At 42.2% G+C, this 144,179-nt stretch overlaps 1 protein-coding gene across 2 annotated transcripts; it reads left to right on the top strand.

Moving 5' to 3' along the window:
- The first annotated feature begins 23,414 nt into the window (after positions 1-23,414).
- ADAMTS3 (ADAM metallopeptidase with thrombospondin type 1 motif 3) lies at positions 23,415-131,267 on the top strand. Of its 2 annotated transcripts, XM_088521956.1 has the most exons (24): positions 23,415-23,521; positions 24,033-24,060; positions 29,621-30,027; positions 55,445-55,601; positions 95,518-95,717; positions 106,198-106,281; positions 107,885-108,041; positions 109,726-109,831; positions 110,843-110,986; positions 111,592-111,724; positions 112,207-112,320; positions 113,448-113,593; positions 114,367-114,542; positions 115,408-115,541; positions 116,102-116,225; positions 117,860-117,916; positions 118,122-118,205; positions 119,563-119,643; positions 121,208-121,371; positions 122,052-122,217; positions 122,960-123,092; positions 123,367-123,574; positions 124,323-124,440; positions 129,977-131,267. In XM_088521956.1, exons 1-24 carry the CDS (start codon positions 23,453-23,455, stop codon positions 130,552-130,554), a joined length of 3,768 nt encoding a protein of 1,255 aa, XP_088378082.1. In that variant the 5' UTR covers positions 23,415-23,452; the 3' UTR covers positions 130,555-131,267. The 2 variants fall into 2 exon arrangements, with proteins under 2 accessions (XP_088378082.1, XP_088378083.1); XM_088521957.1 differs by lacking the exons at positions 117,860-117,916; positions 118,122-118,205.
- The last annotated feature ends 12,912 nt before the right edge of the window (positions 131,268-144,179 follow it).

The raw sequence follows: 144,179 nt of genomic DNA, 5'->3' as shown, positions 1-144,179 counted from the left end.
CAATGAAGCCATTCCCCTTCAGTCACTGATTTTCCTTTAGAGACTACCAACAAATTAGTTCAAATTATGGTAGCAGTTTTCATGACATAAACACAGGTCTGCTGGATGCCAAACTGAAACCACTGAAGGTCCATTTGCTGTTTAATGTCTGTAAAGGCTATTTTTTTCCTCTCTGACTGCTTTTAATTCTCTGCTGAACCACTTCAAGTCCTGGGTCTGAGATGAGGTTAGCATTTACATGGATTTGGCAAAAGTAACTCCTCAAGGTCTTCTCAAAAGGTGCAGATTGACATTGCTCAGTTCCTCCATCTCAAGGCCTAATGAAAAGTGTCTAGAGTTAAATTACCAACTGTGGTCTTTTGATTTTGGATCTCCTAGTTAGAAAGAAATTAAATGCTTATTTCCAAGGGAATAAGTTTTATAGTCCTTTTATGCTCCACAGCTGAGAAAACTTTCTTTTATAAATTTACTTGATTTTTTTTTGAAGACACGCCATGTAGTGATGGAGATTTAAGCCACCATGATTGGCAGAGTTAGAAGGTGGTGATAATACGGCATCTCTGTGGCTTCCCTTTTGCTTGCATAGCTTGTGTGATTCTCTATGGTTAAAGGGGATTCTTGATACTAGCATTAAATGCAAGTTATAATTAGCCATAAACTTTCAAATAGCTTTCTGATGTCTCTGACTTACTGTCTCAGACCCTGTGTGAGCATTACGTTTGGTCAGAAGGATGTTCTGGCGGGGCGTTATGTCAGGCAGTGTAGTGCTGCCGTGCATGCAATGCTTCAGCCAGCAGCCAGCGTGCGTTGTGTGCGAAACTGTGAGGCACTTAGCTCTAGCAGACCAAGCTGCTTACTTCCCTCTGCTCTGTGCATGGATTGTTGGTGGACATAGGTCAACAGTTGTCCCGGTGAGTTTGTATGCATCCCTTCAAAAGTTGATGTAAGCCAGTGCTGAGTCTCCCTGAAGGATGAATGCCTTGAGTCAACATAAAGGTCAGTATGAACCAGGAGTCTTCATCTTAAGAAACCAGCCCCAACAAAAATTCTGTCACAACTGCCATAAGGAGTAGCTGCATTTCATAAACAGTGGTCTCAAGTCAAGATTTTCCTAAGTCACATTCTTGGCTCCAACTATGTCATGGTGAATTTCATTTCACAGATTGAACTGCTCCCAACATTGTGATTATAGCTCAAGTATTTGACAGGTCCCATTATAAAATGCAGAGCATGTTGTGTTACGTACATGTAGAGAGCAACAGGCTAGTATTGCTCTCCAGTTATGTAAACTGATTTCTTGGAAAGGTGGTTATACATTTTCTGAGAACTTTGGGCATTAGATTATTAACATTTCAGACATACAGACTTTTATTTGCATTTTTGGTTCAGTTTATTCTCACTAGGTTGTAACCCTAAATTAGAATTGAATTCAAAAGTTCTAACCCAAACTGAAGCTGAAAAAATATCCATCTCATTCTTAAAAATGAACTGATCAATTTGGAAGTCCAGTTTAATTAGGAATTCACTAGGATTTAGTGAATCTAGTGAAACTAGAGTTTAAAATTGGTAAGACTTACTTAGTGTTTTTTTTTAACCATATAATATTATAAATGGAGAAAACAGTTATCAACATTTAGAACTAATAGATTTATGAAGCCATGAATACATGCAGATACTACATTACAAGTAGCCTGCTAATCTTGAGAAAAAGCAAACATCTTTAACTTGCCTTTAAAGGAGAGACATAAGGCTATTGCCAGAGAAGCACTGGAGAGTTAACTCTGCACTTTCTGTTGGGGTGAAGTTGCTAGATCCTGTTCAATGTGACAATGTGTATTATTGCAGCCCGGTGCGCTATTATGTGGGGGCATAACAATAGTCTCTGTTGTATGTCCTGATTATGAAGGTTTTTGCCTAAGAGCAATAGTATCTGTCCTAGATTTTCTTTCTCTTTTTTTTGCTTCATTTCAACTTTTTCAGTAGTGGTGCCTTAGAAAATGCTTTGTCATGCTGCAGAAGGAAGGGCAAAGAAAAGATCAAGAAATGCATGGTGGCAGTGATCTTCTAGAACATCTACTGTTGTACATGAGTCTTTTTCTGTAGCATAGTACTTAATAGATGCCTGAGGAAAAAAAATGACAAATATTAGATGCAATCTGGTTTATCTACATCCCAGCAACTATCTCTAGCATTTAATCCAAAACTTCATTCAGGCTCCTGTTCCATATGTGGTTGTTCAGTCAAGACTGAAGCTTTGTAGTTTTCCTTTATGAACTGGTGTGTGCGATTTGCGTCATTGCGTCTCTAAAATATGTATGATAAGTATTTAGCTTAGTCTGTATCATAGAAATGGTAAGTATTTCTCCTGAGATCATCAAAAGTGATTTCTGATTTTAAATGCCTGCTCTGAAATATTGCCTGTGGTGAGAGCCTGGTTTTAAGCTTTCTTTCTAGTGTCCCAAATTGTAATTATGAATATTCATTTTTCCTTGTTACTTCCGAAAAGAGGCCTCTGCCTTCAGCTGCTGCATGTGTCCCGTTAGTTTAGTGAACATGTTATTATGCCATTCTTTGAGCCCTAGATTAGGATTTTCAAGCCACTGTACGGGAGAGTGGAGTTGAATTCCCGTTATCATGTAAGGCTCCAAAAAATGCCAGCTATGCAGTTCAGGCCTGTGCTGTTACAGCGCGAATTCCAGCAAAGTCCAAAACCTTTGCTGGTATTTGTTCCATGTGGACTCTTTCTGTTCTCAGAGCTTCACCCTACAGATCTTGGGCTCTGCACCTGCGCATTCAGAAAGCTTTGAAGTTTCCATCAGAAATGATAATTTTAAAAAGTCAAAGTCAAGGCCATCTCCTAGTAAGGAGTGCGGTAAGACAGCTGCCTTCTCTCTGCCAGCATTTCCAGGTTTGAGCACAGCCTCTCTTACAAAGCTACCCTCACTGCTGTCTAATAAAATGAAATAAGAGTGAAAAGTTCAAATATTAGACTTTCCTGTGGAGCTGGTTTCATGGTAGCCTGACAGCCAACATCAACAGTAGGATAGTAGGGAGTTCATGTTTCTGTCTAGCCTGCGGTGGCCTGCTGAGATGGCATATGCCTGTGAGTGAATAAAACCCCTAATGGGAAAACCTAGCTTGTACCTCATCTAGAGCACTAGGTTCAATTACTGAAGGTGATTTTTCTTTTCAATTTCTCAAAGCAGGTATCATTTATATATGCATGTGTGTGGGAAGAATGGGAAGCACATCATGGCTCAAAAAAAGTGTGTTTTGATTTGTTTAAATAGCTAAAGAAACCTCAGTCTTGGATCCTAGCTTCTGTTCTCAGGCAAATAGAGGTTGTTGCCCTGAAATCCATAGAGCTGGTTAGAAGAATTGCAAATAGCTGTTCACTCAGGTCATGTATGGGAGAGAGAATCTTTGTTGTGGAGGTGGTAGTTGTTTAGTTATGTGTGTGTTGAGGTGTTAAAAAATCAAGTTATCTTTCTACAACACAGAATTCTCCCTTGGAGAGGCAAGTGCACTGGCAGTGAAAAAACACAAAGTGGCTTGGCTTTGCTTATCCGAAGGAGGAGCAACTCAAATCAGGACTCCAAAACGGAGTGAATAGATAAGTCTTGGCAGTTGCATTCAATCAGAAAATCAAATCTGAATTGTTTCATAGCTGTTGTCTGTCTCATGAAAAAGACTTAACCTCATTGCATATGCTGTCGGAATACAAAAAGACTCCCAAAACATGTACATAGCGCAAGGAAATAATTGTGCCCATCTTTTGCCCACCGAATCTAACACACAGATTTTGCTCAGGAGGCAGCAGAGGGGATCCTTTCTGTGTTCTTTCTTTTTGCCAGGTGGTGAATGCCACAGCAGTGCTAAGGAATGCGCGTGGGTTGGCAAAGCCCTGTGGAATCACTTGTGCAGTGTGCGAGGCAGATTGGTAGAGTTGTTCCTAGTCATCACCATTCTCTCTTAGCAGGGATGAGTTAACCTAAGTGGACAGTGACTTCTGTTATATATTATTCAGCTACATAGACGAAACACAGCTGTTCAGGAGAAAAGCAGACAGATACCTCATGAGGCAGCAGACACTTCTCTTTTTCAACTCATTCCTAAGCTTTTCAAATGACTGTGGGAGATCATTCCAGCTTTACACTGGCTTTAGTCTGGAACTTAATAGTTTTGCCACATGTACTAGCTGCTTAGGAGGGAAGAGTCAGATGCTCTTTTTAACAGCACCTGAGGACTACAATTATTGAAAGCACTGAAATCGTATTCTGCAGTCATTATGATCAGGAAAACCCAGAATAATCCAATAAATGTTGAATATTATTTGTGCATTCCACTGTCTTATTGCAGTCTGCTGTATCTTCATTTTATAAATATTACAGACCTTCAGTGAAATTCTGTCCTTTCCCAAAGCAAATAAAAGGGAAAATCCAAGTGTTATATTATTTTTTAGGACAATGAGTAATTCATCTATTTTTTTTCAGAATTTCGAAAAAAAAAAAAGGCAGATTTCTGATTTGTTCTAGTTCTTGCAAAAAAAAAGAAAGATTAATGAGTTTGATTCAAAAGCCCAAGATCAAATACAAGGTATATGGTGAATAGCAAATGTAGTCAGTAAATACTAATTTATCTTTAGGCTTAGCAATGTCCTTACACCGGAATCTAAACTTCTTGTCTTCTCAAACCCAGTGAAAGGGCTTATAAAATCTGCATCTACTTCTATTTTAAGCAGCCAGACCATGTTTAGTTCAGAGATTTGTTTTTCTGAAAGTAAAGTAGGTTAGTTCATAGCTCAAAGAAGAGGTTATAATGAATGAAAAAGGGAGATCTATGCGTGGGTATGAAACAGGAGTGCAGGAGGATTTCAGTACAGCACTTACCTTGAGGCGTGCTCCAGGTCAGTGAGATTTAGCTGTATGTTTGAGGATAAGCCCATGAATCACAACCTCAGGAAAGTTCAGCTCACCAGTTATGCCATCTGTGGGTTTATAATTAGATGAGTAGTTCTGCAGGAACCACAAGCCTCATTTTCTAAAATATACATTTCACACTCATGACTGATTTTGGTGGCTAAGATGAGTTTTCATAGTTTTCAGGAGGTCTCCATAGTCAATATGGTCATTTCTCCATATTACAATTTGCTGTTGTGAGGACAGAAAACTTGGAAAAACTAGCCTGTAATGACACATCTTAAAATAATGTAATGGGAGAACAGATTAAATATCTACCTGATACTTTACTAGCTTACTCTTAGACAAAAAAGTAGGTTGTCGAAACCTTTAAGTGAGAGAGGAAGTTGAAGGGCATTTTCCACTGACTTTAGGTGAAAGGGAACAAATTACCGCTGAGTTCTTCAAACTTCAAACCCGTGAGTTTGCTCCTGCTTTTATTAACCACTTGACTCTTTTGGAGGTCTAGAGACCTAGAAAGAAAGCCTGAACCCTCTGAGTTTTAACAGAGTCATCCAAGTTCTAGGGAGGAGTACGGAGGAGAGAGGTGTTGAAGAAGCACTGGTGCTTCATGTGCTAGCCCAGCACCGCAGGGCCTGTCACCTCCTGAAAGCCCTGGGCTGAGACTCCCACCTCACGCCGAGCCCTCCGGGAAGGCCTCTCACTTCCACTTCTTCCTATCATAAACATGCTGGTTGTATCCCCACATTGTGCTTCTCCTTCTTCCCCATCTATTGCCTTAAAACTTGTGGGACCTTGCTGCCTTTTGGAAGACAGGGACACCAGATGGCATTTCCTCCTTGCCATGCAGGTTTTCCTGTACTACCCACCGCAGTGCTATCTTTGCACAGGAGTTACGTGGGAGTTTAGGGAGTCTGACTTGCTTGAAGTTTTCTGTGACTGGTGTCATTCTGCCCTAATAGCTCAGATGAAAAAAAATGTAGAAAACCAGTTTGTATGTCTGTGTTTTGTCCAAGCTAATGCCCATATACAAGCCCATGTGATAGTTAAGTGGAGTGAGTAAGAGGTCTAAGGAAAGGAATGAAGAAGGAATATTGGCAATAGCATATGGCAAGAGATTAATAGGAAGGCAATAGCAGCCACTCTTAATGTGAGACAGAGACCTCTAGACCTCTCCAATTCAAAGTAATGAACAGAAGTAGGCTTCCCCTTTACAAGATGTTGAAGGCAAAAATCACTAACTTGGACAAATACTAAAGCTCTGGGATTTTCGTACATATGCTTTGATGTTTTCCAGTCACTAGGAGATATTGGAAAAATATTTTCCTAGATATTAATATTGTACTTGTTGTAAAATATATTCCTAGACCAAGTATTCATTTAAGAGGACTATAGCAAGTCTCTATTTTTATTAAAAAGCCAAACAAACAAAAAACTTTTTTTCTATTAAGGGCAGATGCTCGGCAAAATGTGAATCTGCAAGAACAGCAGAGGCCCAAGCTCTGCTATATTAGTTTGAAAAAAATACCTCTTGGATTGTATTCTAACTGGCAGGAAAGCTACTTGCTTGAAACACATTCTTTTAAATAAAAGGTGAAATGGTTATTTGTCTTATCAGTAAGACCAAGAAGGCCAAGACTTCTTTACAAGGAGCTGCATCAATCTGTAGCAAACTTTCCGGGCATGTTAGCTTGGGCTCTTTTTCATTAAAGGTCTAAGGAGAAGTGCTTTTTCCTACTGTACATCTTTACATCTTTCCACCCTGTCCCTCCTCTGCTTTTCCTTTCCTTTCCTTTAACTCCAATGCCATCCCTTATTAAACCTTTTTTTTTCCTTTTTTTTTCCCCTTTTTTTTTTCCCCACCCTGTGCTGATGAAACTCTTTTTATCCATTAAAATGTGATTATTCCTTGGTGAGGTCAGATGCCCTCCTGGTACGAGTGCTTTCTAAGGAGCTCCATCCATTTCTGCTAACTGAGTTTCTGTCCTTCTGGTATATCTTTATATTAAAAACAGGAATGCTTCGGTATATGTATAGTGGAATTAATCTAAGTAACTACATTGATCTTTGGAAAAGTAATCTGGGAAAGAGCGGTATGGCAGCAATGAACTGCTGACGCATCCGGGGAGGTCAGTCCCAGGTATCGTGGGCCAGCTGGATGGATGGAAAGGGCAGATGGATAACATCAGTGGGAGCTTATATGCAGAAATGAGAGGATGCTGGGTTGGGACAAGAGGAGGACTGTGAATGATATTACAGCATAAATAAAAGCGAGAATAAAACATTGCTGCGCTGTCAGCACTTAAAAGCAATCAAGAGAGTAAGTCTAAGTCCAGGCAAGCCAGCAGCCTCCTGTTGCCTGCTGTGGTCTTTGGACTGGGCCCACCAAGTGGACTCAACTTAGTTTCCAAAGATCAGGTATAAAGGCAGCTCTTATTCTTCATCTATTTTAGAGGCTATTTTTGGGCAAAAAGACAAATATTTTATTAGACAAAGGTAATTGTCAGCCCAGAATGTTTCAGGATATTTTCAATGGTGCTTTCTTTTTTACTGTAGCTGGTTGCAAGGATGGTGTTTCTGTACAGTGTCGCAGGTTTTTTTATGCTCACCACTTACCTTGACGCCAAACCATAACTTCATTTCTTTGGGGTTTTGACTGGCAGCCGAGTAATTTGCTGCAGCTGAACAGCAGAACTGTGTGAAATGCAGGTGGAGACTGAACACGTCAAAGTTAAGTAGTACAGTCAAATCCTGAGTGCAAGGGAAGGAACCACAGGGCTCCCTTATGAGGCAATAAAATATAGCTGCTTACTGGAAGATTTGAGCAGAGAGAGGAAAATTAGTACTCTAGGAACTGGGGGAGTGTGAGACTTTTCCAGGAAGATTTAAGGCAGAATTAAATTTTGCATGGAGCCTCCCATACTTGAGGTATCCCAAAAGTGTTTTTATTCAGTAACATGTTAAATATAGAACAGTGCCTCGGTAGGCAAAACAGAGCAACCCCTAAATCAGTTCACACGTACGACATTGGACAGTAAATGAAGGGCCTCAGCAGTAGCAGGGCTGTGATTCTTGACCTCTAGCAACTCCTGCTGGGGTGTTTTTAAGAAGTTACTGTTTATTGCTTTACACTTTGCCCCTTATCAGAGGGGCTTCTGGCAAAGGAGGCCGAGGAAGGTAACTTTTAAATCATCCCCACATGTCTTGCAGAGCTTGTGAGTCGGAGCTCCTGATGGCAGGAGCCATGCGGTCACATAACAAGGGGTGCATTAAGCAAAGGCAGCAGCTCCTTTTGGAGGTAAAGAGCTGCGGCGCTGTCCAAGTCGGGTTGTTCTCGTGCTGCCGTCCTGTTGTTCTGCCAGCTGGCATCTCCAGTAAACGGCTTGTGCTGCTGCACCCTTGGTTAAACAGCTACAGAATGCAAAGATGCAGCATTTTGGTACAGCAGAGGTGGATGTGTAAGGGCATTTATCTGCCTCAGCCACTTCATCTGGATAGGAGTTAGTTGACTGCAAGACCTTTCAGTGTCTGGGCTCAATTTTGTAAAATATGCAGATTAAACAACGCATCAAATTGCCCTGAGACCGTGTTGCACAGAAGTATTTTGATTTTTTGGGAGTAAGAGACTGGCACCTAGTTAAAATAGGAATGCTGATATTGCATACTGTCCATAAAAGTCGGGGCATATTAATTAAAAAATGTACTAAAAGGCAAACTTGCTTTCTGCAAAGCAGAATGGGTCCAAATAGGCATTCTGTGTTCAGGTGAGCAGCTTCTTTTGCACCCTGCATGGGTATATGCAGGCTGGAACCTAATGATGGGCTTTTCACTCAGTTCTCAAGACTAGTCTTCGGACTAGAAGATATCTAGGACAACTATGGAAATGTTGGCTTGTTTTAAGTTCACAACTGAACAAAGAGCATCTTTTGCATGGGCATATGCTAAATTTGCATGTCTGCCTTTTCTGAATACACTAGCAAAAGTTGTATTTGTAGATCAGGTAGACATATGCTGATTCAGTTTGACAGGCAAACATTGGCTGAGGAGTCGACGTGTAATTGCAAGTTTGTCTCCATGCAAGAAAGAAGTTCTTTGAGCATTTGTCTCATCAAGTCTGTGTAGAATCTGTTTTATGTAAAATGAAATGTTGTCCTCCACCGTTGGTTTTTCGTAGCCGGAACTACACAAAATATGCATAATTAAATCACATATGCTTCTTTTAGATTTCATTATGGTCTCCATTTAGTAAATTGAACTTTTTTACAAACATGGTCTGAAACTTGGAGACATTTTAAGTGATCTGGGCTGATGAGTAGTTTTGCTGCTTAAAGCATATGAAATGCGTAGCTTTGCACAGCTGTAAGGAAACTGAGAAAATCCTGCAGTTTTCAGAGTACTTGCTTTGAGGTGTCAGATTTAGAAGAACGTGAGATTCGCATAAAACTTGGAGCAGGCCAACCCATGTGGATCACCACCAAAAACCATGTTTGCATAGCTTGTGTGCACTGCAGCCATTTCTAGAGCATAAGGGCTTGATTAGCAGTCTATTAACTTGAACTGTAATAATATGAGATTCCTTATATGTCTAGAAGGGAACGCTTAAGCTGTGGTCGCAGGATTGACTGCAATGTGCTGTAAAGATTCCTGAGCTGGTTTTAGGCTGGCTAATGGTGACGCTGCCAGCCGTCTATGCACCACAGTCTCAACTTGAGTTCATGCTAACTTTTCTAAGCTTTGTGTTGCCACAGCCGGATTTTTAGCTAAAACTGAGTTAATACGAAGCTACCTTGGATGTGTTTACACTGTGCTGCATTCTTTTCTGTTCACTGAAAAGAGGAGGCATCTCACTGACTTGAGTGAGCAAGTGTGAGTTCAGGAAGCTCTAGAACAAGGGCCAGCTGCAAATCCAAATGGAACCAAGGTTATTGCCTTCCAAAACACTAAGCATTTTTCTTCTAAAAATCTTTTCTTTTGTTCTAAGTCTGTCCTTTGAAAGTGTGCATCATCATACTTTAATTTCAGTTAATTAAATTCACATAGAAGCACTATAAATCATCATGTTATTTTAGGCACAGAGATCTACTTGTCCTGAGAAAAGTGTGAAAGGATGTTAACAGCAGTGACATCCATACATTACAAATACTTCTACTAATATTGATTCTATGTGCACTCCATTTCCATTATCTCTGCAAGCTGCAGAGTTGAGCTCTCACATCACATGCTTAATATCTTGAGGTTTCTTGTTTGCTTTAAAAAAGAGACAGTTTAGAGTTAAGAAATAGTTAAAAAAAAAAAAAAGGGCTGTACAGAAGCTCACATGTAGGACAGAAATTATACAGGCAGGCACACTGACAGCCATCTCAGGCTGAAAAACAGAGGTGTGAGAAACTTTATTTATTTATATGTATATATATATTTTTTTTTTTCTGTGTGTATGAGGCTTTATGAAAACTGCGGTGAGGAAAAGAATTCTTCTTTGTAGATTTGTAGTTCTTTCCCAGAATTTAGTCTTTCAAATTCTCATGAACTTTTGCCAAGCCACTGCTGGACATCCTGTAGTTCTTTTGTGAGAGGAGCCCAAATGGTTTCAAATTGAAGTTAGAAAGACAGAAAAAAAGGCCAGAAGACTGAGATGAGATTTGGAAAACTGGCTTAATGATGAGAAACTATCAGGAAAAGATAAGAGAAGACCAAATTGCAGTATATTTCTGTGCAGAGCGAATATTAGTCAGAACAAATCTCTATAATCTTACAGACAGTGACATAGCAAGATGATTGGAAGCTAAAACCAGACAGTTTGAGCAGAAGATAGAAATACAATTTTGGAGACAATTAACTGTGGACCAGCATATCAGGTATTGGATTGTCCCTCTTGGTGGGGGAATGTTATAGTTCAAACACTTTGATGAATTACTAATGGAATTAAACTACCTATGCTACGTATAAGGTAAAACAGAATGATTGTATTTTTTTCCTTCTACTGTTGTATTCTATCAAAGCAGAAGAAGAATATGTGAATTTGGAAAATAGGTTAAAAAATTTGATGCTGAAAACTGATCTACAAATATTTCCTTATGTTGAGTTACATATGGTCCTACACAAGAGTTTTTCTTTAAAGTGATATGGTTTGAGTGTGATAAAAGCAGCTAAGCATGAATGGAAAAGCAGTACATATTGATTTTAAATATCATATTATTTTGGGAGATGGAGTTCTTTGCTTTTAAGAGTCCAAGTTTTCAAATTCCAATTCTTTAGATACTTAAAGAAGGATATTGCAATTATTGCTTAGGATCTTACAAGAGAAGATCTAAGTGAAGTAAATTGATTTTTCTTAGATGGTGTCTGAACCAGTTGAGATGAATCATACAGCTGAGTTTTGGAGCATTTCCTATAACTCATAGTGAAGTGAAACCCTACTCTATTGAATGGAGCTGATGGGAAGCTGAAGAAAGACCCTGGGAAAGCTAGGATTTCAAAACAGTGTGGAAAACAATAAGGTAAGGAATCATCCAAGTATGTAGTTAACTGTTTTCTTACTTATTTCATTATTGCTTTAAAAAAAATTGTTAAGAGCAGCAAAATATCTAAGCCCCTTCTGAGTTCATGCTTATGCTCTGATTCTTCAGTTTTACTGGAGCAATAAATGATAGTGAGTTTGTCTATGTTAGTTTTTTTTACATCTGGACATTTGTGTTTTCTAAGTCATGTGTTTTTGTGTGTGTATTTTGACCCGTATGGTAATGTAAATCAATCGAGTGTCTATAAAAGTGAAGGTCATGGAAATCTAGGCCATGAATATAGTCAACTGGAAAGGGAGGGAAAAAAAAGGACCTGAAATGGATCTCATCTCATTTGAAAAGGATGTCTCAGGATATATGTACTTAGTGATTATAGCCACACAGCTTCAGCTGTTGTTTTATGGTATTATTCAGCCTGGATGGTGAAGCTGGGCTAGAAACCCCCAACCAGACATTCATTTCCCCTGTCAGTTGTGCTAGAAAAAACTGCTGAAAGGCTGCACGTCAAAGAATTGATCTGAATGGAGAAAAAAAGGATAGGTGGAGGAGTTAGAAGTGGGGACTGCTCTCTTCCTCCAAATTACATTGAGCTTGACTCTGTATGTGGTGTGAATATTGCCTACTGTCTAAACCACCCTGTGAATTTTATTTATTTATATCTTTATTTTATTTTATTTGTTTATGGAGGCTAAGGAAACTATTTTTCATTGCAATTCAGTGGTGAGCTTTTTTTACTGATATTAAACTCTTCCCACTCCTTAGTAGTATCATATGCATATGTGCACATGGCCTGCCCATGACCTATCAGTATCAATGGGGTTAACTAAGGGACAGAAAAGAGACAGTATTCACTGAAAAGAGTCTGTATTGATACATATTGTCCTATATATTTTCATGTGTATATATGTATGCCTGTGTGCAACTGCCCTACTAACTAGAGATGAGTTTCCATGTATTATTCTCTCATTTATAGCAAACATCATTGTAATTTAAATCTACTCAGAACAGTCTTAAAACAGTACAGTGATTACTTGTTTTACTGAACAACCACCATAGGAAAAGGTTAGCATTTTCAAGGGTGGATAATGACATTCTGCCACTCCAGGTTGTCCAGGGCAGGGTGAGGGCAAGCCTGAGGGCAAGCAGAGCTTGTGCAGTGGCAGAGCTCTGACGAACACTCAGGTTATGACTAACTCCTTGGCACACATTTGACCTGAAGCTTGCAACAGCCTTGTTTGAGTTCACTGGGATTCTCATACATGTGTGCATATTACAGCCCCATCTGTTGCAGGTCTCCATCTTCCTCCTCCCTCTCTGGTACATGGGATTGGAAGTTGCTGCTACCTCTGCTTTTGCTAACAGTTGTCTAGCAAGTGAGCAGAAATATTGGCTCCAGCAATATCTGACTACTGCACACCCACTGGAGAGCTGGCGTGGTTCTAGATGGGCTTGTAAGGTGTTTGAGTGAAGTGCCAAGACTTCTTGAGAATCACTGCTCTCCTGTTTCTCACTGTTCAGCCTTTCTTCAGCCTTGCAGCTGGGGAAAACATTCTGAAAAGTTACCAGTTTGCACTTGCTCTGTCTTGAAAATGGTCTTTGACTGATGGCAACTCTGAGAGGCAGGAAACTGCTCAGGATGGATCTTTGGGCCCATGCGCTGAACTATTCTTGTGTTGCCATATTCTTAAGTGACAATATCATATTGGCATCACCTTGTTAGTGAACAGGATTTTGTGCACCTCTTCTGCAACGCCTCTCGTATCAGACAGGGGCTGTAGGAAATTAATTTTTCGAAGGAGCTTGACTTTTTCTTAGGAACCCAGAGCAGCTGTCGTTTTCATTTAACCTTGTTATTTGTTGAATTTGTGAAACTCATTGAGTGAATAAATAGATTCATTGGATAGAGATTTGAAAACAGAAGGTCAGTGATAAGAGTAGAGGTTTAGCTGCTAAAATGCTACTTCCTCCACTTCATCGTATTGTTTCCTTTGTTTAGATACAAGGAAGAACAGTGAAAGTACAGAGTGCTTTTGCTTTAAGTACAGAGTGCTTTTGCTTTAAGTCTGTTCAGTCCTTGCTGACAGTGCTCTTTATCAGTAACTGGTCCTTGTTGGATTTACTCTTTCCTCTACATCATGCAAATGCCTCAGAAACAGATGGTTGTGGTAGATTCCCGTCTGAAGTTACTTTTTTTTTGTCTTGAAACCCCTTCTTTTCCCTTTCCCAGAAACTGTGAGTAACTGTGATGAGTAGATTTCTCTGCAACCTCACTTTACAGGTCATGAGGTTAGCTCGCTTTTGTCTTCTTACTTCAAGTGTTTCAGAAGAAATCCTCTGTGTTCTCCTGAATTGTAAAGGCTGGTAAGAATGAGAAGCCTAAGTCATCCATTAATCTACAGGCAAAGTGCTATTCAAGCAGCTGCAGTGAAAGCTCTCGTGTGCTGCCCTGGAAATAACCCCAGCCTTGACGTGGGTAAGACGACCCTAGGTGAGGTCAGAAGCTCAGTTCTCATTTTCATTTAAGCTTGTGATTTTTAAACAGTGCTAGTGCTGTCCCATGTGGTCCCGTTGATCTCTTAAAGCAGATAGATCCTCAGGGAGAGGCAACAGAGAACTGAAGTTCAGAGAGATTAAGCTTTATCTGCTAAATGTTGCTACTCCCTCATCTCAATTTACTGTTATTTTGGCTTAAATATTTAATGAACATGACCCCATGTGAGAGCAGCAAGTGGTATCAGGATTTTAGCTTAAGCTGCTTTGCAGAGACAAAGCACCTGGTTTAATTCCTCCTGGAAATGGAAGTGATTTGGAAGTGTCCCAGCAAATTCGAGTTACAGTGGTAGTACAGGTTTAGATTTGTATACTTTCCCATGGAGTGCTATGAATTTGAAGGATGTGACTGCACAATGTAAGAAATTGCATCTTGTGTCTGTGCTTTCGGGAAGGCAAAACAGAGTTGTGTTCCATTCGGCAAGGCACCAAGTTGGGTACTTAAATGAGCCCTAGGTCAAACCTCATTGAACTTTTTGGAAACCCTGCCAGTGATAGCTCTCTTACGAGCCCTTCGTGTGCCTTGCGCAGAATGTGCGCTGAAGATTCCTTCAGAGTGAATTCAGGGATTTCATATCTAAATATGTATTTAGGTAAAATATAACAGTGCAGGAGTTAGACTGTGACTTCTCTGTCTGGTCCAAATAAGGACCAATGCAGTACATGGGCTGATGGGAAAGTAACCATGATGCTAAAATCCACAGCCAAGTAGCAGTGTCTCCTCCTATTCCAAGCCCACTATACTAGCAGAAAACAAAACAAACTTAGCTGTGTAGCCAGTCCTTCTGGCTTAAGGCCTGATATTGAAACAAATAAACTGCTAAGGTTTCTGGAGACAGTGGATGTAGACACTTATTTCATCCCCAAATAATGATGACTACAGAAGAACAACTTTCAAAAAGAGTTGTCGCTACTCTCAATCTTAAAACAAAGCTCTCCAAGATCTAGTTTTCCTGAACTTCTGAAGTCTTATCAGACTGTCTGGAGTAACCACATCTAGGAAATTCTATCAATGGAATAGCCTGTGTGTGAGGCTTTCTAAATACAAAGGTTCTACTTGCACTTCAGTCACATATGTTCCTTATTAAAAATAGAGGTTTAGTAACTTCTTATGTTAATTATAAGAGTTTAAAAGGAAGTGATTACATATGTGTATATATGCAGTACATATATATATATTCTAAAACAGTACTAGCATTTCAGTTTTCTGATTGCATCTACCTATAAGATCATTGAAGTTTCTGCTATGTCACCAGAATTTTCCTAAGTACTTACTCTTATCTGCTGTTTCTAATTTATACTTAGGTAAGTCTCCTCTGAGTGGTCAGATTTGCTAACAGTCTGGAAACTTTCTTCTCTCCGGTTTTGATCCAGGCTTTGTTTTTTACTTGAATTCTACTGAATGGGTCAATATACATGAGATTTAATGAGAGCACTTTGTACTTTGGTTCTGGTATGTTTATTTGTGCCAGACAACTTTCCTGCTTTCATCTAGAACTGAGGTTGTCCAGAAATAACAGTGCTCAGCCCAGTCCTGCCATTGTATCCATAGTGACAGCTGCTTTATTTTGCACACTCTTCATCATAGCATCCTAGTTCAGCTTTTTCCTCTTGAGTTAAGTTTGCATGATGGCATCAATATGTGCTTTAGCTGTGATATTTGACTGAGTGAAATTTTAATTCCACATTATCTCAGCTATTTCTAAGGAGAATTCCTCTCTGAATGCGCCCGTCAGATCACAACAGTTTGCCAGTGACCTTGGCAAGACAAATGCCATGTGCATCGGCAGCAGCGCAGCCCCGGCATGTTGCACACAAGGAAGAAGTGTGTGGTTCTTTAATGGAGACTATTCTTAAGTATTTAAAGCACCTGATGATAAAGCCGACTTTGTCCTAAGTATAGATTTAAGGACTTTCACCCTGGTCCGGGTGTCGCTACACACCACCACGCGCAGTGAGTGGAGGGCAGAGGTCTGAATCGAATAGCCCTGGAGACGTGCGAGGCCTTCGGAGCTCCAGCAGTGCCCTGCAGAGCTGGCACACGGCTCGGCCTCCGCTCTAGGTGAGTTGTTTGTGTGCTGGGCCGCCACGGAGGTTAGGAAGGTGATTTTGCCTCAAATTAGAGCTGTCTGTCCTAACTGTGGGAGACCTAACAGGGGAGAGCTAAAGCCGATTTGGAGCTTAAATTATTCTGGTTTTTCTTGGGAGAGAACAGCTGAAAGGGCACCACTGTTAAATTGTCTGAATTCCAAATAAAGCCTCATTTTCTCCTCTCTGGTTTTAGGCTTTTCATCTCAAAGATATAACCTGAATGAGGGTCTGTGCGCTTGAGGCTGAGTATCTCCTTAATACTTTGCTAAGTTTCAGCTATAATGCAAAATGCATTAAATGCAAAGCTAGTGGTATAAATTGTCTCCTTTTTTTGAATGAACACTGGCACAGCGTAACGCAAGTCTGCTGTGTGCGGGATGACGTGTGGCCAGCAGCTTCACATGGTCCTAGTTAAAACGCCCTTTGAGTCACTGGAGCAGGGCTGTCTCTTGGTTCCCACTGCGGCTGTTACTACAACGCGTAGGAAAGGGACTGCTGGCAAGCGTCCCCAAGTTGTTATTTGTGGATTTGCGACACAGAGTGACCTTTTGTAATAAAGTCAGGGAAATGGAAAGAACCAAAACCACTGACATGACTGACTCGAAGTATTTTGTGAGGTAATGGGCTCAGATAACATCTTAACCTTCTGGAACAGGCAGCTTCGAATTGGAGCCGGATCAAGTCCTCTCACTGCCTCTCTCTAGCAACAGTCTTTTCAGCAGCACAATCTGGATTTTGGCATTTAATTTTTCATCCTTGTGGTGTAGCTCCTGTCCTTTCTGGTTTTAGGAAGAGAGCCTGGAATAGCTGGTTTTCCTGATGTTCCTGAAAGGTAAGGAAAGGCTTTGGTGCGCAACTTCCCTCGCTCGTCATGGAAACCATTTCTTGCAAATCCATGGCAGAAGAGGTATCAGTCGAGAGAAAAAATATTCACTCTCTCTTGCTGCATCTATGCCCTGACCACCAAAGTTCTGCAGGAGTGTGACTGGTGTAAAAACTGTTCCTCGTGATTCAGATGGCTGCATGGAGGGCATGGCCTTTACTGGAAGGATTTACTGTGTCTTTGGTGTCAATCAACAGCCTGTTGAGGCTGCTGCACGTGTAGTTAATGCAGTCTATGCTTCAGGGTAGCTTGGTTGAAGGCAGAGATTACACCAATATGCACAGAAAATTAGTAGAGAGTTTCAGAAAATGCAAAGCAGTAGTCAGTTGGCTAGCAAAGGAGTCTGTGACCGTCCTCTCCATCAGGCACAAGACTTTTGTGGGTTCGTAATGGCTAGGGAAGCTTGATGTGTTTGTGAGCGTCTTGCCCAAAAGAAGATTTTAGATTTTGTGGTATATCTCTGTTCTGGGACAGGGTGGCCATTACTCTTTAAAAAAAAATATATATATATATATATATATATACACATATAGTGTTTCCCAGTGCATTTTTTCCCTTTAGTAAATGGGAGCAAACTACTATATGGATAGCATCACTTTGTACAGAATCCTTACAGGGGACTTGAAACCCTCCAGTACCTTCGTCTCCTCTGCCTCCCCTCTCCTGTTTTTGTTAAATGTGACCGATTTCATTTGCTTAACAACTCTAGTGTGTTCACAGACATCTTGCTGGGCAGCACTTGGTTGCAGGAGGAATAACCCCAAACGTTAGTGCCTGATGGTCATCCTGGGACCTTAGCAATACCGCGGTGTTTGTCATACTTCCGTCACTTATGACCTTTGCTGCTTATGAAGCCCTGGGAATTAAATGTTACTGAAACCGCGTCCCTGAAGTCTGTTTCACCGTCCACAGAGATACGTTTAATTTAACAATCCCAGAAATTATCACATGCTGTCACAGTTTTCCTTACAAGAAACGCTGCAAAAAGAACAGCCACTCTGTGGTCATAATCGTTATAGCATCTCTCGCACGTCGCATATTTGGGCGGTGATTCCCGTTTCAGAGAGCGTGCTGGGCAGCCTTCCTCTGCATCACTTACGTTGTCAGGCTTTGTGCTTCCACTTGGAAACTGCTTTCCTGCTCCATCCGTGGAATAGGAAAGGGGAAGGGAGAGAAAAGAACCTTGGGCAGGTACAATCCTTATTTAAGGTCTCCGCATGCTGACTTCCAGAAGCCAGGAGTTGCTATTTCTCTTGTGTCTGTCTGAGCAGTCACTTGGCTCTTTGCAAGTACTGCAACAAGTACCCCATGTGCTGTTTATACATGGGTAGTCATATATCATCCATCCATCTCATTGTCTTCACTAGGAGACTTCACAACTCCCCACTGCCCAGAAGAGCTTATGCATGAAAGTATAAAATGGGGGGTTTTACAACTAGAAATACACTAGCAAGAACCACTGATTCTCTGTCACTGCCTCAGGCGATTAAATGTTTCATCTTATTTGATCTTATTTTTAGAATGATTTATGGATATTTGTATACTGCTTTCTTTGGAGAATTTGTGGGTTTTTTTGCACTCTATTTGGCAGAGTTTGTTTCAACATCAGCTACCTCAAAATAGGAACATTTTTATGGAATGCAGCTATTATATGAAGTTGTCACGTACACTACCTCCTGTATTTCTACAACTTCTTATTTTTCATAAGATATTTTACAACCGTAATTTTCATGTCTCACATTTTTCTCTTGAGTTTCCTATGTCCTGTGGTTAAATCCTGTCCATAAATCTTACACTGCTTTGTTAAAAGTAATGGGTATGCTGTTTTTCTTCATTTAACAATTTGCTAGATTAATATTATCTTTAAAGCAATTTAATATAGTTGTGTGGTTTAGTATTCTCAATTTTAATGCCCTGTGAAGGAGAAACTATAGACATTTTCATATGTAATGTACTTCCATTTCATGTGCTGTCTGTTAATTCTTGTCAAGACCTTCAGCAAAATCCTTTTTTTATAGTGCTGCGGTAAACAGATGAAAAATATCAAGAAAATCTTCTTGTGCAGTTTTGGAAATCAAATCACAGAAGTGACTGGACAGCAAATCAGGCTGTGACTTAACTGCTAAATGTGGTATCCTAGCAGAAAAAGCTTTTACAACTTCGGACTGGATGAACAGAGTTGTATCAAACAGGCAGAGAGAAGGTATTTTTTCTGATTTTAGGGCAATATTGCATTCCTGCATGACGGCAGCGATGAGACCTGGGGCTGCTCACGGCACCTCGGTTACCTGAAAGCTACTGGCCAGTAGCCCCGAGAGCAGAAAAGCTGAAAAGCTGCCGCGGCCGAGGCGCTGCTGCCGGAGGAGAGGTGCGAGGAGCTGTGCCAGCGTGCAGCAAGGGGTGCCCTTCGTTTGGGAGCATCGCGCTGGCGCTGCTCGCAGGGGCTTTGCGCGGGCGCTTTCATGGTGCGCGTTCACAGCGCGGGGGACAGCGGCGCTCCCCTCCCTCAACAGCCCCTCGAGCAGCGCTGACGTGCAAATAGCACCCAGTTTTAAAAATGAGGAGCTGAGAAGCTGGCTTGTATTGCCTCGGGTTTCAAGACCATGCTGCAGGCCTCCTGCATCTCTAGACTTGAAAAAATAATCTTGTTGTTTCTTCATTAAGCAAACAATCAGCAGGCTGAAAAGCTGACCGGCTGGTGGTTGAGTGTGGGGAGTAAATATGTATCCTTACTATGTCTGAGTTTTATAACCGTATGGTGCAATGTGCTTCTGAGGGGACTATGTCTTTTTCCTTCAGCGGGAGAAATGCAGAGCCCAGTGAATGCCAGGGAATAGGCCTAAGCTGTCACCTCCACCCACAGCACTGCAGCCCTGGCCTGGGCTGAGGAGCAGCTCCCCAGGTACTTTGGTTTCACGCTGGCGAGTCTCCAATTTCCTTGCCTCGCCACGGGTCATGCCCTTTGGTTATACTTAAATCAGCACATGCCTCATACAAAAGGAGAACCTGAGGCCCCAGGGCATCAATCATTAAAGGAAATATTGACTCCGAAGACGAATTTCAGCAGGGCTGGTATCCGGAAGTAAAAACAAACTGAGGTTATAATGAAGAAAATGGAAAAGCCTGAGAACTGAGGGATGTGATCTTGGGTTGGGGTGGGTGACAAAAAAGGTAAATCAATTTGTAACTAATTCATTTGTTTTGGGAGGCTTTCTTGTACCTTTTTCTGAACCAGCCTCCATGAACTTCTCTACAAGAAGCAAGTTCTTGGTGGCCCACAGTTATAGCAATTCCTATGAAAATAAGAAAACATCCGCATGATGATTAGAAAGTATTTTTAGTTTTCTAGAACCGGCATTCAAAGCAATTGTCTTTGCCATCTTAAATATGCAACTTCTTTTACCCCCAGTTTTTAGTGACGTGGCTGTTTCTGAAAGAACAGACTTAATGCTTTTCAAATCTGCCACTACTGAGGAAGGACATCAGATCCCCAGTGTGAACAGGCAAAGAACCCTGTAGATCCGAACACAGGTAAAATATATTGTGGAAAGGACTTTATTTCTATATAAAAGTACCAGAAAAAAATGATTATTAACTAACATGTGCATATGTTACACACAAAAATTAAAAGATCAGTGAAGACTGTAATTTGTCTAGACCATGGCTTTATTCCAGTTTTATTCTTTAATTTATATGCTTTTAATCTAGTCAAGTTCACTTGGGGCTTGTCTGAAAAATTTTAATATTTGGAAGCTAGTATGGGAGTTAAAAACTCTTCTTCAGTTAAGTTCTCTCGGTTTCACAGAGGGAATACTGTTCTTTCAAGTTTTTCTGTTTGAATTCTTGTTCCAATTAAAATGTGCTTTGAAATTGTCTTGTGTTCCAGGCACCCTTGCCATGAGAAAATCCGAGATTCAGGGCAAATGTGTTCCAGAGCCTTTTGAAGCAGGTAATGCAACATTTAAGTCACAGCATGAAGTACTGAGTCCCAGAAATACTGTCCTTGCCACTCATGGACCTCTGCACTCTCCACACAAATACTGTCCTTGCCATTCATGAACCTCTGCACTCTCCACACGTCAGGATCTGGCCCATACAAAACCTCCCAGACATCAGTGCCTCTTTGCTCCAGGGCCTAAAGACAGATTCATGAAATATTTGTAGCTGTCAGTCTAGTGCATCAGTAGGAACTGCATCTATGCAGAAAACCCATCTGATGTGGTGTTAGGATCATTTTGGAATTGCAAATACTTGACAGCTTTTTATTTTATATATGTATGTGTATATATATATGTGCATATTATATATGTGTATATATAATATACTATATATGCATATTATATATATAGTATGCAAAATATGCATATGCATACTATATATGATATACATGTGTATGTATGTACTCATATGTATATATAAAATAAATAAAGACACACACACATATATACTGACTTGAGAAACACATAAACCTGACTTCGGGCTCTAATCTGCCTAAATAAGATTGAGAAGTTGTATGAAAATCTATGATTTCTTTGATACTAGAATGTCCAAATGTGGCTGGCAGAGATGAAAAATGTCTTTACCTGCACTTTCAAATCCTATCTTGATTTCTGCTTGTTAGAAGCTTCGTACCCAGCTTTTCTTCCTATTAGAGTAAGCTGACAAGAGATGTCTGATTATATAAGACATTATTTTTACTCTCTTATAATTCTGTTAAACCATGATTGTTTGCTCTGACAGACTAGAGAACAGATTATCTGCTCTGGCCTCTAGATCTGGTTTGTTTATTTTTATGTTTCTCTGGCATTAAAATAATAATAATAATTTGAAAAAATGAAGCAACCAGGGCTATCTCACCCAACACTTCATTGAACAAATGTTTTTAAGATTAGGAAGTGCCAGGAGGTTGGTTCCTGGTGCACGTTGCCCGAGGGCTTTTTGCACTTGCCGCTGTCTGTTCGGCTCTGAGCGGCCGCGGCCGCCCCAGTGCCAAGGATGGAGGCAGGAGGCCGTGCTCTGCAGAAGGGGACGTGGTGCAGGTGGACTGGGTTTAGTCACTAATGAGAACTGCTGTTTCTGCAGGTGTTGAGTGAGTCACTTAAACGAGCTCCTCCTGCGTCCTGTTTCTGGTACTGTGACCTTGCACATTTGGGAAAGTGTGAAATCCGAAGGAACACAGAGTTTATGAGTGCTGGGAAAAATGGGAGGGAGAAAGAAATCAAATCATGAATTTTGCACCTACAGCTCAGCTCTGTCAAACGCCCTTAACTGCAGGAAGGGTACCCGTTGTGCATGCTGGTTGAGGCCTAACTCCCATTGGGGTACGTAATGCTTTAGTAAAGTTGGAGCAAAGCTTTAGTTTTAGCATTTCTGAATTAATAATTCTGACTCCAACTTAAAGGTGATAATTTTAGCTGGACACTTTACACATCTATGTTGATAACCTTCACATAGCAACAATGCTCTTGCTTGTGCTAGATGTAGGCCAGTAGAAAGCGATTTTAGTTGGTCGTGACTTTATTGTATGAGTAGTAAATAGGACTTTGAATGCAGACAATAGAGCAGAACAGTGTCATTTTAAATTTGGATCCAGATGTTCCTGGGTTAACCATCTTTAATGCCACACAGCAAGTGAGATAGAAAGCAGAAGGTTTCTTCATAGAGCAACTCTTGAAAGGCTTAAAAAGAGGGGCTTTTTCATGCTTTTTAATTCAGATGTCTATTCAGTAAAACGGGGCTTTTTACCTAACTGTGCCAGTAAGGAGTGAGTTGCATCGTTTTTCCCCTCGGGAACAAATGAACAAAAACTGAAACAAAGCCTGGGCAGCTCCAGTGCCGCCGTTTGCTCCCTGGTCGGTGCAGAAGTGGTGCCAAGACGTGGAGCAGGGAGCGTGCGGCCGGGCTGGGCGATGGACAGGGGAGCATGATCTCGCCCCGCACGGTGAGCTTTTGAGGACTGTCGAACCATCTTCCCCTGAAGTGATCTGTGCTCCGAGGGGTGTATTTGTAAAGCTGCTGGGTGATTTTTTTTTTTCCCCCTCGGGGGATGCACCTGGTTGCGGCTATTACCGCCTTACCGTTGGGTACCTCGAGTGCGTAGCAGCTACCAGGCAAACACCGGCGAGCAGGGCCGTGCCCGGAGCCTTCCCCGGCGCCCTGGGAGCGCGGGCCGCGGGGAGGGGGTCTCGTGCGGGGCCGGCCGGGCGGCCCGTGACGTGTCGGCGCCGAGGGCGGAGCGGCGCGCGGGCCCCGTGCGCCTTTATTAGGCGCGCGGCCGCGGCGGGCGCAGCGAGCAGCAGGAGGCGGCGCGGACACCCGCCCGCCCGGAGCCCCGCGGCGCCCCGGCGGCAGCGCGCGCGGCGCTAGCGGGGCCGCAGCCCCGGGCCGCCGGTTCGCGTCCCGCCCGCGAGCAGCAGCAGCAGGAGGGAGAGGAGAGCGGGCCGGTGCGGCGGGGGCGCTGGGCGGCGGTCTCTGCGGCGCCCCGGCTCGTGATGGTGCTCCTGTCCCTGTGGCTAGTGGCAGCCGCGCTCGGGGGGCTCCGCGCCGCAGCCGCCCGCCAGGTGAGTCCCGGCTGCCGCTCGGGCTCCGGCGCTGCGGGGGGCTCCGCCGCGCTGCCCGCGCCCGCAGCCCGCCCAGGGTCCCCGCGGCTGGAGGGGGCCGCGCGTCACCCGCGCGCTGGCCCCGCTGCGCAAGCCGGGGTCCCGTATGCACGGAGCGGCACCCATGTGCCCCCAGAGGCGCCCCTCGAAGTAATTTTGAGGCCTCTTTTTGGACGCTGAACTTTTTATTAGCTTTATTTTTTTGGCACAGAGTCGCAGCTGAGAAACGTTCTTTCAGAGCCCACGTTTCTTAGCTGCTCTATTCATGTTAAACTTATTACGGACTCCGTTAGCATTTCGGAGGGAGCTGCTGTTTTTTCGGTTAAGGAAAAATGCCCTCCCTGGAAGCTAAAGGCAGAAACATGGAAAATAATGGGATTCATACCGAGCAACTTCTCTGCCTGCTAGAAACCTTGTGCAGTCAGGCTAATCCCACTAATGACCTCATGTGTGCTTCTTTTCTCCTCTGCAGGCTGCTGAAGAGCAGAAGACCCAAGCAGGTAAGCCTTGTTGCCTGTTCTTCCTATTACTTCCAAGGAAGCAAAAAAAAAAGAAAAAAAAAATCAACCTGCTTGTGGGTTTTTTTTTTTTTTTTTTGAGGAAAAAAAAAAATCTCTGTGCTGGCAAGCGTTATCCTAGGTCCTGCTACCAGCCAGCAGCATTTGTAGCTTCTGCAGAGTGATGTGGCATGGCTTTAATTTGCTTGTGATTTTTGAAAACAAAAGCAATAAAAGTTCAGAACTGCAGAGTGCTGAAACCACCCCAGGGGAAGATGTGGGAATTCAGCTGTGGGTCCCATACTTTCTTTTGCATCAGGGAGGAAATGCCTGCTCCATTTGGCCAGGGCAAGCCACTGTCATCAGGCGCTTTTGCTTCTGCATCGCAAGCGTTCAACCTTTTCTCTTAGCTGGAGCAAGTCTAATGTTGCGGCCCCTGCGCACTTCTGTTGGTGGCACTGCGTGCTGCCTGCCTGCCTCAAGAGACTGTGACTGGTGCTGTGCAAACTGGCCTAAATACGAAAGAAGATGGGATAGTGCAGACTTGGTGCCCGTGATGGTCCTGAAATGAGAGCTCCGTGTCAGTGCCCGCGGCGTGCTTCATCTTGAATGTTAAATGTCTTTAACTGTTTTCAAAAGACGGGAAACCTCCTGTAATTGGCAACATGTGCATGCAAATTGAGCTCCGTAGGTCCGAGTTCTTTTAGAACACCAGGGAGCTTAGGGCTCCATGGCATGGAAGGGGCTCCCGGAGGATGCAGAAGCAGGCGTTATATCCCCCACGCTCTCTCCAAGAGCGTTAGCAGGAGCTTCAGCTTGCCCTTACCTGTTTCTTAGTTTAGCCCGTTATGAAAGAAGCGGTTCAGCAGTTTGGCCGAACTGGTAAGACTTGGAACTTGTGCCTGCAAGGAGCTGCAGCAGTGAAAAAGGATCCGAGGCAATTGTATTTCCAGTTGCCACTAGACCTCCAGTCCTGAGGTTTTGATTCAGGCTTAATTTGAGGTTTTGTTCAGAGAAGAATTTCAAGTATTTTTCTAAATTTTGGAAGTCTCATTTTCTCCATTTCAGTTCTGGCACCACATACTTAAGCACTTGGGTTGATTTTTCATTGTAAGTGATGAGCAATAGGACTAGAGACAGTTAGGTCTGTTTAAGCTGGCAAAACAGCTTTTCTTTTTCCAGCAGTTTGCTGCTCCAGTGTTTTATTTCTGGTTGCTTCCATGAGATATGGCTTGCATTTGTATTTTAGAATCCAGAAGCTATACTGAAATGCATCTCGTACATTATACTGTACATAAGACAAAATTCCTTCACATGGAAAATGCATCCTTTTTCCTTCAGGTTCTTCCTTGGGTTGACCAAGACTAAGTTGGCTGTGAGCAGTGCTGTCTTTCAGGGATTGATGGGGTGCTTTCGTGAGGGGGGAGACTGCATTTTCCAAAACCATCCAACCAAAAAAACACTTTATAACCCTTGGGAGTTTTTCCATGAACTGTGGTTTTGAAACTGTTAGTATTTAACATAATGTTTTGTCCTGTAAATTATGATTTAAAGGTATAGTGTATTCGGTCTAGAGCTTTAATGACTGCAGTAAAACTTGCGGTGGGATTGCTTCCAAATGGGCTGGCCTACTTTAAAGTCCCTATTAAGTGTCAGTTTGCATTGGTCTCGTAGATTTTGATTTGGCCCAGGGCTAGCTGCTGTCAGCAGCTAATTTTTTTTGTACCCTGAATAGTCACTTAGGATAAATAAAAGTATATAGATTTTTTTTTTTTTTTAATATCAGTGTGGAACGTATTGTATAGCTAGGGAGTTGCCCAAGCTTAATGACCTACATTATTGTCTAATCTATTGCCAATACCTGCAAACTGTGGAGAGGAAGTGTTTCCGTGGTGCCTGGTGACAGTGTGAACTCGGAGGTGCTGGCGCTCAGGGCGCTGCTGCTCTGCGCTCTGCTCCCGGCCCCCCGTGCACTGGGGCCCAGCGCTGCCCACCCGGTGCCACCATCACTCCTCGCTGCGGGGAAACACTCTCCTGAGGAGCTGGGGCCGCCCCTCTGCTCACCCTGTTGCGACCAGCTGTGGGCCAAGTTAGTGTAACTGAGGCTGGGAACCTGGCGCAACCCATATATTGCCCGCTGACCTTGCCAGTTCTTCCATCCGGACTCTGTGTATTCAGGTGCATCCTCCAAGAGAGCTGGGGGAGCCCTGGTATCTGACCAAAGCTCTCTGGTCATCTCATCCCTGCCAGCGTGGGACAGTTGGGGACGCAGCTTGTAGCTCAGCATGTAGCTCAGCGTTCGCTGGGGATGTACCCAGCGGTTCCCACCGCATGTCCTGATGACCCTGCATCAGCCTTGGCTCTTTTGCCTGGTCGGGGCAGCTCTGCTGCTGGAGCAACATCTGAACTGCTTGTGAGCTTCGTGAGATGCAGGTTTGTCCTCTCCGAACGCCGCCCGCCCCGCTCCGCTGTGGGGCCACCAGCACAGGCAGGAGGGGCAGGCGGGAGCTGTGACGACCTCGTGGTAAAAAATGCATGGCTAGACTGGGCTGGTAGAGCTTTAGTATTTTTCCATATGGACATTCTTGCTTTTGAAGTATTTTCTTGCAGTTTGAAGAGGCAGGTGGTTACTGCACGTGGCAGGTTAATCTGCATCTTATTGTCATGAAATTATTTTTTTTTGTGGGCAAATTATGCCACCAGTGCTTTCACTCTGGAGATAAATTGCAAAGGTCACTGTGATGGGTGACAGATGAGACCAAAAACTTAATTTGGTCATGAAAGTTGGTCCTGTGTCTGTAATGCAGAAGGCTGGTAAAAGGATGGTACTGTTAACAAAATGTATTTATATGCCATATTAGCAAGGAAAAGATGAGAAAAGTGAATGATAACTACTGTTTAAATACTTCTTTAAAAGAAGGTGAAAAGTAGCATCTTCAAACTTGCGTAGCTAACTTTAGGCACAGAAGTAATTTGTCTGAGTTCTCAGAAGTTTCTGCTTTTCACTGATTTTAATTTAGACTATGTGCTTGAAATCCACTTTTTTAGGTGGATGGCTGTGAGTTTGGAAGACTACTGTGCACACCCACATGAAAAAAATTTGGTCAATGTATTTCACAAAATCCTCTGCCAACAAAAGTTCTGCTCTTCCAAATGTAGTTGCCCTAAAAAAATAGGGCTTCTGAACCTCAATTGTCAGTAGTGCCAATGCAACTGCTGGGAGCCACTAGCGTTAATTTGTATCTTCATATGTGTTTGGGGAAAAAAATATAGCTAGGCTCTTTTTCAGAGGCATTCTCTAATTATGTATTGGCACATTATGAAAGAATGTGATGTTCTTTCCTAAGTGTTTCCTTTCAACTTGCACGTTGTGCAAGTGCAACAGCACTTCAAGGCCAGATGAAAAAATGAGGAGAATTTTCAGTTAAGTGGGATTTTGTATTATTATTTCTCTGTCTTCTTATAAGCTGCGAATTAACCGAACAGGATGACTCTGAAACTTCAGCCTAGGAAAGAGAACACCTACAGCTGGAATAGCATTTCCTAAGATGATGGAGTCTGTGGAAAAAGAGTAACAAAAGTCAGCGGAGGAGTTTACATGTCTTGAGTATTTAGTCATGCCACATTTACTTTTAATTACCTTTGAACAAAAGGCATTTCTTCTTCTAGCTCAACATTTAGAGATGCTGGAAAGTGCTTTTGCTGACTCAGAAACTTGAAAATTGTTTTTTCCACCCTTTGTTCCTACTTTCTTTTGGCCAGCCACTTGTGCTTGTTATTAGCAAAAACGTATTTCTTTCTGCTCCCGCTAGTAGATACATGGGAATGGTACCACAAGGTGTGCAAAGTCAGTGCTCAGCTGTGCAGCGAACACAGGGTTTGGTCACCAGGCTGTGGTGTCTGGCCTCTTCCAATGCGCTTTTAGGAAACCCCGAAGAGTCCAGGTGAGGCGGAAGCAGGAATGTCAGTCTGGGAAGGCAGCATCCTTGCTGGAGCTCGGGGAACGTGAGGATCTGGGGGACTGCTGTGACCCGGTTAGGAGCCGCAGCCCAGCAGTCGTCTCCCTTGTTGTTGGCCTTGACTAATTAGTACAGAGGAGCCCAGGGTTCTGATGTGGTGCCATAGCTAAGGAGCTAAGTCAGCAGTTCTTAATTCCCCAAATTCCCAGTGATTTAAATGAAAGCTATATGCAATTAGTGATAGCAGTATTAGAACCTCCTCTTAGTGGTGTAATAGCAAGATGTTTGCGTTGGCTGCTCCTGGAGAACCCACTTTGACTGGTAGCTGTAGGACATGGAGTGAGTTTTCAGAGCATGTGTCTTATTAGGACCTTTTCACTCGCTTAGGATGTAGCATTTGCCTCTTGTGTGCAGGTGTTGATGTGGCAGGTTTTAAATGTGCACGTGTCTCCTCCCAGCACCAGGCACCACTGCTCTGCTGTCAAATCCCCTTGTACTGAGCAGTACCTGAGTTGGAGCTGGGAGCACCGCGCCAGCGGCGCGCTGGATTACGCCCTTCTCTCGGGAATTAAGGGTGGCTGGCTAATGTTCACGGTTAAATTCCTATTAGATGTTTTATCCCTACTGTATGAAAAGAAAATCATCTTGCTTTTCTCATCAATGTCTAAGAATAGCAGGAGAGTGGAGAGGGAAAAATTTACTCTCTCAGGCTGAGTCCTATTTCCAGGCTGCAAGTAAGGGACTGCTGTACAGAACGGGAAGACTTTTAAAGCAAGTTTTGTATTCACTTAGGGAAATTCAGACCCCAATTAGAAGTTTACCAGTCAGCTAATGTTGCTGCTAATGAGACAGAAATCCCAGTGGGATCGGTGAGGATCACTAGTAAATGATAAGCCAGTGTGGCTTTCATTACTGTTATCTACGTTGTGTTCTGGCTTTGCTTACCTGGCTGGCGCCACTGCTAAGTTAATTAGCCTTGGAATAACTTTTCTGAGCAATTGATTGCCCGCAGCACAGCCTAACTGGGTAGCTGGAGATGCCAGAGGACTGCTCGGAGGTATTCCAGCAATCCCTTCTCCGTGCTGTTTTTACAGCGCCTGTGCACTGGTAGCCAAGGGAGGAGGAGCAGTGTGGGTGCAGGAAGCAGGGAGAGCAGTGACGTGCACCTCCCATTTGCCTGCACTAGATGGGCTTGTTGCATCCACACTGGCTGGCAAGGAGGTAACTGGGCACATAGCGGTGTGACATGGCTGGCGTGGAAAGTGACACTGTTTAATGTGCACGGGTTTTCTGCTACAGCTCTTGAGATGAAGATTTAGGGGAATTCTTAAAGGGAACCTTAGTAGGGGATGAACCATGGGAGGCAGGGTAGCTAGCAAGCATCGCGTTTGAAATAAGGCCTGAAAACTTACTAATAGTGGTGTACTGTATAAATTAACTGCAATTTAGGTGTTCTCTGAAAAGATTGTAATCTGTAACAAAGTTATGGCATGTTATATCTTTGCATATACGCTTATATGTCCTTGTGTCTGTTGTTCGTTCTTTAGGTTTGTTCCATCCTGTCATTCTAATATTAGCTTGGTTTTGAATATTTTTCTTGGCAGAATTACCAAAAAGCAGACCAAGACCATACGGGTTAGTGATTCCAATCAGCACCAATGCAGACGGAAGCTATATCTCCAATATCCTCTCTGCAAGTCACCAAAGAAGATCAACAAGGGAGATATCCCAAAGCCCCAAACAACTGTATTTTAACATCACGGCATTTGGAAGGGAGTTTCATCTCAGGCTGAAACCCAACACCCGTTTGGTGGCTCCTGAGGCAGTAGTGGAGTGGTATGAAGACTCTGTGGAAACTGGAAATGGAAACGATGCTGGGAACACAAGTCAGACTAGAAGTACTGCGGAGAGGTTATGGAAAAGAGAGCCCCTGTGGACCAACTGTGCTTACGTTGGAGACATAACTGACATCCCTGGTGCTTCTGTTGCTATTAGCAATTGTGATGGTCTGGTAAGACTTATTCAATGGCATGTTTGTCTGATATTTTACCAGTTTGCAAGCAGATTTTGTTGCCTTTGGTACCCAGTAGTTACGATATCATTTCAAGAAGTTTATTTTTTGAAATCTCTTAGAAACACCGCTGGTGTGTGCTTGATTTGTGTGGCCCTCATGCTTCACTCTGACATATTTCCTCTGTTTTGGTGAGCAAAGTCCTTAATCCAGCGAATACAAAAGAGAGAGAAATCATACCTGCTTTTTGGCTGCCTTTAATTTTATGAGGCCATACAAATGGAACAGTTAATAATGAAGCTATTTTAATGCTCTTGTTGAATGAGCGTAGAATCTGGCATCCACAGTATCACACTCTGTTTGCATGTGCAGCAAATTCCCAGGCTGCCCTATAGCCGTGATTAATAACAAGTTTAACTTTTAAAGGGCTTGTTTATTAAATAAGTTTGTGCTTTTTTTGTTGTTGTTTTTATTTTTCTACCTGCAATTCCATTTTGTCTGAAGGTATCGTAAAAGACTCGAGTAGTTTGCATCTAAAACTGGTTGGTTCTCAAAACAGTGCTTGCCCGAGCGCTGTGTTAGTCAGAAACGCGTGATATTTTCCTTGTGGCTTGAGCAGATGCAGCGACCGGCCTGGTGCACAAATCCCATATTGAAAGGGTGGCCATACATCGCGTACACATACCATTCGCTAATTCAATCATGCGGTAACGCGAGCTAACAATACCTACCTTGTGCTCCCTAAGTAGCAGGAGCGGTGGTGGAACATGACTGCAACATCCCGCAAGATTAACGTAGTGGGTTTCCTACTGCTGTGTAGGAGAGAAATCGTATGAACAAGTCCACAGCAAGTAGCCCTTCTTTGAAATATGTGTCTCTTTCGCGGTCACGTGCCAGAGCTGGTAATAATTTGATTCTGTTTTGCACTAAGTCCCAGCTGGCAAAGCCCTGCGCCCCTGGAATGAGCTCCTCTTGCACATGATTTAATTCAGGTAAAGCACTCACCAAGTGATTGTAACCTGTGTATGTTTCCAACACGTGATTTGAAGCTTAGGGCTATGTGCAACCAAAATGCTTGAACTTTCCTTTAATTAAATACAGGAAGTGCTGGTGCTGTTGACATCTGAGGTTATCGACTGCTGTTTTAAGCAGTGCCTGCTGACAGTGCGGCACAGTTACAAAGGCCAAGCGGACGCCTGCGCACGTGCTGTGAATGAGACCTTGGCATTGGGAGCTGTGTTTGAGCAGTAATCCTGAATGAAGCTCTTGTGTTAAGTGAGACACCACTTTAAGACAATGAATTGGATTAAGGAGGATTAAAGAAAGGCAGCCAGCAAGCCCGGCAGAGGTTGCCATGTGGCTGGCAAGCTGCTTGTGTGGGGTTTTCAGTTAAGTGAAGTGAAGTGGTGGTTCTCTTTTTCCAACTGTCACGTGTGCGAGCAGATGAGAGCGGGTTCCAAAAGGGTCCTAAACGGAGGAGAGGAGTTTCTGGGCCGTGTGTGGTGTGTCGCTGCCCCTCTGCTGCATTGTGTGCTTCGAGGACATGGGTTGGGAGAAAAGGTGCTTCTGTTCGGGGAGGAGAGCGGGCGTGAGAGCACAGCGCCGGTGCCATTTGGTGGATTGCAATCAAAGGTGTTGGCGTCACTCTGCTCCATGCCATGCCCTTGCTCCTGCAGTTCACCCGTGAGGCACAGAAAGCTGCCCAAGACCTCCCTCTGTGGGGTCTTTTAGAAGGAATAAGCCAGTTTGGGTTGTATTTCCTGGGAGCGTTTCTGACCGGCTCCACTCTTGGTGCCCCCTCGTTTCCTCGTGTACCTCCCTCACCAGGAGCAGAGGCGGCTGCGGCCACAGCCGTTTCGCCCGGCTGCCTGGGGACGTCCCGGCCGGCAGGGAGCTGCTGCGGTGCCTCCACGCTTCCCTGTGTCCCAGAGCGGCATCGCCTCGCATGTTCAGAGCACCTTGGCTTGTTTTCTTCACCCACCTGGGTGTTATAGCAGGCCTTTGAGGCTCTAAGCAACTGGTGTGAAATAAATAATCCTGAAGATTGCTGGGATTTTGGACTTTTTTCCTCCCACCAGCTCCAGGGCTGGCAGAAGTAATTCGAAGTGAGCTTTTCAGGCTTGGGTGTTGCTGTACGATGCCTCTTTCCGCCAAGCTAGAATATTTGATCCTCGGTGTGTCCTAAAGATGTGAAGAGGGAGTTAAATCTGGCTTAACAGAAACTGGAACAACAGTGAGAAATTCTAGGACCATGTGTCTATGGGGAAGATTTATTTTCAACTTCAAAGGAATTTAGAAGCTTTCTGGTGTGGTCGGCTAACCCCTTTCCGTTGGGAGAAAGGACAGGAATCGCAGTGGTAACGGCACACTCATCATCTAGCTTGGAGGAAGGTTTGGTATCCAAAGTTACAGAAGAATACCTGTATTTTTCTTTTGTGCATAAGGAGACTCTTTTTTTAGTAATGACTTGTAAGAGACCTGCTGAAAGTTGAGCAAAATGGTATATTTTATAACTTGCAATTCCTGTATGTTACTGTGTTCCGCATTATTAGTTTTTGGTCCCACCTATCGCTATCACAGAGCTAAATTCTGATTATTTGATTGTAAATATAAAGGATGGCTGGGATTTATACCAGTTACCCAAGGCTTTGTCAGTGGTCTGTTCCTGAATCTAAATTTACATTTAAAAACAAGCTATTTGAATGCTTTTTTTTTTTATCAAAAAGGTTTGTTTGACTGCTGGTGCAGTAAGTCATCCACGTACCTTCAGTTTTGCAAATTCCTTTCTTCACGTCTGTTTAATATCCCTTCAAAATAACTTTCTTAGAAAAATTGTGTGTGTGTCCATGAACTTATCTTAGCTAAAGAGCGCTTAATTAGTCATGGAGAAGCTTAAAAAGATTATAGTGCTAGTGAGTAGCTGACGAATGCTATGACATGTAGGTGACAGTGTATAGTAATAGTGAAAAAACCTGTGAAGTAGTGTTTCCCAGTTTGCTTATGCAGAAGTCAGGATGGTGGATTTGAAACACTGTCTAATGTTAATTTTTGCCTTATGTTGAAAGGGTAGGGCTTTGGTTTTGGAAAGGTTGTTCCTTAGGTTGCTATTCTGTGTGTTACCTGTTATTTTGGTCACAACAGTAGTATTTGTGGACATAACATTTATAGAATCTGTCAAGTATTTCCAGAATTGCAGGAAAACTTATAGCTCAGTTCTATTCATCAATTCTGTCTCATCTTTATGCAGGGGGATTATGTAGGATGGAGTACAGGGCAGTATTTGGCCTTACAATAACCATCTCTGATGCTTGCTGTAGTTAAAAACGTCTGGTTTTTGTCTCTTCCTTCTTTCTTATTGCTAAAAAGCACTCTGCAGAGGCAGCCTTTTAAAGTTAAGACGGTGCTTTCTGAATTAGCGTTCTTCCTTTGTAAGAAAAACAAACCGTTACTGATTTGTGATGTGCTTTGCTACTACTTATGTTTCAGACTAACAGTTTTCTTTATAGACTTGTACCTCCTTGTATGAATTATGATTTGGTTTGTGTTCATGTTTATGTTATGCCAAAAATGAGTCAAGGTTGTCTTTGGTTTCTTGCAGAACATTAACTTTATTGGTATGAAATAAAAGGGCCAGAGTGAGCCTGATAACCTTCTGATCGTTGACTTTGGATGCCAAGGGAAATGTGACTTGCCTTGGTCATTAGAAAACTGTAACCTTCCAGGTTTACATCAACTCATTTATAACAGCAATGGTTTGTGAATGAAATAGCAGTGTGCCTGACACTGAACCTTCAGCTGTTGAACTGGGGATACTTGTGAAGATACTCTTGCCAATAGCAAAACTGCTCAGGTTCCATATTTGTAAAAGGTGATCCGTATGAGGAAAAGCTGAGGGAGCTGGGCTTGTTCAGCCTGGAGAAGAGAAGGCTGAAAGGGGACCTGAGCAGTGTCTATAAGTACCTCAAGGGAGGCAGTGAGGAGGATGGTGCTGGCCTCTTTTCACTGGTGGCCACTGACAGAACTAGAGGTAATGGCCACAAACTGAAGCACCAAAAGTTCCACAGGAACTTAAGGAAATATTTTTTAACAGGGAGAGTGACAGAGCACTGGAACAGGCTGCCCAGAGAGGTTGTGGAGTCTCCTTTTCTGGAGATCTTCCAAACCCACTTGGATGCCACCCTGTGCCACGTGCTGTAGGTGACCCTGCGTGTGCAGGGGGGTTGGACTAGATGATCTCTAGAGGTCCCTTCCAACCTTAAGCATTCTATGATTCTTCATTTGTTATTGTCATCCTTTTTTTCTAAGGTTAGTGAGATGTGAGGACATCGCTGTAGGTTGTGGAAACCATGCCAATCAGTTCTTCAAAACAAGCAAATGTTCACCTTCGGATATTTTGGGAGTTTCATCATCTTCTCTAAGCTTGGATCTGATTATCTCCCATCAGAATCTACTTGCGGAAACCTCTTGAAAGTAGCAGCTCCCCAAGCATTTGTCTTGAACTTTTGCCAACTCTGTGCTAATGAAAGGAGCCTGGTGGTAGTTTCTTCCCATTGTAGTGGTTTGGGCATTCATTTCATTAATGTATTTTGAAGTTTTCAAATGGAAAAATGGATAGAAATGTGCACATTACTTTTACTAGAGAGAGTTATACAAAGACGTAGTCATTGGTTGAGGCAAACCCTTCTTGCATGTGTTTAAGTGTGTATCCAGGTCTAAGCATTTTCCAGTGATTTTGATTTGTTTCTAAAGCTTTTGATTCCCCCTTGTTCCAGCAAATCTCAGATGAGGGCAGCTTTCTTGTTCCTCTGTTTGTACTGAAGCCTTGATTCTTGCTTTCTCCTGAACTGACCATGTTGTGTTGCTCTGTGAATAGCTTTCTAGGAGCTGGCAAAGGAGAGCATTTTGAAGATAAGTACTTATAATCTCTGGTTATAGTGTGTGGGAGTTTTCTGTGCTCGTGAAGATGAGGTTAAATCTGGAAAAAAGCCCTGAGTAAGGGATTCAGCAGTGGTGCGTGGAAGTCATCCGAGCATCCCGCCCTCCGAGGGGCCATGGAGGAGAGCAGTGCGGCGAGCGAGTACGCGCTGGGGCGCAGTGCGGCAGGGCCTGGCGTGGGCCCTCCCGCGAGGGACGAGCCCAGGACCGCGGCTCCCAAGGGGACGCTCCCTCCTGCCTACGGCCGAGGAAGCCGTGGGAAGCCTCGCGCTTCCGCCGCCCGGGCTGTGGCGGAGCGGACATGTGGTGGTCCCGAACCATGCCGAGAGTGCAGCGCACAGGAAACCCAAATAAACAGGGAGGTAAAACCGCATCCAGGCTGCTGTGGTCAGCCGCACCGGTATCTCGGGCTGGTGAAAATCTCTGTGTTGGTGCAACCTGCCCTGCTGCGCCCTTCCCACAGTAGCTGCCTCCGTGCCGTAGGCTCCCTTTGCTGCCCTGCCTGCTCTTGCTCCTTGGCTTTTGCTGTGTTTGGCAGCCGTGTGGGCTCATTAGTGAGGCTTGATACGTTCCAGCTGCCTCTGGGATGGACAGTCCTGGGTAGCAGCCCCAGCGAGCCCGCCGCGTTTGATGGAGCACTCCTGGGTCAGTCGCCATGCATCACTGTCAGGCCGGGCTTGGGGTTCATCCCTGTCGCCTCTCCGGTGAGTGGCACCTCCTAGGCACGGAGGCAGGCTTTGCAAACATAGTACTGCAAAGCAAAGAGGATTTCTCCAAGTTCAGACACTCGAGACCAAACCTGGGAAAACACAGTGCCGTTATGTCCTTGAATGAGGAGTTTTACATTAACCAGCAAGCAAAGGAGTCTGGAGAAGGAAGAGCATGTTGGTGAAGGTGAACTGTCAGTATAAAATAATGATCCCTCCATCCTGCAATATAATTAGGGTTTATGCAGATTTTTTAGCCACCCAGATTTGGGCCAGTGATAGATTTGCCTTTACATTGTAGAGGACTAGGGATTCTAGCTTCTTCTGTCTCCTCTTCTTCTCCTGCTTTATATCTGTCACCTTCTAGGATTAGAACAAATCCTTCCTTTCCCATGTGCCATAAAATCTCTTTTTATCCTTTCCTGGGTAGATGTCAAAGAATTTGTGCCTGTGTTGTCCTGGGAAGACAGCTACTGCAGATAGACACACGGATGTAGCCTCGTGGATCAGTTGGAGATTTATTTGCCAGAAATGGCATCAAGGGTTTGGAGAGCAGTGAGAAAGACTTGCGCCTTCCAGGCTGTGCTCTTTACCAAGCCTCTGTTCCTCTGAACTGGCACCTGGGGGCGATTAGCAAGGTAAAATTAAGCCCAAGTTAAATGAAGGCTTTCTTTTTAGAGATGCAGAGACAATCTCTTTGCTTCAGCATGTACTTTTTTAGAAGCCTTTTCTTCAAACCAGCTTCCTGGGTACCTATTAGAGGCTGGTGAATGGGGAAGCGTCCGTGCTTTGTACTTTTGTTACTGTAAGTAGTAAAGAGGGTTGTGCTCAGAGTTTCCTTTAGTTTTGTGCTTCATGTTTTCAAGGCTGATTGACCAGCCTCGTCTTCCTCCAAAATGATAATTTTCCTGTGGGTTGCCGTTCTCTCTCCCTGCCGTTCCAAGGACTGCATGGTCATAGGAAAAACTGAATAGATGCACAATAGTGTGGCTACAGACTTAATAAAGATCAATTTAGGCCAAAATATAAGGAGCTGCGTAAATGTCTTTCATAGCATGGAAATATGTGATCACTTTGGGTACTAGGTTTTCTAAATGGAAAAAGATGTCATGCATTTATTAAAATGGGGCACAAAAGCAAAGGGCCTGTCTCAGAGCAGCACTCGCTGAAGAAATCCCCCAGCAAAACTGTGTTCCCCTGGCATGGAGAGGCCGGGAGGCAGCTGCATCCTTCTGTGTCCCCAAGCAGATGTTGTTGAGAAGGTTCCTTGGTAAGGACCAAGTGGGAGCATGTGCAGGTCAGACAAAGTAAAGATAGCTGGAGAAAGAAATATACTGTGTGTCCCAGCCACACGGACCTTCTCCATTCAACTGCTGGAGCAGTGAAGAAAGGGGAGAAAAAAACGCAGTCTTTTGCTAAGTAGCAACAACAGTTTTCTGGGTTTTGTGTGTTTGAAGTTGGTCTTGATTGATGGAGAAATGATAGTTTTGTTGTTCATTCATCTGAAAAGAAACGTATTATGAATTTTTCCACAATAATAACCAGGTAAAATATGTCTGAGCAGATCACTTAATGCTGAATGTTTATAGCTTCTGTGTATTCCATTTAGAAACACAAACATATTCGAGATAACACATATTCAAACCATGATTAAACATACCAGACGATATTTATGTGTGCCTTTCTTAAATCCAGAGAAGTGCCCTGACCTGGTTTTGTTAGATTCATTGTGTCTGTTATGAAGATCGTGGGGTTGGTTTACATTTTTCACATTTTAGCACATGCAGTACATCCTCATGAATGTGTTTCCTCGCTCTCTGGTAGGAGAGACTCTTACATCATTTTCTTTATTGGAGACAAGCATATTTAAAGTACAAAGCCACTCAGCAATCTCCTATCCCCTCTGGTCTTCTTGCATGGATGCCGTGTTCCTTGTTTGGTGCTTTTGTTGTCCTGTCCTTCCTTCTCTTCTCAGTTCTCCTGCCCTGTTGCTGTGAGGCCGCGGTGTGTGCATGGTACAAGGGCTTCAGCCCCAGCTTCCATGCTGGCCATGCCCTCTGCGTGTGCACCTTTGTGCAGCGCAAAGCCTTTGGCTGCTCAAGGGTAGTGCAGGAGTTCCACTTGAAAACAGCATTTGTTACTTTTTAGTTGACTTTTAAACATTTTTACATGGTATATTTTAAGGAAAGAAAATCTGTGTGAAGTGTGCTTTAATTTTGCGTGTTTCCGTCTGGAGGTGGTGCGTGTGTCATAAAGTGTATTGACTGTTTTCTTACCACCTTTCTTGCCTTATTCCTGAAGGTTCCTGTTTCAGGTAGGATTGTTTCCATTCTTACACTACACAGGGAGTTACTTTTATCAGCAGTGCAATAGATGACTACTAGCGGTAAGGAAGTAAGTAGGGGATTAGAAATTGTGTGAAACAGGTGTCCAGAAAAAACATCAGGAAACTGTCAGAACACATAAGGCTGCCTCTATCACTCTAAGTCACTTCTCGTGATTTATACTTACAGTTGTGATATGTGATGTATGCCCTTTAAGATTTTTGAAAGTCCCTGTAAATTATAATGAATATCTGTAAAAATGTATTGAGTGAAGGGCTGAGTCCTCCTCTGTCCTGGCCAAGTTTAATAAAAGTTGAAAGCTCTCACCTTGTGCTGGCAGCTCCAAGGGGCAAACTTGATCTCCGCAAGCTTGACTGCCTTTAGCCAATGCTTAGAGGCCCCGCACAGCAAATGTCTTTCTCACATGTTAAGGGATCACTCAATCACAACTGTTAGGAAAATTTTGGTCCAAGTAATCCCTTTATAGTTGGAGATGGAAATGAGGTTTTGTTGGTTGACAGCAGAGAGAGCCTGTTCTGTGAGACAGGCCTCTTCCCCAATCTGCACACAACCAGACTTCTCCTTATCTGATGATAATCTGCGATAAACTGCTGACAAGAGCTGTAAGCCTTTCTTTTACGTGAACAGAGAGTTTTTATGAATAAATGATTCCTGCTGAAAACCAGTCTCCTGGCCTGCTTGGGGTCCCTGGCCCAGATTGCTCTTCTGAGTGCTAAAGGGAAAAACTCCTTCCCTTGAGCGTTGTGGAGGAGTCTTAGCCTCTGCCAGCTCCGGAGGGAGGAGTGCGAAGCAGCCGTGCGAGCTCCTGTCACTGTGGGGCTTTTGCAGAGCTTGAGAGCTTCCTAGTCAACCACTTGCCTCCCTCCCCTCTTCTTTGTTCCTTCTGTGGAGATGGCTGCCCAAATCTGGGCTCTGTGGCTCACATTAAATGGCCTGATGATTCTTGGGAACATGAGAAGCAAGCATAAGTGGGTTGTAAGAGGTTTTGATTGAAAAACTATTTCTTAAAGTATTTTAGTATCTTGCTAGCACCATACTATTTATTTCAGTAGGTGACTGGAGGAAGCCAGTTTCCAGCGATCTTGTGTGGTCTTGCTACTTGAACCGTGTTCCTTCTAGGAAGGTGAAGGTGGTTTAGCTTTTTCCAGGATGTGCCCATGGGAAGCCTTTCCAGGGTACTGTTTGGAAACTGGAAGCAAAGTTTTCGCATTTTTTCTTATCAAGGCGTCTCCTCTCCTTTCAGGAGAGAGCAGCAGTAAGGTTTTAAATAATTGAGAGGCAAGCTGAAAGTAAAATCGATCCCTGCTACTCGGCAGTCCTGCATAATTCCTCATCCTTCGATTAAGGAGAGATAAGTAGACTGGCACCCAAACTGTTTACTGCTTTACCTTTTAAGCAACATTTCACTAGTATTGATTCTTTTTGTTTTCCACTATCCTTTCTCAATGTCTTTTTCTGCAGTAACAGCAGTACTAAAAATGATGTGCTGCCTAAAGGGGAAGTTTGAAGGAAGTGAAAATTACCCATTTTTATGAAGGAGAAAAGAAAGCATTCTGGAAACTTGAAAAACAGCCCTAACTGGAATTCACAGAAAGACATAATTGTTTAGCTGGCTTTGAAATAATGCTTCATCTGAGTGTAGAGAGCTGAAATTCAAGAAGGACAATCTGTGGAAGGAGCTGGCAAACCCGTTTGTCTGCAGGAGCGGTGGGTCAGAAGCTCAAGGCTGCTTTACTTGCTGCGGCTGCCTCAGGTGATGCTCCTCTCTCCTTGGCACCTGCACATGCAGAAGGACGCGAAAAAATGCATGAGATCCAATGGGCCAAGGGTAGCTGGTACACTAGGGAGCCGGCAGGTACAAGGTAAAGGAGATAGAGAGCTGCTTGCCTCCATGGCAGCCTCGTGGGGTTTTCCAGGTGGCAACGGAAAACTGAGTCAATCGGAATATTCCTTGTCTCCCTGAGGCTGCATCTTGGTGTGTGTCAGTGTCCAATCTGGGTGCTCGGAAGCAGGAGAGGAGGTGCGGTCCATGGAGGCTGCCCTCTGAGCAAGGTCAAGTGATGAAATCTGTGTTGAATATAAACTCTTTAGAGGAAGAGGACTTAATTTGGGGGCATCCTGGGGGCTCTTGGGAAAGTCTAGCAGGAATAATCTAAAACTCTTGGTTTAGGTACGTAAGAACTTCCTCTGGTTTTTCTAAAATCTGTATCTGCTGCAGAATTGTTGATGAATAGCCACAAGCCTATTCATCAGAAAAATTATACTGCCTAGAAGTCCAGATAATGCCATTACTTGGATCTTTTTCTTCTTAGGTTTCAGAGAATGCTTCATTTGAAGGTGAAATACAAGACTTCGCAGGCAGTGTGTTATGACTTAGAAAGAAATAAGAGCAGACCAGTTGAATTTTCAGCTCTCCTTGTTATGTTAATCCCAAGAATGGAGGTGTCTTGTTCAGGTCAGCCTCTCTTGGGAGGGGTGTAGGAACAGGAACCTGTAGAAAGTCTGCGTAAAAAAGCTCTGACTCTTTGTAAAACTGAAGTGTCCAAGCTCTGATTGCCAGAACTTTTGAACTCTTGTTTATAGTTTACTTCTGAGTTTGAAAAACTGCTCCAAAGGCAGAGTATGGTTTCATTTGTAATTCATACCTCTAAAGTGAGATTTACGAGGCTGACTTGCTCTATAAAGGTGACAGTAACGCTCCCATTTGTCCTTTCTCCTGTACATAAGGAAGAGGAGGAGCAGCTGCTGAGAGAGCAGACTGAAGCTGAGAAGTGGAGGTTTCCACTGTGCCCATCTTTACGAGTCCTCTGCTCCAGGTACTGCTGTTCTAGTTGCATGTTGTGTATCACTTGTGAAGATCTAGTCAAGACACACGGAAGAGGAATACTTAGTGCTGCTTCTGGATTTGGCATACAGAAGATAAGCCCGTATTTGGAGGAGTGGAGAGAGGGGCATCAGTGAGTGTGTCTGAGCTCAGTTAAAAGGTTTTGTCCTTGGCGCAGATAGTTAAAAAAGGGGCTGAAACAAATCAGTGGCGATATCTGTTGCTTGGCTGATACTGTTTTTATTGAATCGCATCTTTTTGATTTTACTCTTTGTTACCAAAGTAGCATATTACTACCTATTTTTTTTAATTCCTGAAATCACAGCTAACAGGTTATAAAATAGTCCAAACTTATTAAAATTAGTAGGTTCAACCCTTTTTTATAGTTTCTGCAATAAAAACCGGATTGTGTGACTTCTGTGGGCCCTTGATAACACACACAGTGCGCATGAATCGGGCACTCATTCACATTCTGCCTTCACATATCGCATGTGGTAAAGTATGTGTCTCAGTAACAGAAAGTAAATAGGTACTGAAATAGTCAATGTTCTCAAAACTCAATCCTTGTAACCTCTCTCAAGGTTCTTATTGACTGTAGTGTTTGCACTCAATTTGAAACTGCATTTTGTAGAGTAGAGATACAGAAGCCATATTCAGTAATGCCTTTTTTGATGTTCCTTGTTTATTCAGTGCTATACTTGCTCATATCTGGAATTTGACCTCAGAGCCACGTGGTCTGAGGTTTGCAATGCGAGCAAGAAACAAGACTGGACAGAAAATATTGTGCAGGGTTGTTTGAAAAGGAAGGAAAAAGTGGAAAGCAGACGACAAGGGAGTTCTGAGTTGGTCTAGGGGAGAAGCTAAACATGCGCGTCGCCTTTTTGGAGAGTCATGCTGCAATCCTACTGGTGCCTTTGCAGTGCGACCTCTGAAAGGGGTTACTGAAATGCAAGTTTGTCACTTTGACCTCTTGGCCTCATGTTTCATCAGGAGATTCTTGAAATGATGGATAGAGCCAAAGCATTATTGGTCCTTTCAATGGGGCGAAATATTTACTTTCACTTAGGTCTTAAACCTGTATTTCATTTTCCTAGATTATTTCTGCAGTATTCTCAATAACTCTGAAATATTAAAAAAAAGGGGGCAACAACAATGAAGTAGTAAATTAACTTTCTAACCTCATACAAATTGCAGTGTCATTTTGTTTTCTTCTTTCCTATCTGACTAAATCACCAGAATGTAAAACTGTGCTTTTCCTCTGAGAAATTTTTATCTTGGTCTCATCACAAAAAGATGAAGCGCGATTAGAAAACAATGAGTTTGTTCTAAATATTATTAGTTTTGGCTTGCAGTACTTTGAAATGTTGCTTTTGATGAACAGAACTTGCCATTCAGTGTAAAATACGCGAGATCTCTGGTTCTTTTGTTTCTTAAGAAAATCTGCATTTCAGGAGAGGACCGTTTTTGTCACCCTTAGATTTCATTGTGTTTTAGTGGCTTGGGAAGTCGGATGCACAGGAGGATATCCCAACAAACCGCTTACTGGTAGCATCAAGTCCTGCGTAGACCTCGGGCCTCGCTGAGCTTGGTCCTTCTGACGCCTCTGAAAGGCTGAGGGCCTTTGCCCAGGGGGCTTCTGTGTTGCTTGGTGCATAGAATAAGAAACGCTGTAGCTGGATGCTTGGGGAAATGAATAAAGCTGAACCAAGCTGTGCAGTTTTCTCACCTTGGTTATCTTGAGTCTTGCCTAGGTTTTGTAGGGATTCTGATGTACTTTTTGTGAAGGTGACCTATAGAAGAAGCTTCACGGGTGGACAGTTATGGCCTTCTGTGGAAGCGGCAGCTCAAGCTAAGGTCTCCATGCGAGTGTCCCTGCCTCCAAACTTGGTGCAGATGGTGCCGAACATAGTTAATTGATACTTTTTAAATATTATAGCAAAGAAGAATCAGAAGGACTCTGACAGACCCCTGGAACTATGCTTTTGCTAGAGTTTCCAGAGCGGGTCAAGTAGGAGGTATACATCTCTGTGACTTGCAGCCGGGTATACATTAGGATTTGAGATATCCAGTGCACTGGAAAGTCACTGTTCGGTGTTGGAGTTTTTCAGATCTGCTTTGTGTAGTGTTGAATGCCCGATGATATGACATGTGTGGCATTAACCGGGAATTCCTCAAGGAGGAGTGAAAAACTGAGTTCATAGGTCTGTAAGCACCCGGCCAGGTGAGTGGCAGAGGACCCGGCGCCTTGGTGCTCGAGTGGGCACATGGGTGTCGGTACCTGTGAGAGAACGGGCAGGTCGAGGAGCTGCCGGATGAGAGGGAAGGGGGCGACTCGCTGGTCCCTGAGCCCTTTCTCTGGGGTGGGAGGGAGATGGGGAAAACGCAGAGCGGCCTCTGCTGCTGCTGACCTCAGGAGTCCCTGTTTCCAAATGAGGAGATGTTAATATGCTTGTATTCTTTTTATTTGCTTTGTAATTTTGGAGTATTCAGTACTTGATTTGAAGTTCTTTTTATTTTTCCTCCTTTGACAGCTGTCACATGCCCTTGTTTTTTGTTTCCTTTCCTACTTTTTAAACGAAGTTGTGATTCTCTCATGATCCTATGGCTGCAGGAGTTGTGGAAACACCAAGTTTATTGCAGGAATTGGCAATCCTGTGCATATAAAATCTAACTGTGGCATAGGGTCTAACCCATTACCTTACCCACCTCAGGCTCCTTTCACAGAGGTGCAATTGCCGAGTGCACGGCCAGTGGTCTTTCACGATAAAATAATTAGCAGCATAGAACTTCTGTCGTTGCCACAAAGATAAAATTTGTCCTCAGTAAATATTTCCCCAGAGAGGTGCTGGGCTTAGCGAGATCTTTGCCTTCACTGAGCGTGCTCTGTGCATACTTTTCAGTTTTTAATAACTGATATTTCAAAACCGCGATTGCTTCTGTAAGGACAAAGCATTTCGTGTGCCAGTTCTGTGCTGTTAAAATGAATCTCTGTAGGTTTTCCAAGAACAAAAGAGACACACACGTTTTTCCACATAAAATCAAAGCTTGTTTTTTCTTCTCATTTTCATATAACTCTGAGGGGTTCTATTGAGTTTTCTTTTTTTTTTTTCCATAGACTTTCTGAGAGGGAGGGAAAAAAGGAACTCAAACTTTGGATTAGAACCAAGCATGAGAAATTTCAGCATAAAGGAATTTTCTTATGTATGTTCAAACAGGAGGTTAAAAAGTTTAATTTTAGTCCTGTGTGCCACCCCCGTAATATATTGCTATTTTCTTTTCTCCACTGTGCCAGTGCAGCAGGAGAGTAGTTAATTCTGTGGCTCTTGGTAGTGCCCTTTGCCTCTTCAGACGATGCATCAGTTATTGCCCTCAAAAGCCTCTGTGTGCAGAAGCAAACAAAAATTGTAAGAAAGGATTTTGCTTGGGATACAGAAATGAATATGAAGTGGTCTTTTATTTTAAGTGTCTGCCAAATGCTGTCCATTTCAAATGCCGTTAGAGATTCCTGTCAGAATACCAGTCTGTTTTTATATCCAGCCCAGTGTCCTCCTGGCTATTGCAAGTCCTGCAGTTCCTGAGGAGACTGTCACTGGCAGCACCTTGATTGCACAGGGCGGATCAAGCATCTCACTTTTAAACACAGACTCGCAAGACACTGCCTATTAAGTATCTGAATTCATCTAGCTTAATTGTCCATCCTCTCTTTTTATTTTCTCATCTTTTTCTATGTTAGCAGTTACTCACTGGCAATCTCTTCTCCACTTGGGTATTTGCAGATCATAATCAATCCCTTAATTCCTGCTCTGTAGAACAGGCAGCTGTACGTGACTTTTGGCTAGGCTTCATTTTTCACTTTTATTGTTCACGTTGCCCCGACTATGCTGGATATGCTCAAAATCAAGTGTGTGTTTGTATTTCAAGTGAGCTTGTTAAGCACAGGGAGAAGCCGTCTTAAGGAAATGAGCGTATTGTTTCTGCTCAGCCTGATGTTCAGCCCTGTATTCAGTGTGTGTACTTTAACCTCCATATCCTTAGGTTGGAAGATGATATTAAACATTCCTGTGTTCTCTTTCAGAGTTTTCACCATGGTGTTCAGTTGAACAAGTAATATTTTTCTTGGTAGCTGCAGAAAATGTTTGCCTAAAAAAAAAAAAAAAAAATTAGGTAGTCAGAAACCTGTGCCAAGCGAGTAACTCCGGTTGCTGTGAAATCTGAGTACTGTGTACTACTTGAATATTTGATTTGAAATAGTTTTTAACTTTTAAAAATAAATCTGTATCATTATAAGAATATTTTAAATGAGAAAAATCGTACAGCTCTCTATGCTGTCTGTGTTTAGTATCCTCCAAGAACTGAGACCAGAACGATTCTGAAACAGTTGTTTTAAGTCTGAAATGGAAATGCCATGAGTTCTGCAGCAGATAAACCACTTGCTGCAGCATTGATTTTTATATCCCATTGATCTTCCAAGGAGGAAAAGTTAACTGTTGCATCCCTGCTTGCTGAACTCTGCTTGCTGCACCAGAAATAGCTCTAAGAGTATTGGGGCTTTAGAGCTAAAGAAGCCTGCATACACTGGTGTTTCGCCCCAAAACCTGTGTGCCTGCCCAGAGCCCGGGGAGCCTCCAAGGGCTCCCTGAGGGAGCTGGTGTGCAAACCTCCCCGCTGCGCAGCACCCAGCGCCCGGAGCAGCGACAGCTGTTTCTCGGGATGTACGCTGGAATACCATACTGCTTTTTTCCAGCATTCCTCTAACGTGTAGTATTTTTTATATGCCAAGTATGTCGAGACCATAAATGCTTTAACATGCAGATGATGTGCAGGGAGGGAAATATGTCCTTTTCGAAGGGCTTTCTCATTCCCTGACAGTTGTGCGAGCTGGACCTCAGCAGAGAGCTGCCTCCCCATAGGTGCCAGGGAACGTGGCTGGAGGTGCTGCTCACCTCTCCTCTGCGCCCTTGTGTGGGGTTAAAGCCCTCTTACTCGCACAGCAGATTACTACCACATGTTGTACACTCTATAGTGATACAGTAATATAGGCTAGTGAGGCTAAAGCACCCAAAAATGTCATACATGGAATAAAAATGTGTAATGTTTAGCTGCTTTCACTTTACTTGGATTAATAATTATGCACGGGGATCAGTGCAAGGTAGCTAAGCGGTGACTGCAGAAAGTAATTGCAAAAGGAGAAAAAAGCAGGGCGGTGTTGCAGGTAACTCCGTGGTACGTTGAAAGGGCAGCTTTTCCAGCAGGGGAAGGGCTTCCCTGCTACGTTTCTGCAGTAGCTGGGATACTGCATGGATTACTGTGCATGGAGGAGTTGGGATACTTAATGTGTCCGCTTCCCACGGTGCGGATCTGCTTGCATAGGTCACCTGTCACCACGGGAAGGAGAGGCGTCAGGAATGGGCTGCTGGTGCCACAACCACCGCTGCAACCTGCTGGTGGCCTCCCCCCTGCCAGGAGCGTGTTGCCCTTTCCCTGCAGTCAGCAACATCTGATGGAGAAGGACAGAAGGACTCCCAGGAAAAGGAGCTCGCTGGCTTGCAGACCTGCTGTTTTCCCGGCCACTAATGGATGCTCAAGACACCAACTATTTACCTGGGGTGTCAGCCTCTGCTCTTAACTCTACATTAGCATGAGATAACTCAGTGTTGTGCCTTTTGCTCTGTGTTTTTACCTAAATGAAGAGATTTATCTGTGGCTCAGGAGGAAGTTCTGGAATGTGACGCTTCAGTCATCATCTGAGGAGAGGTATCGTGGTGCACACTGTTCAACTTTGAGAGTTCCTAGAATATTTTAACTCTTCTTGTATTGCTGAACTTCTTTTAAAGCAGAAACCTGGAGAATCAACCAAGTTGATTCTTGACAAAATATGGATCCCATGTAGCTTGCGAAATAATATCCACACACTGAATTTAAGATATAACTCTAGAGCTGCACATGGAGAAGACTTATAATCAAATTCCCCCCACTGTGACTGTGTTCTGGTGGAGACAGCGAAGGAAAATGTGCTGCAGGCAAAGCATCCTTTTTCACTTTTATTTTTCTTCCCATAAATCAACCAGTGTTCAGTGTGGCTCCAAAAAGTTTTCATCTTTGGATTAAAAAAGCGAGCAGCAGGTAGCAGTGACGCAGGTTTTGCACAGTCATTGAACTGAACACACCTTAAACTAACAGAGAGGGTGAAAGGTAGCAGTGTTTTTGCGCTGAATCTGTGTTTTTAGACGAGGCAGCACCTTTTTTTTATAAAAGCATGTTTATATCGACTCCTTAAGAAGTTTAGACTGGAGGGCTGTCTCCAGGAGCTGGCCCCCTCCCCTTTTGCCGAGTCCCACGTGTTTGTCTTGGCAGGGTCGGTGTCTGCTTGGCCGCTGCTGGGCTAAGGAGCGGAGGGAACACAGGGCTCTTGATGCTTTTCAATGGGGCTTCTATTTAGTTAGTGGCAGGACAGAGCTGTCGGCCACCTGCGATTGTCCGGCAGGAAGAAAGGGAGAGGTCAAACGACTGGAAACGTTCTCCAGCGTCATGGATGTGATGGTCGGAACGGAGCATTTCCTGGGAGGCGGCAGCTCTGTCTCGCTTGGGCGCTTCCGCATGCGCTGGCTCCTTTGGCTGCAGCTCGGCCTCCATCGAAATGAGTGGCCATGCTAGCTAAACCAGGTAGAGTGTCGCAGCCTGACTTACCGCGTGTTGAGAGTGTGCAAAGAGATTTTGTGAAGATCTCTTCACAAGCAAGCAATTGGCCCAAAGTGAGAGCAGACTGCAGGTATTCCGGCTGGGATGCGTGGGAGCGCTCTCCATGCTTGGGCGTTCTGCTTCTCAGGCATGTGTGCGGAGGGACTCTGCCCTTCACTGTGCAGCAAACCAAGCTGTTGGGAGCTCCCCTTAGGTGCTTGCTCAGAGTTGGTGGAAGATGTCACTAGACTTGGCATATGGGAATCCGACTTGGAATAGAAATGCTGAATAACAACATTTCTCGCTCAAATAAGTCCCTCACATTCAATACTTTGATAAATAATACAGAGGTTTGGAGAAATCTCTTGTGGTACAGGAGTAATGGATCAGTATTTTTGCAAGTTTGAACACTATGTCAAGGTTAGTCTCTATTCTACCTCTGAGTTATTGCTTCCAATCAATTGCTTTGATTTCAAAAGAATGGCTCAAAGGCACTTGTTTGCTTACGCCGTTTCCCTTGCCGAAATTTCCTGGGCTGGAGCGGATGGCTGTCGCTCCAGGCGAGGCAGAGGGGCCCATGGCTAATGCATCGCCTGAGGGGTGGCAGCTTCGTAGCAGAGTTGTTTTTTCTTTTTCTGAGGTCCCATCCCAAAATGGCGTGGTCGTCTCTACATCGCGTGCAAGCTCCGCTCCTTTATAGTTGCCACGTAAACATGGAGAATGGCAAATTACGTCGCTTTTATAGGCTTGTATTTTGGGTCCCTGCCTTCCTGACCTTCTGTAGCTCTAGTCCCTTTATTCCTAGGTTAATCCTGCATTACACCAGGGCAACTGGTCTCAACAGCTGTGGACATTGACAACGTTACAGTACATTTCTCAGCTAAGCTTGCCTGTGTGTTCCTCTATTTCCTCACTATTGGACTGAAATCTTTGGATTTAGGTTAGATCCTGCTAAAATAAGCAGATTCATAACCCTCAGCAAAGCCTCTCACCTCTGAAATGGGGGGTGGCTGTCTCGTGCAGTCAGGCTTTTCCCTTTCCCAACGTACTCTCAGTTGTCCTTGCATGGAAGGTGACTGTCCTGGCCCTCTTTCTGCCACACTTGCCAGTCTGCTGCTTGTGTTATTGACACCCTAGAGCGTTTAGAAAGGAATGCAGAGCCAGGCATCTTAAATTTTATCTTAAGTTTCGTCTTAAATTTCAGTTTTGTAAGCTGTTAGATTGTACTATTTCAGTTCTTCTCAGTAAAAACACAGAATGTGGTATTTCCACGTTACTCTTGGTATTACAGAAAGCTGTCAGCATCTTAAGCAGGGTGAAAAAGATGCCTGTGACATAAGTGAAGATTCACGTGTTGGGGAACGCAGTGAAGCTCTATTGATCACGTGTCCCGCGAGGTGCAGTGTAATCCATTATGCATCGGGTGAGTGACACTTTTCAAAATTGTTAGGTTTTATACCATGGGTGCAGAAAGAGCAGGTCTGTAGTGCGTGTTCAGGTGGAGCAGCTGCTGTCTTGATAAAAGCCCGTGTAATGGTTGGCTGTGCTGAAGCCGCATCAAGGAGGTTTCGCTGGAGGGTGCCGTGAAGGTCGGCGTCTCGCTGGCTGCTGAAGACGTGTTTGAGGCAGCGGCCCCGCTGCAAAGCAGGTGTCTGAAGGCCACTCTGCAGAGCAGCTCTGCCCTGCTCAGCGTTGGGCCGCTTGGCCTTGACTTGTGAAGGGCTTTTGTTAAATGAGTGATTCTAATCAACTGACACAAAAGTACTTACATGTTGCTCCCAGCTTCTGGTTGGGAGGGGGGAAATGCAAACTAAGAAAAAAAAAATCTCTGAGATTTTAAGTCCGCCTAATCTGGAGAGAAAGGAAGTGGTTAGAAAAGCTTTAGCGAAGCACAGTGAGCAGGATGGGCTGCGAGCAACGGCTTCTCCTTGGGTGGGATGTTTTACATGTGATTTTTCTTTCTTCTGGGAGTGAAAAGTCAAGAAATTTGGGGGAGAAAAAGAAAAAGCATCTGGCAACAAAGCTGCTGTTAGTCTTTCTGCCTTTACACCGTGCTCCCATGTATGCCATGTTGGTCTGGGAGTAACCATCTCCCAGCGTGTAAATATTTTAAAATTGCATTTCTGGCTTGCTTAGGGCAGCCTTTCGTGCTCAATTCTCTTGCCATTCAAAGCTAGCTTAGGAGAAACAGCTGCTAATTAACACCTCTGCTCCCCAGAGTAGCATGGGAGCGTTTTAAAAATGATTTCTGCATAGAAATATAGCACTAAAGGCAATTTAAGAATATAATTGATACATTGCTTTCTCTGTGGTGGAATTATTATGACTTAAAAACATGTATGTGGCTCTTTGGTTTTCAAAATACCAACTGACATGTAATCTTGTGAAAGTGCGTGTGTTTCTTGATTACAATGATAGCAAAGGCACAGAAGCATTTGGATGAAAGCTATTTTCTCTGAAAATTATTACAATACCATGCATTTATTGGAGGGAATCGCTTATTGCCTTTAAAATAAAGCCAGTGGAAAATAGTTATAGGTGTTAGAATGTAAATGTGATTCTGCTCTCTTCCCATGGACCCACCAGGGCCACTGCTGTAGGCGATGAGGAGAAGTCCTGAACCGGTGCTGGACTTCCCTCAAGTCACACTCCCAGTGCTCCCCTGCCTTTGTTCCTGCTCCTGACACATCTGAAAGCTTCTATTTGCAATTCCTTTAGCTAAAACCAGTCTGCTTTGATGTAGTTAGAAGATCCAACAGATGCTGCTAATACAGCATGCATCCTTTGATCTAATCTAGAAACGGGCTCCTTTAATTATTTTCATTATATTTTTTTAGTAGTTGCCATTAAAGATTCAGCTTTCTCTTCAAGCATTTGTACACAGCTGTAAATATGTGCAACACTTGATTTCAGTTGCCTGCCGTGTGCTTGGATTATGCTGGTATCTGTCGATGGATCGAGCGTCCTCCTGTGCTGGCTGCTGTAGAGCAGATAGTAATGACAGCCCCTGCTTTGAAGAGCTCGGAGATGTGAGACAGGAGGAAGCAGACGCACATGGGGCAGTAGATGGGAGCAGGAAGGCAGTATTGATGACTGCATCACATAGAGGTCTTGGTGCTTGAGAAACTTAGCTTCTGTCAAGTTCTTTATATATGTATATATATATATGTATATATATAGGCAACTAGAAAAAAGGGTGTTTTGTGAACGGATTAACACAAGAGAACAGTGTTGCCTGCCCTTTCTGTAGGGAACCCCTCCAGAGCAGGAGAGGGCAGGGAAAGAGGAACATTTCCTTGACAGCAGCAGTGGGCAATGGTGGAGTCACCAAGAGGCCAGAGCATGAACTGACCTCCTGTTACTCAGTGCGAGTGGAAGGTGGGATGGGATGCTTTGTCATGGGTTTCTTGGGTTAAATAATGTCCAGTGGACATTAACACCCAGAGCACTTCCCGCTCCCAGGTGGCCCTTAGTGGCGAGTATGGGCAGTGTGGCCTCGGGTTCGGCAGCGGCTGCTGCCTTGCCCATCTGGCCGGGCCTTTCTGACGAGTGTGGAAGGGCTTTGCAAAACACACCTGAGCAACCTGTCCTCGTTGCAAAGCACTAGAAATGGGGCATTTAACTTCCTAAAATACTTCTGAAAATCCCACCCGTAATGTTTGCTCAAATATTCAAGTTAAATGTATCCATTCTTGATGGTCTCTCCACAGTTCTCTGTTGTATTCCCGTGAATGACTGGCTCTTTCCTCGCCTGCAGCTAATACCCAATGCGTGTTTACACAGAATCATGTTCCCCCTTAAATGCTGTTGATCTTGGCTCAATAACTGATTCCTTAGTTTAAGCTGCCCTTTTAGGTTGTTTTCTCAAGGCTTTATATCATTTGTAATTCCCTTATTTTTATTGTCCTTTTTTTTTTTTTCACTTGAAAAAAGAAGTGCATTTTTCCAGGTTTTACATTTATTGATGTAGTTTCTGACAACAGGACATCTGTTGATGTCGCCTAGAATCCTTGTGGGTGTCCTGCATGTGCCAGCCTGAGTTCCGTTTGCTCTCAGGTGCCCTTTATTCCATGTCATGACAGGACCTGTTCCGCCCCCTGTTCAGAGAGGCTTCCCTGCACCTGTGCCCTTAGCTCTGGCCTGGAGCGAGTGAGGAGCGTTGCCAAGATGAAGTGCATTGAGGGTAATGAGTCCATTGAAGAGACAATTGCAGATACTGGGCAGCAAGGTGTGTGCACAAAGGGTGCTGAGCAGAACTTGAGCAGCTTTCCCCTATAAAACACGTCCGTGTGGGGTCCCCACTGCCGTTTCCAAACTGGGCAAACTGGGCGAAGGGAGCCTGCAGGAAAGCTGAGAGCTTCATCCACTTCCCCAGGGCCTTGGTCGAGGCCGAAGCGGCGCAAGAACGGAGCAGCCGGGTTTGTTTCCAGGCCTCTCTGCTCGCTGCGCCGCTAAGGATTCCTGAGCCTTTTTGTGCTTTTACTGTGTTCTTGCTTTCATGTTTTAAGGCATGTGAGGACAGTTCTGCATAACTGCATCTTTCAGTTGATGGAAATATTGAATGTTGTTAATTTTTAAGAAAAAAGTAGTAAAATTAATGGCATTCCAAGATTTCAGACTATGCTTTCCTGTATTGCTCCATAAATGTGGTTTTTGGGGAAAAAAAAAAAAGAATTTTCCACTACATACTTCTTTCTTGAAAATCCACTGCAGTCTTTTTTCCAAGTGAGTCTTTAAAAATACGTGCTCTAAACACCTGCTTGCTTTTCTCGCTGACTGATGAGGGAAAAATAATGCTGGCTGGGCAGTGGAGTTTACCATGATGGTTCTGTTGCAAGTTTGATAACTGCTTTTGGGTGGTCTGTATAAACCCAAGCCCCTCGTTCTCCATTCATTTGGAAAACTTCCTATTCTTTTCATGGCTGAAATCCAGGAAAAAAGTTTCAGAAAGAAAGCCGTGTTCTGCATTCGCACTTGGGGATAGGCTGGTAACAGGGAGCAAAACTGTTTCTGTTGATTGCATATTTTATTGCCACTAAAAAAAAAGCAAATTTGGATACTTAATTGTCTGTTGTCTTGTAGAATGTGTTTCATAACATAATGCCACTATCCTAATTTTGAATTTTATATATCGAGTGTCAGGCAGAACATATTAATATTTGTACTGTTTGCTGTAAAAAACAAAGCAAGGCTGAGTATCTCTAAAGTGGGTGCAAATAAATTATCCAAGAGCATGCAGAAATGTATTTCATTTTCACAATATGATTGATTTTAAAAGAAAAATCCTTTCTGCAGATGAAGCAAAGAGTAAAATGAGCCTGAAAGATGTGGACAGGATGAGGAAGAAAGCGAGAGAGAATCCATGCTGAGTAAAAATCCCATGTTTTGCTGCTAGAGTAACTGATGCTCTTTTTTGCCCCACATACATTTCTTACTACTGGAGCCCTTTTGGTCTGACTTTTCACCACAAAGCCAGTTTTGGCCACAAAGCCGCTGGTCTCCGCTGTGGCTCTTCCTTTTTTCCCTTGGGAATGTGGGGAACACTGTTGCTCCAAGCAGCACATCCCTGTGTTGGGTGAAGGGTCCGTGCGGCCTTCAGTCGGTGTGAGTTATTTGAGGACTGTATATTTTTAATCAATGTGTCTGCTGCGCCAGCGGGAGGTTGTTAGTTGCTCTCAGAGTCAGATCATTGGTCTCACGTTGGATATACTGGATAGAGAGCTCTCCAGGAGCCCCATGTTGGTGGTGACCAGTTGGAAATCCAGCTGAAGGGCTAGATTTGCAAATTTTGACGAGAAATTATTTGCAACATGGTTATTAGAAATTCTGGTCTAGCTCCTCAAAATAAATGCACTGAAATCAGAGGAGATAATCACTTCCATAAAGCCAAACAAAAGCTCCCTGTGTCTGTATAATTAATCGACCATAAAAGCTGTATAAAAGATAGGTTGATATGATGTGTAATCACTGCCTGAAGTGGGATCTAGCTACAGAAAAGGTGCTGTTCAGATCAGACTCCTTACAGAGTCTCCTCCTGTTGCCATTTGCTTTATTTGTTCAATAGCAGTTTGTCATCAGCCATGAAATTGGGAACACGCTGAAAACTTGGCACTGGAAAACAAGGGAGACAGTAACAGAAGATGCTTGGTTAGCAGCGAGTTGTTAATTCTGCCTTGCAGATGGGCAGAGCACCCGCAGCGCGAGGGCGGCCTGGGTGCGCGGCAGCCACGGTGCCCGCACGGCGCGCCCGGGTGGCTGAGGGTCCCCCGCACAGCTGCGCTGCACGTCGCCTGGAACCTGCGGCATTTATCTCCAGGCTTGTACTTCTTAAATTTGCAGGTTTTCTCATGGGGACCACAGGATGAGTTGAGCATGATTAGGTGAAATGAGATGCTCACTCTGAATCTTGTCATTTTTACTAGTAATTAGACTTTTAAAATTGGTTTTAAAATTTCAAAAAAAAAATTAAACTGTTTATGTCTGCTATTAATAAGGAAGGGTTGTCAGATTTGTCAAGCTAGGAGGAATCTTCCGAGGTAAGATAATGAGTTACGGTTTAAAGGGGGTGGAATGTGTTAGGGCTGTTCATGTGTTTTATGGGGGACTGTAAAAGCTGAAATTATATTTGATGCTTGCAAATAGTTCCTATATGCCTTTAACAGAAAGGCACACCCATTTTCAAAAACACAGTTGTGGTCTCCTTTCTTCTTTGTAGTTTTAGCACGGGAAAGAAAAAGCCCGTGTTAGGGCTGGGAAATGCCACCAAGCTTGCTTGTGAGCAGTGGGCTGCTTGAACAGAGCTACTTTCAACTCACAGGCAAGCAGCCTCACAGAAAATGGGTTATTTACCCCAAATCTGTATGCCAAAATAAGGTCTTACACCAGTAACATAGCAACTGTAGGTTCAGAACTCACTTTTGCTTAGAAAAATGGCAAACAAGCCAGCCATTAACATGCAGAGGGACTTGTTAATTCCCAGTCTAATGATGAGCGGTAGCCACATGAAAAACTGATTTGTGCTGCTAACTTGAGTTATTCCAGTCAAAAATGCCAGTTATTTCTGATGCTCATGTAAAGAAAACAAAGGGAAAATGTAGTATTTATATTTGTATAGTTTAGCTAATATTTGAAGAAATATGTTAGCTGAAGAGATGACTAAATGTATGAAAACAATTGGAACAGGGAAAGCTTGTGATGAAATACTGTTTGGGATTTTTTTGATTGGATGTTTTGATTAGAATACTATTTCTTAAACTCTGTCATAGATTTTCATAATTTTGTCTCCTGGGCATAAATCATCTGTTGAATACAAGACTAGTAGCATCCATTTGTTCCCAGGGAAGATCTGTTTAGGGAGGTCGTACATGAGTTGTAGTAGGCATCAGGACAGATATGCCCCTGCTGTAGCCTTTTTTCAGGAGGAAGATACCAGGAGAAAGGGTTTTAAAGAACTGTCAACAGCTGCATAGTTACGGGAGTGAACAGTGCATCTCTGTTTAAATGTGAAACCACACAGCTTCTGCTGGTTTTAATGAAATAAAAGGAAAGGCCTGAGCATGTAGGTGGTTCCGAATGGAACATGGTACCTGTTAGAGATCTGCAGAACCCTGCATTAAGCAGAGCTCAGCATGCCACCCTTAGAGCGTACAAATGGCAAACTCCTCTGTGACTTGGCTCTTGGTTGTGCTTTTTCATGATCTTAATGCCTTTGAACTTAATTTGAGCCCAGATAAAAATCCTCAGAAGGCAGAAGGATAGCCTACCTGGCCAGAGGTCTGCATAAAAGAAATTCAGTGCTCAATTTAACTTATAGTACAGTAATATGCTGTTTATACTTCACCGCTGTGATGTTTATTTGTTGTTAAAGCATGAGGACAGGTATGTAGACTCCTGATGTATTTGTATGCTTTCTCTCTTTTCCTCACCAGGCTGGAATGATAAGAACTGATGAAGATGAATACTTCATTGAGCCTTTGGAAAGAGGAAAGCAAATGGATGAGGAAAAGGGAAGAATTCACATGGTGTATAGGCGAGCAGCTGTAGCGCAGCCTTCCACTGATGCGCTGCCCGATGTCCACACTGAAGGTAAGGTACCTGGGCATGCTGGGTTACAAGTCTGTTCCAGATGTGTCTGCCCTGTACTAGCTTTTGAAAGAGGCAATTTTGACTGAGCTGTTTGAAAAATAAAATGTGTAAATGTTTTGCTGAAATAAGTCGAGTCATAAGCACAGTTTCTCTGCTGAGAGCAGCATTTGTGCATGTGTCCATGTGTCTGGTAGAACAGAACTTAGCCATGTGGGGTTTTATTTTTGGTTTTTTTTTATTATTATTGTTCATTGCACAGGAAACTTTAGTGTTTTGACTTTATTGGTTGTGTGGTGAATTAAAGAGCAGCTCCATCTCTTTCACTGTTTGGTATTTTCTTTTTGACATCTCTCAGCTTCTCGAAATCCTGTTTGTGCTTTCTTGCATTTTCTTGTTTTCACATGTGCTTGCGCTTTTAAGGGTTTGAAGAGGATTGGATAGACTAGAACATGAACAACTTGGATTTAGATACAAGTATTAGAGAGGAGGAAGTACTCCCTGACTGCCAGTCCTCATGGACTTGGCTTGTTTGGTGTGGTTTGGGAGTTGTTTTCTCTGAAAAGGTATGTAGGAAGTGAGAGCTATTTCAGATAGCTTGAGCTTTGATTAGTTTTTCAGATTTGTCTGCTTCAGTGAGTTAAGTATTTCGTTGCTCTGGCTTCCTTCACGTGCTCACAGATGGTTCTCAAGGGACAGCCCTGAGCTGTATCTTGCACAACTCCGGAAGAAATACAGCTTTTAGTTTAAAGTGTATATGAGGGGAGAGGGGTATTTGTGCCTACTAGTTGAGTACCAGACCTTACAGGAAGCATCTGAACTCTGTATAATGTTTCCAGGAGTGCTGGGCAAACTCTTCACTGCCATCAAGGAATTGCCACTAGAGTAAACAATGTCATGTAGGGTATTTTTTGTCTTTCATTTATTTGAATCCTGCCACAACTTTGGTTTTGCTAATAAATTCCCTTTCTGTGAGCTGATGTAGAACATCTGGGGAATGTGGCCTGCATATCCCTATCTGTGCCTCTGGGTTAGAACAAACCTGCAAGTCTATTAAAGTCTGTCTTTACAGCAGATGTCTAACATCCTTTCAATGAAGACTATACCTGTAAAAACTCCCTTGGTTATCATGTGGCTCATTTTCAGCCTAAAAATGGTCAGAGAGCTTCTGAAGAACGTGAGCATGAGACCTTTAACTCCCTTGGTCATTCAGTGAGATGAAGTTACCTGGCTGATTCTCCTTCCTGGTTTCTTTCTGCGGGAAGTGGTTCTTCTGTTGTTAGCCACCTTTCATAGTTATTGACTGCACCTGGTTACTGACTATGCCCCATTGGGCAAAGCCAGTTCCTACTGCAGTTGCAAAGCGGCCATTAGCGCTGCCTGCGCTGCTGCCCTTCTACCTGGGCTGAGAGGAGGGACAGAACGACAGGAAGCCGTAATTCCTTAATCCGTACGGCTCCAAGGGACATGTTATGATTCCGTCAATATCATGCCCAAAGAGCCTGAAGCATTGCACATTTTCACAGGAACTCTCTCTAATTTACTTTTGACAATTCATAGCTTTTAAACCAATTTAAGTTCAGATATTATGACACTGAAAACAGCAATGGTCGAGCAGCTTATCAAATATGTTTGCGTTGAAATCCTTCCTGGTCTTCTGTGCCTCAGTCCTGCATGTCCAGTGCTCTGACCAGAGGCAGAAATGCAGAGTCCAGTCTGCTAGTGCTTGAGAACGTCAGATGTCAGCCACGTCTGCAGCTAATGCAGACGAGTCTGAGGTTTTAGTAATGAAGTGAGATGGCTTAACAAATTAGACATTCAGATAATATTTCTTTTAGTCATTGTTGTCAATGAGCTGGGAAGCATGGTGTGTAATTCCTCCACCATAACGAAACAGGATGCACTGCACTGTGTTCTCTGTGCAGGAAGGCACAGTTTGGTCGGGTACTACTATCTGAAACACTTGCAACTCCAGCTATGCAAAGGAAGCTTTCAGTCTGATGGGATGTCTGGTATTCCTGGAGTATTTTATAATGTGTGGGAAATTGTTGGACGTTGTTTCAAACTGCTCATCAGGTAGAATAGGAATTCTAAGTTGAGGAAATTGTGAACTTAAGATCAAGATGTTAGCAGTGATCACAACATAGGGCAGCTTTTATTAGTTCATGTGCTGTTTACTTGTGGAAACAGATGTGCACTTGTGATACAGCTACTTCTCTCTTCCATTTTCCTTTATTGGAAAGTTTTTTGGAGTAGATTAAAGTTGAAATGAGCTTTCTAATAAAGATGTACACCGTATATCTCAAAAGGTTTCTGCAGAAGTCATTCAAGATACTGTGAGTGGGAACCTTCCCACTTTCACACCAATAAAACCTTATATCTGCAGCAGCATCCTGTGCTGGTTCGTATTTGTGGTATCCATGACTCTTTGTAGCCTCTTCAGGGAATGATGGTGCCTGGTGTGCACCACAGTGCTTTCTTCATCATTTGCTTTGTGTAGAGAGTCGTTTCCTGAAGAGCATGAAACACCCAGGACATTTGATGGGAACTCCTGCCTCCTTTATTTGATGAATGCTGTGGGATTACAAAGCTGTTAGCATTTCTGGGTAGGGCTTGGCTTCCCCTTACCACCGCCTCTCTGTGCTGCAGGAGGAGCACAGGGAACTCGCTGTCTTCCCGTGCTGAGGGACTCCCTGCGTCCTGCCCGCTCAGCACGAGGGAAGGCCTTGCAAAATAGGCGGTTCTGCAGAAGGTGGGAAGAGGGGCGAACACCAAAGCAAGGAACTCCTTGAGCGAAGTGATCAGATAGCATGGGCTTCTCGTGTATGACTTTTCACAACTCCTGAGTGTGTCCTCTGCCAGCCCTGCGTGTACCTAGAGCTGTGGGGGAAGCGTGGCCGGCTGCTCCAGGGATATTCATGCTTCTTGGAGGAGTGGGAGCTGCCTCCTCTGGTGGGAGCTCTGTGGCGGTTAATGGAAATGCTCTCCGTGGTTTTCCCGTGTGAATCTGAAGAGTCCCCATGGCAAATCCATTATAAGCAGATTTTTATTTATTAGGCAAATTGTCAGTGATTGGTCCAGCTCTGAGTTGCCATAATTGACAGTGTAATTAAAGAGGTCAAGGCACTTGAGGGGGAGTGAGTCAGAGCTGCACACTGAGCGTTTTGACATGCCCTTTACTCACCTAAAGTTAATGATATTAGGCAGATGGCATCTCTTATCCTTATGCCTGCAGTAGCTGGGACAGCATATTTACTCTTACTACAGTAATGTTTAGAAGGTACTTGCAAGACAGTATGGGGGAAGTGTTTTCGTTAGGTTGTTTTTTATGTAATTAACACCATTTTTAAGGTAATGCATTTTAGGCATACCCCCTTTTTTTTTTTTTTTTCCTGCTTTGGTGGATGAGATTCATTGCCAATTTTTGGTCTGTCTCTTACCTTCTTTCCTTGTTCTCCAGCTTATAACAAGAGGACAAGACAGGGATTGTCACTGTGGAGAGGATACAGTTTAGGCTGGAGCAGCAGTTCAGCGCAGGAATCTGTTGGACTTTTATTCTGAATCATCTGCTGGAGAATCTGCTTGTTCTCCAGGGCAAGTGTAGGAAGCTTAGAGATTTGCAGCTGCTAAGGTGCTAAAAGTGAACACTTGTGTTCAGCTGTTCCCTTTGTATGCAGTGGGGCTGGGCCCTGGGCAAGGCCTCCACGTCTCCGTGCACTCCCTGGTGTCAGGCTTGAGCCTCACCTACCATATGGCGGGCGAGCTCCCTTTGTTGTTCCATGCTTATAAAATGCCCCATCTGCCTCTGCCTTTGCTCGGCGAGACGAGAGAAATGTGGATAATTTGCCCATATTTTGGCATATTAGTGGCAGCAGTGATTCTTTGGGTCGTACCAATAATCTACATGCAAATTCAAAGGTTTTTGTTGTGCTGTGTTTCTCAACATCTGATCTTTGCTCTAGGAATGTGAGGCAATGCCGTGTCTTTCAGCACCAGTATGTTCCGACTAGTTCATGAGATTGGTTAAAAAAAAACCCACAAACCTGGTTCTTGCTGTCTGTGTTGCACTGGGCCTGTTTGCTGCGCGGAAGTGCTGGGCTTGACCGGCTCTTTTCGGGCAGCTGAAGCTCTTCCTTTTCTGTGGGCCGGTAGCAAATGCCTTCTCTGGAATCCCACAGCCCCTCAGAGCCTGTTAAAGAGAGCAGGCATCAATAAATACGGCATCGATAAATGTCACTTGGATTTCTCTGCTCGTAATGTAAGGGTTGTGATTACTGTTTCTTGCAAAGATCGCGATCAGATAGGAGTTGCATAGAGAAGTGTGTGAAAGCTGGTCTGCTCCTAATGCTTAGTGCAATCATGGCCTGGAACTGGGATTGTTATTCAGTGCATGAAAATAGACACATTGTCCTGATCTTTGTCTTAATTTGAGAAAAATATTTAAAATGCTTATTTCTGCTCCAAGGGAGGTGAAATCAGCCATCGTGAACCCGAGTGCAGAGTATGAATTAACAAGTATGTGCTTACAGTGAGCGCCAGGTAGTTCAGACAGATTGCCAAAACCCCATGGGACCCTCTCACTAGGCTAAGCAGGACTAGAGAGAAACATGCCAATATTTCAATTTCTCAGAAATTTCTAGCTAAAGGGGAGAGCTTGTTTTAGGTGTTGGAGGAGAGAGACATTCCAGAAAGGCATTTACCAATGGAGGGGATTAACAGCCCAGCTATCTTTAGCTTTAGAAAAGGTGATAGATGAACAGACGGAGGAGGTTTTAGTTCCACAGCCTCCGGCAGTATGAAGAAGGGGGTACTCTTGTTTTGAGCTGTAATGGGCTGCCATGTTTAACCCAACAGAGTTATTGCTAGGTTGAAACGAGAATAGCGCTGTGCTCTTACCTCTTAGCATTGTAGATGTCTGGTGTTATATCACGGAAGTGATTTATGCAAGTGATGTATATTTGAAACAGCGGAGAAGATGCGTGAATGGCTGTTCCGTGTGGCCTGGCATCTCCTGCTAATGCCCCCATGCTGTGGGGCAGCAGCTCGCAGCACAGGACCGCAGCTGGGTGGCTGGAGACAGTCTTTGTGTCACCATGCGACTCCCTGCTTCTCACAGCCACCAAGCTAGGAAAAGAAAAAAAAGGAAAAAAAAAAAAAAGAAGAAGAAGAAAATAAGGTATAAGGCTGTCATGTTAAAAGATTATTTAAATACATCTTAAAGATTTTAATACAAAAATAGCTTTTCAGTTAGGAATGCAAAAAAAGTGCTTTCTGGACAACCCTAAGTTGGGAGGCTTTGGAAGAGTGGTAACAACATCATTCTACCTGGATTGGGGGAAAAAATGCATCTTCCTCGTTAACAAAAGGAGAAACGTGGCCGAGATGCACAGTCATTAACCATGTTCCTTGCAGGCGTTCATGGAGCGGTAGAAACGGGCAGAGTATTGCGGAGCTTAGGATCAGGCGTGCGCCCAGGAGGCCTTCTTTGCAAGTTGGTCTCAATGAGGCTCTGGAATAAATAAAATACCAAGTGGTATATCAAATCTACATTTTCTCAGAAAAGTAAAAGCCTGATCCAAGTTCAAGTCCCTTGGAGTTGGTGAGAAGACTCAGACTGACGTCAGTAAGCTGATGAGGCAGGTTTTGGATCATATTCCGCTCTAGCTGGTCACAAAGGGTTTGATTTATCTTTCCTTAAGTCCATTCATTTATATTTTTTTCCATGCACTTTCTTTACATACAATATAATGATAAAACCCAACCTTTAGCTTGAATGTCACACAGCATGTTTACACACTCAAAGTTTTTCTGTCTTTTCTTCTTGTCATCATAGTCCTTTTTAAAAAAATGACAACCTATTCAGCCAGAGGGCTCTTCAGATTAAAGTGTTTTTGTAATTACTTCCTAGCAGTGGGAAACAGGGAATGGCAGCCTTTATCTCCCAGCTTCCTTTCAGAATTCTCATTTTCCCTCAAGACCCAAAGTGCTTGTGTGGCTGGTGCAGTTGCCATGGCACTGGGTCTGAGAGTCTTTGTCCCAGGTGGGAAACATGTAGGAGGAAAAAAATAATTTGGGAATTGCTCCTGGTTGCCGGGGAATGGAAGCCTGGAATAGGAGGTACAAGAATGGGAAGAGTATTGCCTGCCTCGGCACCCCTCAGCCCTGTCCTGGGCATGCGTGTCTCCTGAGGCAGTTGGCGTGCCCGTCTTGGTTCTTTCTCAGCAGAATTTCTCATGACCTGGGTTCTTGTGGAGGCCAGTTTAGATACTGCACGAGTTTATGCAGCTGTAAGAGTCAGGAAGATGGAGCTGGATTCTGTGTTGACTTAGGACAGCACATTTTGCAATGTGCTCCACTGCAGCATATGCACTTTGATATTAATTGTATTGGTGACAATATCCCATATATGTTCTTGACTGAAGACATTGTGTCTCTTTATGCAGAATTGCTAGATTCTGCCTTTGCTTATAAATAAATATTTTTTATACAGAAGTTCTTTGAACATTAATTTGTTGGATGTCCTTTTTTTTCTTTCTTTTCAAATATCAGCTTACTTACAGGAAAGGAAGGTAGCCAACAATATACTTTTTCAAATAGAAACAACACAACGTGGTACAGAGGAAAATGAGTATTGGTGATGGATATATTCACAGGACATGGGTAAAAAAGAGAAAGGATCTAAGGAGGAGGAGAAGTGGGAGGAAATATAATGCCAAAAGCATTAAGCACCTCTAGAAATGGAAGCAGATGAGTAATATCTCTAACTGCAATGGAATTATATCCCTCTGCAAGGGTGTGAGTGGGTGTGTGTGCAGTGTGGACAGAAGCGTGCTTTCAGCTCGGTTAGGTGTGACCTGAGCTAGATTTATCTCACTTCCTTGGGTACCAGTGTCCATGCAACTGTGGAGTCAAGTGCTTGCTGCAAAGTATACCCAAGAAGCTGGGTACTTTCCACCCAGAATGATTCAAGTAAACATGGCCCAAGGTATGTGTCCTCCATGTGCCTCTGCGTGGAGGTGCAGACCTCCTGTGATTAAACTGCAGACCTGTTTTATTTACCCTCAGAGTTCACAGCTGTTCTCAAGTGGAATGTGACGTTCAGCTTGTATTTAGAAAGTATTTAGGAAGTGTCTTTCTAACATTTCCTAATCTTCCCTCCCCACTTTTTGTTTTTCTTTTAATGAAATCTGTCCTCGTATATACATGGGTGGACTGTATCACTTGGGTATGGACTTCGGTGAGTGCGATGTTTGCTGTGTTCCAAAGAAGCAGGCTCTGTGCGTTTCCCCTGATGTGCTGGGGAGTACATTTTAGCACTTGGTTGCCAGTGGTTAGGGATAAATGCCAGTGTCTTCAGGCCAGCAGTTTTTTTAGACGCAGCTTCAAAAACAGTAGAAACAGCCCACGTCTTCCTTATACGAACACTGAAAGTTTGTGACATGAATGGAGAGCAGCTGAGGTCGCTGTGTAGAGTGTGGGTTAGATGGTGTCTTCTGAGATGTTTCCTAGTTCCTTTTCTGCACTTGTCTAGTTGGCCCTAACAGCTCAACACCTCCTGGAATCAAAGCACAGTAGCTTAGAGCGGTCAGGACTTGAATATCTCCAAGGATAGAAATCCTGTGCCAATTCTGGGCTCATGTTCCAGAGTTTACCTACCTTTACTGTGATTTTTTTTTTCCCCACTATCTAATTGGAATTTCCCTTGCTCTAACTTGTGTCCATTACCTCTCATCCGATACCAAATTTTCACGCAGAAATTATCACTGTGTCCAGGACTTAGGCCACAAGGCATGTGGTTATTTCCTGACACATTCACCATCCAGTCTCAGCTTTTCAAAATCGATTTAATAATTACTATACATTAAAAACTGAGTTCATCTGTGGGAAGCACTTGCAAGATCAAAACATGTTAGACACAAGAGCTGAGAAGTGTTTGTAAGCAGTAGCAGGAAAATGGGATCTGCCTATAATCACACAAGACGCTGGTGGCAAAGTGAGGAATAGAACCATGTTTGCTAAAATGATTATCCCTCATTTCAAACAGATTTATCAGAGGTATTGAAATTATATCCCAGGTTCCTTCAAGAAAGCATGTTAGTGAAATGGGCTACCTTGAAGCTGCTGCACATGCTCGTCGACAGAGAGGAATGAGGCTGAGGATCAGACGTATGCAGAGCTTGGAAAAAGTGCCCTACCTTGGCCACCAGATAAATAGATAAATAAATAAATAAATAAATGCAACTTCTCTGCTTTTTGCTGTGTTAACTTTATCTTATTTGCCCTGAAATGCATATGAGTAAAGGAAAACCCAGACTTTGTAGGTCAAGAAAAGCTTTTAAATGGAAGAAAGAAGCATCTGCAGCAGCGGATCAAAAGGTACTGGAGAGGGGCTTGCAGGGTAAGTCTGTGTGTCAGGGAGGTTCTGCTTGCCTCCCTGCCATGGGAGTAGGGACATCCATCTGTTTAAGTTGTCTTCAGTTCTTGGCAATAACAAGGGAAAATTATTCTTAAATAAGACCAAGGATAAAGGCATGATTCCCACCACAGACGCCCAAAGCCAGAGTAGTAAAATGCAGAGAAAACCGTAAGAGGGGAAAATTGAAGGAAAAAAAAAAAAAAAAAAAAGAGTTCAGGACATGCAACTGCAGCCATTAGAAAGTTTGTACAGCTTTTCACCAAAAAACCTCATGCCCTCGAATTGTATAGGAAGAAGTAAAAATGTGAGGAACAGTGATGATGAGGGAGAGCAGAGATAATAAAATATTTTATAAGCAGCCTCTGCCTTTCATAGGGAGAGTATTTGTTTTAGAAGTTATATCCAAAGCAATGGCAAGGTCAGGACCCTCCACTGACAGCACCCTCCCGGTGTGTTTCTTTTGTGTTTCCCGTATAGTGACAGTCTGTCCCATGGGACTGACTTTTGTCTGCAGTAGCTTCGCTGCATATGTTGCTCTTTTCCTCTGATAGCGAACACTAGCCATGGTTTCATGCCTCTCCTCAGCACAACTAAAGGTGTTCGAGTGTTATGTGTTGTTTCTGAGTAGCTAGCTTAGATTTTTGAAGAGAAAGCACTAGAGATGATGCCTTTCAGGACAGTTTTACTCCCAGTGTGAGATTCATAATGCCAGCTAACAACATAGATAAAAAGTCAGTAACTCTTGCCAGGTTTGTCTCTCTGCTGCCAGTTTCCTTCCTAGTGTTTGAGGGTGAGAGGCGAGTGAGAGCCTGGGTACCTTTCATTCAGATTCTGTCTTCATGATGGTCCTTTGAACTGAATTTTGAAAGAGAGAAGTGTCCACCACTTAACCTTCTCTGAGAGCCTGGCAGAGCTGCTTTCCCATTGCAACTCCTAGTACTTTATTACTGCTCTCAAAAATACATAGAATTTTATTTTAGGTATTCAGTGTAAAGCCCCAAAATGATTAGTTGCAAATTACTGTTTTCTGGAAATGAGTATATATTAGAGAGGCTCAGAAATGTAGTCTGAGCTTGCCGTGTTGTATGAGACACAAGAGGGGATGCGAAATGCCTCAAGATGTGATCGCTCTGTCCCACGCTGGCAGTTTGGGTTACCTGACTTTCCTTGCATAGATGCATGCAAGGAAGAGCAAATGCCTGTTTTGTAATAGAGAGGAAGCCTTGAAGGGAAGGATAATATAATATTCACAGGTGAACCGTAATTCTGAAAAGTGCTCGACTGCATTGCGGAACTGAGACCCTGAGTCCTCATTAGAAGTAGCTCTTTTCCATTGCCTTGTGTAAGATAGATGCATATGAGATAGTTAAAAATGCTTTGAAGTTGGCTGGGTAACGTGTCAGTGAGAGTAAAGGAACAAGGGTCAGGTTATCCAGTGGTGCCTCAAGGAATGATTCATTCTGTGACCTCAGGGCACCCATCTGACCTTTCTGAGCCCAACTTAACCGCTAGCTGTAAAACTGGATCAAAAGCAGGACCTTGCTCAACCCCCAAGTATATGTAGCAGGACAACCCTTGTCTGAGAAAACACTAATTGGAAGCAGAAAAGCTGTCTTCTCAAGCTGCATTTATGTGCATTAGAGGTCAGGAACATGAGGAAATGAATCTTCCTGCAGCTTGTGGGGGCTGATTCTTGTTCGTGGGTTTTACATGGGCATCATACAAATTTAATATTGAAATGGGAGCTCATGAAAGCACTGAGACATGCTGTTTCACTAAAAGATCCCTTTTTTTGTTGGTGTTTTTAGCTCTTTAACCTAAATATATATCTTATAGGAAAAATATTGAAAACAAAGTTTGTTTGACAACATGAAATTAATTTTCTCTTGCATATCATAAACCAGGTATGACTGTAAAATATCCAGAAATTTTCAAAAATATGGACTGAAGTTTGCCTAAATTTGCTTAGGTTTGCATGCTTAACTGGTGTTTCTAAACTTGGTGTTTCTAAAACCTTTCTAAAAATATGCTGAATAACAAAGCTATGAAAACCAGGTACCTTGCAGTTAAAAAAAAGTAGGGAGAAAGAACACACCCCAAATTCATCAGTTGCATGGGAAAAATCCAGCAGACAGAGCACTAGAGTGAAAATTGAAAAGAAAACTCGTGTTGGCTGTACGTTGAGCCATTTGGCTACTTGCAGAGGCTGTCTGGTAAGTGGTGCGTGTTTTGCCTCTGCAAGCTACATATGCGGTTCTTCTGTAGTATCTCTTGCTGTGCTCTGTTTCCTCAAGATGTCCCTGGACGCTCCAGTCAGTTCTTTTAATATTCTTTATAGATGACAAGTAACAGTGAATTTAGCTTGTTTGTCTTAGGTGGCATGAGGCACTATTGGGCAACTGAACCTGGTAGGAGCCTATGGAAATGACTAATGTGAGAACACCATCTTTGCAGCTAGTTTTGCTCCCAGCAGGCTGAGTTTCTTCACATCCATTTCTTGGTTACAGAAGTGCATAAATCCTTCCAAAATGCAATAGTAAAACACCACAGCATAACAGCATGACCCAGCTGTTGTTTGCTATGAAAACAGTGATTTTTTTGCCAGAACGTCTTGCCTAGTAATTCTTTTGAGTATTCTAATAACATGAGCTAAGATCGTCAAGATAGTTAGGATTCTGGAGGTTATTAAAAGACACCCAAGCCTGAGGTCTGCAATATGAGTTGGAAGAGAGAGAACTGCTATCTAAGAGAAAACAGCTTCTCCAGCAGTAGCGGCAGAGAGAGGCTGACCTGTGGGAAATCTGTGTTAGACTATGTCAATGATTGTGTGGTTTTGGGGGAAAAAAAAAACAATAGTGAGCAAAGAAGGGGTTTGGTGGCTTGTGCCTTTAGGAATAGCTGAGGAAAGCTCTTCGTTTCTGCTTTCCATATGACTGGTAGGACCTTCTGAGAACAGTAGTCTGAAGACATCTCTGAGAGAGATGCATGTAACATCTCTTGATGTGTCTCCTCCTGGTTCGATTTATCCTTTGGAGTCTTAATAAGCAGGCTGCTTCATCTGCAAAATCAGTGTGATGTACATGGCGGAGAGCAAATTTAATCCCAGAAGAGGAGAAAGTAGCTAAATGACTCATAAAGGTAGAGTTAACACTGATTTTCCAACTTTGCCATCTTCTCTGTCTTTCTGTAATTTAGGGAAAAGCAATTGTGTGTGACTCGCCATGTAGTCCAGTTCAGAGTCGTTTTCAAATACTTGCTTGTGTTGGGCTGATGATGTGATGCATAGGTAAAAACTTCTCCTTTTGCTGCTAATGGCAAGAGATTGTGCACTGGGTGTTGCCCCCAGTCTTGCCACAGAAAGGGCAAGATTCCTTCTCCCATGTTTCTGCATGGGCTCCATACCTGTGGCGTGCGGCGTATCTGCAGCCGCCAGCAGATTCACATGCAATTGCATAGAGGGGGGAGGCAGTGGTGGGATGGGGATACAAACTCTCCTCAGTGCTTAGGTAAGTGGGCCAGAGCAAGGGAGAAGGAGAAGCTATAGGGACTGACGTGCTCCCCTGTTGCACCTTTTTTTTTCTTAGGGATATGCTGGAATAGACACTTTGCAAAAAAAAACCTTGCTCAGATTCTCTCTAAATCTAGCCTAGCTGTTTTATGCACCCTTATGTGCTCTTTTTTTCCATGCCTTTTTTTGTTTTGTTTTGTTTTTCAAACAAGTTTAAGGAAAACATGCTGGGTATTAAGGCTTAATTATCTAGCAAAAAGGTAGTGCTGGGAATCTGGCTACTGCCAAACATGAATGGATTCTGGCCCTTTAGGGAAGTTATTATTTGCTGCAGGAACAGAGCAGAAACTTTTTTCAAAATAAAGCTTTGGTTGTGCTGGCTGCATTTATCCCAATAGACAGCAGGAGAAATTTTGCTCATGTCTGCGTCAAGGCTGCCAGCAGACTGTAAATCTGGGAATGGCGGAGCTAAAAGGGGTTGCTACTTGCTACAGTCCTGAGTTAATGAAATTCTCATATAGGATCAATCACAGTGGTCCAAATTAGCGTGGCCTCTATATTGAAAAGTGTATTTGAGTCCGGTTGCTTTTTGCCGTAATGGTATGAGAAAACATTTGAAAATACTCTTGTTTCTGGAGAAAAGTGTCGTGCTTTTCCCTCCTCAACAATAAATCTGTTAACAAAATGAAGGCAACAGGTAGTAACCCTGTTAATTATTTCTGCAAGTCGAACAGTGGTGTGACAGTCAGGAACTGTCACAGGCTTGTGGCTGTTTTCTACCCTGAAGCAACTCATTAATCCTGTGAGCCTGAAGTTTGGGGGCTGGTTTTTCTCCTTTCATGTGAAGGTTAATGTAGTAATGGCTTACCAGTTCAGTTCATACTCTGTCTCCTTCTATTCAGTCTTTTCCAGAATTTATTTGCCGCAAATTCAGATGTGCTGCAAAGTATTTTAGCTATACTTGTCAAGCAGGTTCATACAAGCAGGTACCTAAAATCTCTGTTTCTTGGGATGCTGATTTCTGCAGTTCACCATTCCTGTTTTCAACAATTGACCAAGTGGGAATGAGCTAATAACTCAGGAAAGGCAATTAGGGCTCACTTGGGGCCAGATGTGTAGGAGGCACTGTCCAGCTACCATGAAAAATTGGCCAGATTGCTGCTTACCGTGTGCGTACGGACAACGGTTCTGGCTAATAGCTCGTTTGGCAAGTGCTGGGAGCAGCCCAGCCCTCCTCAAAACAGGATGCTGTGTGCGCCGCAACAAGCAGCACCGTGCTGAGCGCTGCCGTCTCCGGGCCCCTCCCCAGCAGCTTCGCTGCAGTAGGAATAAGGTTTTGAAGTGCGGAGATGGGAAAAGACCCTGGGGAAGGGCAGAAGCAGCTGAAGGGGGTTCCTTGAGAGCTATGAAAGCAGCATGAGCAGAACTGCTGAGATTGACTGCAGACGTCCCTGCCAAATACTGCAGTCCTTGCAGGCCTTTGAAAGCTTAAAAAAAAGCACGTATACATTGCCAAGAACAACTGACCCTGAGGAGGCTGCGGTTTTGAGGTGGTTTGTTCCTTAAGAAAAGCGAAAAAAAAAAGCAAGAAAGCCTTCCTGGCAGGAGCAAAGCCTCCCCTTCTGTCTCTTTTTTACTGTTTTAGAACATGGACTGGAGTCTGGTCCGTCAGTATTCTCTCATTTAGGTAACTGGTAGTGACATGACTGGGCCCATTTACTTCTGGTATTTGCCCCGCTGCCCAGAACTGTTGTGCGCTCACTGCTGGGTGTTACTTATTGACATGTGAGTGGCACATTCGCTGTCATGTTTTAATATGAGAGGCTTTACCTTGCAGAGGTTGTCGGGGAAAAAGAAATAGTTCCAGAGAAACCAGTTCTCAGAGACAGCTGGAATAAGTGGCATGGCTGCCACTTCATTAAGATATTATTGAAGTTCAAGTTGTTAAAGATGATTTTGTCCTGTGGGGAAAGGTTTGGGATTGTTGAAGAAGTTGTGAGAGTAACAATTCCATATTTGATTTTTTTTCTTCAGGAAATTTTGTGTTCTTTCCAATATTTCTCTTTCCATTAGTGAAAATAGTGGAAAATACAACATAAATTCTTCTTTCAAGTCACATCAAGTTTACCTTTTTTACAATGAGAAATATGTCTAATGCTGGATGCATTTTGTGTTCTTCAATTTATTTTTTTCCTTAGTTCTTGGACTCACTGTTTGAGTCCAGCTAGAAATGAGCATCTCTTGCTTCTTCCACTTTTGAATGCAGATTTTTATTTGCTTTTTTTGAGTGTCTGTGATTAGAGGATAAAGGCTCTAGGGTTTTCTGAGGGCAGAAGGGAAGTCCTTCAACTCTTTTTTCTTTTTTTTTTTTTTTCTTTTTTTTTTCTGCAAGATCAGTTCTTGTTGAAGCGCAGTAATGCTTGAGGCAAACTGGAGCTCCGATTTCCCAAATGGAAACGCGCAGCTCCTGGGACGTGCTGTGCAGGAGCTGCCGCGCGGCCGCACGTGTGGGCTGCTGTCGGTGAAGGCCGCCCAGGCCGCAGCGGGCGCTGCTGCTGCCTCCCACAGCAGTACCTGAGCGAACAGTATTTGGGCACACCTGCCGTGAGTGATTGTTTCCTGTGCTGAAAAATCTTCTATTCCTTATGTGGAACAGTTTTTGGGTTACGTGAAACCACGTCCTGATCTTCAAGGATTAGGGTCAACAGCAATATTTCCCAGGTTTTTTCGCAACCTTGAGTAGACTTCTCAGTGCTAACTTACAAAAGCTCATGTTGTTGAACATTTCCGGATGGTTCAAGTCCAAGATACTTGGTCCTTTACACCCCTGTAGCTTTGGGAGTCAAATGTCCTTGACTTGATTTTCTCCAGATTCTAAGTAAGTCTCTGTTGCTCAATTGATGCACACAGCCCTTTTCATGTGGAGCAGCAGTGCTGTTGCTCAGCTGATCCAAATTTCTAATGTCAGATTCAGTATGCTTGTAAATTTTCCTTATGCTGTTTCGTTCTCGCGCGGTACTTTCTCTTGATTGCTTACTCTTTTAAGCTTCCTTAGTTTATTTGCCAAAGTTTATTTTGATATATTTCTGGAAAATCCAGCTGATTTGTCTAGACTGAGACTAATTCAAAGTTTTTCTGTTGCTTTAATTTGATCTGTGGCAAAAGCTGTTTTGAAAATCTCTGAAAAGCATGAATAATAACTGGAAAAAAAAGGTGCCCTTTAGTTTGCGAATAAAATATAACTAATATCGTCACAGATTGTCATTAATAGCAGTACAAATTTTGCTGCTTTTCAGAGAAAGCTCCATATTTCTTTCATAGAGTTGAGATATTGAAGAAAAGCCACATCACAAAATAACTTGCACATTACCTGAATGCTTTTCTTTAATGCTCTTGTTCACCAATGCTCTATGAGTATCCAGAAACTGTGACTCATTTTGTTAACTACTGTGAATAGTTTGCCACTAAAAGTCTTTCAAGGTGCATTTCCCCATGTCTGACTTCCACTCAGGTTCTTGCACACTCAAATGAGTGTTTGCTTATTGCTATTGGCAAGCAATTGCAGTTGTGCCTGCACTTCACTACTTTAATAGTATTTCTCAATTCGCTTTCACTGGGTTTTATGTTGACTTATTGGAAGTCCTCTTTCTTAATCAGTTTTCAGAGATGTCCCTGCCAAGACTAAGTAACAAAATATTCTCATTACTTCCAGCACTTGAGAGATTCCAAGCTTCTGATGCTCAGAACATAAACTACTAGAAGAAAAAAAGAAGTTTTCTCTTAGTTGACAGTTGCTCCTTAATAGGCGGCACAAGGTGAGATAAATGAAAAGAACCTAGTATTTGAGTTCATAATGTCCTGCAACGATGCAGTGTTCGCTTTCACGCTAAGTTCCCTGGACAAAGGCTGATGAAATTGTGACCTCCTCCCCCATGCTTCATATGCTTTTTTGGTTAAACGTGCTTTTTATTTTTGCTGGCGAGACAGACTCATCATTCATATTTATTTTTTGCATCTGAAGTTTGTCAGGCTGCTTGGAAAAATATGACAATGAAAGACATCTGGGCATCCCATCCACTTTCTATTTGGAAAGATCTGCATCATTATTAGGAACCTCTTACTAGTAGGGAGCAGATGGATGCGTTTTCTGCCCTTCTCCAGGCTAATTTATAATAGCTGCTGGTGAAGGAAATTTGATAGGCACTAAAATGAAAATATCTGTTTCTTGATCAGGCTTTTTCATGTCACAGATTTAAAATGCCTTAATGTGTGTTCTTCTGTGAAGAATAAACCTATGGCATTTAGAGGGGGGAGGAAGTGATGGGGAAAGGCCAACAGCATCTCCTTTAGTCATCAGTTATTTGTCATGTTTATCTGTACAACTGTCACTTAGTTTTCAGCTTTCTAGTCATACTTAAAAAGCTAAGCACTTGTATTCTTGAATCTTTGCCATGTAGGTTGATTCACAGCTGCTTGACAGATGTTACATTTTTTATAAACGCAGAGTCCTCTCTCCGAAGTTGCCCTTTCTGCATTGTTAAAGTCTAAAGAAATACTCTTTAATAATAATAAATCCTATTTTTTTTCTTTTCTTATTTAATATGGGATAGCTGCTGAATTGTAATGGTTAGGAAATAATAGGAAAAAAATATTTGATGAAGCTTGCCTTTAACTGCAGTATAGAATATATATACAGAATCACATAGTCACAAGAACTAAAGGTTTTGAGTTACATCAAAGAGCACTAACTTGTCTTTGACTTTGGCAAGGAAATAAAATTTATAGGAATAGAGCATCAAGTCATCCTGTCTCTAGTACATCCTCCAAGCTCCCAGCAGTCAGCAGATTTGCTTTTTTTTTTTTTCCAAGCTACTGTATTTGCTAGTCACCATCTCTCAGACCTTAATTTGTGCAGTCCTTCCTGCGCTTTTCCTGTAATACTGGCTTCTACGGTTTACATGTGACTGCTTTAATAATCAGAAAATGTTATTATCTTATTGTGTATTACCTTGTCCAGATAATTGATGAGTATTTTGAATAGCTCAGCTCCTAGCAGAGATTCCTGTGGTCCTTGTAAGAAGAGGGGCTGTAGCACCAAAGGGAGGATGCCTTAGAGAGCACCTGGCTCCCATTTCATTCACTGTACCTGGTGGAGGAAAAGTGTAGCCCTCTGGAGAGGGTGCTCAAACTGCTGTCATCGACAGGGTGAGCAGAACTGGGTTCAGAGAGTTTCATCCCTTCAGATGCTGATGGAAGATAAATCTGAAGCAGGTTTCCTGGAAACCTGCACATTTCAATAGGACAACCTTTTTAAGCCAATTAAGCTAAGTATTTGAGATTACATCTTAAAAGATATTTCTATTATGATAAAATCTTCCTTTGAATTTTTACAGCTGTGAGAACTTAAACTCAGTAGAAAGTAACATGGTTTACCTGTGAGCCCTTAGCAGCTGGCCTATTTTCATTCATAACCTTCAGACTCCTCATCTTCAGCAATATTTAGTGTGTTTTAAATTAAACACATTCTTCTCACAGAGGAGCAGAATCCACGCTGGGAACTCAGTAATGAAATCAGTGATACTTTCAAGCTTTCTGCTTCCTGGAGCATCCCTTTGTTAATAGACAGTTGGCCTACATATCATGTCTCTAAGAAGGTGCATCTTCTTTCTAGAGAGTTTCAGTGAGTATCTGATAGTTTGGTCATAGGACTCGGGGCAGTATTTTTTGTTTGTGAACGCGCGTATTGTATGTGGCAGCTTGCACTCATGTGAACTGGTTTGAATCTAGCCAGCCTAGCAATTGCTGCTGAGGGCAGCAGAGTGCTGGAACAGGTTTACAATAAATATGCTAGAATATATTGTTCTGACTTGGAGTATACTGACAAGTAAAAGCCATTTTTACAAACTAGGACAGGGTGCCTTGTCATCGCGAGCACGTACAAAGTCCACCTGGCAGCCAGTCAGCAGTGGTTCCTCAGGTGCCGATGCTCTGGTCGGGGCTGTTGAACACATCCTTCAACCAACTGGGTGATGTCCAGAACGCATCCTCAGTACATTCGCGGAGGATTCCAGTTTGGCAGGAACTGTTAATCCACCAGAGGGAGGGCTGCTCTTTGGAGGAGGTTGTAGGCTTGAGAATTGGGCTTCTGTACCCAAGTGCAGAAGAGGGGACTGTGTTCTCCTTTGTTCCTGCTAACCATGTCTTCCTGAAGGCTTTCTCCAGAGAAATGGAAAAACATTGTGTCATCTTTCTCTGACTGAAAGTAGGCAAGGGTAACCCAGACTGTTCTTGCTGCCTGGATGAAGTTTCAAATCTCTGCCAATTGATTTTAGCTTTTGCCTTATTCTGCTATTATTTCCTTCCTTTGCTAACTGTTCTAAGAGAAATAACCTATTGATTTACACAATTGTATAAGAACTCACTGCTTGAAGGTTAACCCCAAATTTCTTGAATGCACAGATAATGGTTATTTGGGATTTTTTTTCTCCTATAAGTAAGATCAATAAGCAATTACTTTCCAAATTAGGTTTGTATTGAGAGTTCATAGATCAGCATTTCAAATATAAATCTATATCCAGACAAAAACAGAGATGACTTCTACTGAACTTTGTGTTCGCTGTGGTATGATCCAGCACCTTTTATGATGCTAGTGTTGTCAGAAAACTTTCTTTACCAGTAAGACTGCAGTGTGCTACAAGTTTCATTCTAATTTACACAAAACTTACTAGTCACTGCTCTTAGCTTAAAATAAACAGCACACACTATGAAGGAAATCTATGATTTTTACAGATCCTTTAAATTCTTGTGTATTTTAGTTTCTTGCTCAAGTGCCCTGTCAGTTAGCATGCAATTTTATTTTTCCTCATTCTGTCTGCTTTTTACTGCTTTTCCATTATCACAGTTTGAGCAACTGGCTGTACTGACTCTGGAAACAGTGTGAAAAAGCTGAACCATTTGGAAGGACTTTGACAAGACATTTATGTGACACCGAAGTCTGTTTTTTCTAAATATTTAAATATGAGGACTGTAGATTACTTGATAAAAATGTATCTCAATCTGGTTTACCATAAGAAATGCTGGGAACCGCTATTGCATGTTGGCAGCACATCACCAGTGGAGCATTCCTAGTTCTCTTCCTTTATCCCCATACCTTATGGGCATCATACAGTTTTGTAAACACTATTGAAGTTATGGTATGCTATGCCTTCCTTTCTGTTTTCTGTGTAAGTGAACAGTTTCCTGACTCATTTTAAAATGCTTCCGATAGGAAAGATAATACCCCAGTGCTAGTATCAGAGAGATTGAGGCAACAGCTGGCCTTCTGACCAAAGGAAAAGCTGATTTCCAGTGAGGAAAGCCAGTTTCTTTGCTGGACAGTGAGTTCCCTCAAGGAGATGAAGACTTCAGTCATTTTCCTCTGAGCAAGTCTTCCCTGTTCCCTACTCAATCTTTTTCCTTTCCTTGCGAAAGGAAACTCTGTTTTCCGTTTTTCCATGCAAGAGTAATGTTGGACAACAGGAACCTTAGTTAAAGCCTTTTGGTTACTTGGGACATAAGGAGCTCCTTCCAGCATCCTCTCTTGAAGTTAATTTGGAACGACAACAATATTTAGTCCTTGGGGGGGATTTTTCAAGCCACTGCAAATTATTACCCCAACTGTAAAACTGGGTAAGCTGATATAAATGGTTAGGAAGTGATGGCTGCAGTCAGACACAGAGCTCAAGCCCAACCCAAACTTTCCTGAGTACAAAGCTGATACTCTGTCCTCCAGTTTGCACCGACTTGTTCAGCTCATGATGATATGACATTTCCACTGGCATAGTTGAGAGATGCCTTCAATATTGTTTATTTTTCAGTCCAGAAAGTGGGGATCTTTTTGCTTATTTTAATTGATTATTTTTGCTGTCCTATTTATTTAAACCAAGACCTCAGTTTTGCAGACTAGCATGTTTTGTTGGTGCACCTCCTTTCTCTTTTTATGCAGAAAATGACTTTATACATATTTTTGCCATTATCTTGGACAATATCATGGTACATATACTCTTTGAGAATAGCTTGGATTTGGAAATGTTTGTTGGTCTTGGAATGCTAACTTACAGTTGACTTGTGGAAAAAAGCAGGAACCAGAATTCAACAGCATTTGGTGATCATTTATAGTTGGAGCTTTTCCTTTGTATTTATGCCAGTGGAATTTTTAAAAATGGCTGAAATTCTGTGCCGGCTTACTATCTCTGAGTTGAAATGCAGCACTTGGATGCATTTTTTTAAGTAAGTATTATTTGCTTTTGTTCTACTTGCACAGTCCAGCTTCTGTTGTTTCATCATCTTAAGGAGCATATATTCTAGCTGTTGGTGGTTCTTCTTGCATTACTCATGCTATCATCTTCCTCTGGGGATCTGGCCCCCAGTGTGACCGCACTGTCAAATCTGAACCTAGACTCAGGATGGGCTTGTCTTTGTGCTTGCATTTGAATGCAGGCTGCATGTCTGGATGGCAGCGCTGAAATTATGTGAAGCCTTCAAAACTGTACAGCTATGGTATGGACCTTCCTGCCTGCCTTATGTCTTCAAAGTGGGTATTTTTCAAGATCAAATCTTACCACTTTTAAAAATAAATAGAGGCCATAATAGAAAAAAAAAACGGTTTCCTAGAATTTCAGTTCACTTTTAGATCTAGCAATACTCATCATTCTAAATATAGGCCACCTTTATTTTTATGTGATTTGAGACACCAGGGCTCCCATCTATGTTGACATGCAACAGACTGGAAGTAGACAAGTGTTGCCATTCATCAGTAGTATTTAGAATTTAATTAAGCTTAAAAATTGGGTTGCCTTCCCATAAAAGAATAAGCCTGTGTTCAAATTAAAAGGCTTTTTTTTTTCTTCCTCTCTTCTTTGTCTGTAAACCCTTCTGAAAATGTTGGATTGAAAGCACTATCATACATTCTGGGAGAGACAAAGCTCTGCTTTGCCTTCCTCTCTTTCATCTCAGTGAGGAGCCTGCTAGACAGCATGGCAGCCAGCATGGCAATGTCCATATAGATCCTTTTTAGAAGGGATAAAGGGCAATAGTAAGATTCTCACCTTTGCAGTGCTTCTCACCTCTGTTTTCTCTGTCTGACCAGGTCGTGTGGTCGGCTCAGTGCTAGGGAATCTGTCACGGGGAGGAAGTTTTCCCTCTGCACTGAGTTGTATTTCTCCCTCTGAGTATCATGTTGCAGCTGTGCAGACAATGTGGTGCTCTTAGGATGCCTTACATGGTACACAAAGTTTGTAGCTCCTATTTGTACAGCATTTCTCTGCTCCTTTAACACAAAGAGTACTTAACTGAGCATTTACTACTTTGTCATTTTGGTTAAAAGCAGTTAGAAGTTACTGATTGACATTAACCTGAGAAGTGCTTTTCTAAGTCTTAAACTGTATGTACTACTATAACATGGTATATACTACCATAAGAAAAGGCAGACTAATAAGTCAGCAGTACAGTTTTTTGGCTAAAATTCTGTCTGATCTGGGAAGCTACTTTCCAAAAACCAGAGATAATCCTCAGGATTTTTAACTTGATATTATTTGGACCATCCATATTCAGTATTGGATTGTTTCCAGGCTGATAAAATGAAAGCTCTTATATACTCGAGCCCATATTGGGCCACCCCTCTGTGTTGTGCCCAACAGGGGTGTTTCCCGACAGCATTTATTCTGCCTTTTGTGGAGGTCTGTCCCTATAATATTTATAGTTAGAGCCATTGTATATTCCATGGAAAATTCCTCCTAAATCTTCTCTCATTTCAGGTTTTTCTTTTTTATTATTATTATTTTTCAGCGCCTCTGTTAGCTTTCCCCCAGACTGGAGACTCATTAAAGCATACGGTACAGGAAATGGAGAAAGGCGCAAGAATGGGACGCTCCTAGCCAAATAGGGAAAGTTGGCAACTCTCCCCTAGTAGGGAAATTCCTCAGCTTCAAGCAGCAGCTTCATAGAGAGCATGTGCTATTTAGGAGGCATGCAGGGTAAGAAATGCTTTTTGAAATGTTATTCCACAAATAAATGGCATTTCAGATATTCAATATCAATTTGAACATAATAGCAAGTGATTTACATTGTTATCTGAGCAATCTTAAAATCAAATCGCAAGTGCCAAGAAGAAAATCAATTCTGGGCATAAATAAGTTAACAGTGTGTAGTATTCTCATACATAATGTGTTTTCAACAGACTTCTGTGCCCTTGTCAGACAGCGCACACATTAGCAATGAACCTCTCTGAAAACAAAACACTCTGCTGAGAAACTGCTTTTTCAAGTAAGTGTAGAAGGCACCATCCTTCAGACCAGAAGGAGATGGAGGTCAGAATAGGAGAATTTATGACTGTGTGCTGTTTTGGACAGGAGTGGGATTGGGGGAAGGAGGAGGGAACGATCAAAATATCCTGTGTGGAAACACTGTGAGTTATATTCATAACACATGCAAGGTACACTCGGGGCTGGCTCACTAATCGGAATTTGGTGAGTTGGAAAGAAAAAGAAAATTGCTTCTTTGTATAAGAGTCTGCATGAAAAGTATCAAAAGATAGTGAATCCATAATGAAGCAGCTCATCTTGCAGTGCTTGAGGCCACAGCGTTGTGGGCCTTGCATAAGATATTTCTCCTCCCTGAAAGAAGGCAGAAAAGCTTATGTGGGATTCATTTATTCAACTCTCCTGTTTGTAACCCAGTTTTCTGGCATGATGGCCAAAATGGAAATGTGTAAGCTGCATATGTGCCATTTTTTCTTTGAAAAATGTTGTTACATCGGTGTGTGCATGATGTCGTTTTTTTTTATGAGTATATCACAATCTGATTAATATATATGCAATTGTAACTGGAGCTGTGCGTAGGAAGGAAAATAATGAAATGTGAGATTTGGGAGCTGGCTATTATTTGAGGACAGCTCCCTCCCCCTTTTAGCCCTTTGAACTCCCGAGATTCTCTGCTACAAAAAAGAATGTATGGCTGGGAGGACAGGCTGTAACTGAACGTGCTTTCATTTGACAAAATGGACAGTAATGTTTATGTATGTGCATTTGTACATGTGATATTTAATGTAAGAAAAAGTCTAAATATGCCAGGCTATCTGAAACGTATTTATAGTCACCCCATCTCATGCATTTTTTTTCCAAACTCAAGCTTGGAGTTGTCTGTGAAAGCTGATGCCATGTAAATTATTTCAGCCAGTCCTTGTGTTCAAGTTAGATCAAAAATGGAATATTGCAGTTTGAGATAGGGTCAAAAAGCAAATGAAATCATCCTCGAAACCTCAGTTTTGCATATCTGAGTATAAAATATTATAATTTAACATATCTATATAGAGAGAGTGTATATATGGATTAGATGGTAGGTGCTGCTCCTTAAGAAGGATAACTTTGTGTATATATGGTTTCATTCTCATGTGCAGTAACAAGGTGCAGTATTTACTAGAGAATAGGAGCTTCTAGGTTTAGAAGTTGAGTATCTTGGATAACCCTTGCATGTCAGCTTGATTCAAACTGAGCAACAGTCTTTGTGTTCAGATTTGGATTAGATCCACCATTGTAAATGGTTGCCCAAACCAGAGTTTGCTGGCAACTTTGAAATAGAAATTGCCACACTCCCGATTAGACATCTGAGGAAGTGTTTTTCATCTGGAAACTTTGCCAAAAATGTTCTCAGTTGCCATCTGTTGGTGTAGATGCTTGGAGCAAACAGCTTTGCATCCTTCAGCAGCCTGTCATGCATGCAGACTTTTATCTAAATCCTGGCTCCCGATGCTGGCTGACAGTTGGTTGCTAGCAATGGAGGAACCCTGTCTTGGACCTGCGTCTGTATCTCTGCAGGTGCATGGGCTCAAGGAGAGGCCAGGTCTCCAAAAAAACAGCTGTTGAGCTTTGTAATGTCAGAAGTTTGGAATCCACTTAGTGACAACTGAGCAATTAAGGACAATTATGCTTTCAGCTACATTAACGAGTAACTGGGTAGTAAGAAGCTGGAAGGAAATGACCCGTTGTTGAACACACAAGTAATCTGTGACTCATGGCATCATTGGAAGGGTGTTTGAAGTTCTCTTTGTTTTGGTAATAGGGGCTGCATAAATATTTTCCCACATTTTTTTTCCAGTTTTACACTCAGTTATTCCTTTTATGTGACTGAATACTGTGAATTCCTTTCTTGTGTCTCCTTTAAATGTTTATCTCTGCATAAGCCATCTAAGGGTTGAGTCTGCCCGATGTGCTGTCCTGCTTGGCTTTAGGCTGCACTAATGGCCTTGTGAGGAAAGCACATGAAGTGAGTGCTGGTCCCAGAAACCTCCTCTGGAGAAAAAATACTCTCTGGGATGAGGTCTGATTGGTAAAGCAGGGGCACCTGTCTCTTTGGGAGGCCAAGTTCAGGAGGTGCACATCTGTGACATGGAGTTTCCCAGCAAAGTTACTATACATCAAGCATCGAGCATCTGTATTATTAAGCATGGAGCTTAATAATACAGAGGTGCATGTTTTCTCAGATCCAGGCATTATGCATATAATGGCAGAAAGGCAAATATCATGCCAGTGTAACCGGATCAGTATCTGGACATAGTCAGCTGGGCTGATATCGCATGTATTCTGAACAAAAAAAAAATCTGGTGTAGCCACATCAGAAATGGGATGCAGACCCTGAAGAACAGATTTCCCTTTGTTTCTATAAAGATGTTCCAACAGTTGAGAGGGCTAACAGGCCCAGCACTATAAGTACGTCTTCAGTGGACAGATGAGAATATTTGAGAGCTAAGAAGAAAATATTTCAGTTTTGGTAAATTCATAAATCTTTCATTTCTTCATGTGCAAGCCTTGTGGCTTCAGTATATTTTGACAGGGAGCTGCATCTCTTTCCTATCTTCACTTCAAAATTGTCTTTTTTTACTTCAGTAGGGATTTATTGCATCAGACCAAAGGTGTGCTCTGGCCAACATCTGTATCATCCAAATTTCATGTCTTAACCTGCATAGTTAGCTAGGTATCAGAGGAAGGCTTTTAAGGCAGCAGAGAGTACAGCACTCCTGGCATTAAGTAGTCATTCTTGAAAGTTTGAGGGGTTTTAGTGTCCTGCTTGACGTTTGGAGAGTCACAAGAGTGCAGGCTGCATTGGTAATTACTCTTACAGCAGTCCAATCTGGCGAGAAATGTGTAAATGTCTACCTGTTTCCTTTTACCAAAAAAAAAAAAAAGTACCTTTCTGGGTTTTTCATTCTGTTACCATGAGAAATGCTCTTGTACTTGAGCGTTTTTAGAACAGCAGGTTACTGTGCCCCACCTTTTCACAACTGAACATTTTTTCCTTGGGTTTTTACGGTGCGTTTTCACTGTTGGTAATTACATTAATGGAAAAGCTTAGCTGCATCATCTTGAACTTTTCACAGCTCTCCTCTCCAGCTGGATAGCGGCTTTGGCTCAGCTGGTGTTATCCATGCATAGCCATGAGGCTGTTCAGCTCAGATATTTCAGTGAGGGAACTATTTCTTCTGCTTCTCCATAGGCAGGAGAATAGAAAACTATCCTGGAAAAGGGCAAAGACTTTTTCCTGAGCTGCTGAGAGAGATTTCCTCTTGCATGGATCAGACTGACAGGCCCTCACTGTAGTGATTTTTTGACGTTTGTGGAGCTAGTCCACAGGACACATTTCAAGATTTTTATTTTTAGGTGCACCATTAGATTTCATGGTGGTGGCATTTCAAAGTGCTTCCAGGTAACTACCAAGGTCCCTGCCTTTCGTGATCAAGAGCTGAGGAGACTCCTTTGTCCAGCTGTTTGCTACTTCTCTGCTTTTCCTTCGTCCAAATACTTCCATATCAAATGGAGCTGCATCCTGCCTTGATGCCTCCCTATCCTGTCTGCACAGTATAGGAGGCTTTGCAGACTTTGAGAGGCCTAAGGCAGATAAAGAGGTGATTAGAGTGTAATTGTTGTTGACAGTAGGCAGAGAGCTTCTCAGCAAAGATAATGATTGTGGTTAGGAGTATAGATGAGCACAGGCCATGCCCTGTTCTTGTTACACATTTACTGTTGCAATAACAGGTTCCACATGTTTAGAAAGAAATTCCTTTTACCGCCTTCAAGACCAAGCAACTGTATATAAACACTTTGCTTGCCTCATCCAAGTGAAATGAATAACCAAAGTAGTTGTTAGGTGTCCAGCAAAACAGAAAATGGAAGATCTACATTAATGAGAGAAAGTGACACATAAGGAAAAATCAGGAAGAATCTATTCCAGGAAGACTTTTTTCTTTTAAGTTTTAATGACAAAGAAGCTCCTATTTGCCTCATTTCTCAGTACTCACGTATTCTAGCATATGTTCAGTTCCAGCAGACCAGGTATCGAGGTATGCATTTTCAGCAGTGGCCCAGAACTTCTAAACATGCCTTTTCTATCCTTTTAGACGTTGATGCATCTGATGATATTGGCAAATATAATTTTCTTTTGTTATTATTTTTCACCTTCTATTCCCGTGGTGTTTAAAGGGCTTGACTCAGGACTGTTTTTAACATCATGTGTAAATATGTGTTTCTTATATTGGAAGAGTTTGGATTGCGTATATAGTACATGAAACCATGGTTTTTATGTGCAGTTATGACATACATTATCATTGCTGATACACTAATATCTAATTCAATAGCTTAGTTTGTGTAAAGTACCATAGGAATGCCTCTGCTTCTAATAGTTTATCTAATATGCAACCTGTAAACATATGCTGTGATTATACCATATTTTTGCATGTAACCACTTGAATAAGATGTCAGTCTTGTCTTGAAAAATGTGGAGCCAAATGCCTGAGTCTTTTTAATATATACAAATAAGTTAAGGCCCTTACCTGATGGAAAATTCTTGTTGTGTGAGAGTGCAAAAACTTCAGTTCATTTGTGACCGGAGGCTTATATCCAACTCACAATACCAATCTGGAAATAAAATACATATTTATGACTAATCAACATAATAGCAGAATCCCAATTAATGGTAAAAAGTCTCAGGCTGGCGAAAGATGATTTCTTATCTATGACCTTTTTTTGCCCACCTCTACTTCTGGCTGTTGCTGTAGGGTCATCAAGACGAGTTATTTATGTAAGCTCCCAGCTCTAATAATATTAGCATCCTGCCCGTTGTAGTCCTGTACGCACTGGCTGTCCATCCCTAGCTATACTTTGGCACTTAAGTGTAGCTAGGAATTGTAGGTATGTATTCACTGCATAAGTTCTATGATGAAAGAAACCAAAATGAACCTACTGCTTCTTTTCCTAGGGAATCCCTGCCATGGGATTTGTTGATGACTAAATCTGTTCTTTAGTCAGAGCCTACTTTGTCAGAGCAAAAGTAGTTTGTTGTTGAGTTACTGAACTAGTTTGCTGCTCTTCTTGGAAGGTGTCTGTAAGGATCTTGTTTTCACTTTAGGAATATGGAAGAGCCTTTATCAGCAGCCTCTTTTGTAGTTGTGGAGACAAATCTTTCTGGACTTGTCCATCAGGTCAGGCCCTACAGACACTTTCATTATGGGCATCCACCTTCTGTGTGGATCCAAAATAGTTAAAAATTACTATTATTCCATTTAACTTGGAACAGCCTGATCAAAGTACAGCAGTTAATCCAAGTACTGTTAGAATAATTCTATCACATATAGTCCAAATTCCAGTTACCCGATTATTTTTTAAATGCAGCTGTACACAATATATACACAAGCATTGTAACTATGTTTCCTTTTCCATGCAATCATGCTCTGTCTTGCTGAGAGCAGGAGCTTGTGGTGGGTTGTCAGTGGCTGCAGGTCCTCGCTGTGAGGCTTCTGCTCTGTGAAGTGTCTTCCTTGTAGCTCCTTGGTCCAGTTGGTTTTATGTATATAGATTGTGAAAAGGTAGTAACTATATATGTAACACTTCTTTGTTACATATATAGTTATAGTGTGATAAATTTTGTTAGCTTTTCACCATATATGGTATAATTCTTTAGAGTAATTACCATACAACTGCACAACAGGAAGCTAAAACTCAAACCAGTTCTATATTCATCATCTGAGCATTGAATAACTTTGTTGCTACAGCTAGACAAACTAGGCAGTAGTGATCTGAATGTGAGCAATGTGCTGTTACAACTAAAACCAGACTAAAATAAGGTCAAGAGAAGACAAGTCTGGGCAGAGTCTGACAAGTCCTGAGGTCTGTGTTAAGCTGATGCAAGGCTGTGATCTATCATTAGCAGTGGCAAGGCAAGCAACTAACGTGTTTTCTGGGCCATGGGACTGCATGGAAAGTAAATGATCTATTTTTACTCTCTGTTGCTTCTCTTTGTTGCCATATTGCATGTGGAGAGTGAAAAAAAAGAAGAGTCTAGTTGGATTCTGTGAGTTACCTGCCATCCTTCTGACTGTCATTCCTTTAACCTGAGCTAGTCTGAGATGCCTAGTGTTGTAAATGCACCTGTAGCATCTTTTGCTCATCCGTGTGAAATACTTTATAGGGATCTTTGTGGTGTTTCTTAGAGCAGATTCAGAGTGGTGACAGCTGTTTTTACTTAAAGCTGTGAAATGTATTGAAAGAGTTTCCAGTGTGTGTAAATACCAAACCAGTTTATATCATGTCAGGGCTATGGAAGGAAGGCCTTTTGAGAAATGAGCTCATAGGCATTCTTTGGTGCAGATCTGGCACATGCTGTGGGTTTCATTCTTTTCTAAAAACAGCTCCTGCCTTTAAAGTTGGCATGCCTCATGCATATGCCTCCTGCTTGCTTTACATTAACCAGACTCCTGCTGGCTCTGGAGTTAAAGGCTATAGATATATTCAGTAACTTTTTTTTTTTAATGTAGCTATTTACAATAGTGCCATGCGTGTTAACACCCTTCACCCACATACCTTTTCTAGCTGCTTATCTTAGTGTGATTGTATGTGTTACAATCTTGTAGTGACATTTGCATTTCCAGCATTTCTCATATGCTTTCTAAGAACTGGATCATTGCAAGACCATAGATAAATCTAAATTGCTTTCAGCATGAGTCATCTGAATGCAGAACTGTGGCAGTGGGAAGTAGCTGTTAAGTTAGTGCGTGAAATGCAAGTTTGCTCTAGCAAACGTGCGCTCTCCAGTAGTGAGAACTCTGGAACTGGCTGAAGTTTTTCTTTTCATGTTGCCAGTTTCTGGTTGTAGGATGGGAAAAAAGAACAGTTAAAAGTTGGCCTAAGTTCAGTCATATTTAATTATAGTTTCTTTAATCCCGTTTAAGTCCTGGCTTTGCTTTGTGTTTGCCTGCTGCCAGGTAAGGATAACCTAATTTCGAAAAACCCTCATGCCAGGTATGGAGGTGATGACAGGAAGATTATAGGGTAAAATTTTAGCATTTGCACTGGAAAAATGTATCCCGAGTCAGCCCTAAATATATTCAAGTATACACAGAATTATGCCTCTGATGGTTCTATGTGGCCTCCTAAGTGTGCAGCTGGCATCAATCCCTCATGGAAATGAGCACTAAGAAGCAGTTTTGCTGGTGATGTATGAAAGGGAAGAGTCCTTCGTGTTGTGTCGGAGCACTGCTGGCTTTGCAGAGGCAGCAAGGAGTACAGTGCTGGGAAATCTTCCATCTTTCCCAGAAGTCTGCAGCTGGAATTACTAAGGTACCAGAGAAGCAAATATTCTATGGAAGCAGTTAGCACTTCGGAATATTTTCTTTTCTCTTGGAAGTAAAAATCTAGTAACAAAGCAAGATTATCTTTGTGGCCCACTGAGTTCCTGCTTTTTATGATTAATCCTGCAATCCAGACATTTAGATCTTCCTTTAATCCCTGTTTCTCTGTGGCCCCTAGCAGCCACTGTCATTTTAGATGTCTCACTGTACAGAACTAGAAGCACAGCTAGAAACAGAACTAATGCTCCAAGCAGTAATTCATTAAGTCACCCGAGTAAGGTGGGAGATATCCAGAATGACTTTGAAGTTACAGAAGTTCTTTTTCCTGAATTTCTACAGTGTACTTAAGCTACTGTGGAAGTGCAGTTGTGCCTGGGCCTATCAACTACTTTCTCAGAATATGTCATCAGACCAGTGTCCACATTACCTTGCAAATGCAGGTACTCCTGATACAGGCTAAGAGTTCTTCTTTTATTTTGACTTTTTCCTCCGAAACTTCCTCCATACTCTTTGCTCGTTTCGTTACCACAGCTCTAATACCAAGTCACTGATCCAGTGACCTTCTTTGGTCATGTTTGTTGCTTCCGTCTTAGCCCATGTATCAGTCTAGCACCCTCTAAATAATCAGTAAATACCTGGAAGAAATTTCACAGTCCACTAGTGTAAAGAACACGGACACTGAGAGAGATAGGAGAATATTTCTCCAAACAGCTTCACTGTATCTCTGATTTCATGTTCTTCATTCTTAAGGAAGATGTTCAAAAAGTCTTCAAAAGATGAGCCTGGAAAAAAAAATATAATTTTACTAGATAAAAAGTCATGAGATATTGGTTCCATAGCACATTTTAATCTTGCTTTGCACATGCTCATTCTCCTAAAAGCTCTAAATTACCCAGTGCTCCATTTTCCTTAGGAAATTCTGTAGTACCTTTCCCCTTCCATTGCCTCCTCTGGTCCACAGATATCAACTGCATTTTCCGTCATATCACCTAGATGATAGGTATGTAACTAAGCTCTAAGCATTTGTTTTTCGTTTGGATTTCTCTTGGGGGTATGTTGCTTCTTTTTAGAAGTACTTGGAAATTTGTATTTTCCAGTTCTGCTGGTTGGACTTAGAAAAATGTGACATGTGCCAAGAAACTCTGCCCTGCCACAAAGCCTTAGACTCTCATAGCCACAACAGTGCTTCCCTCAGTGCGTGGAAAGCATCACGCCATGTCTGCCTCTGATGTCCCTTGATGTGTGTTCATTTCTTAAATTCTGCTTCCCTGTGAAGTTGTTTTTTCGGAGTCTCCTGGGCAATGTTATTCATACTGAATTTTTCCTTCTAATGTTTTACCTCCTAAATATTTTCAGGTAATACTTAAAGCACTGCATTATTGAGTCCATAAAGGGAAATCTGTGTTTGTGTTTTCAAATGACTTCCATGTTAAGGTTGTGTGACAAGATGCTTTTTTTGGTCTCTCCCCTCTGCCCCTTTGACTGCTTGCAGGTAAAGGTTACTTTCTGTAAACACATTTACAGTATCCTTTGTCTCAGGTTTGGCTTGCAAATAAGTTCACATTCATTTTAAAATAGATTTTTTTTTTAAAGCTCAAAATAAAATATATTCTCTGTTTAATATTTTAGCTACCTAAAACCACATTAAGTGTTCAGGTGACACAAGATGGTATATATGTGTTCTTTCCTGTTACAAAGAACAGTAGCAGCCCCGGAAAGAATTCCTGTAATACTCCTGGTCTGGGCTGCATGATGAGCCTTGAATGCACTAGGGAGATACGTTGTCTGCTACAGTTCACTGAGACGAGAACTCGCAGGAAAAAAAATGGGGACAAATGCAGCATAAATACAGTCCAGACAGTGTTGCTTGTGTCGTATGCTTCAGCAAGAGTCATACTTCTGAAATGAATGTGATTTCAGTTAAAAAATAGCCCCAAAACCTAGAAGAACCACACAGGTAAAGATCTAGGGCTACTATACTTACCTTGGGGCTGCAGCCTAGCTTTTACATGTGGAGTGTGTGGCTTTTAAACTGTTTGTCTCAATCTAGTTATGCCAGGAAAAGAAACTGGCCAGTACAGAACTACAATGCTGGATATTTTTACGTCCAAAGTGCTTACTTTCAGGTGCTGCAGATAGAAGTCTTCTTTCTGCTCGGTCCCAAAATACAAACAAGCAAAAGTTTTGGCAACATTTAAGCAGAAAAGTAACCAGAAACTTGCAAGCACATTCCATCTAAGAGAATAACACTATTAAGGAACTGGCTCTCAGATTCAAACTAGCAGTTTGTGGGTTTTATGTGAGAAGGAGGGATTTAGGCATTGATACTTAAGTAAGAGACAAGTACTTCACATGTGACAACATTGTGGTTCTGTTAGAAAGGACTTCTGATGCTTCACATGCAGTAGGCAATTTCATGCAAATCTTCAGGAAAAGGTAAGAGGAGAATGCTTAACTTGATAGAAAATTTTTAACAGGCTTAACAAAACCAAACACTGGAGTTTCAGCACATCCCAGAATCTAATGAGAAAATCCTGTCATAATATTTTCCACATGGCAACCTGGGTGGTTTCTTCTGCAAGCACTGATCCCGCCTAATTAGACAGTGCTGCAAAAGTTTTGTATATACACAGTTCTCTTCTCAGGGTAATAAGTTAGAAGTAATAACTGTTTAGAATCAGTTTGACCCAAATGACCGTTCTTATCTTCATTGGCTTTCCAAAAGCCAAAGTTCAAAATTAAGCCTTAATAGACCCCCCAAAAAATGACTTTTGCAGATGTATTTGAGTGCTTATACTCACCTTTACTATAGCTAAAGAGTTTCTTTTCTCATACTCACTTTTGTTTGACAGAAGAGATGCTACCAGGTATTCCTGGATCCTAGCTGAAGTGCGTGACAATCAGCTGCAAAAGCATCTGGCCATCAGATGAGCCATCAACTCCTGATAGTTTATTGCTCAGTAACTGAAGGGTTGGATCTTCAGTGGGAGTCAGCTTTTATGTTGTTCTTCAAAACTAGTCAGTGAAAAACAGACAAAGCAGCCAACAAAGAGTGCTGTGAAGCTGCTAGAAATCCACTGTAATGCTTCAGACTCTTTCAAATCTGGATGAGGTTCATGTGTGCATTGAAATGTGAACCAAGGGGTTTTGTGTGTGTGTGTGTGTGTGTGTGTTTGCTTGCGCTTGCTTTTTAAGCAGGCCACTGAGGACTTTCAAAACTGATTTACATTCAGCACAGATAAAATCTAGAATAGCTGAATGCCTTGCAGTTTTTTATCATGCTTAAGACTAGGGAATTACGTTTTCATATCAGCCTTTTTAATTTCTTGTTGGCATTTGTGTTTATCAATGATATTTACACACCTGGATAGATAGCATGAGAAAGTAATGTGTTGGGTGTTTGCTAACAGTGCTAGGTATAGAGGTGACAAGACTTGGCTCAGAAATGTGCAACAAGAGAACAAGAGGTAGCAGTTTTTAAGTTGGAGTAAGGGAAGCTAGGCTAGATATTAGGAAGAAATTCTTCCCCAAGAGGGTGGCAGAGCACTGGAGAGGGGTCTAGAGAGGTGCTGGGATCTCCATTCTCACATATTTTCAAACTAGGACAGGTTCTGGGTGGCCCCTTGTACCTTTACTGAAAGCCAGGCCAACTTCGGGGGACTGAATTTGAGTGGCCTTCACAGAATACTTCCAAGTTGATGTTTTCTCTAATCTGTGTTTTCTTTAATGGTCTTAGAGCAAGGTGAAGGTGAAAGGTTATTTTCAGCCTGTTTCTTGTATTAGCAAGCCTTGTTTCGACCTTTATTCAGTCTTTTTTGACCCGGCATTTTGATCTGACATTAATCAGATGCTGAAGGCTTTTCCTTAGTCAGCTGGAGGCTGTAGGTGACTGACTTCCTGGATATGTTGTCAGCAGATGTCGCACGGACTGGATTCCTAACTGTCAGGAATCACAGGATTCAGTGAGACCACCTACTAAATACTTAAACTGGGCGTCTTGACATGCCAAGTTATTTCCATGCAGTTTATTACAGGTATAATTTCTGTGGAGGCTTCAATATTATAAAGGAAAATGTTCTAAACAAATAAAATACAGTTTCTTGAGTTACCTTCACTGTATCCATTATGGCATTATTTTACTTTTTCCATCTTGCACTTTGCCAAATGGGCAAGGCTGCCTTTGAGTGTTTTTAAGCATTATCTTCAGGATGTAATAGAGCCACTTGTGTTTTCTCCACACCTTTCTTCCTGTGTTTGACTGAGCAGCTTTCAGTTCCTTCTTCTGTAATATTCAGTGTGTTCAGTAATTTCTATTGTTGCTGCTCAATATACTGATGCTTGCAGGTTCAGCAAAGAATAATGTATTTGACTACGACCAGTAGCAACCTGAAAGATTTTAGCACTAACACTGGGAAAAAAAAGGGCAAAAAGCAACTTAATGGGAATACTTTGCTATACCCAGCGACACAGATTTGGGAAGCGGAAGAAATTAAAGAATTTCAAGAAACTATAACTAGGAGGGAAAGCAATCATGGAAATTCGTATTCATCTAATGGTAACAAGTAGGGAAAAAAAAACAGGTACTTAGTGTAACTTTAGAAGTGACATTATGAGTTGGCTTGGCTTCTTTTCTTTGAACTGGCATAATGGAAATTTTTAGTAACTGCAGAACACAGCTGTGCTTGGGGACATTTATATATTAGCCCATTCTTTAGGAAGTGATCTACATTGATCTCAATCTGTTCTGAAGTGCTTTCTCACTATTTTCATTACAAGTTATCGAAGTTGTGGAGCCTCCCTATGCACTGCTGCCAGCTGTATTTTCAGGAAAAGGTTAAATTAGCCACTTGAATGCTTGCTTCCCCCAAATTTGTCAGCGGGTCATAATGTGCTGCCAAAAAGAAACTCTGGCTTACGGCTGCCTGGGTGATGTCGTCCTGCTCCTAGAAAGTCTGACTGTGCGGCCCGCGTACCTGGTGCACTGCAGTCAGCTGGGCAAGTGGCGGCTGCCGCGTGGGAGATGCAGCTGGCGATCAGCTCAAGCATCCGCGCTGACACGCGCTGCGCAATTTCCGACAGGGGCATGGCAGAAAATACATGTGAGTTCTTATTTTCTGTATAATTTCTTCCAGCAATTTCTTCCTGTCTGTTCATTTTTCTTGGGAGGAAGAACAATACAGTTCCTTGTAAAGGCATTAATGTTACTACCGAACACTAAACCTAAGTCTGAGTGACTTGGATCACTGCAGCATTGCACAATAAATCTGTTAGTTACCAATTCTACAGATGCAAGGGTGTGAAGATGAAAAGGGGCTGAACGAGACTTCTCTCCAGATAATGGTCACCTGGGTGAAGAGCATTAGTCAGCCCTTTGCCACTGCTTTGAGCCATTTTCCTTTTTGTGCTCTAGTGAATTCAAACCTCTCATCTACCAGGGCTGACATCTGTCAAGATGAGGGAAGTGCCTCCAGAAGATACACGGGAAAATGCATCAATCTCTAGGCCCACGAGCGTAGGAGCAGCTGTTAGATCAATTCAGTAGGTTTAGATGTATGCAGAGCTCTTGTCTGTGTGTCTCATGCCCTGGAGACACATCACCTCGCTCTTCTGTGTGTGGTGGGAGTCTGGGTGAATTAATGCCTTAACAACAGGCGGATCTGCAGTTACACGCATTAACCTCTGCCTGATATTTACAGCTATAATTCTCAGAGACTGAACACTCTTAATTCCTATTTTTCTTCAGCATGGGAAAACTGTCAGGGATTAAGCAGGGCCCCTCATTATAGGCACCTCATTCTGAAGATAACCCCATTCTTGCCACTTAAGAGCATCCTCCTGTCTTCTCTCACTTGGCGTCAGCGAGATGAGATCTCCAAGGGTACAATGACAGATCGAAACAAATGAGGTGTCAGTGTGTCACACGGTTTAGTTTCGCTGAGTGAAACGTGTATGAAGAAAGGATGCAACATTCAGCTCTAACCTGTTTTCCTCTAAGTAAGAAGCATATGTAAGGAATATATATGCACACAAGTGTATGTACATATATGCGTATAAGGAGTGTTGCTGATTGCTAGACAGTGCAAGTACCACATAGTTTGCAATGCAGAGTAAGTTTGCAGGAATCTTTCATGCAGGAAATGTTTGGGGTTCTCCTTAGGAGTACAGAGTTTAGACAGATGGCAGCAGGCGTGGAGTTAGATTCAGGGAGATTACTGTAGAATCAGGTCTTTATTTAGTAGGGAAAGAGTTATAATTTCTTTCTGTCTGTCTCTTTCTGTCTTTCTGTCTTTTTTATTGTACTTTAAGAAAAACAGAATATTTACCTGATGTGACCTAGAGTATCTTCTTTTATACGAGAAAACATTCAGGAATGACAAGTTAGGCCTACTTTTCGATGTAGATGTTTGTGTCAAGTGGCTAGCATTTCCAAAAAATGGTTTTAGAAGAGAGGCAGATGTTACTGGTGTGCAGAGGGGTTAGGGTTTTCACAATATACATCTCTGGATTCACAGAGAAACTCTGGAGATTTATTTGTGCTTGAGAGAAACCCACTGCCTGGTTCCCGCAGGGAGATTCCAAGTCTCTAGAGGTGGCACAAGGCCAGGTTAGCAGCCATGGTTTTTGAGAGAAAAAAGAAAAAAGCATGTGGAGGTGCAGATTTTCTCCTATTCCATTTCCACTACTTCGTTTACTATCTGCACAGCCTTCCTCCTGCTGTTTCCTGGCAGGGGAACCCCAGCTGCACTGAAGGAAGATGTGTGCTCCTCATTTTTACTACATAATACATGGCAGACAGATTCTCTGATAAGCACTCTTGAAAAAAATACTCACCTGCACATGTGCTTGCAAAGCTTAATGTTCTGTCTTCCTGCCCAGATGTTTGAATAACCGTTTCACTTGGTGAAAGAGCATGAACTAATCTTTTTCCAACAGGTAAGATTATGATGTAAGCAATGCAGGTGGCAAACAGAATAAAAAAGGAAGAGATAACGAACCAGCTGATTCCAGAATGAGAATAGGAAGGATTAGTCCGTCTAGCACAAAGCTACAAACAAACATATTGCTGTCCATGTCACCCTCCCATGTTAGTGCAGTCAAAGCTGCCTAGTAAGCTTTCTAGATTTCACTGCACAGGGCCTTTCTCTTCATTTGATTAATCTAAATAACTCATTTGAGTAAAGAACTGCTGTGATTTCTCTGTGCTGCAAGAGGTGGTGTTTTCTTCAGCATATGCCTAGGTGTGACTTAACCTGGTCTCTGCTCAGGAGAAGAGCGTGTAAGGTAAAATTGATTTCTCCTTTACTTGGTGACAGAAGAACAGCTTCAGGATGCAGCAAAGTGGTGCCCAAAGGCACTCTGGTGGCACTTAGGTAGCAAATTTACAGGGCTTCCTTTTTATAAACTCTCCATCTCATTGCTCAAACAGCTCCCAGGTTTAGATACATGTAGATCCTTCAATGTGGATGTGCAGCAGCGCATGAGCAGGTTTTCCAAAGCCCCAGGTTAGTCTGCAAAGAAGTGGGCATTCTTTGAATGCTGCTTTTCTTTACAGAAAATGCACTAAATGCAAAGCCTGTATCGATACAGAGGAGAAATCACAGCACATGGGTTTCCTAACCACTGACCTCGAGCAGTGCTACAGGCTTAGCTGTGCTTTGTGTCCAGAGACCCAGCAGTGCCTGTTCTTTCAGGCACTACCTATAGGGTAACTTCTGTTTACTGGCAATGCAGATGTCTGTCTGTCTGTCCCTGTAATTCAGCAGGTTTGTGCAGATATATCTGAGAACAGAATTTGGCATGAAGAAAAAAAAATGTAGATTGTGGCATTTGTAAACAGAGTTATTCTTAGTATTGTTAGCAGGCACGTCCTGGGTTTATTGCTGATTGTTTGATTAAGTCACTGCAGCGCTGGCTTATGGAAAACAAACAAGCAAAAAAAAGGAAAAAAAAAAAAAAAAGAAAAAAGGTAGATGGACCGATGAACCACTTTTATTACATTGGTTTTTTGGAAAGGGCCTACCAACTTGCAGAGAGGGCATTTACAGAGAGGAATCCATGGCCTCGCTTCTTGGAGCAGATGTGGGGAAAGACACTGCAAAAAGGGAGGCTTGCTAAGTAATTATTGGCTAATAAGTAGGGCAAATCAGCCTTAAAAGTCAGCACTTGTTTTCTCATATTAGTGTTTCTCTGCTAAGGAGCAGTGCACTTAAATAGTGCCTGTCCTGTTGAGCCAGGACCAGAAGACAAAAGTTACAAACCACTGTAACTTGGACAGGGTTGGTAGTACTTAATAGCCTGTATAATCCTGGTGCATTATGCATTATGGACAGACTATGCTCCATGCTGAGGTGAGTGGAATGGTTGTGGTTTGTTGTTGTTTTTTTTTTTTTTTTTTTTTTTTTTTTTTTTTACCACTGAGCCTAGGTTTGGGGTTTCTGCAAAACTAAGGAGGCAAGCTGTGTTTCTGAGGGTGGGAGGCTCCACTGGAAACGCTTTCCATTGTGTGTGTTGTGGGGTTTTTTGTTTGTTTGTTTTATCTGTCCAAAACTTGTCCAGAAATAGTCACTGATTTTCTTCGAGGAATGAAAATATTTTTTCTTGCTTTTCTGGGACTGTGTAATTGAAAAAAATCTGGGTTGCATGCGTAGAAAATATTGGCACATTCACTTTACCCTCTCTGCAGAAAGTGGCTACATATTACAGAAGAGGCAGGGAGAGAAGCAGTCCTTTCTGAGTCCTGCTGCCTGCTCACATACACACAAAAAAGGATTCTCCTCTTCCTTTGAACCACAAAACCACCTATTTAAGAAGGGAAGTGTCAGCCAAACCAAAGGTGCTGCTTGGAGCAGATAGTTGGTCCTTTCTGAAGTGATGTCGAGCCATGCCATTCACGCAGGAGGCGTAGTGATATGATGACATTGCTGGTATATTGCCGTTGGACACTACGCTCAGCAGCTTTGCCAGCTGCAGCAATTTTTAGAACTGGAGCTTGCCTATGAATTTCTCACTTGTGCGCTATCACAGCGTTCGCATTCTTGAGTGTGAGAGGACTTGCGGTTGGACTGTGAAGCTCTTTGCAGGCCTGGTCTCTCACCCACAGTGATGGTTAAGCTTCTGAAAACAGCCTGGGAAAACCTTGCCATTTGATGTGGAGTCTGGGGAGAGTTATTTATGTGTTGCTGCACCACTGAGATACCTAGCAGGGAGAGACGTCCCAACTAATTGAGCCAGTAGTTAAATCTGCTCAAGATGAATTACAGTGTGGTTGTCCAGCACATCTTGCAGTATTGGCCTTTGTCCTGCTGTCCTTCCACGAGCAAAACTTCTATCCAGTTTATTGGGAGTCTTGCCTAAAATTGTGTGATGGGTGAGTTCATATCCTTGCAAGCTTGGCTTTCACGAAGGAGGGAAAATCCTTGAGTATTTAAAAGTTAGATCATCTTTTTCATGGATGGAAGAGTGGGGAGAAGGGAGATATTTCCTGGCTCCATGACAAAGCCAGACTCAGGAGTAGTCTGATTCCTAGTGAGGACTGCAATATCTGGCTAATGGTTTCTACTGTAAGATGTCTGAAACAGGCCTCTCGAGTGCTGCTCATTACTGAAGAGCATGTTGATGTGCTGGCTCTGGTTTTGGAAGAGCTGGGTGGTCTAGAGCTGTGACTTTGTTTCCTGTCAAAAATTCGTGATGATGTTTTGCTTTACTATCCTGAGGCAGTGATGCAACTTCTTAGTCATTTCAGATACAGGATGTATTAAATAAATCCTCTTAAAAGCCTATTTAAAATGGTTCATTTAAAGTCTGAAAAAATGAGAGAATATTAAACTGAAGAACTTGATTCTTCCCACCTGTTATTTTACTATGTTCAGAGCTGCTCTACTACTTGGTTCTGAGTGGAAAACATACAACACAGCGATTTGTTAGCTTTTCAGCATGAATTGGGAGCAATCACATTATTTTTGAGTGGCAAAGCCACAAATTAGCTTTGCACAGCAACCCCAGTGAGTGTTAAGGCACTTCGAGACATACTTTAACATGTTGCAAAGGAGGGGGAAATTCTGGGGTAGGAAGTTGAATATTTGGCCTAAATTCTCCACTACTACTTAGAGATAGGTTATTTTGTTGGAAGTAAGAACTGTGTAAAATATTACAGAACTATATAATGAATTACTTTTTTCAGTGGGGGTCTGGTGATTCTTTCAGCCCCTGGAATCTCTTTTCTCCTTGTTCCTGAATTATCCTATCCAAGGAAGTGGTGATTAGATAGGTAAGGGTGTTGTATGGGTGGATGTTTCTACCATGGACTTGGAACAGGTGTTTATGTCTTGCTGTTTCTTTGTAGAGTCTCTTCTTGGGGGCCTTGAAGACCTGAGTTCCCTGTACAGCAGCGTAGAGCAGCAACTGAATGAAACCCTGAGGCAACGCAGGCACGCGGGAGACGACGACTACAACATTGAGGTGCTGCTAGGTGTGGATGACTCCGTTGTCCGATTCCATGGCAAAGAACATGTTCAAAACTACCTCCTCACCCTTATGAACATAGTGAGTATCTTCTGTAGAGCTGCACTGCTTGTTTTGAAATGTGAAAGGCTTTTCCAAACTCTTCCAGGAATGGCTAGGAGATGCATGTTTGATAAAAATATGATAATTATATGATAATTTTGTCTGCTGTTGGATTTGTTTCTTTCTTTGCAGGCTATTCCTTTAGTTGATCTTTCTCACTGTAGTCTTCCAGTGTAATTCAAGAATTTCCCATCTGGGACCCTCAGTAAAAACACAATCTTTTACACACCTCACAAAAAATAAACCTGCACAAAATAATTCTCCTAGCCGTTACATTCACAGCAATGTTCTTGCAGATGCATTCACCTTAAAGCAAAGTCTACTGAACTCTGTGAGACTGTCTTCATATGCAGAGATTTTTTTTACGCAGTCCTGAAGGACATGAGCATTCCTCAAGGGCCATTTTAACAAATAATGTGCTGTGCCTTGTTCTCCTTCCTTCATAAAACTCAGTTATACAGATCAACAACAAAGCTGAAGAGGGCAGAATTGAGGGTGTTGACAGTCCTCTTCATGCTTTTTGGGCAGAATAAATTTGGTTAAAAACAAAGGAGAACGTTTTTTTCCCACATTCTGCATTGTAAAAATAAAAACAGTCCTCTCCTCCCCCTCAAACCTCAAAAACGTCCAGATAGCTGGATGATGGCAATGTCCTCCCTTGCATGTAGGATAGAGTTTTTGTTTCTGATACATGCGTTCAGTTGATAGACGCTGTGAATGATGTGAGGATGTTACAGACTTAAGATCTCTGTATTTTAAGTGTGTTTGGCAGTTGTTGAACATGACAGTGTGTAACCTGACAGGCTCTTGGCTTTCACACTTTGGTCAAGTCCACTTTGTTAAGTCGTAGAATCATAGAATGCCTAAGGTTGGAAGGGACCTCTAGAGGTCATCTGGTCCAACCCCCCTGCACACACAGGGTCACCTAGAGCACGTGGCACAGGACTGCGTCCAAGCGGGTTTTGAAGATCTCCAGAGAAGGAGACTCCACAACCTCTCTGGGCAGCCTGTTCCAGTGCTCTGTCACCCTCACTGTTAAGAAATTTTTCCTCAAGTTCCTGTGGAACTTTTGATGCTTTAGTTTCTGGCCTTTTCCTCTAGTTCTGTCAGTGGCCACCAGTGAAAAGAGCCCAGCACCATCCTCCTCACTGCCTCCCTTGAGGTACTTATAGACACTGATTAGATCCCCTCTCAGCCTTCTCTTCTCCAGGCTGAGCAGGCCCAGCTCCCTCAGCCTCTCCTCATAGGGCAGATGTTCCAGGCCCCTGATCATCCTTGTAGCCCTGTGCAGCTCCACATCCCTCTTGTACTGTCTATGTTAAGTACATATGTCTATGTACTAAGTTCTATGTTAGCTGTGTGTTATAAATGGAAGAGTGATGTCTACCAAGCAGTGTTGATCACAGTTATTACCTCAAGGTAGCAGAGTGTTGTCCTGGGTGGTATTCTTGTCTTTTGTCTCTTATTCAGTGCTTGTCTCAACAAGAAGCTGGGAATATTCCCTGATGCAATACTAGTTATGTTTGCTCTCACTTAGGACAAATTGATAAGACGCTTATTCTGTAAGTTAAGATTTCTGGCAGAGTTAACAGGAGTATTCAGTGCTACCACGGAGGCATCTTACTTTTGTACTCGTTGCCCAAGTGGAGGAAACTGGAAGGGCTGGGGATGTGGCAGATGCATTTCTTCAGGTCTTGGGGATTGGAGTCTTGGGATCCCTTGAGATTATTTTTGGCAAAGATTTACTGAGATTAGTCTCACAGGATGACTTTGCAAACTTCTTATTAAAGCATTCTACTTGCAAGTCTTTGTCAAACACCTAAACATTGTATGATTTTACAATGCTAAAAGAGTTGAAATTGGAATATTCAACTTACATTTCCTTAAATTGGAGTACGTCAACAAATTACTAGCAGTGCTGTTGCCTCTGTCAGCATTACTCATTTGAAAACTAGCAGTGAAAACATGCAAGGCTCTTGTGGGAACTTTAAGGTCTTCTACCTTAGTTTTCCTGTTGGTTCAAGGTCAGCAAAACTGTTTGTACTTTTTCTCAACCAAGTTGCTACCAGCTTCAGTGGGGCTCTGCCTGAACAAGGGTAGGTGAGGATCTGGAGATATGATTCTGTTCCTCCTATTCTTTTACATAGAGAAGAAATATTTGGAAAATATCAGGAAAAAAACTGTAGATCTGTTATATTTTTAATAATTCCGAACTTGTCTTGCAACACAGTTTTGAAGGAAAATCTAGTTCAAGGAGAAAAAATGTGGACAAGTGTTCTGAATAACAAATGATAATTTAAAATCAAGAAATTCTAACCTTATTGAAGAGAGAGCGAGTGATCTAATAATATCTGTTTTTTAACTCGTGTGGCAATATCTCTCTTTATGTAAAAACTGCAAAAGAACAGAGGCTTATAGAACTTCTTAACCATCATGTATTATGGTGTTAGCTGGTATTTTCTGTGTATGTATACATCTAAAGCTATAAAATCAATGACAGGATACTGTATTGAATTGTACTGTGGTACAATTCATGTTGTATTTCAGAAGTTGTGTACACTACTAAATGCTAAAGTTACATAAGCTGAAATATTTTCTACTTTTTCCCTCTTAGAAAAATCTAAGATTATACCCATAAAATGAATGTAAAGTGGATGTATAATTCCTTCCAGTATGTGGCCTCTTACTGATACATACAAGTGTCAGGTCCATACAGATATGCTTTAGTAGATGTGGGTGCCATAAAGGTTTTCCCAGAAAGAAAAAAAGCCATCTTAGGGACAGGCTATAGGGTAAATGGCACCTCACCATTTTTGTCTGTGACAATCTTGTCTCTCTGACAATCCTGTCTCAGTTATCCAGCACTAAACATGCTGCCTCACCTACTCTGGCTCCCAAAATGAATACCAGAAGTTTCAAGACCTAATCCACAGAACCTGAGAGAAAATTGTAAATAAACTGATGCGTGTTCCAGCTCAACTATGGAGAAATTTACTCAGTGAGAAGTATTCACTCATATGTATTCACTGTATAAATCTAGAATGAAAAAATCCAGACTTGCACACTGTAATTGAAAAGCAGAAGTTAGTGTGCTAGGCTTACAGCGTGGAGTTCTGTTCAGCCTTGTGCGTTTTCTGCTGCTTCCATAATCGCTAGCCTAAATATTGTAGGTCACTGTGGTATTCCAATATGCTGGGGGAGCAGCACACTGACAATCAGCAAAGGGCTACTGTAGAATCGGTTTGATGAAAAGGGGCCTTGAGCAATATCTGTGCATTTGGTTTTGGAGCCCAAAGCATTTCATCCTAACTTCCTTCCCTGTCCTGGCAGGCACACAGAAAGGTTTTGGCAGTGCTGTGTTAGGAAGTTGGGCAGGAAGGTTTTTTAGAAGAAACAGCTACTGAGCCTGGGCTGCTCTGTGGATCGCCTCTGAGACAGAAGTGAATCAACAGCAAGAATGTGGGGGCAATGCATGTATCTAGTAACAGTGTCTATCTTTGTTGTTAGAAGAAGCTTCTTTTTTAGATTTGAGGGAATTGGAGAGCACATGGGCAAGTCTTTGCTTCTTCCTAGAAGATCATGAGCCTCTAGGAGGGCAGCTGTTGCAGTCAGATGCACAGCCGACATCAGCAGACATGGCTCAATGCAGCAGAAGTTGCCTGACAGAGATGAATATGGCTTTTGGATTAATATTAGGTCGAGGTCCAGTTGTATAAGGATTCAAGAAGAATTGAACTTTGCAGCTAAACTTGTACCTTCTACTCTTCCTGAAAGTAGGATCTCAAGATGAGAGAGAATTTGTGCTGGTCACATTGCTCCCCTTCATGGGGATTTTTGCCAGTCTGGTGGTGCTTGCTGATACCAGTTTGCCTTTTTAGGCAGGGAAATTAAGGGTAGTTTTGTCACGCATAATGCAGTATGTGGAAGATAGTTCCAGATTAACTCCAAATGAGCCAATATATGCACACATCATAGACAACACTCTTTTGCTCAAGTGCAAAAAGCAGTATAATTGTATTTCACTAACCCCATGCCAAGACTAGTTATCCTGGGCACAGTGCCATGCTGACCCAGCTATAGTGCTCTCAGTGCCAGGTCACTGGGAACCAGACACTGCATTGCCCAGAGGTGTCTTTGGGAACTCCAGTGCGGGGGTTCATCATTCATTTCAGCTAAAGAAATGCTCGAGATGTTTCCAGGTATTTAATATGTACCCTTGGCTTATGAAACGGGCTGTAAATCCTGCAGAATTGGAGATGCATCTAAAACTGATATTAAGGGACAAAACAGGAAGACAGAAGCCCAAATGAAGCACAAGCAAACAATCAAGTGTGGTCCCTAGCTTTTGGGCCAAGCTTTGCCGTTATCTCACAGCATGAACTGCAGAAGGCGCTTACTGCCTGCTTTCATGGAGGACTAATGTCATTCCCTGGGGTTATTTCTGGTCACTAGGAATGACCAGTGACAGAACTGATGTTTTTATCTCACCTTTCCCAGCACTGTGTGAGAACCAGCAGCCTCCATCTCCTGAACTCTGCCATAGCTTCTGCTCATAATCTGCAGTGGGGCATCCTATGCAGAACCTGGGGAAGGACAGCAGGCAAGAAGGTAGTGTTAAAACTGCTAGAGCAGTAGGAGACAGGGAAAAAGAGGCAGGATCCATACAGAGAGGGATTTATAGGACTTCACTACTCACTTGGCTTTTGTGCTGTGCTGTGTGTAGTAGGGCTGCTTTCCTCTCCTCCCCATCATGCAAGAGAAACCTGTAACAAAAAGAGAGGAATTTTAAAGACATTGTATAGAGCTTAGAAGGAATTTGTCAGTAATGAAATGCAGAACAGTGAAATGTTCATAATGATCACTTTAAGCAAGAGGTAACAAATACAGTTTCTTAAGCAACCACTTAAAAAAGCTTGAGGTTTTCAATACCCTTTTGTTATATTTGAAATTAAAGGTCCCCTATATTAGGCAATTATTTGTTACTCTCTTGGATGTTTAGTTAAGTTTCCCCAAATTACAGTAATTGAGATCAGAAAGAAATGCGCACAGAGCCCAAGTTATAGTAAAGTTTGGCAAGCAGGTTTGAACTTATCAGTATTTATATCTTGGTATATGGCATTATGTTTGTTTTCTTGAGCATAAACTAGGATAGGTAGAACTTCTGTGCATTATTCATCCTAGAATTGCTAGTTGGTTTAGACAGAATTCGCTTTTGGTGATGATTGTGGCTATCATTTTTTTTCTCTCTCTCTCTTAATAACCATTTTAGATGGTTGTCCATTATCAGTATACACATAAAAAAAAAAGAGTCCACATTTAATTTTAATTCCAGTGAAATACTGTTTAAAGGTGGTAATATCAGGAGTGCTCAGTGTTGAAGCTAATGAGAGTTTTATGATTGACCTCGTTAGGGACAACACCTTCCATAGGTCTCCTTACCTGTTCTCTATTTGCCTGTTGCTTGATCTTAATGTTTTGGCAGCAGATATAGGACAACCATGAATTAAAGTGGATTTGCATAGCAAGACCAAAACATATTAATCAATTATATTTTGGCATTTTCTAGTCTCTAACCCTATCACTTGCTTGCCTGATTGTTACTTCCTCAGATAGAAAAGTCAGATCAGCACTTTTTTTTTTTTTTCTCCCCTGTGTAGCTCCATGTAGAAGTGGGAGCCAGTGCTGGTGTCTGTGTGACGTCTGCAGTGATCTGAGTGGCTGCATAAAGCAGGCAGGTCATCTGCAGCATTTTCCATGCGGTTTGAATGGAGTGTTCTTGCTAGTTCAGAAATGCCATTTCCAGATTTTCCATGAGCAGTGACTTGAGATTATGCTAAAATGCACAGCTAATTTGTACTACTGAAGAATGTGAAATAGGAGTTAATATACCTTTGGCAAACATGGAAGCAAGTTGGTGTTTGACCCTAAATAGTCTGAGATAAAAAGTTACTGTGATTAATTCCTATGAGTAACAAAGTATTTTTAACACAGTACTTGCTGAGTTTTTTTTTTTTTTTTTTTTTTTTTTAAGCACATGCCTCATGAGGCTTCAGCACAAACGTGATTTTGAGACATTAAATTTGTCTTTTGGCTATGTGACCAGATGAGGGTTATTGAAATAAACAATCATTAAGTTTCCTTTTCAGAAGTTGCCATCTCCCCTATGTCTTGGTTCCTGTTGTTTCCCAGCCTCTATTTTGGAGGAATTACTAAACAGGAGGATTTGTAAGGAGTGTCATGCTGTTTCTTTGCTTATACCAAAACATCAAAGCAATACAATGTTGGCAGGAGATGAACTACAGAAAATCATCTCCTCTAGTGTTTTTTCTCTCTGTAATAAGTCTTCATTAAATACAATTTTGGAATATTTTCTTTATAGTTCTTAAAAACAAGCATATAACTTCGTAAACTGCTCAGCTGATTTACCTTTCAAAAAACAATTCAAAAGTGTTTTCTAAGTATTTTCTAAAATATCAATGGCTCCATCTACTGGGAATATACAGGACAATACAGAATCCGGGCAAGTTAAAACAACCCTCTTGGCTGAGAAGGTGAAGGTCAGCAGCAATAACAGTGTGGCCTTTTTAGATAGAATGGTATGTATTTTAGCCTTGCTTGCTAAGATTTTAACAATGTAACGTTTAACATGTTACAAGGAGTTTTAAACAACACCTAGGTAAAATGGGAAATGCAAAGTAAATGCAGATAAATCTCTACTTTAATTCCTCATGTTTGCGCTTCACAGAGGGCACTGGGGGATGTTATTTACAGGCAGTCTGTTCTGCCGCCAGTGATATAAGAGTTTGAGAGCCATCGCTCTTGACTGGGACCCAGGGTGGGTCACGCTGTGGAGTGGAGTTGCTTGGCTTCAAGAATGGACCAGCTCCAAGCCCTCACCTCCTGCCACAGGGAGCAGTTTCTGTTCTTAAGACCCACTTCTTCCAATCTCCTAATGGTGAATGTTAATATTTGACTTAATCAGGCTTATACTTTACCTTTTGCCTGCCTTGATTTCTTACTGCCAGTCCTTTCTATAGAATCCAGTCATTACACACTCACTTCTCCCATGTATCAGTTAGTTTATGGTACTTTCATTCTAATTTTGCCTCCAACCTGTGGTCGAGACTAATGGCACATGTCAGTGTCACCAAAAGAGCTGAATTTTCTCCTTGCTATTTGCTCAGCATAATCTGGAACTGCACACGTTGACTGTGGGGACAGGAAACAGCAATGTCTTTGACAGAGGAGAATCCAGCCACTTTCTTTTAGGGAGCAGGGTCTGGCTGGAAGATGCCTTTATTTCGAACTGTTGTTTTATGCGTACGTCAGTTTGAAAATATTGGTTTACTTGTGACATTGATGCTGAGTAGCCGTGGGCGAGTCTCCACGTAAACACTGAAGTCCCTTGTTTAGCAGCTATCTCCCTTTCTCAGGCCTCCCCACTGCAGCCTATGGGTTCATTGCCAGCTGTACATTGATTTTGTCTGTTTGAATAATTATTTATCCATCCAGTAAACAGATACTTTCCGACTTCATCTGTGGAGTCTCCCAGTTGTCATCACTGTCCAGTGAGACTGCTGACTTAAGTCTGTCTTCTGTATATTGCTGTTAAGCCCAAGCTAACCACTTTTTCCTTTCAAAGACTGTAACAGAAGCTGTATGGCCAGTTGAACATCTGTGATCTGTTTCCCAAGTTCACATCACAGAGATCAAGCCTACTGGGGCATGATTTATATATGCATTTTGTACTTCTACCAGTATCTTAGAAATGTAATCTGTTTTGCCAGTATAACCACAGTGTAAATGCAATTTCAGCTATATAAAAGTGCTACAGCCAATACTGGCAGTCTTCAGCACTTCTTTTGATATGTGGCCTTCCAGTAAGGTTACAGGTTTCCAGAGTTTCCTGTGTCCAGGTCATTCGCTTACTTACGCCAACTTACTTGTCCTGGACATGTGGAGTCCTGCACAGTGGGGCCCTCCAAGCAGGCCAGAAAGTGTAGGATGAGCTATGGTGTTGTGAAGAAATATAAGACTTGAAGCTTTAGGTAATCCATGGTCCTTGTGGTATCTATGAAAGTCACTCCTGGGAACTTTGCTGTGGTATGAGGGAAATTGTGAACACTTCTATGACAGAGACCTGTTGTGAGAGCAATAATATTGTGTTATTGAGGAGAGAATATGAGAGATGAATAATTGAACTTTGGAATAATTGCTTCACAAAGCGGGCAGAGTGAGTTATGTCCTAATCCCTGGTAGAACTATCCTGCTGACAGCCTGTTCTCAGTTGGTCCTCAGGGAGCTTGCATTTTTTAAAAAGCATGGACTAAAACCATTGTGCCAGGTCTCACAGTCTGGACAACTTGGAATGACCTTTTTCCCTCAGAGGAAAGGGGAAGTTCTGTTTAGCCTGACTTTAAAAAAAGTAACCTCTAAATCCAGTTCAAATATTACCAGCCTCCCTCTGAACACTGGTGTTTATTTTGCAGCAGTCACCCATAATACAATATTTATTTTCTTTTGCAGGGGATGAGTAACTTCACTGATGATCTGCTTGTGTCTGTTTTAGCCCCCTAATTTGTACGGTGGTGGGGGGACATTTCTCACCTTTCCAGATACAAGGATATTCCTCAAGGAGAACAATTTTGACTCATCTACATAATTTTGGGTCTTGAGCTTCACTTCCACAAATATTTTTTAGAGTTACGTGGTCATTTTTGTACGGATCTATCTTAAAAAATTTGTTCTAGAAAATCCACTGTGAAGTAAATCAGTTGTTCAGTGAGAAGGGCTTCCCTCTCTTGTTAGCCTGGATTTCTGCCTTGTTGTTGAGCTTTCTGACAAGAGAGAGCTTCTCTTCACAAGGATAGCTTCCCTGTGTGTGGGGGGCAGTTTCAGAGGTAGGATAAAGGGCTTGAGTCTTTTCCTCCATGGGAACAGCAATAAGATGGCTATATCCAAACAGCTGCTAATTTTTACAAAACGTAGCTACATAATTTCTTTGAGAACTTTATTACTTTGGAGGTTTTGCTGGAAAGTGATAAACGGGGCTAAAATGTATTGGACCACAGGAACTAACACAGAGAATGATCTTCTAACCTCTATTTCTTTTGAAAAACAATCAAAAAACACTTAAATCATAATTTTGGCTTTAAGTGTATTTGTGCAGATCTCACTGGAGACTTCTGCTGACCTAGGTTGTTGCAAAGTCATAGACTGTGTTATGGGGGTTTGCGTGGACTTTGAAGTTTGCTCTTTCCTGTACGTTTTTTTGAGACCTTAATGATTAGAGTTTTGAGGTCTCATGAGGTTGTCTTACGGATGGGTGTTTTCTCAGGTTAAGAGTTGTTTTTAACACAGTAAGCCTTTCCAGATCATGTAAATGTTCAATGCTTTGATGCAGTTAGTGAATTTTTAAATGGAATGCACTGACTTACAGAAGTCAAGTATATTTTGAGATGTCATTACTCTGTGTGGTATGCTACAGAGTTTATGTCTCTGGCAATGCTGTTGACTTGGAAACTTTCAGGTGAGAATTTCCAAGGCATTTCTGGGATTTGGAAACACTTGGCTTATTATTTTGAAGAATAATTTAGAGGCAAGAGTATTATTCAAATCTTCAAAACTAAACACATGCCTACATGTATGCAGAAATGTGGCTTCATTGTTTGTGTAACCTCATTGTCTAAATGTTCTGCTTTCCCAACCTGGAGTGTCATAACGCAAAAATGGCTTTAAGTCAAATCCTCAAGTATTTTCCAAAGACAAACCCATGCATAAGTTAATGGCACACTTTTTTGAATGAGAGCCGCTGGCCGAAGAGTCTTTTAGAAATGACCAAAAACACGCTAGCTTTCTCCCCATTAAAATACTCATCCCACATGTTTGAATTGACTGAAGTGAGACAAATGGTTGGTGAGTCAAATCATAACAGGATCTGGAATTCATCCACAATTTGAGTGGCCAGATGGCATAGCAGAGGTGGCCATGTGGGCTGGATAGTGATGGCTTCATCTTTTGTTAATGCAACTTCTATCTGCTCTTAAATTCCTCGGTGAACTTGAACACAGTGCTATAACCTTGCTTCCAGGCATAGCCTAATTTCCCATATTCTGTCTGTTGTGTTAATTAAGCATTCAGATAAGTATTTGCAGTGTTTGAACTTGAATTGATTTTTTTTTTCTCCAAACAAGTTTTCTATGGGCCCTGATTCAAACGCCATTAGAGTTGAGAGCTGTCCTGATGCGAGTTCAGTAAGTTCTCTGTGAAGGGGGAATTTGACAAGGGGAAGTGCAATATACATTTCTCACTGCATGGAAATAATTTGAGACTTGAATACTCCTTTGGAAAGACTGTAATTGTATAAGCACTTGAAGTAACATATACGTGTCCTTGGAAGTTCCCTTGGTATCATCACTGATGTTTTTCCCCCCTTTTATTTTCCTATCTTCTTTCTTAGGTGAATGAAATTTACCACGATGAATCCCTGGGTGTTCACATAAATGTCGTACTGGTCCGAATGATCATGTTAGGGTATGCAAAGGTGAGCAAGCCTTGGAACCAATTTCCCTTTTCATCATCTTTGTAATTATTTTCCCTCTGAATCATTGAAATGGCTGTGAAAGCAAATGTACTGCAGAGCTAGTTCCAGAGAGCTGTTTTCCCTTCTTGGCATGCTGTCTATGTGCTTGTGCCCTCCTTCCAGAGGCTGCCCATGCGGGTGCTTTTTGTGGCAGAGGTGCCAGTCTGGCTGTAGAGTCATTTCACAACTCATTCATCATATAGAAGCTGAAAGACAGCAGCAACCTAGTTTTTTTTCTGCAGTATTAGAAAGATTCAGCTCAGTGGAAAGCTGCTGTTCCACTATATCCTCCTCTTATGTCACCAAGTCACAGTGACTGATGCTGTGAGAGGCAGCAGCAGTGCAGAGAGAAGCAGCTCTCAAGTCAGGGAGAGCAGTCGTTAGCACTGACCCGCTCTTGCTGATGTTGCTGGGGGACTGAGAAGTGGTGGGGGACACCTCATCCTGTTGCAGCTGCACTCCTATCCGTGCTCAGCCTGCCCAGCCCTGCAGCCTGAAGTCTCGTCCTTGTGAGTCCTCAGGGAATTAAACTGGTTTAGGAGAAATGATGGTCTTGATTGACCAACCCAGCTGACAGGTGCACCCTCTGCAAGCAACCTGCTGAGGTAGCTATGTCCTTTTCTCGTTGTTGCATTACCCCCTTCTCATGAGTCTTAGCACCCTCCTTTGCTATTTGCCTGGGATAGTACTTGCAATGATTTCTCTGCTCATATGCATTCACTTTTTAAATAAACCCTTGCTAAATTGCTTAGGATGAGAGGAAAACTCTCATGCTCTTGAGGACTTGATAAAGATCATGCACCTCCCATTTAACTCGCATTAAATTTGAGTAAGTGAAAAGACCAACTTGATAATTCTGTTATGATTAGATTTGGTTACTTCTAACATAATGAGCTTGTAGGCACACGTGGTAGCAAAAATCTCACAGAATCACATGATACATCCATGTTAATCATTACAGATTGGTAGTCTCTTGTATGGAGATACAGTGCTTTGCACCAGCTGAAGACATTGTCGTATGCGTTTGTATCATTCACACCCTCCACAGAGACTGTATGTGTCACTACACTGTCACTTATCTCAGCTGAATCATGTTGTCTTCCAGCAGTCCAGAATTTAAACATGTCCCAGCAAAAATGTCCTTATTTAATCCTTGCATCATGGTGTGTGATACTCTTTCTTGCAGATTACAGACTTTATGTTAAAAGGCCGTTATTTCCACAGATGATGTGAGCACTCATGATAGAGTCTTCAAAAAAATCCCTAAGATGCACTATCGCACATGCGTAGTCACTGTTACATACCCACAGTGTGGGTATAAATTGCCTGGCAGCTCTTATATACCTGGAGATCAAGGACCATTAAGCTTAGAGGGAATATCAGCTACCCATTATGGATTGGCTCAACCTGCCTACTTGCCTAATAGGGAATAAGGCTAGCACGACTTAGAGAGATAGGAGTGAGGAAAAGAGAAATGGAGGTCTGACTGGTGCTCCAAGAAAAACAAAACTTGGCAGGTTTCTTATCTTCAGGAGCTCCTAGGTCTAACATGTTGCTCTTTCAGTCCATTAGCTTGATTGAAAGGGGGAATCCCTCAAGAAGCCTGGAGAACGTTTGCCGCTGGGCGTATCAGCAGCAGAAGTCGGATCCCAATCACTCTGAGCACCATGATCACGCCATCTTCTTAACCAGGCAAGATTTTGGGCCTGCTGGTATGCAAGGTAAAAAAAAAAAAAAGAAAAGAAAAAGAAAAAAAAAAGGCAATGAATGTCCTTGCCATTTTAAGTCTGACTGCAACAAATAAACACTTTGAGAGGGTTAAGTAAATAGTATTTTACTTTCTTCAGACAGCAAGCATTTGTATGCTAGGGAAGGAGACACTAGGAACTCTCAGTGCTCTTTGTATTTTATTTAGCTTTTATTTTATCACATTATTCTCTGTAGACTTCTTTTTATAAACAACCTGCCAGATAGTTGTATACATCTTTATTACTCAAGGAACTAAAGCTAATGGGGAGGTAAATTCACAAAGTACCCTATAGAGTCTGATTCATGTCGCTGGTAATAAATTGCCTGGGTGAGAGTCCTGAAATTGTGCTGTTCTGTGCACCACTGCAATAAATTGAAGCTTTTCTATTTTCTTGGTTCTCATGTAGTGACACTGCAAAATGTCCTTCCTGTAATGATTCACGCAGACCAAACAGTCACTTCATCTCTTGTGCTGTGGTCAGTGGTAGAGCTAGCATGGGGATTCCTCTCAAATGAGACATTATGTTTCTGTGTGCTTCTTGCTTGCATTCCCAGGTAGAAAGAGCAAGCAGAACACAGAGTAATTTCTGATCCAAAGCTATCCTACTAAATCTAGTGTCCCCCACCACAGCAGTCTAGTATTAGTCCTACAGAAGACTAATTCCTTCTGTTTTCTATGCCTCATTTTCCCCAGACACACAGTAGTGCTACTCCCTAAGTGTTACCTATCCTCTTAGAGAGATTGTCATAATTAAACCCTGGAATTTTTCCGGCCACTTCAGTCATCTGTCCAGTGCAGCACTGTGGCTGGATCTGTGGCTCCATTACTTCTGCCAGTCCCTGTGGTCTCCTCTAGTGCTGTGCCCATCCACTGTGCCTTTGACTTAAGTCCTGCACCTTGTCTGTGAAGAAGGCTCAGTTTGGGGAAAGCAGTGTAATGTATATAATTTAAAATTATGGCAGTAGTGCCTTCAGCTGTAATGTCTGGAGTTCACAAAATTTCACTGTCAGTTAGACATGCCTGTCAGTAAGAAAGCTTTTGTGTTGGTGAATGATATTGGTGGAAGCACATATCTGGTTCCCCAAGTAGTTTTCTGTTTTGTGAAGTGCATCATGTTTGGGGTGTCCTACTGAAGATGTATTAGATATTCATGTTCAACACCTCACCTTTCACCGATGCAATAGAGACGAGTCCTTCTGCAGGTCTGGACTGGCATGTCTAGAGTGAAACTGGTAAGATGAGATTCAAGGGAGACCTTCCTGTCTTCAGAAAGATTTCAGCTTTTTCTGGGGAAAAGACATGCAATGATGTGTACCAGGCTGTAGGTGGTGGTATTAATATGAACATAAGAAAAAAAAAAACTCAAAAAACAAATAAACAAAGACTTTAGCCCTATCTTGCAATTGAACAGAAATGTCATCTTTTGTATTTCTGGTGATAAATGTTTAAATGTCAGAATTAATACAGATGTCTGGGGAATCAAATGCAATTTGTCAGAGCCATTTAATCTACTTGAGAGTAATTGTAATGAGATAGAGAAAATAGACCATCAAGGCAAAATAATCTTGAGTTGTTCTCAGATAGGACATCTTATTGTGCTGAGTAGCTTAAAATAAATCTAATGGAGAAAAAGAAGACATGATTTCTCTCAACAGGGTATGCTCCCGTCACTGGCATGTGTCATCCAGTCCGAAGCTGTACACTCAACCATGAGGATGGGTTTTCATCAGCTTTTGTTGTTGCTCATGAAACTGGCCATGTGTAAGTCTAACTTTTTAAATCAAATTAGATTAAATTTGGTGATGCATCTCCTGTTTGCATAAACCAGTTTAATTTCCATGTATATATGACTGCTTTTATATTTCTATCTCTTTGGAATGCATCAGTGTTTTATGCAATGTAGTAGTAAGCTGGGGAAGAAGGGAAGGGGAAGAAAGAGGGAATATATTTTTTGTATAGTTAGGCGGAGAAGGAGGTAATGAAGTGAGAAACTTGGAAGTTGTCTTAATTCACTGCATTCTGTAGAGATAGAAGCTTGCCAAGCATCATGAACTTCTTCTCATTGACTGAAAGTGATAATTTGTTAGATTTTGCACTTTTTAGAGAATGAGAAATTGTTAGATTGGAAAGAGCTGATTAAGCAAGTATCTCCATTAGCTGCCTGAATGAATTCATATCAAGTACTGACCTGATTCTTTCTTTCTTTAAATAGTGCAAGCTTCTTTTTCATTTGTACGCCTCAGTGGGTTTCTCTACCACTGTAAAAGTAATACAGGAAGAAATTCGTTAAGTTTGAAATGACCAAGTCACTTGCATGTTAAGGTGTTGTACCAGGTGCACACTTGCAGGTGTAACATGTTAACCTGTTCAGCTCTATGAGTAAATAGGTGCTTTTAGTATGTGAGTGTACAAACACAAATAATTTAATGCCTGAATAAACTGCTCTATGATGAACAGAGTTGATTTTTTTTCCTTTATCTGAAGCATGAGCAGAAATCATGATCTAGTTACCTCATTCCTGGTGTTAACAAATAAAATGAAGTATAAATGCAAGAGTATTCAGAGAGTCCTTGGTGTCCTGACATCAAAGGAGATACCTATTTGAAATGCAGTTGATATCTGTGAAGTTGAAAAAAAAAATCATTTTGAATGATTACGTGTCCATACGAGACTGTTTTCTTCGCAGATCTTTTACCAGTTGTAGAGCTGTAAAGCAAAAATTACCCAAGCTTTCATACTGCTTTTTTCTTTTTTCTTTTTTTTTTCCTTCAGGTTGGGAATGGAGCATGATGGGCAAGGGAATAGATGTGGAGATGAGACAGCAATGGGGAGTGTTATGGCTCCCTTGGTACAGGCTGCCTTTCACCGTTACCACTGGTCCAGGTGCAGCGGCCAAGAACTCAAAAGATACATACAGTAAGGACTTGTAAATATGAATTGAGTCTTCAAAAGCATCCTGGTAGGCTTGTCTGTACCCCAGCAAGACAGTCCATGTCTGGCCTCCTTTGGTCACGCTGCTTTCTAATCAGCTCCTTTCCCATCACACTTTTTTTTTTTTCCCGTTTCCCGTGGAAAGGCTCCCATTGACTACAATGGATTTTGTGCGAGGCGTTATGTTGCGAACCATACTGCAGTTTGATGCATGCTGAGATGTTTCCCTTTGGCAGTGAGAATTGGAGAATATCTGTTTTCTACCTCTGGTGACAGGAAGATAAGGCACAAGTTCCACATGTATCTCTAGGGCAGAGAAAGGCTGGAGATGGTTCTCTATGGTCTTCCAGTAAATTCAGGGATTTTGCTGAGTCCTATCTGAGGCCGAGTCACGTTGCACTAAGCAACACTCCTACAGAAAAGACTGTCTGTGTTGCAGAGAGCAATAAGTGTATGTAAATGGGATAGAAAATGAATTGGAGAGAAGGAGAATTGCCTGTATTGACATCTAAGAATAAGTATGTTGACCTAGTTGAGCAAACTGCAATTACTGAGTCTTCTCATGGCTTTTTTCCTGTGTCTCTCTACAGCTCTTATGACTGCCTTCTTGATGACCCTTTTGAACATGATTGGCCTAAGCTTCCTGAATTGCCAGGCATCAACTATTCCATGGATGAACAGTGCCGCTTTGATTTTGGTGTTGGCTACAAAATGTGCACAGCGGTATGTCCAAGGCAGTCATTGCAAAGACAAATGTCAATTCAGCATTTGGCCTTATTTAATAACTGCTATGCATGCATTTTCTTCGTGGCTGACAAGCGCTTAATAGAGTAGTTTAGTCATGTAGGGAGGACAGAGAGATTTATAGATGAAACCTAGTAATTTCAGTTTAATGGCCAGGTAAACAGCACCATCACCCCCATGACCGAGTTGTAATAGCAAATCTGTCATTCCAAGACAAAAGGGAAAAAAAAAAATTCCCACCCCCACCCCGATTTTTTTTTTTTTTGCTGTCTCCTTCTTTCTTCTGACTAGCCTAGGACCAAGACATGCAGGCCATGAGCACCGCCCTTCTCTTTCTGAAGATGCTTTACTTATTGATAGTCCTGTATGAGAGATTAATTCACTGAGTGGTTGGAATCCTTATCTGAAAAATACTGATAATCAAATGTTGAATTTCATGTCCTGAATATCCTGCCTTTCAGTTCCGAACCTTTGACCCATGCAAGCAGTTGTGGTGCAGCCATCCAGATAACCCATATTTCTGTAAGACTAAGAAAGGGCCTCCACTTGATGGGACGGAGTGTGCCCCCGGAAAAGTAAGTATTGTGCCTTTGGTATGTTTTTATTAAAAAATAAATAAATAAATAACGGTTGCAGGGTTTCTCAACTTGAGTTAGGTTGAGGGGCATCTAGGAAACCAGGGAATTGCCCAGCACCTCCTAAGTGGAGCCAGAAGTGCTTCCCCAGTGCAGTGTTCCATGAACTGTACGAGTTTTGCTGTAGTACCAAGTGATTGGTGGTGGCTCAGCACATTGGAAGCACAGTTTAGATGTAACCATTTCTCAGTCTCTTCTGGGGCCTTTCTGTTACCTTTTTTGGATTCTTGACTCATCTGCCAAATACTATAAAGTGTCATTGGAAATCCACCCTAGCAGATAATGCTGTTACTGTAGGATGGGAAAACTCAGTCCAAAACTCTTCTTAGTGCTTGTGGTCCAGACATTCTGTGGCCAAATGTTTATGGAGACTTGGGATTAACTCTTTATTTTTCCCTTTTAATATCTCCCATTAGTGGGTGTCCTGCTGTTAATCCATTTTTAATTATAAAATTATACTCAATAAAAGTTTCTTTTAGCAAATGCCATGTATTTTGAGATGCAGGAGAGCCACTTAGACCATCTGAATATGCCCAACCTGGCAAAAAAAAGAACACTGTGCCCAGTGACTAGTCCTCTGTTTTACCTATTTAAAATGGTATTTGGTCAATATAAGGACAAAAAAAGAGAGAGAGAGAGGAAAAAAAAGAAACAGCCTCAGCAAGAACTTTATCCTATGATACAGTATTTAGAACATTAAAATTCCTTTAAAAAGATGGTAGAGACTAAGATTCAAATGAAACAAATTATTTAAAAGAGTTGAAACAAGGGCAGAACATGACGAGCTTCATGCATCTGCCTATAGAAGGAAATGTGTCAGGTTGAGCAGTGCTGCTTATTGTGGAGCTGACTGCAGTCACAGGGGGAGATGAGCTACTTGCATAGACCCTTGACACTTAGGCCCCAGCCAAGTCTGAGATCTGGTTTGTTTCCAGTCTTTTCTCTGAGCTGTCTCTTCTTAGCCCCATGAGTTCACATCTTTATGCTTTTAACTTGTTTTTGTGATTAAACGTTTGGTTTGTTTGTTTTTCTCTTCTTGTGTGTTTTGTTTGCCCGGTTTCCCTCAGTGGTGCTATAAAGGCCACTGCATGTGGAAGAACACTAACCAGCTGAAGCAGGATGGCAACTGGGGACCCTGGACAAAATTTGGCTCCTGCTCACGATCCTGTGGAACTGGAGTTCGCTTTCGAACACGCCAGTGCAACAATCCGATGTAAGTCCCTTAGCTAAGTTGGCAAAGTTGGCAATTCCAGTTGTCTAGAAATCTTAACAGCAAGTTTAAATGACAGTTACACCATAGGATAGATTCTGCTAAAACTTCCATTCTGCTCAAGCCCCTTTAAAAAACATCTTTTAGCAGAAAACCAGGCTCATTTTTGGAGAATTTAAGGACTGTGAGAGAAAAGCCTGTTAGATCATACCATAACATATTTAACCTTTGTAAAAGAATAAAGGGAATGTAGTACACAAGTTCACCAAACTTCACGGTGGGCTGTTAGGTAACAGCTAATTGTAAATTCATTATTGGCAGCATATATTTGCACATACATGGCTTCTGCATTAGAGCATGTGCCTTTGGGGTGTATGGGCAAGCACAGAAGTTCCATGCAAAAGCATGCCTTGCAGTATAACTGCTCTGTTTCCATTTCTATGAGTGCTCACTTTTTTTTGCCATCTTGTTACTTAAAATTAAGGCTAAAATTTCACTTAGAAGAAAAATCATAGAATCATAGAATGCCTAAGGTTGGAAGGGACCTCTAGAGGTCATGTAGTCCACCCCCCCTGCACACGCAGGGTCACCTAGAGCATGTGGCACAGGATGGTGTCCAAGTGGGTTTTGAAGATCTCCAGAGAAGGAGACTCAACAACCTCTCTGGGCAGCCTGTTCCAGTGCTCTGTCACCCTCAAATCCACAGTCCTAATGTCCAGAGGTTTTTTCTTTTTTTTTTTTTTTTAAAGACTCTCTTTAATATTTTCTCCTCATAGGCCAATTAATGGAGGTGAAGACTGTGCTGGGGTCAATTTTGAATTTCAACTTTGCAATACAGAAGAGTGTCCAAAGCACTTTGAGGACTTCAGAGCACAACAGTGTCAGCAGCGCAACTCTCACTTTGAGTATCAGAACAGCAAACACCACTGGCTGCCATATGAACACCCTGACTGTAAGTCCACTTATTGAGTTTACTGCACGTAGGAATATCATCCTATTTCTAGCGAGAATATGATCTAACAAGGTGCTTGTGGCTCTCAGCTCCTGTTAAGAGTGTTCATAGCTGTTAGTGCACTGCACTGTCACTCTGGCTCTCTGCTGTTGGGCAAAGTGTGCAGAGCTGCCTCTTCAAGTCCTGAAGGAGCAGTTCCTGCCCTCACTCCCATGCAGCTCTTCTTCCCAAGAGTGCCAAGTGTTAATGTTTGATCACAACTGCTGGTGGTAACTTCCACTGAAACTGTTTTCCCTTTCCTTATAGCATTTCCTGGTTCTGTCAGTCTTTACTATCACTTTACTCGCAGTGCACATGGATAGCTTTAAGTCTAAAATTGATTCTTAGCTTATTGAAAGGGCCCACAGAGGCCTTGAGTTGCTGACATTTTGTCCTGAGTTAAGAGATGCTCTGTCTCCTGAGATACCCTTCATATTCATGGCTAGGGAGTCACATGAAACCACTGACTAGGAAATGTGTGTTCAGCTGGCATTTTCCAAACAGGCTAAAAGAGCTACATATCCAGGTCCTCTCCCTGCTTCATGAGGCTTTAGCACCATCTTCATACAGACTCGTTTTTAAAACCCAGCTGTGATTATTCAGCCACCGTGTGATTTCCTGGTTCTCAGCAGGATTGGAGTGAAAGCTACTTTCAGAAACGCAGCATTAACACCTTCTTAAAAAGGGCTTTGATTTCAAAACTGTCTATTTAAAGTCCTTTATGTTTCTATTATATTCTCTTTTCTCCTTTAATAGGATATTTTTTTGAAGCTCATCTGGATTGCTGTTAACTTACGCAATTGCACTTTGTTTCCTTAATGCATAGCTAATAAGAGATGTCACCTGTACTGCCAATCCAAAGAAACAGGAGATGTGGCTTATATGAAACAGCTGGCACATGATGGGACTCGCTGTTCCTATAAAGATCCATACAGCATTTGTGTTCGTGGAGAGTGTGTGGTGAGTGACAGTTTCCCAAGGTCATCGTTGAGTTTGAACTGCGCTGTGTTCCTTAATGAATCAATCCAAAGAACTCAGTATATAATGCAGAGTCAGACTTGGAAGACATTTTCAAAGTAAATATTTGCAGTGTCGTGTTCTTCATAATTACTTTACGTTTACATTAAATTAAAGCAAGGGCCTATCCCATAGAAATACTGCATTTTCTCAAACTGGTAGTTTCATCTGCTTTTTCTTTCTTTCCTTATTTTCTTTTGTGAGATCTGTGTTCAGCTTGAGCAGGGGGATTGGACTAGATGATCTCTAGAGGTCCCTTCCAACCTCAACCAATCTGCGATTATTCTGTTGTCAGACCCATGCTTTTTCAGTCGTGAAGAACAAGGAATATAATGCAAGATCTTTTTCATGCTGAAACCATTATCCAGCTGCAGAATTTCAAAAAAAACTGTTTTTAAATTGAATATATCAGTGTTATGCCTTCATTTTGAGATGGCTTTATACCATAACTAAAGCTACAGTAGGTGACAAAACCCTCTCTCCTTTTGCTCTTCCTTCTGCAGAAAGTGGGTTGTGACAAGGAGATCGGTTCCAATAAGGTTGAAGATAAATGTGGTGTCTGTGGTGGTGATAACTCTCATTGCCGAACTGTAAAGGGAACCTTCACCCGGACTCCCAAAAAGCTCGGTAGGAGTCGCATTTTCATGCGTCTGTGTATGGTCTCTGTTGTCTCTGGTGTTTTCTGGTGTTTTGCATGCTGGTCAGCAGTGCAACCTATTTTAGAATATTCAAATCAAAATTGCAAGATTATGTTGTAAAAATAGTGTAGTTCTTGATAAAGAAATTGCATTTTTTAATAACACTGAAATATTTCTGTCTTTTAAAGGACCTATGAGAAGAAAGCTTGACAAATCTAGTGATCCAGAAATACTCACTATGCAGAGCATAGTTGTCTAGTTGTTCTTTTTAACTGCTGAAGCCCAGTCAAACAGTGTCTGTGGTCACTGGGGATCCACCCAGTCATGCAAAACAAAAACAGCAGTCTGTTCTTCTAACAGTGAAATACAGAAGAAATTTAGGTTATTCACATGATGCTGAGTGTAGCACCCGTTTATCTATATCCTATCCTATACAGGAGGACTAGATTTCAGAGTTTCACAAGTTTCTCTCTTCAATCAAAACTCATGGAGGATTTGTGAAGTGGATGCTCATGTCAAATTGGTCTTGTATAATGCTTCAGCCCTCTAGTCAAATAATGAAAAAATAAATTCAGCTTAATTCTGAACCAAATATAAAAATGCTTTGGTTAGAGTCCTCGTTTCTCATCTATTTGAAGCTGTGTGACTGATACCAAATGGAGCATATAATAGCATCCAGTTAGCTCAAAAACAAGAAGGACGTGGTTAACATTTTCAGACTGCTCTTGTGCACGTTTTGTGTTAAAAATAATTTACGAACTTGGACTCCTTCAACAATATCTGTTTAGTTATTTGTTGAGCTAGGACAGCATTTTCTTGTATATTTTGTTGTATATATTTTTACATTTTAAGGCTTTTCTATGTTGTTAAGTCTAGCAAACTACTCAGGAGCATGGATCTCCTGTGTGATGGAGAACACTGCTATTCCAGTAGTATCTGTAAAGTGTTTTAAGATAGAGCGGGTGAAGGCTTAGCAGCAGGTACAGTGAGTCTCTGTCTTAACAGTTAAAATGCTGCTAATTGCTGCCTCGAAGCAAGATTAACTGTCATGTTAATGGACATCAGCTTGAGCTTCACATATAGCCGTGCTTATTTCTGGAGCAGGCGGTTACTGTGCTTTTCTGACATAAAGCTGTAATTAGCAGAAGTAAATACTCGATATCCTAAGAGTGTTTGTGATTTTTCCCTAAAAAAATTATTATAATTTCTGCGGCAGAGGGAATATCCATGTAACAACCTTGGACCTGGTCTAATTAAGACCTTGTTTTCTAATGAGTTTAGTTTTTGTTTCTTAATTTCTGGAAAAAGAAGAGGGCAAAACGGAAGCAGAAGGCAAAATATGCTACTGACCACATGATGTTCCGTCTTGACACTTTTGCATATGGGCCACGGAGGATCACTGCATTTTCTTATGTGGCAACAGTGTTCAGATTGAAGTTTTAACAGTATTCTCAGTGTCTGGAAAGCAGAAGTACTAGGAGGCAGTACTAGGAGACAGTTCAGGAAAGACTAATGTGATCAGCAGCTTCTTTCCAAATGGTCTGTGTTTATGAAATGTTAAGTTGTTTTACAGTAACTTTGGCAATCTAGTCATTTAAAGGACTAACTGACCTCTTTCAACAGGAAAACATTTAAGCAAGAGATGCCAAAAAGAATTCAAGTTGCTGGAAAATGAAATCTGCAAGTATCTAACTTATCATCACCTACCTATTGGTCTACCTTTCATTGACTATTAAAATTTGCTAGATGTGTCTAGTACTACTTTAAACGTATTTGAACACATAATGAAATTTATGCATCATATTTGTAAAGCACATCTAGCTCTCAATTTAGTCAATGAAAGGACTTTTCTCCCATAACACTAATTACAGACGTTCTATTTAAGGGAAGACAAGAGGAGCATTTACATTGCCCAAAGGAGCTCGCAATATTTCCCTTTCTGAAATGAAGGAGTCTAAAAATATTCTGGGTAAGTTTCAAGTGCTTGCAGAAAGAGAGGCATCCATGGCAACTCCAGAGTTCTTGCTGCAGTTCTCATCTCCACCTAGTAAATAACACCAAACCAGGCAAAAGCTTTATGTTTCATATGCTTGACAGACGGTCAATATAAAGATTGGCAAATGCTGCTTGTGCAGCCAGACATCAGCCAGAATCACAATTTTACACGTTCAGAGCTCTTAATTTCTTTGTTTAAGAGTTTCCATGTCTGCCAGATACGTGATACACTATAGGTGCACTGGTTAGCCCCAGAATCCCCAGGGTGAAACAGAATTAGTTATATGCTGTGTCATGGGTTTGCGCTATACAGACCCTTCAAATTTGGGCACATCTACAGTGCTTCTCTATACCTGGTTTACCTAGATTTCACTTAGATTACATAGCAGAATGCAAAAGAAGGAAGAACTTATTCATATGAAATACTCTTTTTAAAAAGTATATGCAGGGAGATTTATCTTTAATATACAATTAAAAGAAAAACACAGAAATAGGAAAATACCATACACTTTTATAGTACTACACCCTTATATTCATTTAAAATCACTCACTTGTGTGTTCGTGAAGCTCTTATTTACAAGCACCTGTTGACAGGTGCTCAGGAAGTGTTGTCTTCCTAATGGCAATACTACTTACACCACACTTAATTCTTGTGGTTCAGACTGGTAAATAATTAATATATACATCAAAGATTGTTGCTTTTTGGAACAGATTTTTACCCTTACCTGTAGGGAATTCAGCCTTTTTATTTCAGCAGGAATAATTCAACAGATGCATTTTACATTCACAGATATAGATAGGTTGGGTTAACTTCCAGACAGACAAACCCTCCATGGACTGTAGCAATAATTTACTCTGTACTACATCTATCTTTTTGCAGAGTCTCAATGTTTCAGAATTAAGCAGACACATGCAAGACATTACCATCTAAAAGTAGAGTAAGTAAGCTCAAATCTAAGAGCCTGGCTGATGAGAAAAGTTATCAGGAAGACTTTTTTTTTCTCACTCCCATTTATGCTGAGAAACATAGGAAACATATTAATATCTTTTGTCTGAAATGTTAATTGATATGGCCTATAACAGTGTAGTCAGTCAAGTGACAAATAGATTTGTAACTGGTTTCTCTTTTCTCCCTGAAAGAGAAGAACAAAAGGAAGTCCTGTCAAATATGTTACAAAACTATTTGATTGGTTTCTTTCTGACACTGCTTTTTAGCTGATGGATGCCCTCTTCTGCAAGTAGGAGCTGGATAATATAGTACGCTACTAACCATAGCTATTACTTTTTATTTCCTTCTCTGCTTTCTCCATTGAATACTACACATGCCAAAGGGTACCTTAAGATGTTTGATATCCCTCCTGGTGCTCGACATGTGTTTATCCAAGAAGACGAGGCTTCTCCTCACTTTCTTGGTAAGTGTTTCTCTCCTCAGGTTTGTCCTAGAAGCATGACGGAAAGCACAGGGCAGTCATGCAGGATAACCTGCGAACTGAGATAACCAAATTAATATTCCTAGTGTTTAATTTATGCATTTAGAATTGCATGTTTAGGAAAGAGTTCTACAGCATAAGTTTAACAATCAAATATTTACCTTTCATCTGAATTCTTTAAAATTTTAAACTGACCCCAGTTTGCATGTTTACTAAAAAAAAGGAGCATGATCACTCATATTTAAACTGGCACTGCTAGGGTAAAAACTATATCTAGTTTTAGTGTGAATCCAACTCCATATCCTTACTTCTTCTTACTTGCTATAGATTGTGAGCCACAACTCTTATTGGAAAGCAAACTGGGGAACTTGTGATATATTTTGCAGTATTATGAAGTAATTTCATTTGGGATTTCTCTTATGTAGGGCAATTCATATTGTCAGTCAGTTTGTATCTTGCTACTTACTACTTCATAATGCTTAAGGGATTTTTAGATAAAACCAGAGGGATAATATTTTGCATGGATTTCAGCAAGCTTTTAATGAACTCTATATACCATGGCAATATGTAAGATCTGTAAACTCTTCAGGCAGACTTAAATGAGTTATTTAAGAAAGTGGGAATAAGGAAAGAAAAAATGAATTCAACTGTGGTAATGTCAAGAGAGAAAACCGTGGCTTTGAGGTACAGAGTGTAATTTGGACCAAGCACAACTGAGAGTAACTTTGAGCAGCACAGTTTGCCTTGACACTGAGTTCATCAAGCTACTAACCAGGTACTACGGATTGCCTGCATTGTGATTAATATAATCATAGTCAGCTGCAAGGTTTCCACATAGTTCTCTGTTTTGTTTTATTGTGCATTGAAAAAGCTGTGTAAGGAAAAAATTAGGGTCCATGTTTCAGGTTTCTAATATACTGGCTTGTAAACAGAGCATAATAATAATCCCCACAGTACGTGACTTGAAAGGTGTGTTGCAGGAACCGAAAAACAAGTAGTTCCTCGGCTGTTCAAATACTTCAGCTCTTTGTTTACTCATTTTAGAATCGAGATATACATGTATACACAAAAGAAATGTAATATGTTACACAAAGTGTTATTTTTGTAATCTGAGGTCTTTAGCAAATTGGGAAGTTAAGTTATTCTGAAGATTTGACTGAGGTCCTTGCTATTACCTGTGCTTCTTGGCAATTCAGCTAATGTGAGAAAATTTACACACGCATATTGTGCACAAAATAGGTGCTTAGATCCATTTCTATCTTTGTTTCTATATCTAATTCCTATGCAAAAGGAGGTACAAAATTCAATCAAGTAATTGTATGCATCTGTTATCAGACTGGAATGTGGTGGCTACACGAGATGGCCTGGGAGGCCCTTTCTCCATGCCAGTGCGTCTACAGGACTTGCCAATGTGGTTTTTGTTTTTTGGGTTTTTTTTTTTTTTTTCAAGAGTCTGTCTATAATATCTCCTGTCATATTTCACGTAAGCCACCATGATCGCAGATATGATGGGAGGCACGACAGCCACTATTTTCAATCCTTTTAGCAATTAAGAACCAGGCTACAGGACATTATATTCTGAATGGAAAAGGAGAGGAAGCCAGATCGCGATCTTTCATCGACCTGGGCGTGGAGTGGGAATACAGCATAGAAGATGACATAGAAACTCTACACACTGACGGGCCCTTGCATGACGCAGTGGTTGTGCTGGTAGGTTATATGCCAAGCAGTGGGAAGATGGTGTTCTTGTCTTTTATAAACATGCATGGACAATATGGAGCTTGTACCGAGGTAAAACTTTGCTGCGTGCTGCCTCTTGAAACATGTGTGCCGAGGAGGTGGCTCACAGGCTGAGGGTCTTTTCTCACCAACTGTTCAAGGAACATGCTTTCGAGAACACACTACTGCCATGCGTAGTGTTCAAGGCAGTAGTGCTTCCGCGCTGCCTTCCCCCGTAAACTGCTGCCCATTGGTGCAGTTGCAATGTGTCAGTCGCACGCCCAATATGGTGTTGTCTGACATGAGGGGGACACCTTCAGTGGACCAAAATGACACTGGATCAGGCTCCATGTCAGGTCACATTTGAGACCAACCCTGCCCAGCCAAGTATATTACTTGGCCACACCATCCTTCTGTCCTAGGTAATGGTGTCCACTTTGGCCAGATCAGAATCTTTTTCTAGTAAGGTATCCTATTTTACACAACTGCTTATATATCTCTGTGTTGATCTCAATATTCTTAGTTCTAATGGTGAAGATCAGGTTTTGTTTCTGTTAGTTAACTAACAGTTCCCACGTTTTTCCAAGAACCAGGCCTCGGTTTCTTTACTGTGCAAAGGAATAAATAATAGCTTTGGTCCTGTACCACTGTTTACATTTCATTATTAATAGATTATTCCTCGGGAGAATGATACAAGATCTAGTCTGACTTACAAATACATCATTCATGAGGATTCAGTACCAACTATCAACAGCAACAATGTCCTACAGGAAGAAATAGATACTTTTGAGTGGGCATTGAAGAGTTGGTCCCAGTGCTCCAAACCCTGTGGTGGAGGTAAATAGATGATGCAACAGCTTCTAGCGAATTATCAAAATAGAAACATAAAATTGGGGGGAAATGAATACTTCAGAAATCTTGTGCTTTCTTTTGCAAAGTAGCTTGTTACTTTGGGTGCCCAAGCTTAAAGTATTTAAGTGTCTCATTATTTAAAAGTGTCGTGCTTCCACCCTAAGAAGGAGAATTCCTTTTTAGGTGTCTAAATTCAGCACCCAGACCCAATTTGGAAGCATAGACTTGCACGTTTGTGCCCCTGAGAGTTAACCTGTGCTGTGTATATTACTACTTACACAGAGAATGGGGAATATAAATGTAAGAGTGACTTGAACTCTTGGCATACAGCAGTGGAGTAGGTGAGGTGTTCTGGCAGTGGCAATACTAAATTGAGACTTGGGATCTGTGTTCATTCTCAGGTTAGCCTGTGGCATGCTGCTTGATGTTAAGGAAGTAATTTCTCCTCTCCCTCTGCCATGACTGTGTGTGCTGCAGGGGTTAGACTAAAGGATCCTAAGCGTCTTTTCTGGCTTTAAAAACCTATCACAGTGCCATATTTTAAATAGCACTCACAATTTAGAACACCCTGTAATCATGTTGTGCCTGACAGTTGAACAATCAGTGGGTGTGTTTAAATATCATAAAATACCTTCCATAAAATAGTCCATAAACTGGTATTTAAGTAAAATAAAAAATCTTAATAGCAGCAGCATTTTTCCACTGATTTTTCTGAACTATTTTCCAGGATTCCAGTATACCAAATATGGGTGCCGCAGGAAAAGTGATAACAAAATGGTTCATCGCAGCTTCTGTGAAGCCAGCAAAAAGCCAAAGCCCATTCGTAGAATGTGCAATCTTCAAGAATGCACACAGCCTCTGTAAGTGTGTTTTGCACAAAAGTGTATGTGATTGTTGCTTGTGGTCGATGTGGAACTTCAACTAGGTTTGGTGGGATCCTGCTAGATTTCTAGAGTGGGATCCCTGTGTTATGAATGTTTTTTTTTTCTACCTGTATAAGAATGGTTACTGATCTTATTGAGGGATTTCAGCACAAAAAAAAAAAAAATCCTATGCTAAGGCCTGCCTGAGGTAGCAGCATTTTAGATATTGGGCAAATGTTGTGATGGCATATTATTCCTTTTTACTTCCCAGCTGGGTAGCAGATGAGTGGGAATACTGCACAAAAACCTGTGGGAACTCTGGCTACCAGATCCGCACTGTGCGTTGCATTCAGCCCCTTCATGATGGTGCAAACCGCTCTGTCCATTTCAAGTACTGTAGTGGAGATCGTCCCGAGAGCCGCAGGCCGTGCAACCGAGTACCGTGCCCTGCACAGTGGAGAGCTGGACCCTGGTCTGAGGTGGGTAAGCAGCAGTCAAATGTTTCATATTTCCTTAGCAGCAAATAACGTACCTTTGCTAACACCTCATGCCTCTGATGTCAGTGTTGTGCCTGGGTTGCCTCCACTGGTCAAAATTCAAGATCAGCACCAGATAGGCCCTTCCAACTTGAAGGGCTTCTGTAGCCTCCAAACATCCTAAGAAACAACACAAAAAATATTCAAGTATTGACCATGAGAAATATGAGATAAAATCCTGCAAAACATACGTTGAGATTTTGTTTATTTTTCTCCAAATAAAGTTACCAACTCTTCATTTCCCTGCTTCTGAGGGTAGCATATGTTTTTTTACCAGCTTGGACTGTGGTAGAATCACGGACTATTTCTGCAAGTGTTAGTGTCCACAAGTTACTTCCCTTGGCTATAAGGTTCAAATGTTTGTTCCTGACATTATAACAACACTAAGTTATGTCCTATGTCCTTATTTTCGTTATGTTACACAGTCCAGATCAATAAGTAACTACAAGTAGAATATATTCTTATAATAAATTTAACATTACAGAAAGCAAGACACCAAGGAAAATAACATCCTCCTCCTCTGCATATTTGTCTGTAGTGTCAAGTGACACAGTATCAAAGTCTGCTCAAAAAACAAACTGCTGGAATGTGTAGCATGACATGAAAGGCAGCCTCAGGCTATTTTAAATATGTAACTTGCACATTGCTGCGAATGGTGGGTGTCCTGAATTGTCTTGTGTCTATCCCGTAGTGTTCTGTGACCTGTGGGGAAGGAACCGAAACCCGGCAGATCCTATGCCGAGCTGGTGACCAGTGTGATGGAGAAAAGCCGGAATCAATGAGAGCTTGTAAACTCGCTCCATGTAATGGTAAGAAAACAACTTAAAATGACTGCAGTAGTTAAGGATAGCAATTCCTGTCTCAGAGCAGCACGTCTAATGCTTCTCATGTGCTGGGGAGAGACACGAGATCTTACCTGCAGCTTTAATTCTGCCTGAGAAACATTCTCTGCTCATGTGCATGGGCTTCTGCAACAGGGCAGTGTCTATGTTTGTGATTTGGTACTGTACTTATGTTTTGAAATTATGAGACTGCCAGGTGATAACTGCACAACTCTGTTCACATCTTGTGTGTTAAAAAATGTACCCTTCCTTAGAAACCTGCTTTTGTCCAGCTGAATGTGCCCTTTTGTTCAGCGCAGCAAAACTTGTGTTAGCTACTGGGGTCTGCCCAACTAGACTATTTAAAGCCCAAGATAAGTTTACAAGCCAGGCAAGTGAAGAGGGGAAAAAAAAAAAAAAAAAAAAAAAAAAGAAAAAAGAAAGAGAAAAAAAGCAGCTATGGAGCATTAAAATGTTCCTAAGAACCTCATTACATTGTTTTCATGGAACCATTTCCAACAGATACTGGATCTTTTCATGACAATAGAATCTTTCTTCCTTTGGGCCCATGACTCCATTAGTTTTTGGGGTTTATTTGTTTCTTTAAATCCTTCATGACAGCCCTAACGCTCAGAGTGCTGGTGGGAGAAGCAGACTCAGTGTTATAAGGGAGTGCAGTGTGCTTTCCCACAGAGTGACTCTAACTCTGCTTGCCGCATGTCTGGTAAAGATATCTGCTTCTCCCGTGTATGTCTTCCACTGCTATAGTCAAGTGCAGAAAACAATGCTGGGAATAATTAGCATTAAATGGTTTTTCCACTAGGTGGGAGCAAATCATTATATCTGACTTTACAAACATGATTTAAAGTTCTTTCTCTGTGGTGGAGTGATATTTTTCTTGTGTTAAAAATATTTCCAAAACTAAACAAATAAGGCTATGTCTTGCAGTCTTTTCAGACAAAGTTTTGACCTTGTCCTTATATACTTGAAGCACCAGGTGGGATTTTCTGGAAATTCCAGCATTAAATTCCTGACTTGCAGACTTAAGCACCACACAGTGTTTTTTTTTCCTGCTTGTGAGAGTGCTGTGTGTGTCTCATAGTGAGTAGTCAGAGCCAAATGCTGCTGACCCATATGACCAAGGAGTCGCTTAAAATGGATCTAAGCAATAGAAGACCTACGAATGCCAACTAAATCACATCAGTTAGTACTCTTTGTGTTTTTATTGTTTTAGATGCTTCAAATGCAAGTTCTCTTGTATGCTCCAGTGAATGAGGGATTTTTGTGGTCAGATGTAGATACTGGGGATGTCTAACAGGGTTCTGAAACCCCAGGTATGTTTCCTGAAAAGAGAGGACATAGTACACATCACATCAGCTGTGGAAGTGCCTTGCCACCGCACATGTACAGCACGACCCAGACTTTTATGAAAGTGCCGTGGATTAGTAGGGCATAGCCAGCTACATCCAGCCAAGTGCTGCATACCTTTGACAAAAACCACATGGCTCCCCATGGGTTCTGCTCCTCAGAACTTCCCTTTAGCACAAACCTCTGCTCTCTGCAGGGATTTGGGCCATAACTTTCGCCAAGTGTTGGGCTTTTCAGCCTTTGCCCTGAGTAGTTGACAGTGTTCTTTGAGGCCAAATAGTCTCTCTCTTTCACCACACTTGAGGTTTCTAGAGCATTCTAGGTTTTGGGGCCATCTAACTAAAATAGATAGTGTTCTGTAGTAGTTATATATTGCACTCCTAATACATGCTGTGGTATGCATCATATTTCTTTATTTTTAAATCTGTATGGTCCTAATTACTATTTCAATTTTTAGGGCATTGGACTTAGCAAAACATTAGTCTGAATCGGGTGCTTTTGGGTGAATTATTTAGTATCTCAATGCAAGATTGCTGAGAGTTCAATCTTGATGGAATTATCATGAACATATACTGCAGTTGATGTGATTTTTTTTGTACTGTATACATCTGTATTTCCCTTCTGTTTCACAAATACCACGATCTGCCTGCATGTGGGATGAGAGCCATCAGCTCTCCCACTATGTGCCTAAGTGGAGCAGAGTCTTGTAGTATGGAAAATAAGGGCAACTACCATAGATATATCACTTAATTTTCTATGCTTCTATGACAAGAAGAAAAAAGTAGGGGTGAGGGCGGGGGAGAGGCAGCAGAATTTTATTCTTTGGACCCATAGCTGCAGTCAAGTTTCTGTGGCTGTGGCAATTTTACTATCAAATTCTTGGTTTTATCTGTCTCAAATAAGAAGAACGGATTTAGCGGTACTTAGATTGATGGGCTTTTTATCGGGATCTATATAGAACAGATCAGAGAAAAGTATTTATATGAGATATTCTTCCTTTCCAGCGCATCATATAGGATAAAGGATTCTCCTGTTGTCTTAAGTTTTAGTCCATAAATACCAACTTTTAGCTCAAAGCAAGCTAAACAAGTATCAACAAGTGGGATGTGCTATCAACAAGTAATGTAAAGCTACAGTGATCCTGTGATAAAACTACAGTGATACTGGGTAATATGAAAAATTTGGAGTTAATTTAAAATTATCATATAGTAGCTTCATCTTCTAAAAGTTTCCAATGGAATCAATAAGTTTTCTTACATCATCTGCTCTTGGTAACTGCGAAACAAGTAACAGGTTGTGAGAAGGAGAATTTTTACCATGAACATCAGCAGGATACAAGCACTTACACACTCAGTAGGAAATGGTTGACAAGGCTGTGGAAAATTAACCTAAAAAAAAGAAAGAGATTGTGTGACTGTTTAGTTCAAAACTTGTTCTTGCTGAATCTGCTGAATGTAGCTAAGTACAAAATCAAATTGTTGCACTCTATGTTTGGGTCATGAAATCTAAACCATCAGGAACTAATATGAAGAAAACTAACCATGAGAGAACAGGATCAAATAAAGTGCATTTGTCACCGTGGAAAGGTAAAATAATTGCTTAGTGCTTTCCTTTTTGATTTGTTTGTCACTTTAGGTAAAATTATTTATTTAACTTACATATTGACACTAATTCACAGTGTATACTTAACAAGATTACTGCTGTAATTTTCCAAATCAGGTGTTTTCATCTATGTAGAAGCATAATTATAGTTCTGTATATGATGCACTAATATTAATATATATGTGTATATATATGCAAAAATTTGTGTTTCAATATTAGCTGTTCTAGTTTAGATGAATTATGAATATAGCCTTTGAATTTCTCATGCTAAATTCCTGCTGAAAATAGTTTTATATTACCTTCACAGTCTACACATACTTGCAAGCAAAGCTGCAGATTTAATGCTAGGTTTGTCAAGAACCAATAAACATCCAACCAAAGAAGCACTTAAGGATTAGGAGCAAGGAAAGTTTGTATATTACATGCCACAGTCATATAATTTTCCATTTATAAACAATTCCCCACAACCCAACTGATGCGAGTGTGTCTAAGTTTACTGAATTCAGTGGAATTAAGCTGATTTACATTGATGCAGGGATTGGCCTAGAGTTCATTTTTTTAAAATAGGGAAATTTGGTTGCCTAACACACTGTTGACATGTGGTGAGGTAGTATCTGTACACAGGTGAAAAAATATTGTGGTACAGAAAGCTAATTTAATTTCAGAGCTTAATAAGTGGTATTACATGCCATCTGTTGCTCATTAAAATGTTGACTACATAATTACTAACTGTGAATGCAGGAGTAGATGTGTAACAGATCTCAATAGTTTGAGTTAACTCTTGGCTTTTTACATTATAATTTTTCATACTTCTATTTATGTAAAATCCATCAATATCATTTCAAGTAAACTGTGGTATCTTAGGAAAAATCTGCTAATGGAAACTTCCTGCTGTTCTCTGTGCACAGTATTTGAATAGTTACTGGAGGATTTACTCATTTGTCCCACTTGCTGGTTTTCTCTCCTCTCAAGTATTACATGTCTGTATGTTCTTGGTCCAATTCTGGTGTCTTCCCAAGGTTTGAACACCCAGTTTAGGAGACTGAGGAGAGACATAGATGCCCTGTGTTTCTCAGAGTCCTGGTCATGGGGCTCAGTATAGCAAGGGAGACGCACACATCCAGGCACTATTCAGCACAGGAGTGGTCTATTTTGAGGGTCCTCGTAGACATCTGTGGGAAGGCAGTTGCATCTTTCTGCCTTCGGATGCCTTGACTTCAAAATAGCAGCATGCTGGCATGAATGCAGTGTTGACCTTGCTGCAAGCAGGAGGCCAGAATAGGTGACCTCCCGAGGTGCTTCCCAATCTGAATTACCCTGGTGGGTTTTCCTGCAGCATGTGAAGTTCTGAACAATGCAGATAAGGAACGGTCTAAACGAGCAGTGGGACGAGCTAGACACAGACAGAACTAATAACATATTAGTTTGGTCGATTTTAATCTGAATGCTTGAAACAAACCTCCTACCTTCCTATGGGCCTCGTCACACCTCTACTAAGGCACAAACTGAGGAGTATCTTGGCTTTTTTTTTTTCTCTGAAATGAGAGCAAAGGTTTAATTTTAACCCGCATTCCCTCAGAGAATATCAGGCTACCCAGGGAGCTTGTCATTTGATATGCTTACTATAACAGATTGCAAAGTTAAGAACCTTAAATCTTGAAAGTGCCACCTATTCATGAGTGTTAGAAGCTCTCAGCATTTTTTCCCAGTCTTGGTAACAGTAAAACTTAAAACGTTGCTCATATGACTGGTCAAATGCTGAAGCAGAATGGGAGGATGCAACAATACGTCTCAGCTCAATATAAAATATGCCTTAATTTCCTTCTGGCTTCTTGTGTTACTGCTTTCCTCTTTGCCCATTTGATCTGAATATTGCCTTTCTGCTTGTGAAACAAATATCCAGCAAATGCTCAAAGACACTTTGACGTTTTTGACATCTTTAAAACCTCTGATATCTTTAAGAATCTTTCTCTGCATGAAACGCATCTCACACTTATCTTTAAGGCTTAGGTTTGATTAATGTTTGTTAGAAACTTTCCAGGTATTTTTAGGTCACGGAAGAACTGAGATATATATTTTACACAACTAGAACTACTTATTTATAAAAGATCATTTAAAAAACAGCTTTGAGATATTACCTGAAATTTATTTTCTTTAAGGAAGATTTATTTGTTGAGAGATTGTGTTCCCAGGGTAGAAGTGGAGGTGGTTTTGGATGAGTAAAACTACATATAGCTTTGAGGTTTTCAAGTCTGGCATATTGCTATCTGTGGCTCTTTGCAAACATAAGCATGCCTTTCCACACCTCTTCCCCTCTGGTATGCAGAGAAACCAACACTTTCAAAGCAACTGGTTATTTCTTGGTTCCCAACTAATGCATTTTCAAAGTCACTGGGGTGTTCTTTCAGGGGATCAGGCATTTTAGGTTGCATATCCTGAGTAGCCCGTGGTTTTGAAAATGTAGGCTCAGCACTTTTCAGTGCTCACCCAAGTGCAGTGCAGGCATTTCTGTGTTCTCCTTAAGTTTAAGATCAGGCTTGTGTTTGTTTTGCAGATGAGCCCTGTATGGGAGACAAATCTATCTTCTGCCAAATGGAAGTGCTTGCGCGTTACTGTTCCATCCCTGGCTACAACAAGCTGTGCTGCGAGTCCTGCAGCAAACGCAGCAGCACCCTCCCACCACCCTTCCTTACAGAAGCCGCGGAGACTGAGGAGGAAGCGATGTTTGATCAAAGCCACCTGCCCAGGGCCTTGGCAATGCCAACGTCTTTAGCACCCCACCGTGCCGAGTTCCTGCCTGGAAGAAGTTCCCTGGGCAGGCTTCCCTCCTCGGAGCAGGAGGGAGGCACGCGGGTCTCGCTGCCTAACACCAAGCCCAAGAGTGCTGAGTTTCCGCAAGGGAGAGCTCCTCCAGCAAGCAAGACTTCCAGGCTGTTTGCACTGCCTCACCAGCCACCTGCCAACAGCAGCAATCTCAGTCCTCATAACACCCAGCCTTTGGCAGCAGCCATTCCTATGGTGCCAACTAATAACACTCCAGCCGGAGCCTTTTATCCATGGAGAACCTCAAGGAAGAGTGAGAAGCATCCAGACAAGAGATGGCCCTCGAGGCCTTCCACTGTGGAAAGATGAACACGAATGCCACATGGAAGATAGTAATGGAAAGAGGGTCTTTGGCTTCCATTTCTTTACTTCTGGACGTTATGGTGCATGCTGCTTTCCACAAGCAGGACACTTCAGATCATCAGCTCATTCTCCTTGTAAATACAAAGAACAAGAAGTGCTGGTTCACTTTCTAGTTGCTCCTGTCTTCCTCTCACACTTGGTTATCCGGTGAGTTTGAATACATTGGAGGAAAGCACCAAAGAATATCCCTAACAGTGAGCAAAAGTTGCTGAGGGCATCAGTCATGATATGGAAAAGCAGCCCTGACCTCAGCACTCACCTCATTTTTTTTTATTTTTAAACACATGTAGAAGATACCCCTCCACAAAAGGTACCAAACGTTTACACTTTACAGAATACTTTTGCAATGGAATAACTGAATCCATAAGACTTGTTTTGCTAATTTATCTATATAAATGGTATTGTATGAGCAAAGTTGGAGCTGTTGTGTAAATACTGTATATTGCAGAAAATCAGTATTATTTTTAAGAGTTTTGTGCAGTCAGACAACTGTTTACCTATGTTACATTTCTGGACAATTGCTAGGTGCCTGCCATTGAGTACTGCCTTATTTACATTCCATGAGTTGATTTTGAAAGCAGCATTATCATAAAAGGAGGAGTTCCATTTTCATATAAATTACATCTACTGACACTAGGAAAGGGCTTATTAAGTATTGACAATGTGATGCTTTCTTCTGGAATAGGGGGAAAAAAAGTGTAAACTTAAAGATAGGAATCTATCTATTGCCACCTGCCCACTGAAACTAGGTTTAAAGATTCTCGGGTAATTCCAGTCCCAGGTTGGAAAAGCAATGACTTGTGCCTGTAAAATGAACAGCAACACCTCTAGCCTACACTTACAGGCGTTGCTTCAGTGGAGAAGTAGCAGTGCCATCCTTTTGCATAGGAGGTCAGATGAGTGTAGGAAACCATGTATATACTGTAAGTACTGTAATGTTCACAAAACAAAAATGAGTTGTGTATTCCTGAAAAAGCTGAAAAAGCATCACAGAGGTAGAACAGGCACTAACAAGAAATAGCTGTGGCAAGACTTAAAATAGATTTTTTTTTTTCCTACTGGAAGCATTGATTTCAAGGTGAGAGAGATATTTATTTTCAGCATGGTTCACCTCAGTCTCCACAACCACAATGCATCTGACTGCAATTATGTACTAGTAATTTATGTCAATAACCATCTTGTTCACAGTCCATCCAATCACACTCTCCTGTGTGTTGCTGTAAAGTACTTGTATATAGGATTGAGAACTAAAGATATTTATTAAAAGTTGAATTCTCGATAGTATTTTATGTACTAAATATTTACAGTAAGGGCAGTTGCCTATTTCTTTTTGCCAAGATAAAATAGAGAGATGTAATTAGATACCTGTACATGCTATTGCATATGGATAGAACAGAAATTTAAGCTAACTAAACTACTGTAGAGAAATTGTTGATCTTATTCTTTACAAAAAAAAAAAAAAGTCTGATGACATTTTTAAAGGCATCTTTAATTTCTATATAGTTTATTAAAGTTTCATGTGCAATTTTTGCTTCCCCATTAAAAGAATCCTCACGATTGATGTGTTTAAAAGAACAGTGAATATGTAGCACTAACATATTGCAAAATAGATTAGAACTCCCTGGATTCAAATCTAGAAAGAAGCGTATGTAGTGATGATACAGGATCACTAGACTTGAATAAGGATGATATTTTTGTCAGGAGACTATTAATGTAAATGAAAGTATAGGTAGATTAATCTTGTACAGGGGAGTATAGGTCCCGTTGTGCAAGATATCTTGCACTGCCATGTGCATAACCTAACCATGAAAGCATTGACTGGACACCTCTAAAGAACTGCTGCTACCTTCCTGCAAGGCTTTTGAAGGTCAAAGGAGTTAGTATTAAATAGATTGTACAGACAATCCCTGAGCCTCAAACAGACAAAGAGGGTGTGTTTGTTACTTTGAAATTCCCCAGAAGTCAAATTCTATTTCTTTCTGCCTCTTTTACATATATACAATATGGGTGTAGATAATCATTGTACCTTTTTGCTTTCTTTTCTAAGAAGCTAATTTTTCTTTCATTAAGGTGTACACTACTGATACTGTTTGTTGTATTGGGGAGCACGTAGCAATAAAAACTTTTAATGTAAAAAGTCTTTCTCTGGTTTTGTTCATATAGGAGGACTTTATTCAAGGTTTGTATTTTTGCATCCTTAAACTTCACTGTCATGAAAAGAAGATAATTTGTTTTTTAAAAAATAAATATGTAATTCAGAGGTCCTGCTTCTACCATTGGAGAGCATAGGTTACAGAGAAGATGGGGGAAGGAAGGAATGAATTTCCTGTGATCCAAAGTTGATTGCTAGTATGAGCGACACTGTCCTGGTAGCAGCTCCAACCCCTTCAGTAATATGTAACATTTCGGGCTGTGTTTTTTAAAGATCTGGTGCTTAGGAGATTCTGTGCCAGTTGAACACAGAGGAGACAGCTGTTCTCCTCTGCTATGTCTGTAAATTGTTTCTGAGTAGGTGAGTTTTCAGGTGGATTCCGTCCCTGATAACTTGAATAAAAAAAAACAAACACCACCACCACCACCAAAAAAAAAAAAAAAAAAAACCCTGTATTATTTTAGTACTGCAGCACTTCCTAAAAATAGCCTTCTGGTACATCTGTTTTGAAGCAATTTTGGGACCATTCATGCACAAGGATGCATCCTTTGAAATAATTGCTGTTTCCCATTTGAAAAGTACAGACTTAACATCTGCAGTTGGTATTTGTCTAATGACAGTAGCTTTTTTGTGAGCACTAGGTGCTGGCATATAAGGGCAAGTGGGGCATGTGTACACTCATATGCAGGCCCACAGACCTGCTGACTCACACTAACAATTAAGGAAAGCTGGCTCACTGTCAGATTGCCCCATGCATCTGTTTCATTACTTGAGATAGTGATGGATCATGTATGTCAACATAAGACTTTTTTTTTTTTTTTAAGCAACAGTCCAAAAGGTGAAAGACAAAATAATGTTGCTTCAATTCAGTAGGTAACTGGAAGCTGTAGTAGTGGTCCTCCAGCAAGTGTCCAAGGACACTGAAAGTGCCATCTGGCTGCAAAGTGAGCCCTTTTACGTAGTTTAGGATGCTGTCCTAGGCAGAAACACTTCACTAGAGATTCACCGCTACGTGGTCATTCAGACCCTTTGCTCAATCCAAAACAACAACTTGGCTTTCTTATAAGTATTTAAGAGCTAAGGTGATTAATAAGCCTCTAAGGAGAGCAAATAAAGCTTTTTGCTTCAAAGAAAACACTGTGTATTGTCACATGTTCTGTCAACAATTCAGTCTATGTTATTCATTCCTGTCTTTGTGCCTGAACAGGCTCTGGGGCAGTTTCCAGTATTTCTTGCATGACACTGGGAAAGTTACCTATATCATGTTTGCATCTCGCTGCTGCTTCTTTCAAATTCCAGCCTTATGGGATATATTCCACAGCAGAAATAATCTTTGTATTGATCCAAAAAAAAAAATAGTGAAGTGTTTCCCAGTTATAGCTGTTTGTGTTCAAGGAGAATTAATCCAAACCGGAACTTCTAGAGAAAAGCTTATGACTATGATAACAAAAATGGGAGGGCTTCATCACAGAGGTGGAGACTATGGTAATGTTGGCTTATTAACATGGCAAAACAGGCTGAGCATGAAGGTTAAGTGCTGTTTGTATGTACAGAGGGAGTACAAGTTTGTATCTTACAGGGAGTAAGAACATGGCAGGCAAGAGAGAACTGGGTTTACAATACACAAATAGAAACATCATAGAGAATGTGACCTGTGTTATGCCACATACCTCCAGTAAGGACCTGCTAGCTGGAGTCCTGCACAGTGCACTGTAATATACCTGGCTGATGAGAGAAGATTTCCAAGCAGCTCTGCTGAGGCTGGGAGGCCACAAAAGAGGTAAACTCCTCCTGGTACCACCAAAGCACCTGAGAGTCTTGGACTGGATATCACAGTGCTGCAAACGCATGGGGCACCTGCAAGGGGAAAACAGGTTGGGCACATAGTTCCCTGTTTCTATGTTGGTTTGCACCTGAACTTGCTAATAGTATTTACATATTTGATCTGTAATTATTCATTTTAAGTCCAAATGATGTAGTAAGTTTATATTATTTGGTTTGACTTCAGGTCTCTGCTAAATCTCTGTGTTAGTATATTCTGCTACGAATTCTATCTTTCAAGTATGTTGAAGTATGTTAAGTTTGGTAAGTAAATCTGAAGTAAGCCTCTAATGAAATTGAAATTCTTGCCCAGAAGTCTGATAGTAGTATTTGATAAACAAGGAACTTTTAAAACTGTCAAGATCTATTTAAGTACCACTTCTGAGTGTTAGAAGAGCTCTGTTAATCAAGTTCAGTATGCAATCAGTTATTGTAAGCGGCTTATAACTGGCACTGACAGTTGTAAATTATACTGGTTTTTCAATTCTGGAGTGGAAGTTGCAGTTCCTGATAGTTACTTATTTGAAACTGGAGGAAACTCCCAATTTATGTATTTCTAGCAACTTTCACGTTTGACCACATGACAGCCTGTTGACTGCAGACTCAAATTGCAATTTCAAAAAAAATACCTATCTCTGATGTTATCTCAAGTATAATTAAAGCAGAGATGCCGGAAGCTCTAACTAGTATTTCAGGAAGATGACAACCATCTATATAGAAAATTGATAAAATGATTTTCCTTTTCAGGTTTTTAAAATGCAGAAAAGAAGTTCAGGCTTAGACTATTTGATACTAACACAGGTGCTGTAGTAACATTCTCTTTTTTTTTTCTCAGGGGATTCACATTTTCATTTATTTATGTTTGTTTATTTTTCAAGTAGACCTCTGAAAGAAAGGACTAAAAATCTCTCATAATTGCAAGGTGTAATATGAATTAGCCTTTCTAATCACAATAGAACAGCAAGGTGAAGCTTCTTAACACCTGGGGGAGCTTCATGTTAAGAACTATAATCCCATCTGCTGGAGACTGTAGCGAAATCAGAATTAAGTGTCTCATCACCATAAGGTAAATGTAATGAGGCAACAGGCTCCCTGGGGTGGAGGTGGGGGAGTCTTGCTAACGAGCTTGTCCTCATTTAGGGGAAGCAAGTCCTGGGTCTCCATAGGAAATCAGCCAGAGACACAGGGAACACAGAACTGTGGTGCACCTTGCTTGATACTAACACTATCTCATTATCATTTGTTACGTATTCAGGGGACTGAAGGCTCCTTCGAATGCTCTGGGCTCATCGGAGATGTCAAACTGAGCCCAGTCTGGCTCCACAGCCTCATTTTTCACTTACTGCTACTGGTGCCACAGACGTCAAGCCACACGATCCCAGAGGTGGTGCTCTGCACTGGCCATGCAACAACTTAGCAGCCACATGAAGTTACTTCACGTGCTGCAGATGCATCCTGGCAAAACGTGTCAGCTGGACTGCCTGCAGGCAGGACCCCAAACTGCAGGCAAGCTGGAGCCCCTTCCACACACGCAGCGGTGGTACAGCCGTGCCCTGCAGCAGCAGATTTGTGCCAGGGAGCGCAATGGAAAGGATGAACAAGATGACCCCCAACTGAACAGATATCTGCATGGGTTTTGACAGCAGCTACATGGTCTGATACGGAGGTGAGCACTTGGCCTCTTTTGCCTGCATCTGCAGAGGACCTCTGCTGTGGAGCGGTCCTCGCTTTCCTCAGATGTGAGATACTTTGATTGGTAGCCTTTTATGACTTGTATTTGTAAATAAAGCTTACTTAAGAAACAATACTGCATCTCAGTGTACTTTTTAAAAACATGGTTCCTTGGGCACTACAAACAGGGAATGTACATTCAAACACTCTGTTTTGAAGGGCAATCTTGCTCTGCTGGTGCTTTTATGGCTACCAGAGACAAAGCTTTCTCCTTCTGGTAAAACTGTGTGTCAGAGCTTGGGGAATATTAATGAGTGTGAAGATGGGCTTTCCTGCTCCCCTCACCTCGCTGTGCCTTGAAGCTTAAGGTAAGAGACTAGCTGAATGTACTCCAGGCAGCAGCGCCTAGTCAAGGCAGAGTTTGGACGAAGAATCATGCCACATGGTACCCAACCTGCCAAGAGACTGGACAACTGCAGCCTCTCCTCCTTGGGAGTCCCTCTCATCCTCTACACTGAAGGCTTCTGCTGTGCTCCAAAAAGTACCAAGAAGCTTCTATCTCCTCATATTGCCTCATGCAGTTAGCTGGCTAGTTAGATGGATAAGCAACCACAGTTAAGTGCCTTGGAATATAACAGTCCTTCTTCCCCAAGATATTCATGAAGCAGAGCAGGCCAGGACAGTTACCTGTGCAAATCTGCATTTAATAATCTCTCACTAGGCTGCATTCAGTCACCTGCACATGGGATAGAACAGAAAGGAGCTATGAAGTCCTGACGCCCCTCAAATTAGACTATCACAGGCTGAGTATCTGCTGACACTATGAACAAAGATCTGTCTGCTCTTTAGAATAGGAGGCCATAGTGGGTGCACATTTGACACAGGCATTGACAAGGGGAAAGGAAGGGCAGCTAAAGGACTTGCTGGCTGCTGCTTTCACCTCTGTATCAACTCTATTAAGTCAGGAGACAATGAAGAGCCCTCCTGTCAGACAGTATCCTATTTGAAATTCATCTCAGAAGAGATTAACAGCAAATCTGTGACCTGGGGCAAGCTTACTCACTGGCATGATACATCAGGGAACCACAGTAGGGACTAAATAATCAGTTCCTGTCTATTTAGAGAAGATTTGGGTAGAACACAGATGACTCAATTCCATTCCTTTACAACAAAATCAATCCTATCTGGAATGTACCACGCCTGAAGGCATCATATGACACAGCTTCTGCCACCTCCCCATATTCTCTTCCTCTCTGCACAACACCAGTTGCAGGTGTTGTGCCACAAGGGAGAGATGCACGTGCCATACATTCAAATTCCACTTGCCACATAGGTAAAGAATCTAGAGGAGCATCCTGGACTGCAGTGCGTGCCAGCTCTGGAAGACAGAGTAAAGACAGTTTTGAAGGTTCTTCCTGATTAACTCCAGTTTCTAACTCTCGCTTACTGCATGTTCATAACCAGTGAAGGCAACTAGAGTACTAAGACATAACAGTAAATGACAAGCTTGAACCTGTGATGCTTCAAAAGGAAACCTCAAACCCAGACTGCCTCTGCAGCTTGACCAGCCTGCCATTTTGTGCTATTCATGCCCCTCTATTAGAAATATGAGGACTGAAAGTAAAATCACCTGAAAGTTATAAAGCAAACCAGAAAGCAGGATCACAGCATGGAGAAGACAGCTTATATAGGGAGATGGCAGGCTATCAATTTATACAAGGAACTCATGGCATACTCAGGTGAAAATAATTAGGAAATTAGCACTTAATTAGAGCAGCCTGTGGTGCCTGAAAAGAGGTGTCTCTTCCAAACTACATTATGTAATCACTCTGTATTTGCATATTTCCTCACTAATATGTTAGTTTCCACACAAAATACAGATCTTCCTTGTAAATGACTATATAGTATTTTCTTTTATAAAGGATCCAAGATACTATGAAAAGAACCTGAATTAAAAATGCTCCTGATGCTGTGAAAATACTGAGAAAAATAAGAGCTTGTATTTTTTTGGATAAAAAACTGACACTGTCATCACTCATAAATATATAAAATGACCCATCCTCAGATGTTACAAATTCTACCTGTAAGTTTATGAGGAAGAATCAAGATAGATAGTCCACACCTGCAGTGATATTGCAACAACTGACATGTTTTTCAAGGTACACTCTCTGTGTACTCATCTAGGGAAATTAATTTCCAAGTAATTCACAACAGTTTAGCCTTGAAACTACGTTATCTGGAATTACACCTATCAGAGAAAATCTCTGAATTTGTCCAGCTGGAAAAGACCACATGTGCATTTAACTTTGATTTGAAGCCTGTTAGGGGAAACCAGAAGATTGTGCCAGAAAATGAGGACCAGTTGACAATTCGGGGAACTGTCTAATCATGCCTTGTTGTCTGGGTAACCAGAGTTTCTTGCATATCTCCAGCTGCAATGCAGCCCAGAATACCCCCGCCACGATAATTTTAATTTCATAAGGATTTCCTGAGCAATTATAGGATCTGGGACCATATCTGGGTCAATATGAAACTTGGTGTGGGCTTCCCTGGTATGGAGTCAATCACAATTAAAGCATCATCTGCTGAAAGAAGTACCAGCTGGTCTTTTGCTGGTAGAAGTTTGCAAGGGCATTAATCAGTCTGCCTTGAATTGAGGCCATATGTGCTGACATAAACACCACCATTCACCTAAGTTCTCCTTCCATTTATAGTCTAGGAACTCTTTAAAACACATTTCTAACAGCTGAGAAACTCCTGCAGCTGAACCTGTATCCTTCTGCCTCACTCACATGCTCATTTAAAATTCATCAGAAAAACAAAAAAACACAAAGCCCCCATGTTTCTTGTACCTCCATTCTCCCTCTACACCTTAAGTGCAGTGCTTGAAACCTCTTTCTGTAATATTAAAAATGACAATCTGCCTATAGACTTCTAGTATACCAGCTTAGGCAGCTTTAAAGATATGGGGAAGTGTTTGACTCACTCACTCAAATGAAAGTAACTCTCCCATTTTATGCCCTAAAACCTTGGTTTTGTTCGGACTATGGGCAGCTGGTTCCCGCCCAAGCCACAGCCTTCTGCTCTGAGACTTTGCCTCTACCACCCACCTCCCCCTAAGGCAGCTGCTGTCCCCTCCCCGTTATCCCTAAGAGTTTTTTTTTTTTTTTTTTTCCCTCACGCAAACCCCCGTCTCCCACTTGGCTGCCTTCCCCCCGCCCCATCACTGCCCATCCTGCTCCGGCGCTTCCCCTGGTGGAAACCGCGGCACCGCGGGCGCAGACCCTCCAATCCCTGGGAGCACTAACTCACCCTTCAACCCACACGGGCACCAACCCACCCTTCCTTGCTGCCCCAGAGGCCGCGGGTGAGCAGGGGCGATAAGCGGCTTGGCTGCTCCTTGCGCGAACACTTCCTGGGAGCTACGCGCCGCTGAAGACGCGGCGGCACCGCCGCCCGGTGGCCGCGAGGCGCCTTAGCGCCGCGGCGGTTGCTAACGGTCGCCGCGCGCCCGCAGGCGACACGCGCTGTGGCCACAGGGCGGCCGCGTAACGGCCGGGCGCGCGGGTAACGGCCGCGAGCGCAACAGGTGAGTGCGCGGGCGGTACCCAGACAGCGTAACGGTCAATCAGCAGCCGTTAAACAGGAGAGTAATGATTGGTGAGGCAAATAACGGTCGGACGGCAACGATTGGTCAGAGCCTGGAGGGCGGTCCCGCGGGAGGGGCGGGGCCTGAGCTTTAAAAGGCTCGCGCTGGCGCCGGGGCCGCATTAACAGTTATACCCTCGAGCAGGTCGGGTCTCCTGCTCCGCCGCCTGCAGCCGCGGGCTCCGGCCGATCTCGGCACCGGTGAGTACGGGGCGGAGGGCCGAGCTCCAGTCGGAGCCCCGCGGGAACGGAGCCGCGGCGGGGGAGCGGCGGCCCGGGGAGCCCAGCGGCGGCGGCAGCGGAGCTGGCGGTGGGTCGAGTGTGACGGCTCCCGCGGCGGGAGGCGGCGAGGCGGCACCGGCCAAGTGCCGCGGCTCCGAGGCGGGCAGGGTCGGCGCCGGTGGTGGGGAATAAAGGCCCGAGGGCCGAGCCCGGCGCCCCCTGTCCCGCTGCCCCACACACGGTCCCAGCGGCCGCTTGCGGCCCAGTTCCCAAGCACGGACACACCGGCCCGGGGTCCCCAAGCTCTGCACACGAGGACGGGGAGGGGGGAGCGGGGCGGCGAAGGGCGCGTTTCGGGGCTCGGAAACGGCGACGGCGTCGGCTGTTTCCGAGGCTCAGAAACAGGCTCCAGCCTGTGCTTCTGGGGCTTGAAACGGGCTCAACTTGGCTGGTTTTGGGTCTCAGAAACAGGGTGATGTGGGGCAATCTGGGGGCCCAGGAAGGGAGGTGACACACACATGGTGGGGGGGCTTGTGAGCAGTGTCTGTTCCAGACCCCCAAAATGAGCCACTGAGCTGAAGTCAGGCCTTGGGGGGCTGCCATCCATAGCAGAAATGGACTGCAGGGCTTGAAAGACAGCTCAGTGGGGGCTCTGAAACAGAGACTAAGTGCTGTGTTTTGGATGCTCAAAAGCAGGTTCATGGGGCTGGTTTCAGAGCCCAGAAATGGAGGCTAAGTCCTGCGTTTTGGGTTTCTGAAAGTGGTTATATGAACTGCTTTGAGGGTCCAAAAACAGACTAAGTGCTGTGTTTTTGCAGACTATATGGACAGTTTGGGGGGCTCAAAAGAACAGGGGGCCTGTGCTTTGAGGAGCTCAGAAATGGAGACTAAGTCATGTATTTTGGGGGCTCCAAAGCAGGTTCATTTGGACTGGTTTCTGAGCTCAGAAATGGAGGTTAAATCCTGTATTTTTGGGATTCAGAAACAGGTGCAATGAACTGCTTTGAGGACTCAAAACCTGAGATTTAGTCTAGCATTCTGGGTGCTCCAAACCAGGCTCTGGGGACTGTAGAGAGGCCTCACAAGCAGAGACTAAGTGCTGCATTTTTGGGTTCAAGATCAGGCTCTGGGGGCTGCTTTGGGGGCTCAGAAACACAGGCTAAGTGCTGCATTTTTGCTGCTCAGATCTGGGTTCCTTGCCCTGGTTTCAGGGCTCAGAAATGGAGACTAAGTCATGCGTTTTTGGGGCTCCAAAGCTACTTCCTTGGTCTGGTTGGAGAGCTCAGGAATGGAGACTAAGTCCTGCGTTTTGGAGTTTGGAAACAGAGACCAAGTCATCTGTTTCCAGCCCCAAAACAGAGGCTGGGGAGGTTCTTTGTGCGGGGAGGGGGAGGGCTGGGAGGGTAGTTGGCCTGGGGGGTGGGAGGGGGGTGGTTGGGTGCGTGGACCCTCACCGGAGGTGGGGGTCCGTTCGCGGGCGCCGCGACGGCAGGGAAGCCCCCATGCACCAGGCCGAACTCTGCGTCTGACTTAGAATATACAGCGAAAAGCGCTTTTCAGGGAGGAAATGCAAGTAGACACCATCTGCCAGTTCCAATATTTATTTATTATTTATACAATCATTTCAATAGTTATTAATCATATAATAAACTTTTTATTCAATATTAAGTGACAGGCATATTCAAGTTATGACATTGATTGATTTATGACTATGTCAAAAGCCCAGATAGCTAAAATGAGCTGGAGCTATAATGCGCTTGAAATAAGTGGAGCTGTCTTGAGCCAAGCTGGAGTCGTCACGAGGTCAGGCCAAAGTCCCAGCATCAGATCCAAGGAAGGCGCAGGCTGGATTGTAGTGCAGGCGAGGAGTCCGTCCGCATGGGGCAAGTCTGACTGGCGCTGGGGTGATCCAGCGAGGAGGCCCACGGCGCGCGCTCTCCAGTGGGGCCATCTCGGGCATCGTGTCCCAAGCAGATGCAGCACGGGGTCTGTGCACAGTTCCTGTCCAGTCGCCTGGCAGAGCATCCGTCTCTCGCTGGGTGGACAAACCTGGGACACAAAGTGCATCGGGCAGCGCGGCCGGACCTCCTGCTCGAGGCGAGCGCAGCTCTCCAGGCGACGCGGCTCCGCACTGAGCTACAGCAGAGAAAGCTCCAGACTCACCCGGGAGGGCTGGACACGGCACCCCGGGCTCTGCGCGCGGTGGTGGCAGCCAAGAGCCGGCGCTGCGGGATCTGCATCAGTGTCTGTCACAGCTGGGGCTCCTCCGCATAAAAGTGACAAAAACACTAAAAGAGAGAAAAAAACCATCAAAGATTCACATAAAGAATCAAGTCAGAAACTAGCAACAAAAGCAATCAAAAAGGTGAAGTCAAAAACAGCATCAAATAAAAATCACAAAATCAAAACCCAATGTCAATACCACCCCCCCACAAAACAGTGAATGAAAAAAGCATTAGAATAAAATCACTAAAGCTAAGGCTAAAAATAGCATTAAAAAGAAAAATCACAAAAAGTGAGGTCAAAAATGAGCATAAAAAAATCCAACCAAAAGGTGGATTTTTTAATTAACATCAAGATCAGCATCAACTAAAATAACTACCAAACTACAAAGAAAAACTACAAAAAGCAGCATCAAGAAAAAGATTGTCAAATTAAAGCGCAGTGTCAAAAAAAGTAACACACAAAACAGTGGGAAAAGCACAGAGAAAAACCTTCATCAAAAAAAGAAGCAAGAAAAGACAAAAAGCAAGAGTCAAAAATAGCATCAACAACAAAAAAAGGCCAAAGTCAAGGAGAGAGCATCAAGAAAAGGGACGGTTAAAAAAAGATATTGAAGAACTAGCATCAACAAAAAGTCACAGAGAAGTGAAAAAGCAGCATCAATAAAAGCATCACAAAGAAAGTGAAATTAAAGATTAGCATAAAAAAGTCAAAAATCAACAAATAAAAATCACAAAAAAGTGAAGTTAAAGAACTAGCATCAACAAAATCTCCTCACAAAACAGTGAATTAAAAAGCATTAAAAGAAAATCACAAAGAAGGCAAAAAGGAGTATTAAAAATCATAAAAAATGATTAAAATCACCAAAAAGTGGAGTCAAAAAAAAAATCAATATTAACTTTAGCATTAACCAAAAAAAACAATCTAGAAAACTGCAAAAAAGAACTACAAAAAAGAAGTCAAAAAAGCGTGTCAAGAAACACATAGTGAAGTCAAGCACGAGCATAAAAAAATTACAAAAGAAAAATCAAAACATAATGAAGTAACACAAAAAAAGTGAAAGCAAAAAAAGCAGAGAAAAACCTTCATCAAAATATGAGGTAAAAAATGAGTGTGAAAACACAAAAAAAAAAAGCAGAGGCAAAAAAAAGAGCACAAAGAAAAGGAAAAAACAAAAAAAGCAAAGAACTAGCATCTACAAAAAGTCACAAAAATAAGTGAAAGCCCAGCATCAATAAAAGCATCATAAAGAAACTGAAGTCAAAGACTAACATCTAAGGAAAAAAAAAAGTCCAAAAACAGCGTGAAAAAAAAAGAAATTGAAGTGAAAAAGCAGAGGAGAAAATGAGCCTAAAAAAAGAAAGAAATCCAAAGCCCCAGAGCTTTAAGGCAAACCAGCAGCCGCGGGCAGCCGCTCCGGCCCTCGTGCGCAGGCAGCTCTCACCGGATGCTCCTGCGCTGCTGTCCTGTCCCCGGCGCTCCCGGGCTCCAGCCGAGCTCCCGGCACCGGATCCCAGAAGGGCACTGGCCGGGCCACGCGAGCGGGGAGCTCTGCACAGGCGAGGAGTCCGGCCGCACGGGGCCGGTCTGACTGGCACGGGGGGACCCAGCAAGGCCCAGGGCACGCGCGCTCCAGCAGGGCTGTCTTGGGTGTCATGACCCGAGCAGAGCAGAGGCAGCGCGGGGTCCGTGCGCAGTTCTCGCCAAGTCCAAAAAAGGCTCCAGACTCACCTGGAAGGGTCTGTGAGGTCCCAAAGTCCCTGCATGGGTGAGGGGACGAGGACATGAGGACTCCTGTTGCACGCGGTGTCCTGGGCTCTGCGCGCGCTGGCGG

Source organism: Tinamus guttatus, unplaced genomic scaffold (assembly GCF_059628265.1).
Source record: "Tinamus guttatus ecotype Peru unplaced genomic scaffold, ASM5962826v1 Tinamus_guttatus_pri_ptg000140l, whole genome shotgun sequence".
Classification (NCBI taxonomy): domain Eukaryota; kingdom Metazoa; phylum Chordata; class Aves; order Tinamiformes; family Tinamidae; genus Tinamus; species Tinamus guttatus.
This window is presented reverse-complemented; position numbering and strand designations above follow the sequence as displayed.

What these genes read in the sequence shown, in the direction of transcription:
- ADAMTS3 (XM_088521956.1), top strand. Translation starts at nt 23,453, where the DNA reads ATGGTGCTCCTGTCCCTGTGGCTAGTGGCAGCCGCGCTCGGGGGGCTC. An exon ending in GGCTTCTCCTCACTTTCTTG is followed by an intron (nt 119,644 to 121,207) that starts GTAAGTGTTTCT and finishes CAATCCTTTTAG; the next exon opens with CAATTAAGAACCAGGCTACA. An exon ending in CAAGAATGCACACAGCCTCT is followed by an intron (nt 123,093 to 123,366) that starts GTAAGTGTGTTT and finishes TTTACTTCCCAG; the next exon opens with CTGGGTAGCAGATGAGTGGG.